A 118,721-nucleotide genomic window follows, 5' to 3' on the forward strand; every position below is an offset into this window, starting at 1 on the left:
TCCAAAACTGACCGGGTGATGAGGAATCGAATTTAAAAGATCCGGTTTCGTTTTGATCCTCGAAAGCGCCAGCGCCAACAACATCGTGTGACGCAAGGTGGAATCTGGCTAATCCGCTGTGAAGGACGCTGTCGTCTGCCGCCAAGTCTGGGGCTGCTTTGTTCTTTCCGGCACGTCGCCCGTATTCGCATGTGACACTTTCTAGTGACGCGTATACTATCTCTACGCTTGCATCCTTCGCGTGAGATGTCGTTTGGAAACCGACGCAGCGTTCCTGACTCCAGGAAAACTTCCTTCGAAAACCTCCATGTTTGATTTCGCACGCCTAGGATACAGCTACAGCCATACCCCAGACGAAGCGAAAGTTGGAAGCAGCTACATCACTAGCGCACTAGCGGGTATCCAGATGAAGCAAGGAGTGTTCATGCTGTCCGTGTGTGCTCCTCGCATTTCACCGATAATGTGTACCTGGATGAGAACATCACGCAAGTGCAACTTGGATTGACACAAAAAAGGAACGAATTGAAACTTGACGCCGTTCCGACAGTGTTCCACGAACAAAGCGAGCCAGCAACTTCGACAGTAAGTCACAATATCTATGTAGTTTCCCAATCGGATTTGTCACTCTTGCGCGTGAGTTACTTAGCAGCAAAAGGCGAAATCGGTACAACGTAAGGTATCCCCTAACCTATGTTTAATAACTAGATAAATAAAATACAGTAAACAAGTAAAAGAACATGATGTCATTTATATGAACGTGATTGTCTTTTCTCGTTGTCGGACGCGTTATCATGAAACTTTCCCTGTTACTGAACCTGTGACTTTTATGGAATGTGGTAGACATGATTGGTTTTCATATGTATTACAGCTCCAGGCAGCTCGACAGGGTCAAGCGCAAGTGGTACGTATATTACTTAAATGCATAAAATGTGTTTACAATTTTTGGGCACAGAACAATTCGCAAACTATGAACCCCGATTACTAAAAGGAAGAATTGATGCAGTTTGTGTGCTGGTGTTAGAAACAGGCACTATATACAAGCAGTACCTCTGTCCGTAACATAAGCGCCATAAACCACTTCCCAGTTTCCTTTTATCTCGCTGTTTGTGAACTGTTTGTGTGCTGTAGGGCGGCGGTTTTTGCGGTTGTCGTAGCCAACTTGAGGTGCACTTTTGACGTTCTCTGTTATAGAAGGACCAGGTGCTGCTGATCCAAGTCCCATCCATCCATGAAACGGCATCAAACTATGTACGTGTGTGCACGGCAATTTTGCTGAGGGACCTGGTTTTTATACTAATGCCTTTACGACGCCTCTGACAAATTAGGATCTTCCAGAACAGTGCTTTCTTCATCCAAGTTCAAGAAGTAAAGAGAATAACTTCATGGCTTTACTGACATCTCACAGCTACATGCCAAGACAAAATAACTTGAAAGAAGGAAAAGAAAAAAAAAGGTTCTTTTCAGGTCCACCCAAATCTTTGTGCAGAGGCTGACAACAACGTTATTGTGAGATGATGAATGATGTTGATGCAGTGTTGAGATTAAACCCTTGTTTCCTTTCTTGCAATGCTATACATTACTGCTGGTTAAATGTAAAATGGTGCACCTACCTCCAGAAATTAAAGGGGCTACCACAAATGTAGTGTCAATTCAACAGAAAAGCTGCATGTTCTACGAGGCACTGTCACATAAGCATTGGCCAAATTTACTGTCCTGTGAGCTTTGATAGGATATGCCGTAGATAGTAATAGGCCTTTTACTGTAAAAGTGAGGTGCATTATTCGAGTAGTGGGGTCTGAGGCATAAGGGTCATTTCAGGATGTACTATAACTCTTCCAAAATTTTACACTTGGTTGTGCCCAGAGATCGATCCAGGTCCTCCCAAATACCCCGAGTTTTTTTCCTGTGTACCACTGTTATAATGAAACCGCCCAATTTACTGTCCAACCGTTTTATTGCAATTGAAGTACTTACGAAACTTTTTTTTTTGTGAGTCCCCGCTTCAGATCCCAAGGGACATTGCCAGTGTGGTGCACGCTGATAACTGTCTGTGCATAGCAAATAATAAATATCTGTGCGTGAAGAGTTGGATGTGGACTTGTGCAATGACTCTTGAATGGACAACACTCAGTCAACACAAAGATTTATTCACATTTGCGTAACGTACTGCCTGTCATTATAATAATTATTATAATACATAGACAAGAGGTAATGCTCTGCCAAGGATCTTTGAAGTTACAGTCTTGAAAGCTGTTTTCAAAACAGTGGTACTAAAAAAATTGGATCAATGGCAGGTATCAAAATTTGTTTTGCTGTATCAAGGCAGAACAATCTTCCGTGGGAATGACAAATTGTGGACCTTCCCAGACAGATGTATCACTTACTATGATAATGAGGTGTAACTGTACCATTAGTGAGTTATGAAGCGTTACCTGAAATTGTTGGACGTGTTATATCCCTCACAGGCTATAATACTGCCAACGATAAGAACCATTACACTACCATTAAAGGTATAACTGTCACTTATGGTCAGGTAGTTTATTGCTCCTGCCTATTCCTTTGCACTTCTCGGGATTACTGTGGTGACACAGATTCTGTTTCACACTTCTCAATTCTATTATGGTATTCTACTACTCAAGTCTATTATGGTGTAGGTGTGAACAGGAAATGAGGCACACTAAAGATGATAGTCCTGATAGGACCGGGCTGGAAAAACGTTTGCGAATCATGCGGACGACACACCCAGGTATCTGTCGTCTGTTACTCGGTCCAAGGAATCTCCGAACTCAGCTTGTAAACACACAATAAGCCGTGAACCTGACGTAGCTGTAAAAAGAAAGGACACTTTCTAAACACGTAGCACAGTTAATTTCCTGACAGTCATTCTAATTCTAACCAGGCCCTTGAGTTGCACAGTTGGTTAGAGCCTTCGTAACTTTCATGGGGCACTCGTCGTGTGTGCAAACAACGACGACAACTACGAAAATAAGATTGCTCAACGTGCCTATCGTGTCTATCATGCGCACAGTAGGCGAAGACTGTGATCGTCGCTGCAATACTGCGGTGGATATACCACCAGAAGTTCTGGCCTAAGACAGGGAGCTGGGAACAAAGTGTAATGCGTGCTTACACTGTACTTTGCCGTCATTACACAACTCTGCCACTTCACCAGCACCGCAGCATATAGGTACTCATCCGGTTCCTGGGGAGCACAGACGCCGCACAAACACTTGAATTGTTTCTTGCGTCGTAGTATGAATATCACGGGATTAAGTATTGAGCACTCCGATCATGAACGTACCTAAAGCAGTGGTCCTGAGGCTCGTTCTGTTGCGCTAACGCAGCTGCACCACGTACATCACCAGCGACTTGCAGAAGAAGCGGATCCGTCGAATATGGGCCGTCATCAAACATGTATATTCGTCACGGGAGCTATTACTAAAGGAATTTGAACAGCACGATTCGCCACTTCCGCGTTCCGAGTCCGCCGTCTCCGTATGTGCCTTCGCGTTCGTCTCCCTGACCTTGCTCATGCAAGCTGCAAGCAGCGGGGACTCCTCTGGCTCGCCGCGTTCTTATTGGTCAGATTCCTTGTGACGTTGCTAAAGATTCTCAGCAGGGAGTTCCGCTTGACGACCACATCCGTCGTCTGCTGTAGCGCCGCTTACACACGAATTATGCAAAAAGTATTCCGCCGATTGGAATGGGACTTTCGGAGTCATGGTCAGGGAAGGACGGGGAATCTCATTTCACTGTGGTTTCGGAATCGATCTGTGGTCGATGCGACTGTCCCTTTAATAACTCCTCATTTTAGCCCCAGTGTTTACGACCGTCGAGCTGATGATTTTATGTTGAGTTTGTCATATCCTCGTACTGACTTTGGGATGTTTTCGTTTTGCAATTTTTCCGGTAAGAACTGGAATAGTCTTCCTGTTGTTATCCGCAATTCTCCCTCGCTTTATGCCTTTAAAAAGAGGCTCTCGTCTTTTTTTTCAGTGATCACAGTGCCAAAGCTGAAGTATCTTGTTGTTGTTACGATACTGTCCTCCTACTCTAACTTAATATCTTACGTTGTTCTTTATATACATTGACTGCATGCATATGACATTGCATATTCTTTTTCTGTAGTATTCATGTATACAGAACCACATCACAGGCTTGCCTAGTGGTACTGTTAATTACATAGTTTTTGTATACATGATGACAGAAAGAAAAAATAAAGCCTGAAAGTCTGAAGTACATCCCAAGCAGCTTTAGTGCCGGAATAACGAGCAGACCGTGTTGGTTGAATGTTGCACATTCTTGTATGCATGGCAGGATCCCTTCGTAGTGTTTTACGATGCTCAACTATTGAACATTATGCTGTTTCACGCATTCTATCCCGTGATGTATTGTGCATAGTTTTGAACGCTTAGAGAAAAACAAACAGGACAGCACTAACACCGTGTTCGTGCTGTGGTGCCGCGCTTGCACTGTCCTGCTTTCTCTCTCACACACACACACACGTCTACAGCTATTCACAGCTTTTAGTACATTGTGAGGTTCCTGACGGACCAAGTGCACCATGGGATTGGACGCATGATATATCATAATGTTCAACAGTGGAGCGTCACAGAACATCAGGGATCCTGGTGTGCAACACCAGAGCACAGACATCAGATGTCCTGGTGTGGAACATCAGAGAACAGAAACTAGGAACACCAGGGAATTCTGATGCTAACATCACCGAAGAAAGCATGTCGCAAATCACAGCCACCAAAAACACCAGAATGATTCTAGTGCTTTTTTCAATAGGGAAGTGTTAATGAGATGTAATGAGAAATCACAGCAAGCGTTAATGAGTTATAATGAGAAGTCACAGAAAGTGTTGATGAGATGTAATGAGAAGTGCTAGCTTCAAACTCATTGAATGTCCCCGTCATGTCTCATTGAACCAATGAGCCCCAGCAGGATATTTCTCATTCGCCAGTACGTTTGTTTGGTATAGTCACATTAGATGTGTAGAGCTTTCCAACGAGTATAAATGCATTCCCGCAAAAGTGAATTAGACTCAATGTGATTTGGATAATTTACTGGATCAATGCACTACATGTATTGTATTCTATCACACCACATATTTCAGCTTGGGTGTAATATTCTAAGTCGCACTGCCTTCACTGATGCGCAATGTTTGGCTAGTAATACTGTCGTGCATCAGATAGTGAGAAGTAGAAAATCTAAAAGATGTAATTAACATTTAGCAGTAGCTGAAGGCGCAACATCCTTCACTCCTCCTTCTTTTCCGGGGAGCACCTCATGAAGCGCCACAATGCAGTGTAAACCGGACACTAGAGAAGAGGTTGCCAGCAGTCACTGTACAGAAATAAGAGAGACAAAGAAATTTGAAGGTGTCTTGGACGGAGCAAAGTATGAAGCGTTATTCCAGGCCGGTCAGGTCCTGTCATCAATTGACAAGTTCTCTTATACGTTTAATACCGGTGCGGAACAAGTAGCACAAGTTAACTAAGCAAAAATCAGCTTGGTCAATTCACGTGATCATAAATGAGCTGCCGCAAACTGTGAGGCAGATTGTGGTAAAGGAAAGCTGGGCATTAACACGTTCCTGGTCTCTGTAGACGATGCAAAGGATATTTTCAGTGATGTGACATTGAAGTGATGAAAGTCATGGAAGTCAGGAAGCATTGTTAAAAGCAGATTTATTGGACTGTGCTGCTGTATAGACTCCGTATCTCTGCCCCCCATGCAAAACAATATCGGGTTTCACGGGTACTGTGGATGTAGTTGGTGCTACCATGAAGAAGAGTACTATGCCTCAGCCATGGGCCCTATCACCACTAACACCCCAAGAGAATCGACTGGTGGAGCAGCAGTGAGAGAGGACAACCTTTAATGTCTGCGGATCTAAAGGACCACTTGCACAAATAAACATGCCAGATTTTGAATTTGCACACGGTGTTCTCGGGCGTTGTACGGACTGCCACAGTTACGTGGCTGTGTGAAGCCAAAGAAGCATTCTGCAGGGTGTTTACTTTTATTCGTCATCATAGGTCGGCATTTTCCGAAATATTCATTCAACATCACGTCATGTCCGGCCTAGCCCAGAGCCCATAACATCACATCACCATCACAGCCCATCACATCATTACCCATCATTCGACATCACAGCTCATCACATCATTACTCATCGTTTGACATCATAGCCCATAATATCATTACCCATCGTTTGACATCACAGCCCATCATATCATAGGTCAGAATTCAACTTGAGAACTCGTTCTGAGTTCAACTTTATTGTGTATGATGAACTTTGAATCTGAACTGCAGGGACCGGTTATGAGACTGAGGGCCTTGTATACTGCGCATGCTTGCGTTTCGGCGACGACTTGGCTTAGGGGCTTTGGCGACCGTGCGCCTCGGCTCCTGGGCAGATGTCATCATTTGGGTGGCGGCCGTTTACAGTGACGTTCGTAAATTATTCAGGTGTTGTGTTGTTTGTGGTGTCGCAATGGTGGGTGGGGCTTGGCGGCGCGCCAGCCCACTGCCCTGAGCTAGCCTTGGCGGTGCGGGGTGGCGATAGGGTTGTACTGAAAGCTCGAGTGCAAATACCAGGTGCGTAGGGTGAGGATTGGCGAGTGGCGTGGCGGCTGGTATGCCGCTGCCCTCCTGGTATGCGGGTTGTTGCGCAACGCCCCGATCGACTGCTGATACTGTTACGCTAGAAAGGGCTTGGCTAGAAAGGGCTAGAAAAACGCAGAAATAATATTTTAAATCATTCAGTGCTTTCACACGTCAAGCGTCCTGGAACAACTGGTTGCACCAGTGCGAGCTACGTTTCCATTTTTTTTACTCTCTACCTTAGACATAAGTCGTAATGATTATTTTCAGATGTCATAATAGGAACCTCTGAGCAACCGCACAGTCCGCAACGTCTGCCTCCAGAAAAATAGTTGGTAGGCGATAGTACGCTTGCTTCCCCTGGCACTTTCGCCCCTCCCCCCGAAGGAAAATCCCGGAAACGCCCACGGGTAGCCCTGATTGCTGAAACGGCCGACACGGCTCTCCAGTCCGCTTCCCATCCACGCAGCACTGCAATGGGTTCTACATTCAACCACTCACAGTCGGGTTGAACCAGCGCGAACCCTCTTTGGCGGCATGTTTTATTCATCCGCTAGTTCGGCGGTACGCGGGCCTACTTTCCCTTTGAGGACTGATACCTTCAAAGGGCTTTCTCGACTTGAAGCATCGTTGGTTTGGTTTGACATCGTCTATATGACGTGGGCCGAACAACGTGAATATCAGGTGAGTCACGCTTTATGCTAAAACGTGAAGAAACGCGCGAACCCATGCGCAGTTCCTTTTCGATCGTCGTAGTGATATGTGATCCTATTCCAGAACCGGCTTGTATCAAGAACTCGACGGCGCTCGAAAGGTCAGGCCGGGCAACGGTTTCGGAAGTTCGAAGTGTCTATATAGTATATACCAATTTCATTGTCACGAAGTGTTTAAATGTCCAGGCGTGAGAGCACACTGTACGTGAGGCCGAATCGTTCTATAGGTGTTTTCTTTTATGCGAATCGCCTCTCTTGCAGTGACTTCCTTGACGTGCCGAATACAGTTCACCGACCATACTGCGGACCATCGCAGTCGTCACTTTGTTTCATATTCTGCACTAAACCTGTTAGGCTGTTACTCACAGAAAACAATGCTGAACGTCGTACTCAGAAACAAAAGACAAGTTCGGATAACGAAACCACCACAACAAAATTGTGTGCAATGAAAAAAATGGGGCTGCGTTCCGAAGCAGTTTAGCATAATATGTTGGGTTGTCGGCTGTACCTATGCAGAGTACGCGTGATTATAAACCAAAATTATGCACCTCAGTTTCATGCCACATTCCCCTGGACAATTTTTCATTTATGCTTGCATTCTGATTTTGCAAAGAAATCGCGAAAAAATCACAACACGACAGCACGGTATGCTCTCGTTGCCCAAAACGACGTCGGGTAATTGATGCTGTCATTTTGTTCACGTGACTTTCCCAGAGTTCATACTGCACAATACCCGTCCCATTTTTCCATGTACTCTCTCATTCGCGCAGACAGCAGGAATGTTTCTCTGCCAGCAGCAGTAAAAAGAAAAGGAAGGAGTGCAGGGAGACTGATTTTCATAACCGATAAGCCCGAACGCCCGGCTTCTTTATGCTCTGGAGCCAACTTCCACAACGCACCTGCTCTGAAGCGATGCAAACCAGACAGCGGGAGAACGCCAAGGTCAACCCTCATTTTCTGTCCCTTACGGATGCCAACCAAGTGCAACGCCACAGAGTCCCAAACTCTAAATACAACGCTGAACGGCAAGCCCTTCCCTTCCCACACACCATACATGCGATATAGCAGCCCACCGCTGCTTAATGCTGGATGATATCGTCTATATATAGACGATATATCACTGATTTTATCTGATAGGTTTTATCTGATAAAGCAGCCCTGCACAAGGTTCTGGAAGGACCAGACGGAGCCATAAAATAAACGCGCAAGTACCCACTGTTAAAAATATATCTCCCAGAATATACGCTTAAAAATAAACGCACAAAAATAATCGTCGAAATATCCCCGTCTAAATATAAACGCTAAGGAATCCACGGTTAAGAATATATCGTTCCAGAATCCCCCCAAATCCACCCTACAGTTGCTAGAGTCATGTGGTATGGACCAAATCAAGGTGAACTGCAAGCAAGGCGCTTAACCGAACCTCAGAGGACCAAAGTAGCCTAAACTATCCCAAACTAACCGAAACCAAACTAAACTAACCTAACATAACATGATACAACCCGGCGTAAATTGCAATCAGTCCGCCTCCGTGCCAGATGGTGAGGGGATTTTGAAACAGCTTATTTTTAATGGTGGATTATTAAACGGTGATCTCTAGGCGGGGATAGTAAGCGGTTTATTTTACGAGATATATTTTTAACCGTGTATTTTTTAAGCGGATTATTCTTGAATGTTTTATTCTTAAACGTTTATTCTTAATGGTGGATATCGGGGACCCCCCGGTCAGCCCACCTCACATGCTCCTTGTCATTCATCCAAGTGCAGCTCCGCCTAAACGACCGAGACCCCGACTCCAAAGCCTGAACATAACGGTGAACTGCAAACTCCCCTCTCCCTCCCACCCACCAGAACCAAGGTCACGCATACAACTGAAGCCTTCCCGCCACTACTGTTAGGCTCAGATTATCATAGGGCACGAGAACGGGTACACTGACAATGGGGAACCATATTCATGCCTAGTCATGGATACTTGCAATGCATACTTCTATGGCCAGTTGTATGCACCCACCCCCACCCACCCCCACCCACCCAGCAGTAATGTCAACCCGACACCCTAAAACGCCGATTTCAACTTGAAAAACCCATCGCAGGGCCTTCAAATCCAACATCTCGACTTCAAACATAAGTCAACATCAAACTCAGCATCAAATCATTGCCCGTCACTCAACATTAAAGTTACCATCACATCATTGCTCATAATTCAACATAAAATACAAATTCACATCACATCATTCCCATCATTCAACATCAAACTCAACATCACATCACATCATTCCCCATCATTCAACATCAAACTCAACATCACATCACATCATTGCCCATAATTCAACATCAAACTCAACATCACATCACATCATTGAATCATTCAACATCAAACTCAACATCATTGCCCATCACTCAACATCACATCATTCGGAGTGATGTGATGGTGAATGATGTCGGTGATGGACATCATGAGTGAATTAGTCGACCTATGTTTGTCACATAAATTGTATTTAGAAACTAGCAGAGCAAAATAGACGCCGTTTATGCAGTTGAGTAATATGCACAGGTGAACATTCTCGGGAAGAAAGTATGTAACTACAAGATCAATAATTAACTAATAGTGATTAACTCTTTAATTATGGGATTTCGCATAAAAGCGAGAAGACGGAAAGGAATATATTCCTCGTTGAAAGACATTCCATGTGGAAATAAGTGTTGAAACCGCACCTGTGTTGAAATGTTCATCGCTAAATTTCGCTATGCAAGTGAGCCGAAACAAGAAATACGCAGGTTGCAAACGCAGAAACGACGCGATATTCGCCTTGTCCGGGTGGAAGAGCGGTCTATCTGGCCATTAGCTCCTACATCAATCAGTTTCATCGCTCCAAATTACGTGGCCCTCTCACTAGGGTAGCATGTCGCTCTTTATGCGCCAGAAACGTGCTTAGTTCATGTTCCGGCTCATTTGCATAGCGAAATTCCGCGACAGATATTTCAACGCACGTGCCCGTTTGTGTGTGTGTGTGTTTTTTTTTTTTTTTTTCAACATGAAGTTACTTTCGACGCGGAATAGATCCCATTCTGTTATTTCGCCTTTGCGAGAAGTCCCCTAATCAAAAAGCTAATGAACTTTAGGTAATTCGTGATCATATAGTTGCATGATTTTCTTCGAGCTAATGTTCGCCTGGCCGTATAACTCACCTGAAAAATGGCATCTATTTTGCTCTACTAGTTTTTAATAAAAATGTTGTAGAGAAAAAAACAAACACCCTGTATGTTTGCACGAAACAAACAATAATCATCATTAGCAGAAGAATAATGACGCCACGAAGCTCTTTATCGAAACCACCAAGGGACTTCAGAGAATATAGCTCTTGGAAGGCCTCAGAATGGAAAGGTTGGTGACTTTTATAAGTTCACCCATGTATATAGGGTATCCTTACTAAAAAGTTACATCAGATTGCGTTGAAGCAACTGATTCAAGATAAACTGTTGCACGAGGAAGCTGAAAAGGCTGAAATATGCCAGAAAATTATGAAGTGACAATGAGCAATAAATTGGAAGATTTATTGTAAGAATGTGAGACAGTTTAGCTTCAAATTAAGACACTATCTATGCGAACTCGTTTAAAAGAAAGAAAGGTGCATGAAAAAGGAAGCTAAAACAATGAAAACGCCCGTCTGCTTCATGTCTGCTGTTTCTAGCTACCATATCTGCTGCACGTCATTGCCCCGTCTGCTGCACGTCACTTCAGTAGCACCTTCTCATTTAATTGTCCGACAAAGTAGGCCGTCTAGTGCAAGCGGGATGATGGCACATCATGAAGGCACTTCAGAGAACTATGGATAAATAGAACATAGTCACTAGAACACTTCTTGGTTCGCATTTGGGAGTTGAGGATCAAGCGTCCGAAACACGCCGCTTACCTTTGCGCTAACAAAGCTCGTGCACGGGTTCAGTAACTAACTGCGTGACGGAGCACTTCACTACACACATGCAAAGACGTTCAGATTTTTATGGGGTCGGCTAAGCTGAAGGGCAGGAAGCACCATCTAATTTACCAGACTGCATCTCAGATCGTACACGCCAACAGACGTTTCCAAGTTCAAAACATAATCTGAATCGATGCCGATGGCGCTCGGTCGCATACGACGACGAGAGCATTATGGCTGTAGTTTCGTTTTGACAGACTGGCAAAGCTGAAGTGTCACAGGGTCACGGGTAAAGCTGTCGCAGTGCACAATCAGTTTTTTGCAACCAATTCAGGTACGCGGAGTTGTGTGTATAAGTTTGCACACGTTTCGGTCTTTATTTATTTTATTATCTGTTTATTTATTTATTATTAGAATTATTATTCTTATTTTGTTTATTTTACTATTTCATCAATATGTTTTATTGTATTTCAGCATAATTTAATATGTACACGTTGTGCAATTAATTTCGACAGTTCCTTTCTTTTTCCTTTTTTTTTTTCGCTTTATATAAGCCCAGCTTATCTTCACAGCCAGGAATCTAACACTATCTGGCGTACTCGCTGGAACATCCCATTACCAGCGCGAATCCAGCATTGAACTCTTGTGGTTTTCGAATGGAAGTTGGATGGTTTCAGAATGGAAATTCAACCTGCACTGACCCAGCATGGAAACTGCCGTGGTAGTTTTTTTATTAATATTATTGTTATTATCCTCACAGCCAGGAATCTAACGCTATCTGGCGTACTCACTGTAACGTCCCATTTCCAGCTCGAATCCAGCACGGAACTATTCTGGTTTTCGAATGGCAGTTGGACGGTTTCAGAATGGAAATTCAACCTGCACTGACCCAGCATAGAACCTGCCTCGGCATTCTTTTTTTTTTTTTCTATGCTCATTCTTCTGTTTGTGTGCGAAATAGAGCTCGTCTATTGCAAGTCGTCGGTGTCCTTCAGGTTTCATTGTTTGACTCACACTGCAAAAAAGTGTTTTCAGTTTTGGACATATCGGTGCCCTATTTCAGTGGCCGCTTTGATTATGATGCGCAACTGTTTCAGAACCATTTGCTGCAACATGATTTGGAAGTTTTTCGTCTGCACGGGCACTTGGGAAAGGTGTAGGGCTCGAGACCGTTAACATATTAAAAAAATGCAGTATAGACCCTTTTCACTGACCTCATTCCGTCCGCCATACTTTTGTTTTCGCACGCGCTCGCACCACAGTTAAAGCTGGTAGCGTGCACGCGCCATGCACAAAAGTATGGCTGCCACAAGCAGGGGGAAAGGCTATGCCGTCTGCGACAGTGACGTCAGATGAAAAGAGTCTATTGCCTTCATCATCCACCGCTTACGAGCGAATGATCGCCAAAGGGGTCATGTGCTATTCCACTGCAGATCATATTAAATGTCAGAGGACAAACAGCAAAATAGTTTGTCTGGACGGCGTGTCATATGCCGAGATTATTCGCATTAGCTTTCGCCAAGAGGGTCAGGAAACGGTAAGTTCACTGACACTTTTGGAATACAACAGTGTTGGGAACACACGTAACAATTTGCTGTGTTTCGCAGTAAGTAAGAATACCTTCACCTGTAGTGTTGGCATGTAGACGTATGCGCATGGCACTAAATGAGCAGTTTGTGGTGACCAAGGTGCCAAACAAGACTGAATATGAGTGATGAACTTTTTCCTTTCTATGTAAAATTTCTTTCATTTCATGTATCATTCATGTTTTTAATTGTATTAGTAGTGCGACAATCTTGAGATATCCATTGATATATTTTCTAGCAGTTTCTTTTTTCTGAGATAACGTAGGCTATAACCATCAATATTTCTTACACGATGTCATGTACCGTGTTTTTGAGATTTGCTTGTTTGGAGTATACTTACATCTGTCACATACAAGCGTACATTATTTGTATATGGTTTGCTATATATTGTTTACACAAGTCTGTTCACCACTTGCAAACGCAATGTGCAAAACTATGCGTTGGCATACATCACTTGAGGCACTCCTGCGAATTTCTATATGCATGCTCCTGGGGAAAACAATATTCCCTTTCACTCTCGTGCAGTGCAAAAAATATATATGGATTTAAATTTAGGCAATTTAAAACTGGTCACTTGCGTAGTTTGTGCCATTCAAGTGTGTAGGAATTCAAACACGTTTAGAATACAAGATATTTTACATTGGAATGATTGACTTCTGTATTCAGTGCTCACCAACTTGCTCTATCCCTCGAATGTGTCTTTCATGATCTTCATCCTTTCATCTATGCATGGAGCAGTCCTATCCGCCAAACATGTTTGCTAACATTAATTCAATTGACACAGTAATCATGATGATGGTAACGAAAATCTCCAACCAAGTTACAGGACGGGGATACCCGACGTTTCGGAGCCAGTTCGGCTCCTTCCTCAGGGGTGACTGTAGTGGCCGTTGGCAGCAGCGTAAGGTTTCCTTAAACCTTAACCGATCTGTTGGAGCGTTACCCAGCGTATACGTCAGCGGCCTCCGTCACGTGACTGAAGAACAATCCGGCGCATCACGAAATTCGAACCACGGCAAGAACGCTGCTGCCAACGGCCACTACAGTCACCCCTGAGGAAGGAGCCGAACTGGCTCCGAAACGTCGGGTATCCCCGTCCTGTAACTTGGTTGGAGATTTTCGTTACTATCATAGTTCTCACCCAACCAGACACACTTGTGTCGAATATGTTCACTTTCAAGTAATCATGATGGTTCGATGCTAAACCAATTGTCCAATTTGTTCTTCTCCGGTGAAGGGGATCTTCATTGCACAACATGTCGGTTCAGATTGCTCCAATTGGAAATCATTGTTTCTCATTGGCAGCCAGTGAACTAGTTACTTGATTTGGTTCTTGATTTCCTATGAATTTCTTCACCACAACACCTGTTAGAGCGCTAAAACATGGAGATAGCTTTCCCTCAACGCTTCTCATTACTTCAGTGAGAAATACCTGCGTTATTCACATTAAATGAATTGGGTGTGTCAGTTCTCATTGAAAGTCATTGGCTCTTATTGGACAAATTAGCTCCCGGTTCCCTGGAAGACTCCTTCACCACAACATCTGTTGGAGCGCTCAAACATAGAGTCAGCTTTCCTGACACACTTGTCATTACTTCGTTGAGAAATACCAGCTTTATTCGCATTAAATGAATTGGATGCATAAATTCTGATTGAAACTCATTGAAATTGACGCGGGCGCTGAATGAGATCGAGTCTGCTTTTTTCAGTAGGGAACTGTGATTGAGACTGCATTATCTTATTCATATTCATATGTTTAAAAAGCTTTTATTTTTCGCCAACAATTGTTTGCTCGAAGCTCTTATTTTGATGCTCTTCCCCAGTTTGGGAAGTTCATCGTTTGTAATGATGCAAGGACTCATGTGCACTTCTTTCATGCAGAAGTTCTTCATAGGTTTATAGTTTTCCATGTGAATTTCCAGTTCTTTTGTGTGTAAGATATTACTAGGGTCATTCATGTGATATTATTCAAACCTATATAAAGCCTTTATACTTCCTTCGAAAACGACTTCATACTTAACTAGAGCGAATATGTGAGTGCATGAGACTTCCGTTTTACGTTACGTACCTCAGCTTGCATTTATTTGTTTCTGTAAGTAGGTTAGGCTTGGTGAACTTGGTGCAAGTTTACATCCTCTCATTACACGCATCCTCGCATTACATCCTCGCATTAAGAGTTGTTGGCGTTAGAGGGAAGTAAGGATGCTTTATTAGTGGCAAATCAGAGTAACTTGCTTCTACTCATATTGTATATGTAGCATATCACCTCCAATAAAGAAGTCATGGCAATATGAATTAAGCATGCTTCTTGCGTGATAATGTTTATTTTTGATTCCGTCTTAGCGCATCTAAGCAACTGTGGCTATTTTGTGATAACAGCTCATTTCTCACAATCACGGCACGCTTAATCGCCAAAAAGTTGAAGCGTGCTGAACACCCGCCATGTAGCACGCGTATCCCGACAGGTCCACATCATGTCCACGATACGTCCCACACGAAGTGCACAGGATTGCCATGGGGCGTCTTCTGGGAGTCACTAGTATGTCCTATGATAACCAGATTTTCCGCATGGCTATCCCTTGGACGTCCACTAGACGTCACTGTGTTGTCTGGGCGCTTGGGAGTAGCGTTCCTGCTGCAGGAAATATTTCGGCGGAGAAATGCAAATTCCACCCGTAGTTGTTTTTTCTGTTGTTCAGAAAACAGCCCTAAAACACATCAACAGGAGTAATGTTGCACGGTGACAAAAAAATTTATTACTCGCTCTTCATATGCTGAGTACAAACTTTGTCCGCATTTGTCTCTCAAGATGACACAGGCGGTAATCCTTTATAGTGGTGGGGAATTCCCACGACGATGAATTCTACATTTGCTGACAAATTATCTCGAAAACAGTCTTCTCTTCATTGTCGATTTCTGGTGAAACCACGCATGAAGTCAGCAAAGTAGTACGTGAAGCCTTCGACACGAAACATGAATGCCTGCAGGTGGAAAGAGTATCAAATTGTTTAATGGCTAATATGCTATGCGCCTACTCGCACAGAGATATCTGGAAGAAGCTAAAGTGGACTTATTTTGGCGAGTGTACCTCGTTTCACATGTGTAGACACTGAATTCCTTGGCAGAAGGCCGTTTTAGTTTTGCAGTAATAATATTCCCTTTGCACTGATAGAGCACGAATTGAGTGTTGGGGGACCCAGCAGTACTTATTTTATTGTGCCTATAAGTAGCCCAAAGGCGTTAATGCCAAAAACCTCGTTTTCTTTTGAGGAAAATTGCATAAAATTTTATTTTAGTCGGAGGAGCAGGCTACGATCACTGCAAACGCATTCTTCTTTTTTCCCTTCCCGCCTTTCTCTTTCAGGGATCATGTACGTGTCCTGCAATAGCACAACCGTTCTCCAGATTTCCTAGCCTTATGTCCCCGTTGTAAAAGGGATTGGCTTGGCCGGCAAATAGATCCAACTCTGTGTGCCATCGGAAGAATCATACTTAAAAACCTGAGATTGGGGGAGAGAAGGGGACGTGCGACCTGAAAACTCTTTAGTGTCCGCTTTTGTTACTCATTCTGAGCCTGCAACATGTTGCAAACAATTCGTTCAGGCGACTGCTCATTATATTGTGGATTGCGCACTTGGACCATTCCACTGCTGATGCCGAAGTGCCAGCCCACACGGGAAAAGGTAAGCGCATCAAACGTTCCCACCTGGGAGTCCAGTGAAACAGCTGTACCGTTTTATGCACGCTTTATGAATAATTAGAAAAAAACATTGTGGCATGTGGCTGTCCGCACGCTCAATTCTGCTAGAGATCTGCCCTCGTCGAATCTCTATTGAGGATTGCACTCAAAAGGTAACGAAACGTCAACTGCACGAGCAAATATTTCGTTGAGCAAACTCAGCATTTCGAACTTTTTCGAAATTTCTTGTTGTGCCTGTCCCTTCATCTTCCCTATAGTCTCGAGTTTTGGATTACGCATCAACTGGCTCGCTTGCTCCTTAGCCATCTTTTCATTGAACGGAATAAGCTCGAAGCATCACATTCCTGAACGACGTGTGCCACATATCTTGGGCATTCCCTGTACCGAGTTGCAGAACAAGGGAACGACCGTTTTTTACGAGTTGTATTTGTGATATGATCACATTGCTGAGAAGTGGCACGGCAAAATTGTAGCTGTCGACTCCGCATATGATTTCTACTATATCATGAATAAATTAAGCTGACTTATAAGAAGTATTCTTTCGTCTGGTCAATTCGAATATTTTGCTGCCCTTTGGAACTTTCGGCAAATATGACGTAACATATGAGTGATCCTGTTTGTAGTACATTTGCTAACGTGGCATGTGTCTGTGAACCGATAACTGTTGGATCACGAACCATTCTAAGGAAATTAACGGAACTACCCGTTAGCATAAACGAGCTACGAGCTATGTTGTAGGCTGAGTGCATTCATTTGAATAATTGGATAATTCCACTTTTCCAGTTCCTCGAACCAAGCCAGTTGGCAATGCTAGCAGTTAAAACCATGAGGAGCTTGGTAATGGTCCTTGTGTCAGAGTATAGCGTTTTCAGAAAGGCTGCCTTTCTGCTAGAACACGTTTTTGGTGCAGCAGAACTGCGACTTTTCATTCGACATGCACAAGACCTTGTGGCAAAGGTGCCACGGAAGAAAGAGCCGACGACCAGCTAGTTCTGCGTCAGAACTGAAAAGTGATTTAATTCCAGGTGCTCGCGCTCGGGTCAGGTGAGTGCTCGGTCGTCTTTAGGCGGCGAAGATGCTACAGGCCTCCCCCCCTACACTCCTACTAAGAAAAAAAGGAGTAAAATGAGGAGTAATTGCAGCTTCTACTCTCCTAGTCTGCAATTACTCCCCATTTTAGTCCCCTAACCCAACATTTAGTCCCGACATTTACTCCCCAGGACTGCAAATTGTCACTAAACTTCGCGAATGGTCTGCTGAATGCAACAGTCTACGTAAATATGTGCCCTTGGTCAATTTAAACGGACATAAGGCTATATAACTCAGACCAAGTAGCAATTTGCCAGCCACACAGAGTAAGAAACAGTTAGCGCATCTTCCTTCGCAAATTGTGCCCTAGTATGGCGCAAGATTTTATATCACTCGATATATCACGGTTGACGGTTTGCTTCAAAGTATTTTCATGCATGCGCACCAATTATGTACCTGGGACTCTTACAACAGCGCGTGAAATGCGGTCTTTACTCTGTGACATTCATTTACTCCCGTGCATTTACTCCCGAAAGGGACTATTTTTTGTGGCAAGCAATTACTCCCAAAAGGAGTAAAAGTACTTTTTTTTTTCTTAGAGTGTAGACTGGTAGGTAACCAGAGGAGAATGCCAGGAGACTTTTCTTGAGGAGGGTAGTGATCGGGGAGCCGGGCAAGGTGGAGGCGACGCCAGAAGATGGACGGGGGAGAGTAGTGCGTCGAAGTCGGCGGGCTTCACTCTATCTTTCGCGAGTACCTCCGGGCTGTCGACTGTCACCGTCTTCCATCTTGCGCCAATAAGCGGTGGTGACCAGTGTACGCTGGGGTGAGTGGCGGCTTAACGTGGTCCGCGCGAACGAAGACGTGAGAAGAGGTCTTGAGGTCCGGGTGGACAAATATCTTCCTATTAGTGGGCTGGCGTGGGGAAACGGGCTGAAGATTCCGGAAATGGTCGCGAAGCTGTGCGGCAAAGTCATGAGGACGGGGAGGCGCGGGGGAGCTGAGGAAGTCGCCGGGAAGCCTCAGCGGGCAACCAAACACCAAGTCCGAGGGGCTACACTGGAGGTCCTGCTTGAGGGATGTGCGAAGACCTAAGAGTACCCAGGGCAGGTGACCGACCCAATTCGCCGAGTCGCTTCTCGCGCAGATGGCGGCTTTCAGCTGCCTGTGCAGACGTTCGACCATGCCGTTCGCTGAAGTGGGGTAGGCCGTGGTCTTCGAATGCTTCGCGCCGATGGCGGAGCGGAGGGCTCCGAAGCTACGGGAGGTAAATTGGCGACCTCTATCTGTGGCGACGATGCCAGGGCAGCCGAAGCGCGCGACCCAACCGAAGAGGAATGCACGATCAACAGTGTCGGCCGTGGAGTCGGGGATCGGTAACACTTCCGCCCAACGGGTAAACCTATCAACAGTGGTGAAGAGGTATCGGTTGCCGTGCGAGATGGGATGCGGTCCAACCAAATCTAGATGCACATGGTGGAACCGAGCTTCGGGAGTGGGGAAGGCGGTAGTTAGTGTCGGGGTATGACGGTGAACTTTTGTCCACTGACATGGCATGCAAGACCGGGTCCAGGCCCGAACGCCCTTGTTAATGCTAGGCCAGACATAACGAGATACAATGGCCTTGTGCGTTGCACGCACGCCGGGGGGTGCAAGATTATGGTGCTGGGTAAAGATCCGGCGGCGCAAGGGTTCGGGGACGAAGGGGCGGGGCCAAGGCGTAGATGTGTCGCAGAAGAGAGGCTTTGTAAAGCCTGGGAGGGTCACAGGACGCGCGCCAAAGAGGAAGTGCTGGAGAGGTGGTCGTTCAGCTCAGGATCTTGAGCTTGTGCATTGCAGAGCTCCCCAATGTTCACCGGGGAAGGCAGGAATAGGAATAGCGGGAAAGGGCGTCGGCGGCCGAATTCTCTGCCAACGAAGCCAGGCTGTCCAACGTTAGGTCCTCAGAGCCAGCCAAAACCATTCGCATTGCCTGGGGGAGCCTCTGGAGAAACAGCTCACGCAAAAGGGGCTGTTGCGCTTCAGCTGAAGAGTCCCCAAGAAGTTGTCTCATCCGGTGCAACATTTGCGAAGGCTTCCTGTCACCCAAGTCCTCCTCGTTAAGCAGCATTTGGAGTCGCGCGCGTTCAGACACCTCCATTCGCTTCAAGATGGCGGCCTTCAGATCGTCATAGTCGCGTCCAACAGGAACCGTAGCGAGCACGTCATCCAACTCCGCCGCGATTTCGGGAGGGAGGCCAGTAAGGATGTGAAAATATTTTGACTGCTGTGATTGTATGTGCCGCAGATGAAAGTGGGCCTCCACTTACCGGAACCAGGAATGAGGGTTTTGTCGCCAAAAGGGAGGTAGGCGGAGGGGCGTAGCAGCCGTCGAGATCGCAGGATCGTCTGCTCGCAAGGCCACGGTCCCCAGCCGATGGGTCAGTCATAGGAGACGGGACTGCCCCAGTGGGTGGATTCACTAGCTCAGAGGCGCGTAGGTCCAAACGCGGGTCACCAGAAATGTGGCAAAGGTGCCACGGAAGGAAAAGCCGACAACCAGCTAGTTCTGTGTCAGAACTGAAAAGGATTTAATTCCAGGCGCTCGCGCTCGGGTCCAGCTGAGCGCTCGTCGTCGCTCGCTCCAGCGAGCTGGGCGCTCGTCGTCTTTGGGCGGCGAAGATGCTAACAACTTTATTTCTGGCTTTGGAGAGTGGGGAGGTTCAACGCCACAGGCGATACTCTACCCCATTGCCGGTGGGAATGTGGGGAATAAAATAACGAGCCCCTTCACAAATCGAAGTCCGATGGTGCCCAGAAATGTCAGAAGAGCTCCAAGCGCAGAGCGTTGCTGGGCTGGATTAGGCCAGGGGCCAAGCAATTTCGATAGGTACAAGGGGCGAGAGTCCAGCTGACGAAGAGACTCGGAGTGTGTGGTAAGATCATAGGTCGATGCGATTATGATCTCGGCAGCCTTGCCAGTGCTTCGTGATCGCACTCATGATCGCGATCATCAGGCTTTGATAAGACATTGCGATCATGATTGCGCCGACCTATGGGTAAGATGCTACAACCTCATTGCCATTCCACTAATCAGTGTCGATGGCCTGTTTTCTTGCAAGGTATTTCAGGCGAGGCTTCTAAGAAACCCGCTACTGCTACTTCCATTTAAACTGGGTCCCCGATCGAATAATCCATCAGAGTCAATCCTAATAGAATCATTGTGCCTGTCCTAATTTCGGACATCTCCAATAGGACTAACAGTCTAGCGGTTTGATGGGACCTTTAGGAACTACGGGTCTAATGACCTGATGGGAGCTCCACAAAAGCAAAAAAAGTAAAAATAAAAATTGTTTCCTTCTACCTTTTCCCCGACCCCTGTCATGACACAATTTAATTTCTCTTCGTTCAGTTCTGTCTTTTGTTTCCAATACTTTTCTTCAGAACTGAAGGACTGAAACCTCACTTAGGATGGCAGTGTCCAGTTCCTTTGATGCATTGGTACGGAAGCGGAAGTGGATGCAGAGAGCACATATACTATACTTGTGATCATATAACTTGTGATACCCTATAACTTCTGATTTTGCGAATCCGATATCCCTGTTTGTTGCCGCATTTAAACTGAAGGAGTAAGGTTTCTAAATTTATTTAATTTACTCACACATGCAACATTAAAGTGAGGAACGGTGGGGGTATTAGCTCAAGACTACCACAACCGTCTGTGTTTTCTTATTCATTTTAGTTTAGATTGATTGATTGATTGATTGATGTGTTTAATGGCACAAAGGCAACAAAGGCCATTTGTTGCCTTTTAGTTTAGACATTCTGCAGATCCATCGAGAATCGATCTTCTGCAGTGCCAATCGCGCGTTTTTTTTTTCTTTCTCGCAACACTCAACTGAATCAGAGAATTCCATCAAGACCTGGAAAATTTTTAAAACTGCCGACCCGCGACATCCAGTGGACATACAGAAAGCGGCGTCCACCTATGAAGCTCGCAGTCGTTATATGGATGCTTATGGTACTCGCGCATGGCACGTGTCCCCTTTATAGAATATGGTTGAAAATGAGGCTGTTATGTACTTAGTACTTTAAATACGATAAAGACCCCGTGCAGGGAATTAAACAAAAGGACGACGCGGCACACAGTACAGAATGCCGAACAAGACTTTTATTGACAGACATGCGCCTTAAACAACCTGAGTCAGCAACGCCCTCTTCTGCAAGGTTACCCTTTTACACCCTCAGCCTGCCTAGTGTCTTTATCTTTTCTAAAAATACAGGACGTGGGAGTTGCTAACAGGTGCTAGGGACTCTTGATGAGTATTGTGGTTTCGAAAAAAAATAGTTAAAGGGACTATGATATTTCCCGAATCCCCATATCTTTCTTTCTTTCTTTTCTTTTTTTTTTTTTTTTGCTGGAAACTATTCTTCCCGCCGAGAAACTAATATGCCAGAATTTTTTCCGGGCGAAATCGCTCCATTCTGTGAGAAGCGCGCGCTTGAAGTGTCTCTTCCGCTTTCATCCTCTCCCGCGCGCATTCTCCTGCAGATCGAGTAGTTGTACGGGCTTTCTTTTTCGCCCCGATTAACGGCATTGCGTAATGCCAAGTAAGCGGGCGTTGGGCGTTGGCGCCTGCTCGTCGTACCCAGGCTCCAACAGCTCCCCATATATACGAGGGGCGTTCAAGTCAAACCGGCACTTTCTGTCTCCTGACTGTACAAATGGCTCCCGCTACTTCTTTTTCATCATTTTCACACGCGACAGGCCTCCGCGTTCACCACGTAGTGGTCCAAAGTTTGTGCAAAAACAGAAGACACGTGCTAGACAAGATGGCCGACAACGAGGTGAGCGCGCACATCGAACAGCGAATTGTCATGAAGTTTCTTGTGAATGAAGGCGTAAAGTCATCTGAAATTCACAGAAGACTTCTGGCTCAGTATGGCCACGATACACTTAGCCCCAGCAAAGCATTTGAGTGGTGCAAACGGTTCCGAGACGGCCGTACGTCAGTGCAGGACGATTCCGGCCGGGGCGGCTCAGAGCTCAGTGTCAGAGTTCCTGAGAACATCCAACTTGTGGAGCGCCTGATCCTCAAGGACCGACGGATAACATGTCTTGAACTGGCTCGAAAGAAGGACCTTTCACGAGTAAACCCGCGAACACATTTCTGCAAACTGTTCTGCTGACTGACACCACCGAACACTGGTGGACAACATGACGGCCGTGCTATTTCGAAACTATGCTGAACCGGCTGAAACGGCCGAGACGCTGCACGCACATGCGCGCGTACAAAAGCGATTTCAAAACGTTCTCGACCAATCGGAGCGCGCGCACAGTCTAGGCCAATGGGCTTGCACCGTGGTGTATGGGCGCAGTGCTACATACCCCTACAGCCACGTCCGCGCGTATCTGAGGAGGACTGGTCGTACCTACAAGGTATCTGGGTCGCATCTGAGGGCTGAAGTTTCTCTTCGTTTGTTGAATGCGTTCGGATAACACGCGATAATGAACAGCTTTTTGTGTGTGAATCGCTTGCTATATATGCACTGGTAGGTATGACATGTGAGCTGTACTTTTTCCATGAATGAAATCGTCTTCTGCTCGGCGGCTGTTCACAACAAGGAACGCATGCACCCATCTCCGTGACTATGAGGTTTTTAGTGACGCGAAACGTGGGGTCTCTAGCGATTAACCCGCAACACTGTATTGGTTGTATCGCCGTGACCAGTGTAAAGTGCCTGGTGGTTGTTTAGCGTTGCAGTTATATTTACATGTTGGCAATGTCACAAGTGCGTTGTGAAGTGCGACTGTGATATTTGGAACATGCCACCCTTTGTTGCATGATTTGTTTTCACGAATTGTCGTAGAAGGCTGGGTGGTCTAATGTTTTGTTTTACTTTTTTTCAACCCGTGTTCTTCGTCATCATTACCTATTATTACTCAAAGTAGCTTCACGCCTTCAAACGATTCTGATTTACTATGGCAAGCTTGGTATAGAGGACAGGACGGGCTGGCTGCATTTCCCTTCTTTCCTGGGGACTTGCTTGCCTAAGAATATGGTTTCACGCACTTTATGTCTTATGAGGTATTGAATATCGAGCTCGTTGAAAATCTGAACATTTAGCATTAACACCCACTATGCCTACAGGAACTCAACTGCAGCGTATCCTCAAGAGTATTTTGCAGAGGAGGCACAGTAAGCGGGTTTCGCCGCCGCCAAAATAGTGTCGCCTCTGCATTCCGCCAAATTCCGGCTATTTACTTTTCATTGGCTCCAGCCCCCACGTTACCTTTCTCGATCATAATTGCCTGAGGCTCATTTAACCGGTGGATTCGCCCGCGATCGTTTCCTCCGAGGCGCCGAGCGCCGACCCGTCTGTCCGTTGTGCAGCTGGCGTCTATGTGGGTGATTTCGTTTCGTGATTTCGAAGATGTTTCCAGCCATGGTAAGCAGACGAACGTAGACAGAATGAAAGGTAGCGACGAACGTATGATGCATGTGAGTGATCAACGTTTAATACTGTAGCCTAACTGTGTGCAAGAGGGTACGCCTTGCCCCGTATATACACGACTTCTGCCGGTAATCAGTCATGACCTGGCTGACCTGTGCTATTCTGTTGGCGTTACTTGCTGCGTTTTGTTCCGCTATTTGAAGTGTCTGATGTTTAATACACTGGTGTGCAGGGAAAAGGAAAACAGCATGTATCGCGTACGCCGGGCTCCTCGGACTTTGTCATTAGTCGACATTAGGCGGCGTAACGATGGCTTGCCCTTACGTAGCGTATCCCAGCCAATTAACGTTGCCATCTCTCGGGTTATCCATATCAGTTTTACCATATCATATTAACAGTTTCCTTTTTTTTCATTCAGACACCAACAGCTGTTCGTGCCCTGCGATCCTCGAGCATGTGACCCTTGTCACCTGAAAATTCTACAGTTGTGTTGGGATGAAGCGGATGGCCTCTGCGCCTCATTACGTGCTATATATGTGTATAATAATATCTACTTTCTGCAAGCCGAGTAGGGTTCCCTTAAAGATTGTATAATAAGATAGCCACGATTTCTGTTGCTCGGCACTATTTATTCTTCATTTATTCTGCAGTATTCTATAATAAACGTGTAGATTTACTTGCATTCAAATGTTTGCTTTCTTGTTTAAATGTTTACCGTGGCAATAAATTTGTACATGTGAATTCCTTCGTCTTCTGGATATTCATTTTCTACTTCCCGATAATGTCAGCACATGCCTTGCGAAACGCCCGGAACAGAGGGGAGAGAGGGAGGAATCCGAGTGAGACGGTACGGAAAGGGCATGCAGCGCACATGCGCAGTTTCGATCAGCGACAATCGTTGGCGCCGTTTTCCGCTACTTTTCGGGATTCGTTACGGATGATCACGTGGTCAAGAGGGGCGGTGGTTTTCGTTGCGAAACTGTGGAAGCTACAGCTGCCACTCAACTGTATTCTGCACATCGTATATGTTTCTGATAACTGTTTGTGTTTAAGACATTTATTGTTCAACCACGTTTCCAGTACTATGCAATACATCCATATTCCCCGAGACTGAGGGACACAATCCAACGACACCAGTTCGCCTGCGTCATTGTCACCTTATATTATTTGTGTTACATAAGTCTGAAGTCACGAGTTGAGGTAACTTAAAAGAACCAAGAAGCCCCAGTAGTCACGTAGTATTCCCATATATTTTGCAATTTAAAAAAAACGACACGTAATTGGTACTATTTCAAATAAACTGCTTTTGGGTCTTCAGGCAGAAATCTGCTTTCTCGTGAAATAACTGTTTCATTTGTCTGCTGGACAGAGGAGTACTCAGCTGTGCAGGCTCCACCAAGGTTGTGGGCACTATGCTCATACAGCTGAAATGTCGACATTTAGCTCAAACAGTACAATATTGACTGGAATGCTATACCAAAAGCCAGGGGACATCATGAGGAAAACTTGCACACTGGCTTGACGTAACAATGAAACAAAAATGTATTATGACGTTTCGATGCCTGTTCGGGGCACCATAATCAGAATGAAACAAGAAACAGGACGCCATCTGAGTTCTACTATAAGCTCTACTACTAAGCTATAAGTAGAACTCGGATGGCGTACTGTTTCTCGTTTCATTCTGATGATCATGCCCGAACAGGCATCGAAACCTCATACTACATTTTGTTTCATCGTTACGTCAAGCCAGTGTGTGTAAGTTTCCTTAGTACAATATAACTAAAAATATATATGACCTAATATCTACAATATACATTTATGCTACACATGGCATAATTTTTATGCATATGCAAACACAGGATGTATTTTATTATGCACTGTCACACAGCTCAACTTACAAGTGTATTGACACCAGTGTTACCAGCAAATAAGGGCCGAAGTAGCTGCACAAGGTTTACAGGACTGACACAATAAGTTGAACTGGTTGAACACAGCAGTACACCACTGATATGGCAATGGTTAATAAGATTGTTTCTTGGTAAACGAGAAGCAAAGTGCAGAGTTGTAGCAGGAACAGATCTCATGAGGACATAGTGCATCAAACGTTGGTTTCCTTAATTTAGAGGTGACTTTCAGAGCGCTTGCTAGGGAGATGTTCTGGCGTAGTTACCCTGGTGAAAGACTTCAGCTGCCACACACATGGCTTCCCTGGTTTGAGAAAAGAAAATGAATAACACAGAACGCAACTCAAGTTCCGGTAAATGTAAATGGATGTAGTCTACCTAAGTAATGATTATTTATTTTATTTTATTTTATTTCGAATACTGTTAAGTCCCAAGTGGGACCGTTACAGGGGGGGTTCAACACTACCACAATCACCAATCATAACACTAATCATAAACAAAAGAAAAGAACTAACAAACCAAATAATCTCATCGGGGAACCACAATACATAGTAGCGCTAACATTAGCATAACATTATATTAAATCAGTATTGCATTTAATATTAGTAAGCAGTATTGATTATAAGATAAGGAACAAGAGTCTACAGCTCTTAAAAGCACCTTGGCGTATTCAGGTATAAGCAAGAAATGTCCCCCCAATATCATACGATATGATAAAATGATATGATTGTGCATATAATAAGGTAAACTGAAATCAAATCACAAAATTAAAAGAAAAAAAACTTGTGAACAATACACAGAGCCTGAATGGGAGGCAAGATAAGCGGCAAAGAGGAATACGGAAGGAGGCTGCACAGCATTGGTCCACTCTGAATAGTGGGTTGCAGCTCTTGGCCATGCTATCTCAACTCAGGGGTTTCCTGCTATGCTGAGGAAATTACCTCTAAACATGAAAGCACATAAGTGAAGGGAAAAGCACGGATACATATGTTCAATATGTTAAAGCATGGTTTCTAAGGTCCTGCTAAACGAAGTCTATATTTCTATCAACAGTGCACCATCTGAGGGTGGTGACGAGATTCGGTGACTTCCATTTTGTCTTTTTTTTTCTTTTTTCTTCTTTTTTTTTTGACACTTCCTCCCTCTCCTCATGTGTGCCCAGGCGGCTACAAGGTTCCAACCTTGTTAGCCCCAATAACGAAAAGTACTCACACTTTTGCTCCGTTTAGGTGGATGTTCTTTCCCCGACGTGAACAGGTATTGTGATGGCACTTACACCTTATTCAAACGACACTGAGCTCGGTATCGGTGAAATCATAGGATGCGACTGCGATAGACTGCGACCACCGCGCGGAAGCTGGCGTCATGGAGATCTCCGCTTCCGGTGAACGCATACCCAGGATCCTACGGCGCATGCTCTTGGCGGGACCACGACACGTCACGGTGAGGTGTCGCGGACCCGAACGTGGATCAACGTCAAGTTACTCACCGTGTCTTCGCGCGGCAGCTCGACAACGGCGTGGCGCCGGTTGTACTCCCTTCGCGGCTCCGTTTAAATTCACTCCCGAGAGAACTCCTCGCATGAAGAAGGTAAAATTTTGGTTCTAGACTGAGAAAAGTGCTTTCTTTCTCATGAAAACGAGAAAAAAAATCATTTCATAGTTCCTTTAACCTTCTCTTCCTTCTTGGCTACGTGGACATATAAAGTCAGAACTCTTCTGCTACTGCCGAATTCGCCTTTGTGCGAATTCAACAAGTGGCAAATGGTTCCATCTAACTGATAACATGTAGACCTGGGTCTGTTGGACAAAAAGTGCACCACGCTTTTGCGAAAGATATGGACCGTCTTGAGCTTTATTTTAGAAGTTTTTGCCATTTAGTATGCGGGGAAGTATGGATCACTACTCGCAGAACAGGCTGGGTTCGTTTCCATCGCTACGGTCGCTGAAGGCCCGTTCGTGATAGGCTGCGGCTGTTCGAAACACGATCCTCATCGGCTGACTCTTAGTTTTACGTCACGTCGACGAGTGAGCAGGCTTCCTCTATCAAGGTGCTGCTGGTAAAGACGATTGAGCATCACGCGACGCCACTCGACGACCCGTACGTCATTGATACGTAACGCCTCCGCGCAAAGCATGCTGGTTTGCACTATCAGCTTTATCAACCTATCAGCCGACGTGTTTTTCCTTCTTCTTGCCCACCGCAGCAAAATATGACCTCGGACAGGTCTCTCGTGACGTCACCAGTTTGTAAACAAAGGGTCGTCAATAAAGGGCCACGTGCAGTGCGCCAGTACCATAGGCATCATAACACGACTGGGATGCTTCATGGGTGAACGTTCCTTTCGGTATATCTGCCGTATGCCGCGTGTCGGCAGTTTGAAAAAAAAATTCTTAGACCTACGGAATCCACTGATGGAGTAAAGTGTTGCCAGAGAAAAAAACGCGCCATTACACTGCGAAAGCTCCATTCTCGAAGGACCTACAGAATGTCTCAACCACCAGCAGTAAGAAACACAGACGTTGTGTTCGTCTTGAGTGAATACCTCCCAATCCGTTCCTCTATTCAATGTTGCTTGTGTGAGTCAAAGAACAAAAATAGACACCTCATCCCTTCTTTTGAACCGCAGCAGCAAGTATGACTCTTGGATCGCCTAACCATGGAGGACAAGCTATACGCATAGTATTTGTGGTACCTGCATCCACTTCCACTTTGATGCCAGTTCATCAAAGAAATGGACACTGCCATCTTAAGTCAGCTTTTGTCCTTGAGTCCTGGAAGGCGTTTTTTCTTATTATTCCCACTTTCTCTCTTTACATCTCAACACGCTGCGCACACTGTATATTTGAAATGTCTCGGAAATGAAAACGAAAGAAAGACCAGAAGCAGGGCATCTAATTGTATCATGACAGGTGTCCGGAAACAACACAGAAACTTGTTCTGATTTGTTGCTATTTTTCTACTTTTGTGCAAGCCATTAAGCCATTCGAGCCGTATGTCCTGATGGTCCCATCAGACCACTAAACCGATAGTCCTATAAGGGAAATTACGCTAAGCCTATTATTCTCACGGCACGATTAGGATTGGCTCTGATGGACTTTCGATTCGGTGGTGTTCATCATTTCTACACAGTTTTCACACAAAGCTTAGCTGTGTATAATTTAAAGGGACGGTCTCGTATCCCTGCCCCTTTCATAAAGTGTACCATTCGATTGCCCTTTGTTGAAAATGGAATGCTGCTATTTACCGACAAAACACGCCACAGTTATAAATAACCGAATTAAATCGATAAAGATTGCAGAGCTAGCCGCTATCTGTGTTGGCAACAATAAGAACGGCCACGTCGCCCTGCGGGTAAGTCCGTGATAGGATACCGAACTCGTCTGCTTTTGCGCGCGCTAGTGCATCGGCGTGAGCAGATGACTTTCAGAAGTTACTGGGGCACCGCGGCAACTCTCGTACATTTTCTTTCAGTTCTCAGGTGAAAAACGCGCATTAAAAGTAGTGGCAAGCATGGTGGTTCAGAATAGCTATGTTAATCCTCAGAGACAAGTTAAAAGTCGCAGAACAACCCCATCCACAATCACAAATCTGAAGTCACTGGCCATCGGCGCGCGCGGTCGCATTACAGCTCCGACCAAAAATATATTACGCGCGCTTCCATTGCACTCCCCGTTGTACACTGATCATGCTTCGAAATGAAGTGTCGCTGACGACGTCCATGGAGAAGGAGTGCGTGTTTATTTAAAAACCGCATTAAATACTCGCGGAAAGAAAACACGTGACTTACTTCCACGGATCCGATTGTGCGCAACATTATGGGAGACCCCACAGTCAATGCTGGGACTACATTCTCCGCTCGCGGGTGTATATGCCTGAGTGTCCCCATTTCGAGAGCAAAGGGATTACTCAACCCAAGGTGCTTCTGCAAGTTACAGTTACCATGACAACGACGACGGACCCGCAGGGCGACGTCATACGTGGCGTATGCATGAGAGAAGCGCAGCTTTCGTCGTCTGCTCTTACGCACGTTTTGACAGATTGCTCGAAAGGACTTGGTTATGCCGAATGAAACTTTTGACGGTTGTATGTGTACAGCACTCGTGAAACTAGTTTTGGCTAAGTTTCGGAATCGCCCGGCTGTACGAGACCGTCCCTTTAAAACTAATCATTGAAATGGTGTAAAGAGAAGACGCCCTACCGACAAAATTACTTAAGACTAAAAATTGCGCAGCCGATGACAGATCCCTTTGATGAGGATGTCCAGGTTTTCGGGAAATGAGATGCTAATGCAGTCTGCCCTCTTTCCTTCTATGATTATCTCCCCCACTAGAGTACCTGTCATTGTTTGCACCTGTAAAGCGTATCACCCTCTTAACAGACTGGCTAGATTTTTCACAACCTTAATGCTTTTTATAATGATTACGAGACTACTCCATCACTCATTTATGCTACAAATAACCGGATCTGTTGTCCCCGCACGAATACTGCACAAAGCAGCAAATTATTTCAAATTTCTTTTGCTATCTTACCCTTGGGTGTTGATCTACAACCTGATTCTACTACTGCTTAGTTCATCCTAACGAGTCTTCAGATTTCTAATGCTTCAGCATCATCTAGGGCCGCCAAATGTAAGCGACACACGCCGAACAAAACACAGAATTGGACGAAATAATGCAGGTTTTAGATCAATCTATCTTTTTATTTCAGCAAGTATTTGCCATCGATGCAACATATTGCCGCAGTTAGCGCTGACGGCATGAAGAATGGCAACCTGTATCCCACTCAGTCAGTGGACGCCTTTTCACATGAGCGAAATATGTGCCCGCATGACACTGCATAGTTACGCCATTGTGAACAAACTGCAAGAGAGATCTTCCACGAGATCTTTTATTCGTAAATGGGTTTAACACCAGTGTGCCTGGGGCAATGAACCTGGGCCAAGCGGACCCGGAGCATTGCAGAGCTGCCAGAAGCCAAGATGGAAACAGCAAGAGTTGAAATGGTGAAGCTCAGCAGTTGAAACAATGCCTGAAAAAAGCAAGCCCAGAAAGGTCGGCATCATGTGATGTAAAAGATGTCCTGTGGTAGCAGACTCTCCGGTCCAAGGTCCCTCACGTCTGCCACTGAATGTCTTCATGAGAATCTGTCTCGTTTTCTGCAGCCTTGATGCAGATATCGATGCCAGTGACCCATGTATACAGCAATGTCTCTTGGCATCAGCTCATGGCAAACAGGTGGGAATTGCTACATGACTATACACTGATAATCTCAACAAACTCTTCTAAGCATGTAAGACTATGTACTGCTGCAAATCGCGGACAAGCTAACTTACACTACGAACTGCAAAAGGTCTACCCACTGTTGAACGCGAACACGTGCAAATATAAGAATTCCATCATGACCAGACACGATTATTGGCGTACATACACTACTAGACCTGCCAGAGTCATGCACCTCTAACCACGGGCAAGATAAATGCACTGCTCAACGTACCAATGCATATCAACTACTTATCATAAACATGCGTGGTCAAGCAGGACAAGCATACCAAGGTAAGAATACATCGCAGGGAGCGAATGAATAATAACTATCGCACGCGGCTAATCGGGAACATGAAGGAATTACAACAAAGTAATCGGACTGGCATGCGCGCACTAGAATTACAACTAGGTAATCATTCACTCTTCATAGCTGGCATACGTGAGTAGTAATCATTCGACCCAAGTTTTACACAAAATCCACGGCAAGTATTGCACTTTTTACTCTAAATTATTTTAAAATTACTTTAAATTGTTTTTAAATTTAAATTTTTAAAAATTTTAAATTGTGGCAAACCTGACTCAGTGCAATACTTGTCGTGGATTTTCAATGTAAAACTCGGTTTGTAGGAAATAAAAAACTAGATAGAAAGGAAGCAGACAGTGGGAAATAATTTATTTGAAAATCAACGACGCCATCTTGAAGAAATCACGCCGTTGCGGGCGACTGGGGCACGACGGTTGCAAAAGCAGATGGCAAGCTAGTTCCAAGGCATCACACCAGATAGCGCCATCATCGTAGCTCTATACGAGAAAGACAGAGGACAAGAAAGTACTAGCGACACGTAAAAATGGCAACACTGCTCGACAAGTCTAAGCATGCCAGAGCGCGGGGAAAAGGCCTAACCGCTACTGCTAAACAGCACGGATAAAACACTACACATCGGGGGGAAAGGCTTAAGGCAATCGACTAGGCCTAACCACAGCGTCAGAACACTACATGGCTAACACAACGCGGGAACCACTAGCCACACGACGGTAAACGTGCGTCAACAGGCTTGGACGCCACTAAACAAGTCTAAACATTCGCGTACGGCGAGAAAACGCTTGTGGCGGCCCGGTGACGACGATGACGACGTGCCTCTGCTGCCACGCGCTACGGCGCTGGCACAGCAGTTCTACCGGCACCGTCCTAGCGTGAGGCCACGACCATCTGCCCGTTGGGACATTCCATCATCGCCGGTCAGGACTCGTGTAGAGGAACTCCACCTCCTCTACATTTGGTGACCCGAACTATGAACACCATGTTCGGCGTAATTCGGCATTGCAACATCCTAAATTTTTCGGCGGCAAACCAGCAACGAGCCACCCTCTAGCAGGCAAGGCGCACCGGGACCACTGTTCCACCGGGGACCCGCAGGGAGACCACAGGAAGCTGACTTTCCGGCCTCCACCTGCTTCATGATGGACCTCCCCGGCACTCCTCTGGCGGCAACCGGCATTCACGCTGTCGTACCGGTCGCGGTACTGTCGCCCACTCAGCATTCCACTCACCCAGCAACAATCAACTCTCAGCAACGCAACTCAACGCATTCACTCAGCAACAATCAACGCTCAGCAACTCAACATTCAACGCACTCGGCAGACAATCAGCAACGCACTCAAGCACCCAACCACTCAGCACTCTCAACTCATCTCTGGAACCCGCCCGGATCGCAGCACTCTTGTTCCCGCCATCCCGCTGCTGCTGCATCAAGCACAAGCCGTACGCCCAGCCGTCCACCATCTACGAGCCGTCATTCATCCTCCTCTTCGTGGTATCGACGCGGATGTCAACCGCATGCACCGATCCGCGTCTGAGGGGGGGAGTGATGTGGCGGCCCGGTGACGACGATGACGACGTGCCTCTGCTGCCACGCGCTACGGCGCTGGCACAGCAGTTCTACCGGCACCGTCCTAGCGTGAGGCCACGACCATCTGCCCGTTGGGACATTCCATCATCGCCGGTCAGGACTCATGTAGAGGGACACCACCTCCTCTACAGGCTTAACACGGGCATGGTAAAACAATGCGCAAACATCGGTAAATCACTCACCTTTTTCCCCGCTGCGACGGAGCGTCCGCTCTCGTCGACAGCCAGGGATCAAGTGACAACAGAGCGACCTACCGCACGTCTTCTCCCCACGAGAGCCAGAGCTGGACTGACGTAAGCGCCACTCTACGGGTGCTACGCATGCGCGCGCGCTCCTACCGCCACCTGCGGCGGCCACCTGCGAGAGGCTAAGAGAGAAGAGCATTCCTGTCCCCTCTTCTTGCGTTGCTCATTGGTCATGACGTCATCCCAATGTCCCAAGGCAACCCTGCTTTTTTTTCACACAGTCGACACAACTGGACAAGGTAAATCTCCAATGAAGCCATGGCATGCGTCATCATGCACCTGCGTGGCTCAAGGACGCGTACACTCTAGACAGGGGACTTATTATTTATTGAATTACTATCCCAAGATTATTTCCTTTATTCTTCTATAACGATTGAATAGTAAACTATTGCAGAAGAGCACCATGCATGAAAGCTGATCGTAGGAATTCCAAAGTCTTACTAAATGAGACTTGCAAAAGAACAAAATATCCTAACACGTAACTCCATCTATGGCTAATAAGAGGACTAGGCACTCAACAAATAATACACAGAGTACGGGTAACAAGGAGCGCAGAACGATGCGTCTACTCTATCCGACAGCCAGGCACGGAACTGAGTCGTAATGCTTTTTCGCCTCTATAAAATCATGCATCTGTCCCTCTTGAGGTTGATTTCTGAACTAGTTTAATCGCGAAATTATTAAGAATAGCACTATTCCCACTCAGGGCAGCACCATCGACATCGTCAAGACAAGAATGTTCCTTGTCAAAAGAAAAAATACAAAGCGTCAACAAAGGAAAGCATGCATATTGGGGCATGTCAGGACACGTCAGACAAATCGCACGACTGTTGGGCAACACAGGAAAACAAACACTTGAACAGAGTGAAAAGACACTCACTATCATGGGACACATACATTACATTCCCTCATTGTAAATCCGCTCATCACAAAATCCACCTGCATCATCGAACATCATTCACCAGTGACGAACCACACATCCGCACCCCATCAGAGGCAGACAGAACCCCACCTAAGCTACGCTCTTCCACTGATGATCAACGCAATTGCTAGGATCAGAATTAATGTGTCTACACCCGCCAGTGTCCAAGCGAGAAGTTAATCCTTGCGCCCCCTGCAGGCCATTCTCATTGGTCGTGACGTCATCCTATTGTCTCAGGGCTACACTGTTTTTTTTCACTAATGCTCCTCTAGACAAGGTCAACCTGAAACAATAGTATCGCGGTATGACGTCATCATGCAGGTGCGTGGCTAAACGCTTACGCTCTAGACAGGGGACCTGTTACTTATTGAATCACTATCCCAAGATTATTTCCTTTATTCTACTATAATGATTGCATAGGGAACTATTGCAGAGGAGCACCATACATGAGAGGAGATTGTAGGAATTAAGCATTTCATTCCCAAAGTCTTTCTAAATTAGACTTTCAAAAGAACAAAATATCCTAACACCTTCAATGCCTACATACAACGAGCTAATCGAGACATGTCCATCCCTTCCGAGAGCCTGGCAGCTAACTGAATAATGTCGCTTTGTTCCTCGACTGGATAAAGCCATGCACCTGTCCCCCTTGCGGTTACTCTCTGAACTAAATGAATCACAAAATTATTAAGAAAAGCACTACTCCCATTCAAGGCAGCACTATCGTCAAGGATGTTCCTTGTCAAAAAGAAAAAAAACTACATATAGAAGGAAAACATGACAGAACAGGCCAGGGCATGTCAGACAGACAACAAGGGGGAAAAAAGCAAAGAGAAACACTTGAACAAAGCAAAAAACCAACATCAAACTATTTCTAAGCACACGCACTCCTCTTATTAAAAAAACGGTGCTCATCATAAATCCGTCCAAGACGATACATACCATTTTTCTATTGTTACACTTTTTTCCAGTAACGGTCAATGCATTGCTACAGACTGCGTGACGTCATCACATCCTGCCTGAAGAAGACAGAGGCAAAGACAAAGACTCCTATTATTTATTGAATCGCAATATTATTTCCTTTGTCCTACTCTTAATGATATTCATTCTTACATTAAAATTGAACAAAAAGCTCTTTTAAAATAATAAGTGAGTCCACTCAACATCATCACCAGGCTTATGTAATACACGACCCTTTCTATGCTCGTATACTCATTGTCTGAGGCTACACCTGCGAGCAAAAAAGGCGCGAAAGCTGGGGGGCAAAATTCCATTCGCGCTCGACGGAGGACTAGACAGAACGCATTTACGGGACATGATGGCATTCCCACCATATAATGATTATTTGCTTGCAGTTTAGAAAAACTACTACAAAACTATAATTTTTAGGAGCCGATTAAAATTCTACTTTCTATGGAAACTATAATGCCCTATTACTTGGATCGCTATTAATGAAGCGCTCCATTTGTTCACTCTTCCCATTTCAGCCTTGTCATGCAGTGAAGACGACTCACATCCAAAATAATTAATTACACTGAGGGTGCCGTGCTTCAGGAATTCCTATCCTGCGCTCAGATGCAAGCAATTCTTCACGGATACCTCTAACAGCTGACTTCCTCAACATACCGAGCTCCTAACAACATTTAACAACAATCAGAGAAACCCTCTTCTCAGCTGTATCATGCGACTTTCCTCTGCGTAAAATCGGTGATTTGAGAAGAGAGCAGCGAAAAATGCGCGCACTTGTGCTTGACTTAAAAAACCTGAAGCATATGCTAATAAACTAAGAAAAAGACTCTCATGTCTGGTATCTGATAGTGCCACATACACAGACGCATTGCCCTTGCGTAAAGAAGCACAGGACAGGGATACACAAATTTCCTTAGTGTGAGCAGGGAAAAGGCTTAAGACCTCAGGTCACCACACATCGCCCACGCGGCTAGCACAACATGGCACCGACAAGATACTAGCAGCGGGAAGAACTGCAACACTGCTAAACAAGTCCAGACATGCCATGATGACGTCACAAATCAGGAAAAAAGCACACGCATGCACGCACAGAGGACAACGCATTGAAACACGGAGCGCTCAGGAATATCGTAGCGTTACCGCACATCGCTACGAAGCTCAACGTCTAACACAGGATGACAGCAACAAGATATTGGCGAAGGGTAAAAATTGCAACACTACTGAACAAGTCCAGACATGCGACATCGCATACAAAACACTGCTTATCGTGGAAAAGCCTAAGCCTGCGGTGGATCATCATAGAGCATACACAACTTCATTTTTTTTCCATTTTGCGTAAACTAAACGCGGTCTGCTTGGAAAACGACGTACAATTTTTTTTAGGGAGCAGAGAAATATAGAAATTTCTACTCCGTGCTCAGATACCAGCATTTCTGCTCAAAAAACTGCAAAATTAAGCACTGCTTACTTCGTCAAGATATCGAACACCCAACAAAATCAAACAAACAACCCCACTTCCACTGATAGAACACTATTCAGCTTTTACGCAGGAGGCTTTCTTCAGCATAAAAGTAGAGAAAATAAGAAAAGAGCAGCGAAAAATTACACGCACTTTTGCTCGCATAGCTATAAGAGAAAAAAAATAAATAACAACGCAACACGCTAATAAACTGTGACAAAGACACCCATTTCTGCTATCAGATAATTATTGCATAATGCTAAATACTCATTTGCATTGTCCCTGCGTGAAGAAAGCACAGGACAGGGATACACAATTTATCTTAGCGAGCAGGGAAAGTCACTTCTAATCGAACAGCTTAATACCACAAAGTCTGAAATTTTTGCAAAGAAAAATAAAGCTTGACAGCGCTACGAACGTGTTAACAAACACATACTAACAAACAAACAAACACTTCTATTCAGTGAGCTGACAACAATGTCAGCTCTGCTTCCGTTTAAGTGATAAAACAGTGCACCTGCTCGGGGAAACGGTAACGGACCAAACCACAGGGCCCGCGTTCTGCTCGCACGGGAATCGCGCGCGTCGCGTGTTCAAACCGCGAGAACGGGCCGCGGGCGCGGTTCGGGCGCACTGTTTTATCACTTAAACGGAAGCAGAGCTGACATTGTTGTACCCTGGCGATAAATCTTTTTATCCAGCGCCAGCAGAATGTATTCAGAAAAGGCTTCGGGTGTGTAAGGTCAGCCCAAGGGCGTTGATGGGAGAGTAGTACTATAGATTAACTCTACAGCCAGGAATGACGTCAAACAGGAAATGACGTCATCAAGGACGTATGACGTCACTCCAGGCCGCAGCCGCTCCGCCCTCATCAGTTTGGTCAGTGGATAAGATAGTTAATCAGTGACGTCACATAGTTAATCTTAGTGATATGATATCAATGATAAGATTAAGTAACAATAATGACATCATGGTGAAACACACTAGGAATCGAACTTGGGTCCTTTAGGTTGTCAGACGAGCATCTTACGCCACTGGGCTACGGGCTCTACATGTTTACTTGCGTCGCTAATCAGAATAGAATGTGTGGGGTGGAGAGGTCGTTTGATTTCTTTTACGCCAGGTGGCGTCATGGGAGTTGAGTTCGTTCATCTAGACATGGCAACACTTCCAGCAAATTTACCGCCATTCAACAGATGGCGCTACTTGCGCCATTTTTGTGTCATGTTCAACAGCTTACAGCATATTTTAAATTGCCCGCCTTTTCTGACATTTTAAACAGATGGCGAATTCACTTTTGCCTCAACAGATGAAGCTATGACGAATTAAAAAAATTCCCGCCATTAGTCCATTAGACTCCTCACGATGATTTCGTTCAAAAAAAAAATTACGAAAGCACTTCTACGTCAGTTTACTGTCAAACGGCTCGAGTGATGTATTTCTTAGTAACACAAGGAGCAAGTTTAGAATTTAACTCGCTCACTCAGTGCAATTAGATCGAAAGTGGCAGGTTGCTCTGACTGAGATGAATATTCCATTTGCAATTAACAATAACACGAGGAGAGCCCCTCCTCGATACTGTAAGCATGAGAGAGCAAGCAAAATGTGGGAGAAAAACATTATTGTAAATTTTTCTCCATACCTAACGAAACAGTAAAAAATAACGAGTATAAAAAAAAGAACAAATTCATTCGCTTTTCATGACTTATTTTATTATAACAGTTAGATCACAGTTATCTTTCAAGTCTATAGTCATTTCAAAGAATGAGCAAAGCATAGTGCTACTCTAGTTTACAAAACAGTTGAGCTTCGTTGACATTTGGATTTTCATACTCTAATTCACTGTGTTATGCAAAGTAAGTAACGGACATATTGTAAGACTATTACACACATGTCTCGCTGTAGGGATAAATATTCCTTCTATTGACGTTACATGACACAGTCAACCTAACACAGCATCGAATCGACATTTAAATTAAGTCGATCCACATACCGTGTGAGGATGACGATGAGGCAATGTTGATTTTGTGTTGGTGATATCCAAAGCGAACAGAAAGTCCAACAGATCACTGGTCTCTTTGCGGAGGTTTTCCGACAAAAGGAGGTCATCACACTCAAGTCTTGTCTGATGAAGTTGTAGGACAACTTTCCCGTTGCATGAGAGAGTCTTAGAAAGGCTGTCTCGCTCCGATGAGGAGCAAAGTCGCTCTACACATGATGCCGACGAGCCGCTGAAGTTTCTACAGTGAGCCAGACGGTATGGGGAAGTGACGGAGACAATCATGAACCGTTCGTACTGCATTTCCGTGAATGCTACATGAACTCGGATGCTATGAACATTGAGCAAAGCTCAGTCTCACCAGAGAGGGGCTCGCAGTGATGGCGAGAACATCAGGATTTGACAGGCAGGCCACATGACTGCCCCCCTCTCTGGATTCGACGCTGTGCTAGGAGTTCTGTTGAATGTTTCAGCCATCTTTATGTTAAGGTTTTCTTTCCCATACTTTTATTGACAACTTCCACGTGACAACAGCGTGCCTTGTAGACGTCATAGACACTAATCACCTCTTTCCGCAAACTCATCGCTAGCCTAATCTCACTTCGTTCCGCTTGACAACTTTTGCGCATTCGACATCGTGTTACATCTTTTCCTTCCACGTGATCGCTCCATGCATATGTCTTCGTGTTACATCGTTGCAGTCAACATCCTCGTTACTCACGGTCCGCAAACTCTTCGTTAACCTTTTTTTTCTTTTTTCCTTTGCAAAGTAGAGCGTGGGTAGCACTTTCGAAATCTGCTTTCGCAAAGGAAGAGATCCAGTGTCGTCTGCTTTTCATCACTTTTCCGAAGAGGCGAGCATGGAATGATAGCGACACATGTTAAGAACTAAAACAAAAAAAAAATTGAAACGAAATAGTAATGTCTTCAAAGAGTGCTTGATTATTATGTACATTAGCTTGAAGCACTGGACTTCGTGACTGCAGTTCACATCCGGTGTGAGGTGATAATAAAGCATAAATGTCTCTTTTGCATATGCAGCCGGAGCTAGAGGTATATCCTTGCTCTTAAGTTTGTGAAGCAAATTCATGTATCCCTTTGCATAGATGTCTCGTTGAAAGTCGAAGTCGTCGGTGTAGTGTTGACCGCCAACGTCGAGCACTGCTCTTTGAGGTTTAAAATTTTCAAGCTTAAAAGGGTTCTGTTCTCTATGACCCTGATATGCTTCACTCTGACCATCAATACGGTCAACTTAGAAGGAACTCGTTCACTATAGAGATCATCAAATATCACCTGAGATTGGTTTGGAGCGATTTGTCCTATACTTAATCTCTAAACCTCGAAGAAGGTATGTGGCGGGTGTCGTTTGAAGTCTTCTTTCAATGGCCAACGAGCACGCTTGGAGAAACCTGCACACGTCGGAGGCTAGAGCACAATTCGAGAAAACTCTATTGTATGCTTTTCAGTCCTCGCTGGGACCAGAGAGGAGTCCTAAATTCGTCAGTGCTTGTCTTAGCACCACTCGAATTCGGTGTTATTAAGGACAAATTTCTCTTGCTGACAGATGTCGCTAAAGATAGGAGAATAAAGATCACAGAGAGTTGATCCTTTGGTGCGTTTATAGCGTGCGAAAAGTCCTTTTGCTTCGTTGGGGATAGCAAAATTTCAGATTCTCCCACTGGATCTGGTTCGTAAAGCATTGCAGACAGGTGTGAGTTTGAGTAACATTGTTTGCATTTGTAACAATGTCCAAGTAAGAACGATAGGCATAATGTTCGAAATTAGATACCAGAGTCGAATTAAGATAAATGTGGACATGATGAAAGAGAGAAGATGCAAATGCTTGTACAGGAATAACGTTGTCATTTGTCACTGTACTGCCAGTTGTAGTCAATGCTGCGTCTCATTTTTACGCACAACTCTACATTGAATGTGTAAGAAACTCGACTGGAGATCAAAGAAGCCGCCACCGAGACCTGGAACATTAATTCAATCACAACCGCTCGAGGTAGGTGCAGAAATGGGGAAAAACTCCACATATTCTGACTTCTCCAGAGAAAAGTTTTGTCGGTGAACAGAAAACAGGTCCAACTGATTCGTTGTGCAGAAGCAAGAATTTTTATGTACTAAGGCGATGGTAGACATCTTTTTTCCTCAGGTGAAAAAGTCAACCTTTCTTCGTTTCTTCGTTGGTTTTACTGATCGATCAATTCTGTTGCCCTTGCTTTTATTACGTTTCCTACCCTTCCCTCTGAGTCTATGCAGCAACTCGTCACGAGTTGAATGGATGGTGCGACCAACCCCTTTCCTTAGTGCCTCCTCCAAACGTTGTTCCCCTGTTTCACTTCCTCCGCTATGTGACGTCCTGTGTCAAGAAGTTTCCGACTACATAGGGCGCTACTTGTTTAGTCAGTATATGTATAAAACCGCTGCACCAACTCAGAAAAAAAGCCAGATCCAACTTGATAAAGAGGAGCTGAGTAATGTGGCAATGGTTGATCCTCATTTACCGCTGCCGAAATGCGATATACAACAGGGTGTCTGAGTTATATGCATTTTCGAAAATGTAATGTTACTCCCACAAGACTAGAACCAGCAATGAAGGGAATGAAATCACCTATCTCGTTTGCCAGTTCGATTTGAATGCTAGTCAGCTCCTTGACAGTCACATATTTTATAGTAAAGATTTGTGAAAGAGTAGGACATAACCTCATTCCGACTCTGCAGTCTAAATGGGAGAAGTCGAAGAAGGGGTTGCGGTTATATCCCTACAGCTTCACTTTCGGTGATATCGCTGTAAACGAAATGTAATTTTGCGTGGGGAAGAGGCAGACATCACGCTGAGCAACTGAGAAACTGGAGAAGGTTGTTCGTTTCCAAATCCAAGCATCAGAGCTAAATATGGGTGAAATGTAACGTAACCCTCATTGCGACGTTCCAGTTGACAAACTCCATTATAGGGATTGTAAAATATGAGACTAGCATCTTCTGGTAGGTGTAAGTTTGCCCGATAATGCGTGATTTATCGCATTCGGCGAGGTCCTTCCCTGACTCATAATACCCTTCTGGAACTTCGTATTTGGTTTGACGTGAACGATACGTGATTAGGGTGACTTCTCCTTCAGTGTCCACCTGATATTTCAATACTTTTACTGGCTGGCCTTCAATCCATTCCGAAGAACCGATAATCTTTTCAGGAAGGCCAAGCTTAGCAGAGAGAGTTGAACTTAATTCCATACCAGTATTTAGTGGAAGTTGTATTTCATAATGCCCACTGACTCGTATTATTTGGCTTGGTTTTTGAAGTGTTTTCGTTAGAAGTTGACGAAAAGGTACAATAATGGTTTTCTCGCCGCAAGAAACTTAACTTGCCCTGTCGTGGTTATGCCACCGAAGAGGCTAGTCTCCGATATACCATTAACGATATCTGTGACATTATTAATTGCAAATGGGATATTCACCTCCGCCAGAGCAACCTCCCACTTTCCATCTAATTGCACTGGCTGAGCTAGTTTAACTCTGAACTTGCTCATTGTGTTATTAGGAAATACATCACTCGAGGCGTTTGACAGTAAGTTGACATAGAACTGACTCGCCATTGTTTTTCTTTTCTAAAATGAAAACAACATGATCGTGAGGAGTTCTTCTAAACCAAGAGCGAAGTGAAATGGGCGCGAAATTTTAAAATTGGGGGGGGCGCAGGTAGCGCCATCTGTTGAACGGCGGTAATTTGCTGGAAGTGCTGCCATCTCTAGATGAACGACTCAACTCCCCATGACGCCACCTGGCGTAAAAGAAATCAAACGACGTCTCCACCCCACACAATTCTATCCTGATTAGCGACGCAAGTAACATGTAGAGCCTATGGCCCAGTGGCTTGAGCTGCTCGTCTGACAATCTAAAGGACCCAAGTTCGATTCGCTAGTTTGTTTCACCATGACGTCATTATTGTTTTATGTTATCATTGATATCATATCACTAAGATTAACTATGCGATGTCATTGTTTAATGTTATCATTGATATCATATCACTAAGAGTTAACTATGTGATGTCACTAGATAGTGTATCCACCGATTAACTATCTTATCCACTGATATGAGGGCGGAGCGGCTGCGGCCTGGAGTGACGTCATACGTCCTTGATGACGTCTTTTCCTGTTTGACGTCATTTCCTGGCTGTAGAGTGTATGTAGAGTACTACTTGGGAGCGCACTGCTCTGTTGGGTCTCTATGGTATTCTTGCAAAATATATGGGTGCAAGAAAATAAAAGGAAAACGAAGAAGACAATTCACTCCTGTGTGATGATAGCTGCGTAGAAGCACCGGCACCGTTTTCTTCGTGAGGTATAGCGAAACGTGCATTCCTTTCTTTTTTTGGTCCTCGCGTCGGGTCGAGTGGCGATACCTATTACATCCGGAACGAGGACCTACCGCTTTGCGATCGCATACAAGAGTGAGCCATCTTTTGATGGTGGTAGGATAATTATTGACCTGAGGAATAATATGGATTGATGTGGTTGTGAGAATAGACTGTGTTTGTGAGTGTGAAAATGTGAGTGTGTGTCTGTGTGTGCACGCTTTTCTGAACCAGGGATCCCACTTGACAAGCAAGTTCTTTGTGTGTGCCTTTTCATGTGACAGCTAGTGATACATTTATGTACTATTGCGTGAATAGTGGTTAAAAAATAACGGTAGCAGCGCTTGCGTTGCTATCTGTAGGATAGACCGAGAGCATTTTTAATGGAATTGCCTCGCGAACCTGGTGAAGTCTTTGTTTTGGGCAAGGTATTTTATGAGAGCCGGTCCTGATGCGTTGCATTTGATACGCTTTCCTGAAGCAGTGTGCTTTGTTCTTGTAGTGTGGTTTACGCCTTTATCAGTAGAAATGAATAGAAGTGTTTGTTTGTTTGTTAGTATGTGTTTGTTAACACGTCCGTAGCGCTGTTCAAGCTTTATTTTCTTTGCAAAAATTCAGACTTTATGGTATTAAGCTGTTCGATTAGAAGTGACTTTCCCTTCTCGCTTAAGATAAATTGTGTATCCCTGTCCTGTGCTTTCTTCACGCAGGGACAATGCAAATGAGTATTTAGCATTATGCAATAATTATCTGATAGCAGAAATGGGTGTCTTTGTCACAGTTTATTAGCGTGTGCGTCGTTATTTATTTATGTTTTCTCTTATAGCTATGCGAGCAAAAGTGCGTGTAATTTTTCGCTGCTCTTTTCTTATTTTCATCTACTTTTATGTTGAAGGAAGCCTCCTGCATAAAAGCTGAATAGTGTTCTAATCAGTGGAGTGGGGTTGTTTGTTTGATTTGCTGGGTGTTCGATATTTGACGAGTAAGCAGGTGCTCAATTTTGGGGGGGCAGTTTTTTTAGCAGAATGCTGGTATCTGAGCACGGAGTAGAAATTTCTTATTTCTCTGCTCCCATATCGAAAATTTGTACGTCGTTTCCAAGCAGACCGGTTTAGTTTACGCGAAATAGAAAAATGAAGTTGTGTATGCTCTATGATGATCCGCGCGCAGGCGTAGGGCCTTTTCCGCCAGATGAGCAGTGTTTGTTATGCGATGTCGCATGTCTGGACTTGTTCAGTAGTGTTGCAATTTTTACCCTTCGCTAATATCTTGTTGCTGCCGTCTTGTGTTAGACGTTGAGCTTCGAGCGATGTGCGGTAACGCTACGATTAGTCCTGAGCGCTCCGTGTGTTTAATGCGTTGTCCTCTGTGCGTGCATGCGTGTGCTTTTTTCCTGATTTGTGACGTCATCATGGCATGTCTGGACTTGTTTAGCAGTGTTGCAGTTCTTCCCGCTGCTAGTATCTTGTTGGAGCCATGTTGTGCTAGCCGCGTGGCGATGTGTGGTGACCTGAGGTCTTAAGCCTTTTCCCTGCTCACCTAAGGAAATTTGTGTATCCCTGTCCTGTGCTTTCTTTACGCAAGGGCAATGCATCTGTGTATGTGGCACTATCAGATACCAGACATGAGAGTCTTTTTCTTAGTTTATTATAATATGCTTCAGGTTTTTTAAGTCAAGCACAAGTGCGTGCAATTTTTCGCTGCTCTCTTCCTCAAATCACCGATTTTACGCAAAAGAAAGTCGCATGATACAGCTGAGAAGAGGGTTTCTCTGATTGTTTGTTAAATGTTGTTAGGAGCTCGGTATGTTGAGGGAGTCAGCTGTTAGAGGTATCCGTGAAGAAATGCTTGCATCTGAGCGCGGATAGGAATTCCTGAAGCACCGGCACCCTCAGTGTAAATTAATTATTTTGGATGTGAGTCTGCTTCACTGCATGGCAAGGCTGAAATGGGGAGAGAGTACAAATTGGAGCGCTTCATTAATAGCGATCCAAGTTAATAGGGCATTATAGTTCCATAGAAAGTAGAATTTTAATCGGCTCCTAAAATTATAGTTTTGTAGTAGTTTTTCTAAACTGCAAATGCAATAATCATTAATATGGTGGGAATGCCATCATGTCCCGTAAATGCGTTCTGTCTAGTCCTCCGTCGAGCGCGAATGGAATTTTGCCCCCCAGCTTTCGCGCCTTTTGCTCGCTAGGTGTAGCCTCAGACAATGAGTATACGAGCATAGAAAGGGTCGTCTATTACATAAGCCTGGTGATGATGTTGATGGACTCACTTATTATTTTAAAAGAGCCGTGTAGTGTTACTGGTGTGCTTTTTTTGTTGAATTTTAATGTAAGAATGAATATCATTAAGAGTAGGACAAAGGAAAAAATATTGCAATTCAATAAATAATAGGAGTCTTTGTCTTTGCCTCTGTCTTCTTCAGCAGGATGGGATGACGTCACGCAGTCTGTAGCAATGCATTGACCGTTACTGAAAAAAGTGTAGCAATAGAAAAATGTATGTATCGTCTTGGACGGATTTATGATGAGCACCGTTTTTTAATAAGAGGAGTGCGTGTGCTTAGAAATAGTTGATGTTGGTTTCTTCTTTGTTCAAGTGTTTCTCTTTGCTTTTTCCCCCCTTGTTGTCCCTGACAAACATATGCTGACATGCCCTGGCCTGTTCTGTCATGTTTTCCCTTCTACATGTAGTTTTTTTCTTTTTGACAAGGAACATCCTTGACGATAGTGCTGCATTGAATGGGAGTAGTGCTTTTCTTATTATTTGTGATTCATTTAGTTCAGAGAGTAACCGGAAGGGGGACAGATGCATGGCTTTATCCAGTCGAGGAACAAAGCGACATTATTCAGTTAGCTGCCAGGCTCTCGGAAGGGATGGACATGTCTCGATTAGCTCGTTGTATGTAGGCATTGAAGGTGTTAGGATATTTTGTTCTTTTGAAAGTCTAATTTAGAAAGACTTTGTGAATGAAATGCTTAATTCCTACAATCTCCTCTAATGTATGGTGCTCTTCTGCAATAGTTCATTATGCAATCATTATAGTAGAATAAAGGAAATAATCTTGGGATAGTGATTCAATAAGTAACAGGTCCCCTGTCTAGAGCATAAGCGTCCCTTGAGCCACGCACCTGCATGATGACGTCATACCGCGATACTATTGTTTCAGGTTGACCTTGTCTAGAGGAGCATTAGTGGAAAAAAAACAGTGTAGCCCTGAGACAATAGGATGACGTCACGACCAATGAGAATGGCCTGCAGGGGGCGCAAGGATTCACTGCTCTCTTGGACACTGGCGGGTGTAGACACGTTAATTCTGATCCTAACAATTGCGTTGATCGTCATGGAAGAGCGTAGCTTCGGTGGGGTTCTGTCTGCCTCTGATGGGGTGCGATGTGTGGTTCGTCACTGTGAATGGTGTTCGACGATGCAGGTGGATTTTGGTGACGAGCGGATTTACAATGAGGGAATGTAGTGTACGTGTCCGATGATAGTGAGTGTCTTTCACTCTGTTCAAGTGTTTGTTTTCCTGTGTTGCGCAACAGTCGTGCGATTTGTCCTGACGTGTCCTGACATGCCTCAATAGCATGCTTTCCTTTGTTGACGCTTTGTATTTTTTTCCTTTTTTGACAAGGAAACATTCTTGTCTTGACGATGTCAATAGTGCTGCCCGAGTGGGAATAGTGCTATTCTTAATACTTCGCGATTAAACTAGTTCAGAAATCAACCTCAAGAGGGACAGATGCTTGATTTATAGAGGTGAAAAATCATTACGACTCAGTTCCTGACTGGCTGTCAGGATAGAGTAGACGCATCGTTCTGCGCTCCTTGTTACCCGTACTCTGTGGTTGATTTTGTTGAGTTGCCTAGTCATCTTATTAGCCATAGATGGAGTTACGGGTTAGGATATTTTGGTTCTTTTGCAAGTCTCATTAAGTAAGACTTTGGAATTCCTACGATCACTTTCATGCATGGTGCTCTTCAGCAATAGTTTACTATTCAATCGTTATAGTAAGAATAAAGGAAATAATCTTGGGATAGTAAATTCAATAAATAATAAGTCCCCTGTTCAGAGTGTACGCGTCCTTGAGCCACGCAGGTGCATGATGACGTCATGCCATGGCTTCATTGCAGATATACCTTGTCCAGTTGTGTCGACTGTGGAAAAAAAAGCAGGGTAGCCTTGGGACAATGGGATGAGGTCACGACCAGTGAGCAACGCAAGAAGAGGGCGCAGGAATGCTCTTCTCTCTTAGCCTCTCGCAGGTGGTCGCCGCAGGTGGCGGTAGGAGCGCGCGCGCATGCGTAGCACCCGTAGAGTGGCGCTTACGTCAGTCCAGCTCTGCCTCTCGTGGTGAAGACGTGCGGTCGGTCGCTCTGTCGTCACTTGATCCCCGGCTGTCGACGAGAGCGGACGCCCCATCGCAGCGGGGAAAAGGGTGAGTGATTTACCGATGTTTGCGCGTTGTTTTACCGTGCTCGGGTTAAGCCTTTTCTCGACGTACGCGAATGTTTAGACTTGTTTTAGCGGCGTCCAAGCCTGTTGACGCACCTTGTACCGTCGTTTGGCTAGTGGTTCCGCCTTGTGTTAGCCGCGTAGTGTTGTGACGCTGTGGTTAGGCCTAGTCGATTGTCGTAAGCCTTTTCCCCCGATGTGTAGTGTTTTCTCTGTGCTGTTTAGCAGTAGCGGTTAGGCCTTTTCCCCGCGCTCTGGCTTGTCGAGCAGTGTTGCCATTTTTACGTGTCGCTAGTACTTCTTGTTCTCTGTCTTTCTCGTATAGAGCTACGATGCTGGCGCCACTGGTGTGATCCTTGGAAACTAGCTTGCCACCTGCCTCTGCCACCGTCGTGCACCAGTCGCCTGCACCGGCGTGATTTCTTCAAGATGGCGTCGTTGATTTTCAAATAAATTATTTCCCACTGTCTGCTTCCTTTCTATCTAGTTTTTTATTCCCCACAAACCGAGTTTACATTTAAAATCCACGACAAGTATTGCACTGAGTCAGGTTTGCCACAATTTAAAATTTTTAAAAATTTAAATTTAAAAACAATTTAAAGTAATTTAAAATAATTTAGAGTAAAAAGTGCAGTACTTGCCGTGGATTTTCTGTGTAAAACTTGGGGTCGCATGATTACTACTTACGTGCATAACACCGAGGTGAACAAAACACTGAAAGACAATTGGCCACATTTCCGTGCATCCACAACACCAACGAGGACCAAGGCAGTGACAAGTCCGCACTCAACCGTGAGTCATGAGACATCCTCGCGCTGTGTATTCATCATGTGCATGCGTCATACGCATCGCGCTCTCCTAGCTCCACCTACGACGCTAAAGAAGACGTTTCAGTTTCTTATCTTATAGTCGCGCACAGCAGCGCCATGCAGAGTACTTCACTCCCGTACATGCGCAAATCGTCTGGAGGAGGGACGTTTTGGTTCCATTCTGTCCCACGTTTCTTTACTTTTTTTTATTTGAAAGCATCATACAAAGGGGTGTTTGGTGAATATTCGCACTACGCTGCGATACCTGAACCCTTGTAGACCATCCAAGGGCAGTTACTAGTTGTGTGGGAGACAGCAGCCACGTTCACATGATAATAGTGAGTTTTAATGCATCGTACGCTATCGCCTTGCGTACGTAAGGGATAGCGTGGTGTTTCTGCGCACTGCGCGAAGCTCTCTTTATGTTTGCGCGTGCGCATAAGCACCAACGCCATCCTTACGTACGCAAAGGAGATAGTGTACGGTACACTAAAACTCTCTATTGAATTGACTTGAATTGCCCTTTATTTTCCACAACCAATGGTGGAGCCAAGGACAAAAAGCTATATTCTAGCTTGGCACGACCCTCAGTTCCCGCAGTATGGGTGGCCACTACAGTCATGATTGTGAACAAAAAGGGAAAAAAAAGATTTTTTTAAAATAAAAAACTGGCTGTCAATCAGTACACATACTAAAATAACATTAATCAAAGTATATGATGCACACATCAGCAGCATATGATGCACCCATCAGCAGGAGGCAAGAGAAGGAAAAAGACAATATGAGTCATGTCTTTTCAGTTACATGACAATAGTTTCAGTTCATTTTTGGGGGGGTACACTCTAATAGCTACAGTTATATCATAATTATTGTCATTGTGTTCTTTGGATTGGAATAGGTCACATGATCTTGGAATCTCAAAGAGATGTCTGGAATACCCTCACCTCGTTGAGCATTTCTGTTACGACGAAAACCACCTTCAAGATGGACGGACGCGTTGCGCACGGGCAGTACTGTGGCAGAGTGGGGCCAATAACCTTTAAGGCGGGGCTTTCCTTTGGCGTCATAAATGGTGAGGGAGGTACCCAACACATTATAATCTTCTGAAATAGAGGCAATTCTTCTTCCAGAGGGGCGTCAATCTTCATCTCCTGATAGTAAGAACCAGAGTTTGAGGTAACTCGTTACTCTCACTGCGTTTGTTTTTATAACTTGTAACTTAACTCGGTACTTTTGCACCGTGGTAACTTTCAGAGGAACTAGTTTCTTTTTCAGGTAACTTTGCCGAAGTCACTTAAGCTAAGTTCCAAGTTATTTTAATTCGTTTCTGACTCACGTCCACATATTTCTTTTTTTTTTGTTGCTTTCTCACCGGTTCTTTCATGGCATCTTATGCCATAAAACGTGATATTCAATCAATGACAGTATCCAGTTCAGGAAGTAAGAACCGCCGCTATTGAAATGAAGCTGAACCATTGTGCGCCCACAGGGAGTAAGATGCAAAGCATTCGAATTGTTGGACGTAAACGAAAACATTCTAAGCGTGTTGCTCTTCTCCGCCGGCAACTGAAGGTGTAACTCACCTACTCACGCGCGCTGCACCAGTGTCGTGGTATTTTGTGTCCGATGTAGCTTCGAAGTAACTCGTTCTTTTTCCTAAGTAACTCCATAACTGCGAGTTAGATTTCAGGCTAAAGGACTTAGTTATTAACATTTTGCACATGGTAACTTAACTCATAACGTGTTCTTTTTGCCGGTTAACTTGTGGATCCATGGTAAGAACACAAAGGGATTGGAGAGAGCGGACAAATGACGATAACAGATTTCGTCCAGAAAAAGCGTAATTGAGTCTTTTGAGTACAGGAAAGCCATGCAAGTGGCATCGTACTTGTCAACGCGGACGTTCCATCTAAGTTGATATTATTACTGCAGCATCATTACTAGAACATGCTCGTTTATGACAGAAATGTTTCCGAGTCATGCTTACGGCATTGGTATACAGGGTAGTCGACCAACCAAAAAAAAAAAAAAAACGTAGCCCCGGAGACACATGCGTCAAGGTTTTTTTTTCTGCCAATAACTTTTGCCATATTGGTAACGTTTTTGTAAGTTTTCTTTGCGGAAAAGGAAACTCCCCGTGGTCATTTTACTCAAAATAGTACATAGTCCCACTCGTAATGCAATGGCAATTGCCCAAAATAAATTCACCCAAAATCCGTGGAAATGAGCCCTTGGCTCCGGTACTTTTCTGACGGCTCGTAGTTGGAGCGCAAAGCTGCGAAGAAAGGATGTTACGTTGACAGGCCACACAAGAGGAGAAAGGGTTACAAGCTGTCGGGTGGCCTCGTTTGTGATAAGATAGCTCTGATTCCCGCACTCACCACGAGTGTTTGTTCTGTGGGTAAGGCTTGTAACCCTTTCCCCGCTCGTGTGGCGTGTCAATGAAACATCCTTACTTCGCAGCTTTACACTCAAACTGCGAGCCGTCAAAAAAGAGGCGGAGCCAAAGGCCAATTTCCACAGATTTTCGGCGCATTTATTTAGGCAATTGCCATCGCATTACGAGTGTGATTATCTGCTAGACTGAGTAAAATGGTGACGGAGAACGCATTTCAAAGAAAGAAAAACAACAACGTTAGGTTGCCTTTGGAAATTTGTGAGTTCAATTCAAGGCATTAGCTTTCTGTCAATTGAAATGAAATAAAAATGTTACCAATATATGGCAAAAGTTATTGGCAGAAAAAAAATCCCTTGACCGCATGTCTCTGCAGGAGCTGACGTTTTTTTACTATGAATTTCTATCATGGTTGGCGGACCACCCTATATATAGAGAGAGAGACTCTAGAGAAAGCACTTTGCGCGCTCCCAGTAGACTCCTTCTATGCCAGCCTGTCGCCGCCCGACCGCAGAAACCCTGGCACTGACAGTGTTAGTCTGTGGTTTCTGTTCCCTAACTACAGCGGAGCAGTTCCGCAAAGTAACGTGTCATAACAAAACTGAAAGATGGGCGGACAGAGGAGGAAGGGAAATGCGATGGCCAACGGAGGGAGGGAGAAAAGCTTTGTGCATAGTGTTGCGTAAGTACGGAGAAATTGCAATACACAGCCCGGCAGAAATAACAACATAGAAGCGAGTGACAGCGTTAAATATATTCGCAATACACCAGCAAGTCACACAGTCGGCCTGCTCATTCCCCACGATACCAAAATGGGCTGAAACCCACGGAAGAGCGAGCCTGTGGCCTGCTTCGTAGATAGTGTGGTAAGCCATTAAGACATCCCTGACTAGGGATGCGGATTGGCCTCGTATGCCGGAATTTTCAATAGCTTGAACCGCAGATTTCGAATCTGTGAATGTTTTCCATTATTGTGTCAACCTGGATGCCGCTTTCGAGGTCTCTTTAGTAACCTCGACTTCCTCTTCCGTCCTCGAATCCTCAGTCGGAATCAGATGGGTTTGTTTGTGCGTTCTGATCAAGCAAAATATAATCCGACATGTATGAGTAGGGAAACACTTAGGACTTGCATTGTGCCTGCATAAAAATATGCATAAATTTCAGTTCTGCCCATCCGCATGCACTCAATCTGCATCCAACATTTTTGCATACAGGCACTTATGGTGGTATCACACACTTTTCTATTTTCAGTGTACCTAGGAAACGTCCCCTGGTACCCACAGCCGTCTACCACCCCACACGCATGCAATGTACTGGTTGCCTTTGGAGTAATCAAGATACGAGCTTGCACCCGAAGACAGAGGCACTGCTTGGAGCTACCAGTGATGCAAGTACTGTATATATTTTTGTGTACATGTATATTACTATCTACTTTGGAAGAGTGCTTAAATTTGTTGGTATGCGACTGTCTAATGAGGGGAAGTGTCCACAATATCCGTAACCGTCGCGTGTAAAAAATTCCTGAGGCACGCCATTGCATCGGAATACCAATGACCCAATTTTAATATGGAAATGATCAGAGACAGAAGGTGCGGTGAACTTGTGGTTTAGATAACTCGTATAATTTTTACTGATTGGAAGCAATCTTAAATGCATTTGCTAAATCTCGTTTAGCTGGCTAAACACTTGAGTGAGTACATTGGCAATGCACGATCGGAATTTACATTTGACAGAAGTCTTCCCACAACGAAAGCTTACCTGCCCCAGGCAACAACAGAAAAGTCCCTTGAGACCGCTCTGAAGACGTAGAGGGCGTTCGAAGACCATCATTGGGAGTCTATTCAGTCTATCACTTTGCTTCATATATGCTGTGAAAGGTGCACTTCCAGGCCCAAAGACACAGGTGGGACAGAGCCCAGCCTCATCTTCTGGATCAAGAAAGAACAAAAAAATACAAGTGTAAGGTGCGTGAATTCCGTTGTGGTGTTTCCTGTGTCTTTTGAGAAATGTGTCGCTTACGTACGCGTTCGTATTTTCTTTCATGCACCAGACGTAAGATGTCAAAATTATGAGGTATATAGGGTGGTTAAAGGTCAGCTATGCCGATATCCCAAATAGTCGAAACGGTTGTGATATTCTGAAAGCCCACATCCAACTCTCCCCAAAATGCACCTTCATTCTCTCAGTTCGGTACAGTACCATGTCAAAAAAATAGATAATTCATTCCGAAACACACATGGGCGCAGCCATTTTTATGACGTAGATGCACCCGAACGGGCATTGTGACGTGTACGCGCCTTCTTACTAGTCAGTGGATTTCAGCTACAGCTTCACGTATCTGTGCTTGAAAATGGCGGACAGCCGGGTTCCACCGTTCCGCGATAAGTAAACCGTGCAGCAGCTGCGAACTCATTCGCGAAGCAACCTCTGTGCGATGTTGTGACTGGAATTCGTCGTTTGTGTTTTGTGAGCACGTACCATTTGTATCAAGTCGCGTCTGCGTTAGCCCCTTTACAGCACTTGCCCATTGTAGAGACTGACGTTTCGACAGCCGTGTTAGCAAGAAAATGCCGACAGCGTTTTATTCCTGCAGGAAAAAATTGTGCTATGTGTAACGTTCCTTCTCGAAGGAACCCAATAGTCCAAAAACCTGTCCTCTTCTTTCTTCCTCGTGACCCCACCCTCTCGTCCTCCTCGTTGGCACCTTACACTATGTATTTGAGAAACCGCATACTGCTATGGGACAAGTTTTACGTACGATTTATGAATGTGCAACAGCGTCGACGATGGTATGTAACGACGAGAGACGTAAAACGAAATACAAATCACATTTTAAACTTTTTGTGAGATTCTGTGCATTTTCCAGAAGCTTTCTTTGAATCACACCCCCACGCTGCGTTGTGTGGCACGCTACAAACTACTGCATTTTATGTCTAACATCTGGATATTGTTTGTAATGAGCACCGTCGCACAAAAACATGCACACGAAAGCTCCAGAAGCCATGTGGTTGCACACTATGCAGACGCAAAAGAAGTACCAGAGCACATATTGTCACTTAGAAATGGTGTTTTTAGAAATGTGGTGTCTGAAGAGTTAGAGCATAGCATAGATCCTAGAAATCAGGTGCACCTTATCCTTCTGTAGAGTGCTCTTTCAATTCACAACTCAGCCCATGGGGTGTAAAAGTGTTAGAGGCAATTATGTGACTTGTCGTCCTGGGTGACATCACTGGCCAGCCTCGGAATTAATTCCGTGCTCAGGAATTATTGTACAAATCACTTTGTATGTAGGACATGATAGGCAATATGTAAGTTGCAGCCTTGTCTGCAGCATTCTCGATGGCCTCTTACCTTTACAGTTAGAGACACGTTACCAAACCATTTAAAAAGGGGCACTCTTACAGGGGCCGTGTAACTTCAGTTTTTAATTTATAAAAATATAAGTATACAAGATGTAACATGAAATTTATATAAAATAAAAAATAACATTTATAAAAAGAATTTATAAAAATAAATAAAAAGGCCTCATGGAAGCAATCCGTTAGCATACCCATTGCACATGAAGCACAATTATATATGCTTGGACATCATCTAATTAATCTTCTGAACCATATCTGTGGCTGCATACGAAACTTTTTATGCGCATCCTCTACCTTCCTATTCCTACATGCGCACACGAGTAACAGTGAATATATGTGACGTGGCAAAAAGCAACGCTAGACTCTACCATCATTGTGCCCCTTTTACTTTTCCACATTTATGTCTGGTGAACAGGGAATATCTCACTAGAAAAGAAGACATTTGTGCATTGTTTGGCAAGCAAATATCTTTATTTACATTTTCCATAAATCAACAATGTTGTGACCTGGTGCAAATATTAATGTCAACAAGTAAAGTACTTACAAATTATTCCTATGTGCTCAAATGCAGATATGACAATTCTGTTTTTGTACCTCAGCACAGTACAGTTTCAAAATTAACAAACTGCACAGCATCAGCAATCTTCTCATCATCTTCAGCATCAGCATCAGCATCAGCAATCTTCAAGTATCTCAAGAGGGGAATCACATAAAGCTCCAATAATAGACAATGCAAACAAAGCTCCAAAAAACAAAGTACTTCAAGAAAAATCTGAATAATCGGTTGCCGTTGTGATATATACTACTATGCACAGTTAATGAATGGAACATGTTACCTCATTGCACTGGCTCCATGTGAGCACTGGAACAGGCAGCTTTTTAGGTCGCTCTTTTCATGTTTTTCTATTGTTTTTTTTTGTTTTCTGTTTTTGCAATAGCAAGCATGGCCATAGTGGAACACAAGCAGCCAAGGACAGGATGAGACATCTGCAATGCGACTGCTAGCTCTAAACTGATATGTTTATTAGCAGACTCTGGAATATACACATATATGCTGCTAAGCAAATGACAATTTAACCAATAGAATAACAGACAAGAAAAAAGGGTTATATATCTTCCCCTCTCCTCATTCTATTTCACAGGCAGCCCTAGTATCATTCTGAGTGTGTCCGTGCGTTCCCTTTGAGATAACGTATCTCAGACAGAAGCAAATCCAACAGCGGACTGCTTACGCATGCAACTGTCTTGGATTTCTCTAACCACTTGTTATTTAACCGCTGCCTTGAGCTGTGTGTTCTGGAAATTTAGGCAGCATCCGGAGTCCCTGCAATGTGTTGCCATGTTTCTCGAGGGCATCAAAAGTTTGTCTTTGGCTGCCTGTGTTTCACTATGGCTCTCAGATACAAACTCCCCCATTTCAACACAGTAGAAAACACAGATTTGTAAATAGCATCTGTTGGTTGCACTATACATACCCCCCATATAAAGGATCATAGTGGATACTACATCTCGTGCGATAATGTCAGGAACACAAAAAACCTACATTTGAAACCACTCTTACGTCGTAGTAGTAGTATTTGTGTGAAGCTACGCAATTCCTGTCCCGCAAATAATTTAAACCATATGTTTCAGCTGCCAGCGTGATGATACCCTGAAAAGCAATTCACACTTTGCGGGAACTACTGGTTCTGAAACCTATCCCTCACATATGTAGCCATCAGGGAGGAAACCCAAGGGCTGCGGTGGAAAAGACAAACACACATGGGCTATGTTCTCACTGTGTATCAGCTGCTCTGGCTACTAAGAAGAACATGTTCCAAATTAATATAACATGGCTTGACATGATACGCCGGCGAAAGCTAACCAATAAAATTAGTAGTTAAATGTACAATTCGTAAACACTTGCCATAACATGACAGTTCCCTTCATGCATTCATGCGCTACCATTCAACCCACATAAACAGTGTACTGATTTTTTTATAGCATTACACGTCGTTTGACAGAACTTGAACAAGATTATATAGCACACGATAAAAGTAGAGTGAACATAATGTGCAGAAAAAAATGGCTAGGAAGCAAGCGAGCTGGTGAAGATGATGCATATGTAAAACCCCGAGACTAGGGAACACAAAGGGACGTGTTTGTGTCTGTCCCTTCGTGTTCCCTAGTCTTGGGGTTTTACATCATGCATAATGTGCAGCTTTCCATTCGCGCTTAATGGCCGTAGCAGTAATGCATGAAGGCCTCTGCTAAGTTGTGTTCAGGAACACCACTTTATGTGTGCCATGTCTAAATGACACGTACCTGACCTGACCCAAATTAACCGTTCTGAGTCTGGAACACACAAAGAGAAAAACGCAACACACGCACAAAGTTAACAGATAGGCAAATGAGCCGTGGCGAGCTCCACCTTGGGACAAAGTCAACAAGTAATTCACCAAAAGTCAATGAGCGCCTGAAATGTAACATCTCTGACTGGTAGCAGGACGGTCCACGTTCAATTCCTGGTGCTAGCACTGACTGGCTTTTTCATGAATTATTTGTTGAAGTTTCGATGTGCTTGAGAACCATTCGTCAACCATTGTATCCTCATGAGGTGATGAGGGTTTGTCATCCCAAAGAGACTCCCTTTCTGGCATGTGTCCTTATGGATGCTCATCACTGCAGAAAAAAAAGAAAAAAGAAAAGGCCTTTAATGACAAGAAATGGATAGTCGTATTTACTGCATAATGATTGTGCACAACAGAAAGAAGACTTTCGCACAGAAGGCTGTACTTCTTGAGGTCTAACATCAAGTTACAAAATTCCAGAATATATGACATGTTGTAAGGTAGAGAATAAGTAGAGTTATTGAGTTGAGGGGGAGTTGTACCCCCTTTTTATTTTATTATATATGATTGTATAATTATTTTTACCAACCCTCGCTCTCTACATTACAACATGTTTTATATATTCTGGGATTTTGTAACTTCATGTTAGACATTAACAAGAGCAGCTTTGTGCACGAAAGTCTCGTCTCATTAAAATTTAGATGCTCTCAACAGTCTTCTTTCTGTTGTGAATCTCTATCGCAGCATACCTGCACATTGCTGTTCTACGTACTGTGACTTTACAGTAAGAGTATGGACTTTGGGTAAAAAGACTACACAGCACTGCTCAGGTATTTTTGCCTATCGAACAGTATGTATGTATGCAGTATGCACACAGTATTTGTGCACCGGACCCACTAAAAATGTAGTGAATGTGGCATTGCCCACGGTAATGCACCAAGTTAAACACAATTATTGTAGAATCCAGGTATTTTAGCTTACATGTCAAGCCAGCACCACATCCAGTGTGAAGTTGTGACAAATAAATAGTTTCCATTTTTCTTAGCTCCCAGAACACAGACAGTGAATTAATAAGAGTAGACAATGTTAACATGAATTCTGGGCTATTCTTCAATTAAAGATTCACAGATAGTAAAGGCACCTTCCTCAATGGACGTTGATGACACTGAAAATTCTAAAACTTTATCAGAGGCGACATCAGCTTCGGAGTGTCAAAGGATTGTATGTCCAACAGTAATCCAGCTAACAGTAACAAAAATGTGCAAAAGACAAATTAACTGAACTAATGTAACGTAGCTTCTATATCAGACAGTGAAGCTTGTAACACCCCATTCACAGGCACCAGTGTCCAGACAGCAAAAGTGCTTGAACTGGGAGATAGCAGCTAATTGGAATGGCGACCTTTGTTTTCCACCCTGAAAGCACAGGTTGTAACTTTGAGGGCAGATTTAAAAGTGGTGTCAACATGTCTGCATGCGAGTGCACATGAAAAGTTGAACATAGGTGAATACTCAAATTATAACATCACATTGTCATACCTGTTGGTGGAGGTAGACTGCAACTAACGTGTCAGCAATTTCTTCATGCACCAGATGCAAGCCAGATCATGCTTCATTTCCGCCTTCAGCGTGCACCTGTGATAATTCAGAAGTTAGATTATCAATACTATTGTGTTGTTAATCGTGGTTATATCAGAGTAAGCGCAGTAGGACAGCTGCACAATCGATTCATTAAGCTTGCTATTTTTTATATCTGAACCTCGACTTACCTTTTTTTCTCTCTCGCTTTTTTGCCTTGATCCTCCGTGGCACGTTCAAAATGTTATGCGTCGTGCACCTCAGATTTTCATCAGACGATTTCATGCCGAGATTCCAAATTGCCTCTGGACTCGCGCGTAACCCATGATAACATTCGTGGACGAAATCCTTGCAGTGGAAATTAGCAGGAGCCACTGTCAGCCAAGAGCTTCGCACTGCTTGGTCTTTTGGCAGCTTATAATAGGTAACACTCGAATGCTCCGATGAATTGTTCTAACAGCGTAGCACCGTCGCATCTTCGACAACTCCGCCGTGGCATACCACGTATCATATGGCTTCAGCCCATAAAAGGCAAGGTCAGGACAAGGAAGTGCACTTTCCAAACGACGCTGTGCCAAAAAAAAAAACATTCACAGCTGTTCGCTTATGTACGATGCACACAGGAGGAAACAAAAGAAGCCAAGCGGCCAAGCCAAGAGTCCATGCCAAGCCAAAGACAGATAAACCGAGAGCAGTGACGTCGGTGCGCCCGTGCGCAGGTTTGCCGACGGCCTGACGGCGGGGCGTGGGAACTAAAAAAACTGTTTTCTAAAAAACTACGAACAGTTAGAGCAGTTGTTCGGTAATGAACACACAGCGCGAGTATCGCTCAGTTCTGCGGCACTTCAAAATCGGCATATCTGACCTTTAAGCGTCACAGAATGTTTATGCACACTCTGTATTAGAGCAGCACTGATGTCGTTTTTGCAGCTCGGATTCAAGAGATTACAAATTGCCTAAAAGTCCTTAATTAACCGTTGAAAGTTGTTAACTGCTTTTAATTGTTGTTAAAGGTCAGCTATGCCGATATCCCAAATAGTCGAAACGGTTGTGATATTCTGAAAGCCCACATCCAGCTCTCCCCAAAATACACCTTCATTCTCTCAGTTCGGTACAGTACCATGTCAAAAAAATAGGTAATTCATTCCGAAACACACATGGGCGCAGCCATTTTTATGACGTAAATGCGCCCGAACGGGCATTGTGACGTGTACGCGCCTTCGTACTTGTCAGTGGATTTCAGCTACGGCTTCTCGCGGCTTCACGTATCTGTGCTTGAAGATGGCGGACAGCCGGGTTCCACCGGTTCCACCGTTCCGCGATAAGTAAACAGTGCAGCAGCTGCGAACTCATTCGCGAACCAACCTCTGTGCGATGTTGTGACTGGAATTCGTCGTTTGTGTTTTGTGAGCACGTACAATTTGTATCAAGTCGCGTCTGCGTTAGCCCCTTTACAGCACTTGCCCATTGTAGAGGCTGACGTTTCGACAGCCGTGTCAGCAAGAAAGTGCCGACAGCGTTTTATTACTGCAGGAAAATTTTGCTATGTATTTGAGAAACCGCATACTGCTATGGGACAAGTTTTACGTACGATTTATCAATGTGCAACAGCGTCGACGATGGTATGTAACGACGAAAGACGTAAAACGAAATACAAATCACATTTTAAACTTTTTGTGGGATTCTGTGTATTTTCCAGAAGCTTTCTTTGAATCACGCACTCCCATGTCACGCTGCGTTGTGTGGTACGCTACAAACTACTGCATTTTATGTCTAACATCTGGATATTGTTTGTAATGAACACCGTCGCACAAAAACATGCACACGGAAGCTCCAGTAGCCATGTGGTTGCACACTATGCAGACGCAAAAGAAGTACCAGAGCACATATTGCCACTTAGAAATGTGGTGTCTGAAGAGTTAGGGCATAGCATAGATCCTAGAAATCAGGTGCACCTTATCCTTCTGTAGAGTGCTCTTTCAATTCACAACTCAGCCCATGGGGTGTAAAAGTATTAAAGGCAGTTATGTGACTTGTCGTCGTGGGTGACATCACTGGCCAGCCTCGGGATTAATTCCGTGCTCAGGAATTATTGTACAAAGCACTTTGTATGTAGGACGTGATAAGCAATATGTAAGTTGCAACCTTGTCTGCAGCATTCTCGATTGCCTCTTACCTTTACAGTTCAAGACACGTTATCAAACCATTTGCAAAGGGCACTCTTACAGGGGCCGTGTAACTTGAGTTTTTAGTATAAAATTTATAAAAATATAAGTATACAATATGTAATATGAAATTTATATAAAATCAAAAATAACATTTATAGAAAGAATTTATAAAAAATAAATAAAAAGGCTTCATGGAAGCAATCCGTTAGCATACCCATTGCACATGAAGCACAATTATATATGCTTGGACATCATCTAATTAATCTTCTGAACCATATGTGTGGCTGCATACAAAATTTTTTATGCGCATCCTCTACCTTCCTATTCCTACATGTGCACACGAATAACAGTGCATATATGTGAAGTGGCAAAAAGCAACGCTAGACTCTACCATCATTGTGCCCCTTTAACTTTTCCACATTTATGTCTGGTGAACAGGGAATATCTCACTAGAAAAGAAGACATTTGTGCATTGTTTGGCAAGCAAATAAATATATTTATTTACATTTTCCATAAATCAACAATGTTGTGACCTGGTGCAAATATTAATGTCAACAAGTAAAGTACTTACAAATTATTCCAATGTGCTCAAATGCAGATATGACAATTCTGTTTTTGTACCTCAGCACAGTACAGTTTCAAAATTAAACTGCACAGCATCAGCAATCTTAAAGTATCTGAAGAGGGGAATCACATAAAGCTCCAATAACAGACTGTGCAAACAAAGCTAGAAAAAAAACAAAGTACTTAAGAAAAATCTGATTAATCGGTTGCCGTTGTGATATGTACTACTATGCACAATTCATGAATGGAACATGTTACCTCATTGCATTGCCTCCATGTGAGCACTAGAACAGGCAGCTTTTTAGGTCACTCTTTCCGTGTTTTTCTATTGTCTTTTTTTTGTTTTCTGTTTTTGCATTAGCAAGCATGGCCATCGTGAATCACAAGCAACCAAGGACAGGATGAGACATCTACAATGCGACTGCTAGCTCTAAACTGATATATTTATTAGCAGACTCTGGAATATACACACATACGCTGCTAAGAAAATGACAATTTAACCAATAGAATAACAGACAAGAAAAAGGTTATATATCTTCCCCTCTCCTCATTCTATTTCACAGGCAGCCCTAGTATCATTCTGAGTGTGTCCGTGCGTTCCCTTTGAGATAACGTATCTCTGACAGAAGCAAATCCAACAGTGGACTGCTTACGGATGCAACTATCTTTGATTTCTCTAACCACTTGTTATTTAACCGCTGCCTTGAGCTGTGTGTTCTGGAAATTTAGGCAGCATCCAGAGTCCCTGCAATGTGTTGCCATGTTTCTCGAGGGCCTGTGTTTCACTATGGCTCTCAGATACAAACTACCCCATTTCAACACAGTAGAAAACACAGATTTGTAAATAGCATCTGTTGATTGCACTCTACATACCTCCCACATAAAGGATCATAGTGGATACTACATCTTGTGCGATAATGTCAGGAACACAAAAAATATAGATTTTAAACCACTCTTACGTCATAGTAGTAGTATTTGTGTGAAGCTGCGCAATTCCTGTCCTGCAAATAATTTAAACCATATGTTTCATCTGCCAGCGTGATGATCCCCTGAAAAGCAATTCACACTTGGCGGGAACTACCGGTTCTGAAACCTATCCCTGACATGTGTAGCCATCAGGGAGGAAACCCAAGGGCTGCGGTGGAAAAGACAAACACACACGGGCTATGTTCTGTGTATCAGCTGCTCTGGCTAGGTTTCTATTCACGCCTGTATCAGTAATGCATGAAGACCACTGCTAAGTTGTGTTGAGAAACACCACTTTATGTTTGCCATGTCTAAATGAAACGTACCTGACCTGATCCAAATTAACCATTCTGAGTCTGGAACACACAAAGAAAAAAACGCAACACACGCCACAACATTAACAGATAGCAAATGAGCTGTAGCGAGCTCCACCTTGGGACAAAGTCAACAAGTAATTCACCAAAAGTCAATGAGCGCCTGAAATGTAACATTGCCAGTGGCGCAGCCCGACCTCAAAGGTAGGGGGGGGGGGCTCGATACGAAAACTCCCCCCCCCCCCCCGCTGATCCTGTGTCGACAACACACACATACTTGTGCACACTTCAAACTGAGGATTAAAAAAGGGAACGAAAATAGTTGATTTAGACGTTCACAGTACGATTACATGTATAGGCTGTCATGACCAATGAAGTGGTGTCACGAGATTGGAAGTGTTTTGAAAAGCTCATACTTTGAAAACCATTCAAGAATGCTTCTTAGATAGACGCCATGAACTGCAAGAACTTTCGCGATAGTCACACTGGTCCCCCCCCACATATTATGTTCTCGGATTTGCACGATTTGTGTGTGTCGGTCCGTGGCAGGTAGGGGGGGCTCGAGACCCCCTAGCCCCCTCGTGGCTACACCACACACCACTGAACATCTCTGACTGCTAGCAGGATGGCCCACGTTCAATTCCTGGTGCTAGCACTGACTGGCTTTTTCATGAATTATTTGTTGGAAGTTTCGATGTGCTTGAGAACCATTCGTCAACCATTGTATCCTCATGAGGTGATGAGGGTTTGTCATCCCAAAGAGACTCCCTTTCTGGCATGTGTCCTTATGGATGCTCATCACTGCAGAAAAAAAGAAAGAAAGAAAGGAAAAGCATTTAATGACAAGAAATGGATAGTCGCATTTACTGCATAATGATTGTGCACAACAGAAAGAATACTTTTGCACAGAAGGCTGTACTTCTTGATGTCTAACATCAAGTTACAAAATTCCAGAATATATGACATGTTGTAAGGTAGAGAATAAGTAGAGTTATTGAGTTGTCGAGTTGAGTTGAGGGGGCAGTCGTACCCCCTTTTTATTTTATTATATATGATTATATAATTATCTTTATGTCTGTACCACCCCTCGCTCTCTACATTACAACATGTTTTATATATTCTGGGATTTTGTAACTTCATGTCAGACATTGACAAGAGCAGCCTTGTGCACGAAAGTCTCGTCTCATTAAAATTTAGATGCTCTCAACAGTCTTCTTTCTGTTGTGAATCTCTATCGCAGCATACCTGCACATTGCTGTTCTACGTACTGTGACTTTGCAGTAAGAGTATGGACTTTGGGTAAAAAGACTACACAGCACTGCTCAGGTATTTTTGCCTATCGAACAGTATGTATGTATGCAGAATGCACACAGTATTTGTGCACCGAACCCACTAAAAATGTAGTGAATGTGGCATTGCCCACGGTAATGCACCAAGTTGAACACAATTATTGTAGAATCCAGGTATTTTAGCTTACATGTCAAGCCAGTACCACACCAGTATCCAGTGTGAAGTTGTGACAAATAAATAGCTTCCATTTTTCTTAGCTCTCAGAAAACAGACAGTGAATTAATAAGAGTAGACAATGTTAACATGAATTCTGGGCTATTCTTCAGTTGAAGATTCACAGATAGTAAAGGCACCTTCCTCAATGGACGTTGATGACACTGAAAATTCTAAAATGTTATCAGAGGCGACATCAGCTTCGGTGTGTCAAAGGATTGTATGTCCAACAGTAATCCAACTAACAGTAACAAAAATGTGCAAAAGACAAATTAACTGAACTAATGTAACGTACTTTCTATATCAGACAGTAAAGCTTGTAACACCCCATCCACAGGAACCAGTGTCCAGACACAAAAGTGCTTGAACTGGGAGATAGCAGCTAATCGGAATGGCGATCTTTGTTTTCCACCCTGGAAGCACAGGTTGTAACTTTGAGGGCAGATTTAAAAGTGGTGTCAAAATGTCTGCATGCGAGTGCACATGAAAAGTTGAACATAGATGAATACTCAAATTATAACATCACATTGTCATACCTGTTGGTGGAGGTGGACTGCAACTAACGTGTCAGCAATTTCTTCATGACCAGATGCAAGCCAGATCATGCTTCATTTCCGCCTTCAGCGTGCACCTGTGATAATTCAGAAGTTAGATTATCAAGTACTATTGTGTTGTTAATCGTGGTTATATCAGAGTAAGCGCAGTAGGACAGCTGCACAATCGATTCATTACGCTTGCTATTTTTTATATCTGAACCTCGACTTACCATTTTTTGCTCTCGTTTTTTGCCTTGATCCTCCGTGGCACGTTCAAAATGTTATGCGTCGGGCACCTCAGATTTTCATCAGACGATTTCGTGCCGAGATTCCAAATTGCCTCTGGAGTCGCGCGTAACCTATGGTAACATTCGTGGACGAAATCCTTGCAGTGGAAATTAGCAGGCACCACTGTCAGCCAAGAGCTTCGCACTGCTTGGTCTTTTGGCAGCTTATAATAGGTAACACTTGAATGCACCGATGAATTGTTCTAACAGCGTAGCACTCTCGCATCTTGGACAACTTCGCCGTGGCATATTTACGATTCATATCGCTCCAGCCCATAAAAGGCAAGGTCAGAACAAGGAAGTGCACTTTCCCAATGACGCTGTGCCAAAAAAAAACATTCACATGCTTTGTTTCCGGCTTAGCAACAACATAACAGCTGTTCGCTTATGTACGATGCACAGGGGAGGAAACGAAAGAAGCCAAGCAGCCAAGCCAAGAGTCCATGCCAAGCCAAAGACAGATAAACCGAGAGCAGTGACGTCGGTGCGCCCGTGCGCAGGGTTTGCCGACGGTCTGACGGCCGGGCGTGGGAACTAAAAAAACTGTTTTCTAAAAAACTACGAACAGTTGGAGCAAGATATTTCGCACACATATTCAGTGTTCGGTAATGAACACACAGCGCGAGTATCGCTCAGTTCTGCGGCACTTCAAAATCGGCATATCTGACCTTTAACTGTTGGCTGCTTAAAAGTCAGATAACGGAATGGAAGACTGACCTGATAGAAAACCAGTTCACGCTTTAAAAATTCAGAAACACGCACGTGCGTGAAATATATATTCGAGAATTTTCATGTGCTCTGAAAAACTGAAACTGCCGCGACCGGGAACGCAGGGAGTACGGCGCTCATTCACGTCAGAAGGCCACGTGATTTGATGCGACGGAGGTGATCTCAGTAGGTGCCGGTCAGCTGGACAGATAAACCGCTTCAGTCCGATAAACCGCTTCAGATAAGCGTTGGCAGCTGAGCGAGGTGCCCTGCAAAGCGTGCGCGTAAAAAAAATTATCGCATAAAAATTCGAGGACTGATACTTTATCGCACGCGCGTGCTTTTATATACGTGAGATGGCTTTCAACGAGGCTTGCTCACATCCAGCTATCTCGTTTTTATGCCTAATTATATAGCTACTTAATGAATTTTCGATAATTATCCGTCTTGTACGAGTAGTACAACAAGCCGTAGTCGTGGTTACAGTATCCCTTCCAAAGGATGTCCGCCCCGCCGTATAACACAACTGCAAAAAAGAAAAAGAAAGGTCATAAGCTGTTTAAATAAAAATTCTGAGGGGCGTATAAAAAATGCACCGTATATTATTTGATATCACGTGTACTGACAGGATCACGCACATGCGTTTTCATTTTCGGTTATTTCAGTTTGTCATACCGCCTGAAACGTTGAAAAAAAAAAGAAAAAACAGCGCGCAAAACTAAGCTGCGGTGATAAAAGTTTACACTGTTTGCTTCATATCATGAAATGCTAAAATAATTTATGGGTAGAAATCCAGCCAACCGGTAGAGGTGTATGAAGGGAGAGGCCACAGGACAGGAGCCCCCGATATTTCGAACAGAGACTGTTCTTCTTCTGGGCACCGTCCTCATCATTGGCATGGTATTTAAAGGATTGGGTGTGACGTGGTAAAGGTTCATGCGAATTGTGGGTCAACACCGGAGGGAAGAAAGGGTTCGTACGGGAGTGAATGGCCGCTTTGTTAGAGTGTGGAGGGGACTATGTGAACGAAGTGATCTCGGCTCCAGACTGGTTACAGAAAAATGGGAGGTTCACGAACACGTGGACGAAACGGGACAGCAGGCAAAAAATGGCAAACATAGCGAAAGATAAGGAGGTTAGTGGTTACGCGGGGAAAAATTCCTGAGCGAGCAAATTGTATTTTTTTTTTTAAGAAGAAGTAGGACAGTCTCTGTTGCAGTCTCTGAAGCAACTCCCTTCCTAAAATAACTTATGTGCATCACCCACCTCGTAATACCTCAAAAGAATTAATCGCCCAAAGCCGATACATTTGTTATAATGCCCCGAATAATTGATGTTGGGAACTTCGTGCACCAATAGACGTGCAGTTGAGATACACTTCTCCTCCACTGCAATGCTTCGCGTCAACCGAAAAAAAAAAAAAAAAATAACAAGCAGCATTACGCTGGTACCAGATGCGCAGTTTCACCGCGATTTACATTTTGACGCATCCATGCATACAACTTTGTTGGAACTATAAATATTCGCCTAGTAACATAAAATATTCAGTTTCATGCCCTGTGAAAGTATTGGCAGATATGGTACAAAAGCCGTGGCGTACCACACAGCGCATTCTTCCAACCGCAACGATGAGGTGAAGGTAAGTGAAGTCAAGCGACTGAGGAGGCCATTCATTATGTATCAGTGGGTCTATCGTAAGGCTCTCACGCTGTACGTTCACGACTACTATGAGTCATCTCACTGACGCAGCCATCCTGACGCCTCTTGAGAGAACACACATTGCTGGGACTTGTTTATGAAAGGAGGATGGGACTAACCCCAATTTTTTTTTAAATATTCGTTGCGATGTCTTTTGCAACGAATAAAATGAGCTCGTGTGAAAGTGCGATGAGCACAGGTGTCCTAAACGTCGTGACCTATCACGGGCTCTGGCACGTGACCAGTGACGTCCAACGGCATAGCTTAAGCATGTATAAGCGGTACTTGAGCCGAGAACAAAAAACAAAGAAAAACGCACTTAGCACTAGCTACGTCGCGCGGGGCTTGTGTCTCTGCTCCGCGACTGCTTCCACCCACTGCCTTTTGTAAGCCTATGTGGACTCCGGAGAAACTACCTGGCGTGGTAGCCGCCGGGTAACCAGCTGCTTTAGCATGTCAAGTGCGAGCGTCATTCTTTGCTACACTGGAACTGTTGCATCGCTACCGGTACAAGCACCTAAAAGAACTCTTCACTGGGGACCAGATGTATCATTTGTCGTGATTTCTATGCCCCGATCATCACCGAGAGACTCGCAGCGAATAGCGTTCGTGCCACGTGTTCGGCCCTTGCATCAGGTAAACAACATCACCGAATATATTATTATTTTTTTCTAGTAGCGATGAAACTGAATGAGGACCTGTAAAATGACCAATGACTTACAGTTGCCACTTTCGTGAGGGTGACACGCCGACTAAACGGCAATTTATTTTTATTATTTTGCGCCCCCCCCCCCCCCCCCCCGCGAGAGGAGAGCATACGAGTATGAGACAGCATATGGGTGGCTAAGCAGGGAGCGTGTACGAGCATAAGTAAGCAAACGCAGGGCTGAGTGAAGAGTGTGTGAGAACGAGGGAGGACACGGAGGGCTGAGCAGGGAGTGTGAACGAGCATGAGTGAGCAAACAGAGAGCTGAGTGAAGAGTGAGAGAGAATGAAGAAGCTGGAGGTGTGTACGTGCATGGGTGAAAAAACGAAGAGCTCAGTGGAGAGTGAGCCAGAATGAGTAAGCATATGGAGTGCTGAGCAGGGAGTGAACGCGACCATGAGTGAGACAGCGAAGAGCTGAGTGGAGAGGGTAGGATGAAGGAGTGTATGGAGGGCTGAGCAGGGAGTGAATGTAAACATGAGTGACGATAAGCTGTAGTCTGCAGCACCGAAATATTCTGGGTAACCCCGGGTGCTGTGTAGATCAGCCAGACAGCAATCACCACTTGAATCGCTCCCCAATATCACACTAATCATCATGATAGCCCATTACATCGATATTCTGACGTTTGCAATGGCAGAAAAACAACATGAGTGAATGACGGTGTCATGGCAAAAGCAGCTGCAGTTGCTACATGGTGGGACTTGGCATACCTCACAAAATTAACAGAGCATGCTCATTCGTGCTCAGTGTGGCAAATCAATTAAGCATGAGTGAGCAACTGAGGAGTTGAGTTGAGCATGTGTGAGAATGAGGTAGCAGGGGGTGAGTGAGAGCATGAGTAACCAAATCGAGAGCCGAGAGCTGGAGAAATGGAGGTCCTTTTTTTTGCGATTAACCTAAGTCTGCATTGTTGCCAAATTAATCATTTCACACTTCTGACACCTCCGCCCATCATATACTGTGTTTTAATTCAAACCATCGTTTATAACGTGATTATATGCCGGAACAACAACACATTTATTGCGAGATGATGAATGGAGTTTTTCATCGCTAGGGGCGATACTCTCCCCGGTTGCTGTTGGTGGTGCGGGGGATGAAATAATGAGCCCCTCCACAGTAAGGATCGAGGTCCTATAGTACCCAGAAAGGCGAAGAGAGCTTTGAGGGCAGACCGTCGGTGTGCTGGATGTGGTCAGGGCCGAGCAATTTTGTATGTGTGAGAGAGAGAGAGAGAGAGAGAGGGTGAGAATTTAGCTCGTAAGGGATCTGGAGAGTGCGGTTCGGGAAGGTTGATGTGTGGCCAATGGAGAAGGATATGCTCTAGATCTTCTACAACACCGCAGTGACCGCACTGAGAGAGTCAACTTCTCTCAAGCGGTAACGTCACTGCGCCGTAAAAGCCACATCGAGACGCATTGGATGAAATAACGCGGCATTTTGACGAGAGATATGCCGAGGCATGCGGAAAGCAAGCGTTGCATCAACTCTGCTCAGCATGGATGGGGGAGAATATCAGCGGTCCATTCGCAGGAAAGCAGAGGAATCACGAGGCGTCGAAGTACGGACCGAGGATCTCCTCTGAGCTGCGCAATGCACGTCCGCCTCCCAGAGCTGCTTCTACGGCGCTGTCCACCTGTTCATTCCCTTCGACACCGCAATAGGCTGGAACCCATTGGAGAACTATCCTGTGCCCTGCTTCGCAGACAAGGCTGTAAGCCATTCACATATCCATCACCAACGGTGCGGATGAGCCTTGGATGACAAGAATTCTCAATTGCTTGCAGAGCAGATGTAGAGTCAGTGAAATCCCCCGGGGTAAAATCAACGATGTGCTGCAGAAAGAAAAGCATGGCGTAGAGTTCCGCAGCTGTGGATGACGTTTGATGCGAAAGGCGACGTCCTTCTGCTACGCCTACCAAAGCGTAAAAATGCGATTGAAGGACTTGAGGAGGAACCTGATCTCTTCGGTCCTGGAGGTGTAGAAGATGTGCGAAAGAGGGTGGCACAGACAAAGAATAGGGGCGTCTGACGGTGTGACATCCCTAGTTATGAAGCGAGCGAGAGTCTGGCATGTTCTCTCCGCTACGCGATGGAAATCCCTTTAAGGCCGGTATCATATTTTCCTGAGGAGTCGGTGATGGGGAATGTGCACACGCAAACGCAGGAAGTGTGTTGCCGTTTCACGCTCACAAAGAACCTCCACCAAGAGTTCACCAGCTTCAGCCAGGACTTTCCGTGTTTCAGATACCTGCTAGATGCAGATTTGATACGCGATGGCTTTCCTCGTTTGCTTGAAACGTTTATCTAAATGTTTTGTAAAGACAGCAGTAAGCGATTGACAGAAATACCTGTTTTTACTTTTATCCTATATTTCATGTTTTTACAAGTTAAATTTTCGCTTGCTATTATTTCGCACGTGCTTACGCCCGTTATTGTATAAACAAAGGTACCGTTGTGCTTGTAAGGCATTACATACACTATATTGCCTACATATATTACTCCCATTACATAACCCACGTACGTACACAAAATCATTTAAAAACCAATTGAATTAAAAATATTCTATCTATATGGGAGCTGTAGTGATTTCCATCAGGGTTGATCACATGATTTGAAGATAATTACAATGCTTTTTCCCGGCATTGAAAAAAAAATCTAGGGGGACGTTCTGCTGATGCTAAGAAGGCTTTGCGGAATAATTATTTTTCTACCTGTCGTACTTTTCGGAAGCGATGAACACAGGTACACTCCTAACTCTCGTTACCTTTTTAATGTAACTTTTAGCGACGTGTAACCTCTATATAGACGTAGGTTTCAAAACATCCCGATACCTCTATTTAGGGATTAAATAGGATTGTAACCTAAAATTTTAGCAGCATTAGAAGTTACTTTTGAATTCAACCCAAATCCAATTGTCATAACTTATAAATGTATACCCTTTATATCGACGTTGTAACTTCTAACGAATTTACGCGATTATGCGCGCGAAATTACGCGTCTGCATCTCCTTCGTTTGTTTTCTTGTTTGTTTGTGAAGTAATCTTTATAAAAGGTACTGCTCAAAAGTTACTGTGTCACTGTTCTAGCCGCACATTCAATACGGGAGTTTCGGATCAGTGTGCATTACGTTATTGTGTCTCTGTTCCTGTATTAACTGTGGACCGTGTTCAGAATTATGAAGAAAGTACAAGGTTGAAGCAATGAAACTTCATCAGGGTATTCGTACGGCATGTTCACTACAAAGTTTCCTTTATTACGTTTTTGCTTGACAGTCTAGCAATGTTGATCGCAAAGTCTGCCTGTGTCTTCAACGCGGTTCAGCAGGGTGTGTTACCTGTTTGTTACGTCCCTTCTTTGCTTTATCCTTTCTGATCCTTGTGTTTACTTCCTCATTTGCCTCTGATTTACCATAGTCGCGTCGCTGATGCGTCATTCTCCAATATCAGAAACGAATAGGAGCGTTCTCGACGTATACTGACAGGGACTTGCAACAACGTGAGGACTGTAACGAGTATAGCTCGTTGAAACTGAATGTCGTTGACCACCGCTGAAAAGTCTGTATCGTGACGTCCGCGTGCACCTGCCTCTGGTTTCCAAATTAAATCATCAATACTTCCCGGTTTCAGTTATTTCTCTCTTTCCTTTGTAGTACTTGTGAATCTGTGCATGTACAGTGATCACTCATTTTTCGCCACTGCATACCTCTACATGAATTGCATAGGCATGTCATGGCTATATGTCGCAAAAGACAGTTCGTGCTCCGTACTGATGAGAGCCAATTTCGAATACCAGTAGTTATGTAGCGTCTGTGAAGAGGAAGGCGTCTTAGAGGACTTGCCAAATTAACTTTTACGTCTGTCTGACGGTCACGAGACAGTGACCTCTATTTGTAGGTGATCTGTGTAAACTTCATAGAGGGTACCGCCCATATAGGTTGCAGGCCAGTCAACACAAACAAATCCGAAACACATCGCGGGGACGTCAATCGGGGGACGTTGGGGACATCCCTGGGACGTCCGAATTCAATCCACCAGAAATCCCAAAAAAAGTGCCAATGCAACACCGAAGTACATCACAGAGACGTTCAGCGGACGTAACTGCGCGATGTCATTCGGACGTGTTTCAGCTCTCCATGGGACATATGCCGGGAAGCTCCTCCCACTTCTTTTTTTTTCTTTTTTTGTGTGTGTCTTCATCCATATTACAGGGTGATTTCACGGCGAATCAGGTAGGGTGGTTCGGTCGAACTTAATTTTTTTCTTTGCAAATATACATTAAAGCCTCGTCCCTATGAGGCATATTGGCGTGAAAGTAGTTGAAAATAATTAGTGGTTATTTTTGAATGAATTATCGTTCAGATTTGGGCATTTCGACCATTGCGCTTCCTACGAAGTTTGACGCACCGTATCTTCATAACGGTTTACCATATTCAGCTGATTTTTGTTTCACGTATTGTCAGGGGTGGATAGCATTACATCCTAAGCTCTGAGGATTGTAAGGTTTGCCTTTGCGGAGATAAGTCGCAAAGTTGCCTAGATTGTAAAATATGTTATGTTTTGGGAACCTCACTAATCTCTCAGTTGTGATCCCAGAAAGTTATCTGCACCGAAGGAAAATGGAATACCTGAATCGAAGAATCTCGAAATGCCCTTTCTTATAGCGAGGACATCGTATAGTGATTTGGGGCAGCGCGCCCAACAGTCTTTATGAGGGGTGTCTACCGAAAATGCGTAAATTCGACAGCGCGCATCCCACATCTTCCCACTCGTGACATGGTTTATTTTACTCACAAACGTTCTTCATGACGACTCAAAACAACACATAAAAAATTGCTTCAGAGATGGTCGAAGTTAAGTTGAGAATGACGTTGCGTTACGAACGTAACTTCTCCCATCTCTGAAGCAAATTTTTAATGTGATATTTTGATCGTCATGAAGAACGTTTGTGAGTAATATGAAAGTTGTCACGAGTGGGGATGAATGGGATGCGCGCTGTCGAATTTACGCATTTTCGGTAGACACCCGTCAAAAAAAAAACTGTTGGATGCGTTGCCCCAAATCACAATACGATATACTCGCTATGAGAGGAAATGGCATTTCGAGACGAACACAATGATGTAGATTACTTTCCGGTATCACAATTGGGAGATGACTAGTGAGGTTCCAAAACGTACCATATTTTACAAATGAGGCAACTGTGCGATTTTTTATCTCCAAAAAGGCAAACCTTAGAATCTTCAGAACTTAGGATGCAATGCTACCCTCCCGTGACTATATGTAAAAAACAAATACGCTGTATATGTTGAATAGTTATGAAGATACGCGGTGTCAAACTTCGTGGGAAGCGCAGTGCTCAAAATGCCCACATCTGAATCATAATTCAGTAATAACCACCAATTATTTTCGACTACTTTCAGTGCCAGTCTGCCTCCTCGGTACAAGGCTTCAATATATTTTTGAAAGAAAAAAATTGGAGAGGTCGATCGGACCACCCTGCCTGATTCGGCATGAAATCACCCTACAGCACTTTACAGTAAAAGACGAAAGCTCCCTAAATGCAGTTTGCGTTTGTGGGTTACCCGGCCTGACGCTGAACTTTTGCGTGATATTTCGCGGCAGTAGCTTGCTTAGTCATTTAGAAAATAGATATAGATCTTTAAGCCACCTTCTATGCCCATTCTGCACTTCAGAAATCATTGAGTACAATTCTGCACTGAATATCACTAACGTTCAATTATATTGCACAACAAATCTAAAAAATACATAAAGATTTATTCAATTCCAATATACATATATCTCCTCCACCAGTAAAACAGAGGGCTGTTGCTATACTGTGACAGTACTTTGCAAAATAGTTTCATTCGAAACTGAAGGCACGTTTCTGCATGAATGAAATGTGCACCATTTTACAATAAATGGCAATACTTTCCATCTCCCATCTGCTCTACTCCAGAAGCAGCACGGGGAGTTCGTAGCAGGTCCTCGCACACACTCGAACCTCACAAAGACAGGGAACCGTCCGTAATACTTTCAAAAGTTTAGTTAAGTCCAAATGTGTAACGGTCGATTCGAGCGCCCAGGCTTTCTGTTGTTCTTCGAAGCTTGGCAGCGAATAAACGCTAGTTACTGCACAACTTTCCTCGCTCTCTTGAAATGAGAAAAGCCCATTTCCACTGCCCCATCATCAAATGCAGAGCGGTTGCCGCGGGAAGGTAAGGGCAGTAGCGTCGACACTCCAGAACCATACTGAGACGAAGCAACAGTGTCAACATCATCTAAGGACACAGGACGAGGTTAATCTTGAACAGGTACACTGAGGGTGAAATCGTGTGGAGGACTTAATGATGGGTGAATATGAGATAGGCTTTCTTGAACTACCCACTTTACTTGACGATGAACTCTTTGCCTACACTTCTTCATGGCAGTTATAGCAACTTCTTGTGAAGGAACGCGTGGGTGATGTGAGTCACATCCTACACCAAGAAATAACGCGTTGTATTCGCTTGATTCGAAGTGGCCAGTGTTCAACAATGCAACGGTGTACAACGTAACGTATAGCAAAGGACTCAACATATACACTTAGTGCACATTGCTGGAACTTGCTGCACTTGCACCTTGCTGGAACACAACCTCATGAGTCACGATAGCTCACCGGTTCAAACGACTGGCGCGGAGCTAAGCAGCGTTTGCCTTGCATATACATATGCACAGCTCCACATAGATGGCGCTACCACCGCTTCCCTCTCTCTCACACCCCCTCCTCCGACAACCATTCCCGTACTCCCGTTTACGTGTCTCCGGGGCCGCATGTAGGACGTCTTACGAACACACGTCCGATGGATGTGCTTTGAATGTCCCCGGTGGAACGAAGGACGTAGGGACGTTTTTGGGACGTCCCTGCGACAATACGTGTTGTCTGGGAGGGTAACTTCTGAAAAAGAGGGTAACAATTTTGAAAATTGTACCGTTTACTAGACGGTACTTGGTTTAGAGTGTACTCAGTTCCGGCATCAGAACTCATGCAATTATCATTGGTTGTCGCAAAACACGTTACGTCCTCCGCGGTTCCTCACTGTCAGAGACATACGCCATGACGTTAGAGCCGCGCGAGTTTCGGTATTCGCGGATTGTCAACGTATCTATTTCCCCCCATTATTGTAAGACATGGAATGCTGTTCCACATCGATGAAAACGACTGCACAGCTTTCTGTGAATATCACAACCTCCTGAGTTTTCTAATTCTAGCTCAAGTTAAAGCAAACAGCCGACTAGTTTGCCGAAGCATGTCAACGCGTGGGTAGACTGAGAAATACTTCCTTTGGATTCAAGAATATAAATTTCTGATTACTTCTCCGACATCACGTTTGGCACAATCACGTAAGCATGCTAAAATAAGGAGCATGCTAATAACTCACGTGATAGACGTACGGATAATCGTTACGCACCATTGTACACACTGAACAAGTCCTTATTTCTGGTGTCCTGCACACTGTAAACCCAATGGCAAAAGTCTGCATGGAGAAACGAGGTAATTACACATACAGCTTCCTACATTTGAATTGACAGTTGAAGGACATCACTCTTTCTTTTAATACAAATACCGTAGCCTTCATCGAAGGTTCGATGTAGTGGTTTTATTTTTATTTTTTCACACATAAATGCAATGGGGGTTGCCAAAAGAGAAAACCGCCGACGTAGCTTGACGCGTTCACAACCCCCAAGGCAACTGGCAAATCGTGGCAGTGTACAGCATCACAGGATATATACTACAAGCAAAACGTGCAAGTCGTCTTATGTGAGACAGGCACGGGGTCGAAAGGGCACGTATTCAAAACGATGAGTAGCTTATAACATTATCTCTGTCCTCCTTAGAAGGCTCCACACCTTTATTAGGAAGGAAGTTCGTTGCACTATCACTCTGTATCAAAACAACCAGAAACCGGCCGTGGCTTTCTCCTTATGCTCCATCGAGCTAGCCATCAAATGACGCCCGCAGGACGCGCTTTCGTGAACATCCCTGTGGCTACTGCAAGGAATTCCCCACATCCGTCTGCTTCCGAACAGAGTGGACACTTCACGTGCGGAAGCATCGTCGGAGGGCAGTAGGAAAAAAAGGAGATCTGAAACCGTTTGGAATTTCAAGTCCAAAGTTTCCGTCTTGAGCGGTAATTGGAGCGATATTTGAACAGACCCTAGTGAAAATGTATCTGAGAGGCCTCTCAGGTCTAATATGTTATGGGACTGAGAGGACCTCTCAGGCTGAGAGGTCCTCTCAGGCCTGTGGACCTCTCAGGCTGACCTCTCAGGTTGAGAGGACCTCTCAGGCTGAGAGGTCCTCTCAGGCTGGTGGACCTCTCAGGCTGACCTCTCAGGTTGAGAGGACCTCTCAGATTGATAGGACCTCTCAGAAGCTAATGCCCAGATCTGGCATCGGAACATCAATGTTCAATTTCGCCGTCTACGCTGCACCTGTCATCGGAGTGGTATAATCATACAGTGCTATGATACACCAGACATAGATACAGACAAGTACATGTCACAAAACTCCACATATATTGAGTTCCTTCGATTGTACAGATACACTCAAGGCATGCACACTGCTATCTGATTATGTAACAGTTATTTCAAATGTCTTACAGAATTGTGAATATCTAATATTTGTTGAAGGATCGCTCGCAAGAAACTACACGAAACGGTAAATTGCACCAACAGAAACTAGATTTAGCACTTACATGTCTACGAAAGCGTACGAGTCATCATCAACACATACTGTCGTATTCCACAAAGCGTGAACTCATGGGACACATATTCACAATGTCCGTACAGCGGCGATGAAAAATATTCTTGAGGAACTCTGCTTCTCGGTGATCAAGTTCATCTGTTTTACGTATACTTCGGGACCTGCGATGCACCGTCTAGTTTCCCTTGCTTGCGTAAGCCACCAACTAACTGGAGAGATTGGGTTTTCACCACCTTGTGTTCTCACCACCTGTCACTTCGTACGAGATTCATCTGTGAGAAATACAACTTCAAAATGTCAGTGTAAGGCAGTGTGTAGGCATATAACACACCGTTTGGCACCCTGCGCCATTGGTAACGTTACGTGGTTGGTAATCTTCCTATCGGCGCTCATAATGCGTGTCTGCGAACAGTAGTAAAAGCCTAAAGTGAAGAGGAATGACTGTCAATCACAAAAGCATATTTGAGACATCGCCTACATACCTCAAAAACGGTTACAATCCCGAAGAAAAAACGCAAATTACTTGAGATCCGCGGCCCACGTCCTCACACTTCAACGTTTCAAAACAGACTGATTCAACCGCTGGCGACTGACCGAAACGCTTCCACTTACGTAAAGTGCAATAATGCACGGATTGCAAGAACAATAGCTTCAAGGGGGGAAGGCAATACAAGGTTATCACGGCACGTGTTCCTTGAAGGAATAATGCACAAACACGCGAAATCTTGCGATCTATTTTCCAAAGCGGACGAGGTAGCATGTTCCGCGGCGCGGAAAACACGTAACAACTTGCTCTGGGAGGTGTTGCACGACGCACTGTCGCAAAGCTGTCTGAGAGGTCCCCCCAAACCTCTTAGGGCTACATGAATGATTATACAACGTCTTCCAGATTTTCTCTAAGAGGTCCTCTCAGACCCCTCTGTGCTGCCTGAAAGGTCCTACCAGACCTTTCAAGATTTCTTGAAAGGACCTCTCAGACCCTTCAGAAGTGCTAAAGGGTCCTACCAGACCTTTCAAGATTTCTTAAAAGGTCCTCTCAGACCTCTTAGGACTGCTTGAGAGGTCCTCTCAGACCCCTCAGAGTTTCGTAGAAGGTCCTCTCAGACCTCTTAGGACTGCTTGAGAGGTCCTCTCAGACCTCTCAGAATTTCTTAAAAGGTCCTCTCAGACCTCTTAAAAAATCCTGAGAGGCCTCTCAGATACATTTTCACTAGGGGAGCTTTTTCTTTGCTTTTTCCTCTCTTTAGTTATTTTGACCGGACAGTCTATGAACTTTTTTCTGTTGACCGACTATAGACTCACTGCCGTTCGAAATGCTATATAAACTATTAACACTCAAGTGCCTCACAATCTCTGAACCAACGAGGACACGTTGGTCCCATATCCTGGATATGGCAGATTTTCACATAGCAGTCAAACAAGGTAAAGGGACTATGAAATGAGTTTTCTTCTCGTTTTCATAGAAAGAAAACATTTTTCTGAGTTCAGAACCAAAAGGACAGAACCGTGATGCGAGGAGTATTCTCGGGAGCGAATTCAAACGGAGCGGCGAACTGGAGTTGCACACTGTTATTCCTTTTCTTCTCTCAAACAAGGGCTGCCCATGTGTATGGCAGCTGATGTCTTCCACCAGGGTAACAACGCAACTGCTCTGTAGTTCACCTCTAAAGTAAAAAGACCTATATTTGATGCACTATGTCCTCAGGAGATTTTGTTCCTGCTACAACTCTGCAGTTTGTTTGACATTACCAAAAATAACCTTACCACCCATTACCATATCAGTGGTGTACTGCTGTGTTCAACCAGTTCAACTTGCTCTGGGCATCCTGTAAAGCATGTGCCGCTACTCCCGCCTTTATCTGCTGGTAACATCGGTGCCAATACAGTTGTTAGATGAACTGTGTGACAGTGTAAAATAGAATACATCCTCTGTTCACATATGCATAAAATTATGCATGTGTATCATATAATGTGAATAATGTAGAAGTTTCAGTTGTTAGTTCTTATGTATTTTAGTTACTGTATTATTTGAGCTAAATGCCGATATTTCAACTGTTTAAGCCTGGTGCCCTCATTCTTCACACATATACATGTCAACCCACATCCTCGGTGGAGCCTGCACAGCTGGAGACTCTCTGTCGCAAGTTGACCAGTTCTTTTACAAGGAAGGCATATTTTCGCAAGAAGGCCAAAAAACAGCTTATTTGAAAATTACTGTATTATTGCAAAATATAGGGGATGTTACGCGACTACTCGGGTTTTTTGCTTCTTTCCAGGTATACTTAAACTGGTGACTTCAAGCTTATGTAACACAATACTATAAGGTGGCAATGAAGCAGGCGTGCTGGTGCCTTTAGTTTGTGTGTATTGTATAGTGTTGGAAATCTGGTTGAACAATAAATGTGTTAAACGACAAACAGTTATCAGAAATAAATACGATGTGCGGAATACTCTTACAGAATGCACTGTTTGCACAGAATGTCTGTAGGCATGGTTGTTGTTAATGCTAACTGTTCAGATTTACGACATGCCCAACATTGAATACCTTATAAATACACAAATTCTTGCGTGAAACATTCTAAGCCAAACAATTAGTCATTCGACAGAAGGACAGCCCTTCCCGTCTGTAGACCACGAAATGCAGAGTAAATCAGAATCGCGAAGCTGCTTTGAAATATAATGCATTGATAGCGAAGAGCACGTGTTGAAACAAATTAAAACAAAACATTAGATCACCCAGCCTTTGTGATAATTCATGCAAACAAATCGAACAAAGCTCGACATCTTTCAAATCTGACAGTTGCACTTCACAAAGGAACTTGCTTCGTTGTCAGATTGCCAACCCATATATGTAACGGCAACTGACGTAAATATAATTGCAACGCCAGGGAACCACCAGACACTTTCCACAGGTGACGGCGATACAACCAACTCGACGTGCGGTGAATCGCAGCGTGGTCTTGGTCTGTCTGTAGCCACGGAAATCGAGAAAGGTGTCCCCAGGGAAAGGAGGAAAGTACGCTGGGCGAGATGAGTATAGGTGGAGCACTCGCAAAAGTACGTCACTGGGAGAGAGGACGGCGAGGCGACCTGCACATGCACTGTGAGTGAAGAGGAATGAAGGTAAGAAGAGGGTGCGTAAAGAGTGCAACGTGGCGTTCCAGTAGTGCAGTTGTGGCGGTCGGCAGGGTCAGATGTGTGCGCGAAATGGCTTATGAAGGCTCTGCAAAAAAGTGGTGACAAAAAAAAAGGCTGAGGCAGTGCCAAGCTGAATCGGAGGAAGTCTGAAAGGCTTGTTTGGATGTGGATGCTGTCTTGCATTGGCGTTGTATAGGGTCGTGTGAAGGGTTGTTTGGTGTTGAGATGGGGGGCTCCAATGGGCTTTCCAGTTATAATGCTAACTTCTGTCCAATTCATTAATGGATTGATCAAATATTTCTGTTGCAGCGTGGACAGGGAAGTCGATGTGCTCTTTCGAACAGCGTTGATCCTGTAGACGCGCGACGTTCCGTTCTCGCGATATCGGCTTAAGAGTATGACGAGGCGACCAGTCTGGCTAGCGCAACTCTGAAACGCTTCCCACTGTTCGGAGTCTCAACTCGCATACCCGACCTCCGATTCAGTCGAAATTTTGTGTGCATGTGCTCTGTTCTCTGGTCTACAACTTTCTCATTCAAACTACCCGTCCATTTCCAGCGGTTAAGGCGTCATTCTCGAAATTCCTGACACCGACCACCATTTCCTGATGTCGTCTCCGTTTTCAGGTTCCAAGCCCACGGCGGATGCGAATTTCTTTCTAATGGATAAACGCACTCGACATGGGCAACGCGTAGAAACTTCCGGCACCTTTCTATCCCTCTCCGTTCCCGAGTTAGGACACCGTGGCAACGGCAGCCCTCTTATACGTAGGACCGAGGGCATTTTTCTCGATATCGGGTTTTTGTTGGCGTAGAAAGGTGATTGAGGTCTCTTTTTGACGGGGAAAGCGTCCTCTTTCCGATAGTATCCCGATAGTCCCGTCATCGCTCGACTTTCCGTTCTTTTGCCATAGTGCGAGGAGCACAGGAACAGCGTGCATCTTCCTTCCCTTCCACCGCTGCCACCAGGCGGGGCTCTGGCGCTCTGGCATCTCTGCTGGCGTCCATTTCGCTTGCAAAGTTCGTTGTGGTCGGACGCGTTTGTTCTCGCATCCGGATTTTCGCGTTTCGTTGTGGCTCTGGGCTCCTCTGGTGCACCGAACTGCTGTGGATATGTTATTCTCTACAGGTGATGCCTGGACGTGCTTTCTTGTGTGCGTGTTGGAAGATACGTCCAGAAGCCCTTAGATTTGGTGAAGTAAAGGTTAGTTGCGTGCCAGTAGTGTCATGTTTCGTGCTTTTTGTTCGGTATCCTTTGCAGCATGTGGGTTCCTCCTACTTTATGCTCTCAGTGTGAATATTACCCTTTTGATTCCTATCACCTTATTTCTATCTGTTAGCTCAGTGTCCCTATTGGTAAACCTCCAACGCTTATCAGGGTGAAGATGTCACATGTGATTCTCAAGTGGCCCTGCTACTTACGACCAATTTGTGAATTTCAGATGCTTTTCACGGATCGATTTTCGTGAACAACGCAGATGAGCCAGCACACACACGACGTGGGAAAACGAACAGATATGTCACGGAAACGTTGAAAGACATCAAGTAAGTCACGTCAAAGTATGTTGCAGAGCTCTTCACTGATTTGTGTTTACTGTGAAACAGATGAGGCATACGCCTCACCCATGCAACTCCGTCATCTGCTCCACGGCAGTGCAAGCCTTTAGAGCTGTGTCCTTGAATGTAAAAAAATTGTGAATGGTATTAATAAATAAAGGGAAGTAGATGGTATTTTATTGTACTCCTCTCTTATTATTTTTGTTCATTGCATGTGTATGCATGTATCGCCACAGCCAAATTTGATACTGTGTCCCCATACACGCAGTGTACAAATCATATAGGAGATGCAGGCCCTACATCTCCCATAATACCTATATTGCTCCTATAAAACCTATAACTCCTGTGGTACCTACACCACTTATAGGTCCTATATCCAATAACATCATATGAGGATCTACATATAAGATTTTTCAGTAGGGAGCCGTTATGACTAGGAGGGTGTCGCAACCTGGTATGATGCTTTGCAGCTGGGTAGCAACCTGTTCTGAATCTCTGCAACCATCATGAAGTGCAGTGATGGTCACTGATTGGCCAGCGCTACAGCTTTCTTCGGAGTGACCTCATTGATTTCCAAATAAATTAATCAGGCCTGAGCACTCTGTTTGTATTTAGCTGCTTCACTTTGTCTATGACTATCAGTTGTCTAAAAACTGCAGTTACTGATCACACTGATTGGAGGACCATTACTTTCAAATTGAGATGTGTGTAACATGTGATTTGTTCTGACGCCACGTTGTGGAAAACTAGTGGTCAGTATTTACTACTTACCACTATTTGTTAGGCTTTCTTGTTGTTGTTTTTGTTATTCGAAAAGTGGCTAGATAATCAAATACACGAATTTTATGGACCAGCGCTGCTTGCGTGCCTGCGTATCTCAGACGGTGTGATGTCGTTCCCTAAGCAGAGACTGAAGGTGCGGTGGTCACAGGAGAAAACGAGCCGTCCAGACACTCCGCCATTCTACGAGACGCCCACTTGGCCGTGGCATCGAGCTTTGCATTGCCGTTGGTCTCGGCAGTGACGTTATCTCGTTTTCCCATTGAGCCAGCCTTGATGGCTTAATCATGAGCGTGTCTGCCCGCTGATCCAGAGATTGAGCGTTCAAACCCGGCCAAACACGGTGGCAACTTGGTGAAAGGGAACAAGTTCCCCAGCCACACTGTCTTCCGCCAGAGACGTTAAATGTGGTATGCTGTGTCTCGTGATTTCGACGCAGGCTAAAGAACCCTCACGCGGGCAAAATAATCCAGAGAACCGATGACTGCGGCGTCCCTCATGATCACAGTTATCTCGCGAACTGTTAGCGAATTGTTATCGTTTTCAGCCCCGAATTGTTATCGTTTTCGCATACAGTAAACTCGGGCTGCTCTCAATGTCTATCGACTGCTCTTGCCACATATTCCACCAAATCATAGACAAGCTAAACCACTATTTTGCAAGAGATTTTCAATACCAGATTAGGTGTGGTTCACAAGTTATAAAACTAGAGTGTCAAGACATTCTAGTTTTGAAATCGAGCCAAACAGGTGCGACCTTTTAAGTGAATTTATCGCATAGCGTGTTTCATTTCTGGCTGTTTTCCCAAATGCTTTCTCAATATCAATCCCGCACCAGGTTTGCAGCGGCCAGCAATGGAGTGACAAGGAGGCCCCCTGTTCCATGTGCACAGGTCTCGCATTAAAAACATCTCGTTGTTCCTCACAGGTTGTGGTCACTCGTTATTGAGCTTCAAATGTCATTATACTAGTTTCATGTGTAAAAATCCCATCGTCTCCTTCAAATTTCTGCCATTTTGAAGACGTCCCCCAGCCCACGGTGCGCTGCGAAATGTGTAGCCGTACACTTAGTTACGCACTACACTTAATTAGTAAATAAATTGCAGATAACCTTTGAAACATCCGGTCAAATCGGAACGTAGGATTTACGAATAATGAGAGTCGGCTTTAAAATGGCGGCTTGATGGCGTTCAGTTCCACAAAAAATTAGTCAACCTATAAGAACCCTGACGTCAACGACCTGCCATTGTGGTATCAAATATTAATCACCTTCAATGTGTTTTTGAATTACACGAATGAGGTTGAGAACTTGCACACACCTTTGACCCTTATCAGTTTCACTGTCTTCAATTTTGCCAGAAGATTAAGGCCAATCTCCTGTTCCATCACGGAAGGCTCTGAAAGATACAAGGTGGGCACGAACAAACCAGACGTTTGAAATCATTTGAAACTGAAAAACCTAAAAGAGAATACAGCCTCCCAAAGTAACACATTTCATCACACACCTACGACACAAACACTCTTCCCGAATTGAAACACCTTCCGGAACATAGTCTTAACGTATTTTAATGGTACCTTGATAGGACTGGCATAGGAACGTTAGAATGCAACGGACTGCGGAGAACAAAAGGCACTGCTCCCTCAGACTATTTATATATAAACGTGTTACTCACTGTAAAATTCTGCTATTTCGGTGAAGGGGTGCGGTCGTCTTTCGTTTTTGTCTTTTAATTTCGTTTTCGATGTTTTTGTGTGAATTTTGCTGAAATCTGGCACACCATCCACATCTGACGTCTGCTGCTCTTCTCGTGAACTCGATCGAATGAAAGTGGAGCTAAAACTCAAAACTCTGCCACTGCATCGAGTGAAACTTTGGATAGTGTCGTCAGTGGCCCACAAGGAATAAACTGACAGTATGACTTCAAAATCATCTGAAAAGGATGTGCCTGTCCCTTCAAAGGGACTATGGAAGTTGCTGAACTGTTTCAAAATACCATCATGTATGGCTTAGCTGTGTGAACACACATGTGTCACTTCATATTCACTTCTGATACTATTTTGAAGATTTCTACTAACTGAAAGGTGGCGACACTCAGCGTACGCTGAGGACAAATTGGCGTTTGCGCCGAATTGGTGCACAGAGATTACGTGGTGCTGAAGCACACGTACCGCATTTCAGACAGGTTACTAATTAACCTAAGACATGTTTCAAAGAACAGCGACTCTGGACAAGTATCATGTAAATGGTTAACGGCTGTAATCTGGACACCCCCCAGGCACAAATCTGGAATGGGACTATATCGAAGTGGATTATTGGACAGGAACCACTTGGAATGTGGAACCATTCACCAGTTAGAAGTGGAACCAGTTGCATGGTGGTCCCACTTGAAGGGGAACCAATGGAATTAACACAGTGGTCCCCTCTGCTAAGTGGTATCGGATCCGACCACTTTGCAGCTGGGACCACTGAATGCATGATCGAAAGTAATGCGTAGAAAAGCGCATACTGTTGTTTATTCTGCTATGAGCATACACTAAGTATAAAGAAATAATCGATACAACTCTCACGTATTTTACGCGTAATCACTCACTGCGTCTAGGCTAGGCATATACCTGTGTTGACTGTGCGATGCACTCACGGACCACAGGAGGCATGGTGTTTTGTTTTCCACCTCACACCTTATATTTTCTCAGAGACGATGACACTTCCGTCCATGTAGGTCGCGGCATGTACCATTTTCCTCTTCACCAAACGATCCTAAACTTTATAGATTGTTCTTAACCATGTTTCTCAGGTTCCTCTAGCTCCTGAAATAACTCTCGTCAAGATACCCACACAACTCCTACAGAGTGTTCCTGCAGGCATGTGTAGGACTATGATGGCCCCACATACATGGCTGTGGGCCCCACACAAGCTTCTACATGACACTCCATAGGACCCACAAGAGGAGTATGGGGGTTTCTGTAGGTTGCATATAGGAGGCTGCTGGTCCCACAAGTGTGTAGGAGAACCCACAGGGAGTGATATGTTGAGGCACATGTAACAATTATTTTTCAGCTATGGTTTAGAGGCACTATATGGTCATGGTCAAGAACAATTTTTTATGTTACACAGGCATATCCCATTTCAGTTTTGCCCGCAGTACACGGTTTATTATTTGACTATATTGCCACGAGTCATCATCGCGAAACTTCCAGGGCAGGCACGAAACGGTACATCTCATCCCGGCGCATGCTGAAGAAGAAGCAAGAAGCTTCCAGACACATAGTCTGCTCTCTGGCAAACACACGTGCTGTTTCTAGACTTTTTGGCGCGACGCTTAAATGCTTGTGCGCTCCAAGCTGGAGCGTTCATTCTTTGGACTCAGTAGTGTTCCGAGAGCTATCACTCTTGTGTTTTGCTACCAAGTAGTCTAATAAACCGTTCGCTGTTTATTCGACGACTCGCCGACCCATTTCGCTTCGTGACAATATATACGCCAACTTCTGAATGTTGACAATTGCAAGTAATCATGGGTAAATAGTGAAAAACAGCACTACATTTCGCTTCGTGACATTTCTGGTGGAGGTGCAGGGCATCCCTTGTCCAACGGCCTGGAAGACCAACTGCGACAAAGCAGAAGACAGCTTGGTCTGCCTGCAGAATTCGGTCCATTAGAACTCCCTAAACGCAAGAAGAAGATTGCGAAGAAGACTGCGGAGACCAGTACCCAAGTGGTGCAACCTGTTGCCACGCCCATAGCCCCTGCACGGTCGCCGAAGACATTCAGCGGGGAGTATTACGACGACGTGGACGATTGAGTCGACCACTATGAGCGGATCGCCAAGTTCAACAACTGAAGTGACGACCAGAAGCTCGTCAACGTCTATTTCTCCCTGGTGGGCACCGCGAAGACATGGTTCAAGAACCGGAAGACTTCGCACACGTCCTGGGACGTCTTCAAACGCAAACTCCGTGAGGTGTTCGCTTTTCAACAACGAGCTGAACGCGCTGAACATCTGCTCCAGAGACGGTTCCAGCTGCCAAACGAAAGCGTTACAGGCTTCGTCAAAGATGTGTGGCGGCTCTTCAGGCGAGCTGACCCCAAAGCATCCGAGGAGAAGAAGGTTCAGCGACTCATGTGGGGCGTAAAAGAAGACATTTTTCGCGCCCTGTCCCGGGATCCACCCGCCACGACGGACGCTTTTCTGGACGAAGCCGTCCGCATTGAGAGGACCCTGCTCCCTCGCGCTAGACGAACGACACTAGGGCTACGAGGCTTTCTCCACGGCCGCTGGCCTCGACGTCGGATCGCTCAGACAGGTGATTCGAGAGGTGGTACGCGAAGAAGTACGAGCTCTCCTCTGTCCTGAGAACGCTCAAGACCCTTTGTCTTCGATCGGTGCGAGCATCAAAGACGAGGTTCAGCAGGCAATCCAGACATCGTCAACCACCAGCCCCGACGACGAAGTACCGAGACCAACCTATGCCGCCGCTCTGAGACAGGTGCCACCTACTCGTCCTTCGTACTACGGAACCGTTGGACGCCTCCTCGGCCTGTCCAACCTACTCCGAGCGTCCCGCCACACTCTCAGCCGTTTCGCAAAACGGACGTTTGGCGGACTCCCGACTTCAGACCGCTCTGCTACCACTGCGGAGAGGCCAACCACGTCTATCGCCGATGTCCCTACCGACGCCTTGGCCTTCCCCGTTTTTTTACCCGCTGGACCCCGCCCCCAGCGCGGTAGTCGCCGCGCTGCAATTGAAGACTATCTACGGCAGCAGAATGCTTCTGCTGGCTCGCGACGCGACCCGTCCCCGACCGTCACCCACCGCAGCAGGTCGCCAGTAAGAGCACGTTCACTGTCACCAGCAAGACTACCTGTGTGGCGCAGCCCTGACCGGGAAAACTGAAGACTGCAGCTCCGGGAGGTGAAGCTGCGGACCGACGACAGGTTACAATTCCTCTAACTCGACGAACAACGACGCAGCACCAACATGACGCTCGAAAAATTACCAAACCTGAAAATACTCATCGACGGCCATGAGATGATTGCGTTAATCGATACCGGAGCCGACGACTCTGTTATAAGTGGTAGGTTGGCTAAGAAGCTTCGCAAGGTGCAAACGAAGTGGGATGAGCCTGACATCGGCACTGCTGGTGGACACGTCGTAACACTGACTGGCCGATGCACGGCAGTCATACAAGTGCATGACATCCAGTACGTCGTCAGCTTTGCCGTCTTGCCGAACTGCCCACTGGATGTCATACTCGGAATGGACTTTCTAGTCGAAAACGACGCTCTGGACTTCACACAGCGAGCAGAAGAAGCCCGCTAGCTGGCCAGACTACGCATTAGTCAACAACAACGCGTCGATGAAAGAAGATACAATTTGCGCCGACGAGATGTACGCTTCAGTCCAGGCGACTTGGTATGGGTTTGGCCGCCAATTCGACGACGAGGCCTGAGCGAGAAGCTACTGAAGCGGTACTTCGGTCCCTACAAAGTACTTTGACGCATTGGAGACCTGGATTACGAAGTGGTACCTGAGGGCAGCGACCCCCGAGGACTGAAATAGTTCACGTCGTTCGACTCAAGCCGTACTACAGCAGGTAGCGCTGAAGACTGGCTGGAAGGAGACAAGATGACAAAAAGAAGAAGAAGAAGAAGAAACGGCATCGAGACAATGCCACGTCTACGGAGGGGGCAATGCCACGAATCATCATCGCGAAACTTCCAGGGCAGGCACGAAACGGTACATCTCATCCGGGCGCATGCTGAAGAAGAAGCAAGGAGCTTCCAGACACATCGCCTGCTCTCTGGCAAACGCACGTGCTGTTTCTAGACTTTACTTCTACTTCGTGACTAGAGTCTAGCTTAAATGTTTGTGCGCTCCAAGCTGGAGCATTCATTCTTTGGACTCAGTTGTGTTAGGAGAGCTATCACTCTTCTGTTTTGCTACCAAGTAGTCTAATAAACCGTTCGCTGTTTATTCGACGACTCATTTCGCTTCATGACAATATATACGCCAACTTCTGAATGTTGACAATTGCAAGTAATCATGGGTAAATAATGAAAAACAGCACTGCAGTTTACAATAACAAAGCATCACCACATACATGATGTGTAGAGACCAGCAGCCTCCTACAGGAGACCTACAGAGGCCCACACATGTGACTCATTTATATGTGTGACTGTATGGAAGACTGGTTGTGTGAAATATTTGCTGACAATAAACATTTATACTTGTCATATAAAGTTAACATCTCACCTTTGAAGGGCAACGTGAAAGTGAGCAGTGTGAATGAAAAAAGCTTAAGCTGTGTGATAAGCTTAAACTAAAGTTTTGCAACCAAGGTGAATTCATGCAGTAGTAGCTATAAAGAAATGATAGTTGTAGGTCATGTACCATATCAATGTATGAGATATTTTATCATAGCAGCCTCCTAGAGGTGACCCACAGAGGCCCACATATTGCTCATAGGTATGACTGAGGCAGATTGGCTGTGAAATATTCGCTGAAAATAGACATTTATAATTGTCGTATGAAGCTAACGGATTGGCCTTCAAGGGCAAGGAGAGAATGAGTAACATTGCGAACGAAAAAACTCTGATTTGGGCAATTACAGTTTTACAACTACACATTCAAGTACTACAACACATGTCTGTAATAAGCATAACAAAATGAAGTTTGCAACAAATTTTAATTGATGCAATGGTACTTATAAAGAAATGACAGTTGCAGATAATGCACAATTTGAAATGTATGAAATGCTTTATACCATTTAAAGAGAGAAAGAGAGAAAAGAATATCAGCCAATCCCCTTCGCCAGAGCACGCCCGTCTTTGTCTCGTTCCTTTTTCTTTCCAACTAGTTACTTTATTTTCTATATGTGGGGGAACTGAACGAAGAACTGGAGCATGGAAGGAGGGGGCACCACAGTAAATGTTTATTATGTAGACAAGGGGAAGGAGTGCTGTCGCATCCGTTTTGCTACGAGGATTTTTTGTTGCACGATAACTATCTTAAAATGCAAATGCAATTTCTTGGATTGAACATGAAGTTTGTATCCTCCGTTTACTCGCAAGTGCAACGATAGTCTCACGACAAACTGTGGGCAATCAGCGCAGCGTAATGCGATGGAGACGACTGAAATAAACTAGTGAAATGACCACATTTCCTGGCAAAAGATCACACCACTTGTCATCTCACAAAACGACAACACGAATCGCAGCCAAATAGAAAAAAAATTATCTTCACCTACTAGCAGTGGCGTAGCCACGGGGAGATAGGGGGGCTCGAGCCCCCCCTACCTGCCACGGACCGACCCACACAAATCGTGCAAATCCGAGAATATAATATATGGGGGGGGGGGGACCAGTGTGACGATCGTGAAAGTTCTTGCAGTTCATGGCGTCTATCTAAGAAGCACTCTTGAATGGTTTTCAAAGTATGAGCTTTTCGAAATACTTCCAATCTCGTGACACCACGTCATTGGTCATGACAGCCTACACATGTAATCGTATTGTGAACGTCTAAATAAACTATTTTCGTTCCTTTTTTAATCCTCAGTTTGCAGTGTGCACAAGTATGTGTGTGTTGTCGACACAGGATCAGCGGGGAGGGGGGGCGACTTTCCGTATCGAGCCCCCCGTACCTTGGAGGCCTGGCTACGCCACTGCCTACTAGTCACAGCCGCTACTATGCGGAATACGAACAATTGTCGACTTCCGTATTTTACTTCGGTTATGCCATTCCTTTGATTCTTATCATTTTGTGTGCGCACTGTGAGTTGAACTTCTAGTTTCAACAGAACTGGTAATTCCATAATTCATTTCAAGAAATCCTGTTTCTGTAAGCTGTAGATAAGTATGTATGAGATAAAAACTGCTACCGACTGGCACGTGAACAGACTCTTCACAGCTGACTGCAATTATTTAGTATTTGCGTTCATTTTTTATGACGGTTGTTTGACCATTTTGTATTTGAGATATATATTTTTATATATGTCAAATATATTATATTTTGCACAGTCTTCGTCACACGCTACGCGCGCGACAGCTACCCCCGTGCTACTCAAAACACGAAAATCAACTCGCCGTCTTGCACGACAGTTTCAGAAGACTTTTACGACACAATCGTCCCTTCTACACACGTATAAACACCGGGTACAATGGCATAGAGAAGAAACTCAAGGTCAAAGGGTCCAGTCAGCAGATGCACGGGTCCAGTCAGCACGGAAACCGCGACGGTGGCGCCCCGCCGTAGGAAGTCCATAAATAAATTCAAGATGGCTACCATGAGACCGTAGCCTTAATCAATACGATTACAATCAAAATTACAAGCTTTATTATAAAAAGTCTGAGATGTGAGAACCTGATAGATGTAAGTAATTTCGAGCACAATATGGAAGCTAAGTTTAATATTCCAATATGACACAAATTTAATTAGTCAGTTCCTTATGAAGTGAATAGCGTAGACATAAGGAAATAATTCGAATCAACAGTAGTATGGGATCAGCTCAACTGGCCCACAACTCACACAGTGGCCTGGACGCCATTAATTAGCAATTAGAGCAATTTGGAACCCCCCACAGTAATTGGGATCATTCAGGGAGTCATTACACTAATTGGGGAGCATCTAAGACGTGTCCAGACCACTGTGTGAGTTGTGGGCTAGTTGAGCTGATAAAAAGCTTAAAAAATAGGCAGAAAATAAAATAAAAAGATAGAAATAGAGTGGAGAGAAACAATTTATTCGAAAATCAACGATGCTGTGACGAAGAAACGGCTCCAGGTGACCAGCGCTTGTTGATGTCGGGTAGTTGAAGAGATCGACGACAGGTGGCCACTTAGTTGCAAGGCATGACACCAGATGGCAGCACCATCATAGCTCTATGTGAGAAGACAGAGAACAACAAGATACAAGCGGCGGGTAAAATGGCAACACTGCTAAACAAGTCTAGGCATGCAAGAGAAAAGGTCTAACCGCTACTGCTAAACAGAAAACAGTACAGATCGGGGAAAAGGCATAGGGGGAGCGATCGGTTAGGCCTAACCACAGCGCCTCAACACTATACACCTAACACAAGGCGGGAACCGCTAAACGTGCGTCAACACGGAGAAAAGGCTTGGTCACTGCTGAACAAGTCTAAACATGCGAGAAAAGGCTTAACACAAGCGCGGTCAAACATCGGCAAATCACTCGTTGGTCACTGCTAAACACGGGAGAAACGACAAACATGCGAGAAAAGGAGTGCGGCAAATCACTCACCTTTTCCCCCGCGGCGACTGCTCATCAGCCAGGCAGAAACTGAGCGGGCGCGGGGACTGTGGAGCAACCGAGCACACGTCTGCTCATTGCGACAGCCAGCCGGAAACTGAGCGAGCGCGGGGACTGCGGAGCAACCGAGTGCACGTCTGCTCTCCGCGACAGCCAGCGAGAGACTTACTGGGACGTCGCTCAGCGGCAGCTACGCATACACGCGCGCGCCCTTTGCTCCACCCGACCGCGCATTCGCGCGCGCTCCTGGCGTCCTCTGCGCCGCCCACCCGCAGGTGTTTCTGGTTTCGGCTCTCTGCGCGCGCGCTCCTAGCGGCGACGGGTGGCTTCTCAGTTTCGGTTTCACTCTCCTTTCTTTGCGCGCGCGTTTATCTGTATAAAGGCAGCGCGCACCGCGCTCGCGTTCTGACTAATACGTAGAAAACGCCATGTGTGGTTTATTCTCCTGCATATCTCGTCGTCGCAAGAAAAAGACAAAAACGAAGAACTTCGCGAATGGAGGAAGCCTTTCAAGTCCACCGCCTGGAATGGTTGCAAGCGCGTCAAAAAATGTGTCAGGACAAGATGAAGACGCTCGACCGCATCTTAGCGGCGGACAGACTGACGAAAAAGAAGTCCAACTTTAGCCTGGATAATCTGTATTGGGAACGCAGTTCCGATGTAGAGGACGACGATGACGACGTGTAAATAAAAGCGATGCATTTCTCTTCGAGTCTCAGTCTCTACTTTTTCTTTGTGCAACGTGTACGCACGCAACATGTCTTCCCCCGAACCTTTTCTTTTCCGTCATCCTTTTCGCGGTATCTTAAGCGGCCCCTCCATGTGCGGCAAATCTACTTTCGTTGCTAACGTGCTGAGGAACCTGAACGACGTGGTGAACAAGCCTCCGTCACAAATATTCTATGCTTCGCCGAGAATGCAATGCGAATTTGGGGACTCCGTAAAATTTACCAAGGAGCTACCGCGAGAGTGGGACACGTCGCGTGCTACGCTGATTGTCGTCGACGATCACATAACCGACGCCGGTTCCTTGAAGGAGGTGACCGATTTTTCATTCGGGGTTCTCACCACGCCAACGCGTCGATCTTCTTACTCGTTCAAAACATCTTTTTCGACAGTAGCCATTTTAGAACTATATCCTACAACGCCAGTTACGTCGTCCTGTGGCGCAGCGTGCGCAGCGTGCACCAGATGGAACATTTCGGGCAAGAGCTATTTGGCAGAAAAAGATTGGAGTATTTTCTGGACGCATATAAACAAGCGATGTCGTCGCCCCACGCTTATTTACTCGTGGATCTTCACAACTCTACGCACGAGGATCACAGGTTGCATAGCAATATCTTTCCGGGTGAACGTCAATATATCTACGTCCCAAAATGAATCTCCGCCCTCACCTCACTTTACTCAAAGTACTCTCCACTCTACCCCCTCCGCGCCGTCGCGACGTCTTGAGACGTTCTTCCTCGTCCGACATGAAACACCTCTCCGAAATTTGCCTCCATGTATTGAACGGAAAGGTGGTTCTAGCTCCAGACACGTTCGCATGTTTGAAGAAGCACAAACGGTTCTTACGACGGCTCGCCTACAAAAAGATTCACAAGAATCCGCAACGTTTGAAGCGCTATCTGTCTCAGCAGCGAGGACAGGGCGTTCTTTCGTCGGTGGTTCCTCTCCTGGTTTCCGCCGTGTTGAACCTGTTCACCAATGGCCAAGAGAATTGAAGTGACCACCTCCTCCATCGGAAACATTCTTTCCTCGAAGGAGAGCGACGACGTCAAAGTGAAACTCATACTGCAAGCACTGTATTGCATACTCAAGCAGTACCGATTTGACCCCTTCGACAATAAAAACAAGGCGTCCGACTCTACAAATGACGTGGACGAAGAGAAAGCGGAAAGGGTCGTCTCGGAATTAAAGAAGGTTCTTTCCTGGGATCGCGAGGGTTGTGTCTCCGTGTCGGGCAAGCCCATCAGACACTCCTCCATTTACGTACTCGTCAATTATTTCTTGCAACGTAAGACGGGAAAGAAACCTTCCTGGTTCCCGAAAGTCTCGAAACTATTGCGTCTGATTTCTCTGCCCAAATCTCGCGAGCCTCAACAGCAGCAGCAGCAGGCCTCCATTGCGTGGACGGCTTATGGAGGGATATGAAAAGCCAGCGGGTGGTTTGGGAGGTGTGGACCGCTATAGAAAAGCGCGTCACTTGAGCAAAAAGAAAGCTCTCGCCATTCTCAGAAAGCTGGATGCCTACACGCTTCACCATCCAGTCAGAAGAAAGTTTAATAGGAGACGCATCATCGCGCTCAAGATCAACGACGTGTGGCAAATGGACCTCGCAGACTTTTCAAAATACAAGAGATTCAACGGTGGCTACCGCTACATTCTCGTGGCAATTGATTCCCTCTCCCGCTTTCTGGGCACCCTCCCGCTAAAGACGAAGCGCCCCGCCGAAATGAAAAGGGCCATGATAAGACTTTTTCGGGGAGGTAACGCACCTACACGCATCTTTTGCGACAGAGGAGGGGAATTCTACAACAAGACCGTCAAGGAGTATCTCTCACGAAAGAAGGTCCACATGCATTCCACCTTCTCTCCAGTAATCAAAGCATCGCAGGCAGAACGCGTGATACGCACTTTACGCGACAGAATATTCCGCTATTTTAGAGTAACCGGAAAATACCACTTCGTTTCCGCGCTTCCCAAGATCGTGCGCGACTACAACAACACCAAACACAGGACTTTGGGCATCAGCCCGTTCGAAGTCACACCTGAAAGCGAATTGAAGCTGTTCAATAAGATAAATGGGAAGCCCGTCGTACCCTCTGTGAAAAAGAAGCTAAATGTGGGGATAAAGTGAGGGTCCTACTTCACAGAAAAGGTTTTCATAAGAGCTCGGTAGGGAGTTGGTCGCCTCAGATTTTCACCATCTCCCGCCTGAGAGACACCTCCCCTCCCGTCGTGCACCTGGAAGATTACCGGGGTAAGGAAGTGGACGGATCTTTCTACCCGGAGGAGGTACTACCCGAGACGCCAATCAGCCTTGGCCAGTAACGAAAGTGCTGAGAAAGAAGCAAGTGAACGGTCAGAGCTTCTCCTTGGTTCGCTGGTTTGGTTACGACAAAGAACACAACAGTTGGGTTCCGAGCAGCGACGTGGTCAAGCTTGGGAAATGACGTCAGAGATCTACGTCCACCTGCTCTCGAACGCCAGCATTGATAAGTTTCCGTCGAATAAACTCAACGCCTTCACGGTAGCTTTCGATAGTACGCTTAAGCTCTCGAATCGGTATAAAGTCGGTCTGATGGATCTCAGCATAAGCAACGATTTTTAAAATATCGGGTACGAAAGTCAAGATGCAAAAATCGAGGTTTCTTTCGAGGACACGGTCAAAGCCGGAAGAACTTTTCGTGTCACCTCGGATCTCGAGAAGGATTTGGGAAAAGCCCTTTCGGAATTTAACGTTTCTTTCGCGTACAATAAATCGTGATGCGACTTCGTCTTACCTGTGGACGTGAAGGCCGTGGAATTGGACCCTCGGCTCGCACAGGTGCTCGACGCCTCGCTAGCGTCCCGCGAAGCAGGGCGTGTGGTGAAGCCTCCCAAATTGAGCGAACGTGAAGCCACCTCCATCGTATTGGAGCACACCGCACCAGTCGCTTGCGACGTCACTTTGAATTCGGAAACCACATCCCTACATAACACACAGTATTTCCAGACGCACAAGCTGGACGCCTCGCTCGAATTCGCGGATAACGTCTACTCTCTGAAAACGCCGAAAGGGTTGCACGTACCGGAACCCTTTGTCAAGGTGCTACATCTCACATCCGTCGAAGGACACGCAGAAACGCTATGCGTCTCTCTCCCCGTAGCGCGTCAATTTTCTTTCACAATCAAGACGAAAATTCCTCGATATTTGCAAGTACATCTGCCTCCCGGCTATTATGCGATGCCGCAAGCACTTCTGGATGCGATTAACCAGCGCGTAGGTGAACGCGCGCGCTTCAGCTTCGACGGAACCGAACAGAAATGTAAAATTCGGCTTTCCGAGGGCACCTCCACCTTAAGACTTTCTGAGTACCTGGCCGTGCTTTTGGGCTTCGAATCGCGTACCGTGTTCACGGGGGAGGAGGAGGATGCCACGAGCTCCGTCGAGGCACTCCTGGAACCCCCGTTTCACAACATTATCGTCTACACAGATATCGTGGAACCCACGTACGTGGGGAGCGGGAAAAAAACGTTATTAAAAATACTACACTTTTATTACGAGAAAGACAAGCATATCGTCACCTACACGTTAGATAACATCCAGTATTTTAACCTGTCACAATTCGAAATTCCCTCAGTGACGATCGTCCTCGCGGACGAAACGGGAAGACGTTTGCCATTGTGGTCCAAAGGCAGAACCAATCTAACATTGCATTTCAAATATGTACCGTAATTCCCCCAAAATAATTCCCATGTACACGGGACCCCTTTTCCAACGCGGGGGCGGTGTGTTGGGCAACATATCCAAGTTTATCGTTCCCCTCTGGCAGCAAAGAAAACCGATCGCCAAGAGAACGTTGAAGCGCTTGGCGCGGAATTTGGCCGATGGCGAAGGAATATCGCGCGCAGTAAAAAAGACGGCCATAGCAACGGGGAGAGACGTGCTGGATTCTATAGAGGGCTCTGGAAGCAACAATGGGAAGAAACGCCACAAAAGACAACAAAAGGCGCCGACACACGATGCACCTGCAGATATCTTTGGTACACCGTGAAAGTGACACATCCGCTGTGCGCGCTCCGTCCATCATGACGTCAACGAAAGGGAAAATACAGACGCCGATCAGTCTAACGAGTGATGTGATGATATTCGAACCCCCTTCCATTCAATACTTCACTTCCTTACTTATCCATACTTCCTTCACGGTGTGGAAGATACTTTGTACCAACTTTTTTATCTGGTCAACAGAGTAAATAATTCCGTGATCGAGTTTTGTATTCGAAATTTACAAAGGGCACACTTGGATCTCTACGGCAGTTTCGTGTCTTTGACCTCGCGCATTGTTCGCGACGACGGGGGAGAAATGGACGAGAAAGATGTCGCTTTCTCAATAAACCATCTGTTGAGCGGCATGTTTAAGACGGTCACCGTTTATGCGAACAACAAGCTCGTCAGTTCCAACGAGTTGTACGCCTACAGGAGTATTTTGGACGTCGTGATTCATTCCACGCCCATGGCGCAAGAAACAAGTCATGGAAGATGTGATAAAAAACTGCTTCGAAAAGGAGGAGCCGCGAAACGATTTCATTATCGCTGCATTTCAATACATCAGCGCAGGTCACACATAAACGTAGATCCAATTCACAAAATATACTCGATGTTTCCCGTAGCCATACAGAAAAACTATCACATTATTTTATTGTCATAGCAGCCGGGCACTACAAATGGAAAGGCCATACTTTAATTTTATAAGCTTTTTAGCTCATAACGTTGTAAAACACAAACTCCACACGAAAGGTCATTTTCGAGTTTTAAGTAAATTTCGAGTGCTCGTCAAAGTGAGCGAGCTAAAGCTTGCGTATTGTGAAATTACACATTCTACAACACTGATCGTAAATTGCAACACCTGTTCAAATTCTAAACTCTTGCTGATATGTGGTAGTCACCACTTCTCCTGAATGCGAATCGATAAATTTTAGCATTTAAGCCACAATCAAATATCTTCTATAGTATGTGTGACTATATGCACAACTTTTTAATCTACATCTTTAAAAAAAATGCAAGAAATAGCGTGCAGTTTTGACTTTGAAAATTTAAAGAAGAAAATGATCTTTTGTGTGGAGTTTTCGTTTTTGCTACCATTTAATAATTTGGACTTTATCTACATGTTCAATAACAATATCGCATCTGTACAAACTTATTTGACTTGTCAACCACTTTGACAAAAAATTTCTGTTTCAAGGAAAGGATTCGAAAAGATAGTGATCCTCACGTATAATATCGACATCATTTGCGCTGCACAATAAAATATATCGCCTTTGAACTATCTTATCTGACCTCTAGAGCGCCCTGTTTGCTGGACGAAGGAATATAGCCCCCAACCTTTTGAGTGACAAAGCATATGCAGGCCTTGGCCATATAGATAGAGACATAAAGTCTCCCGGATTTGAACAAAAAGAGATGAAAACAGTCCATATTTTCTACGTCTTAGGTACCTAAATCAAGGTTTGTAGTGTTTGTTAAAATGAAAATTGTTTGTTGGTCGATTTTATGATGGTTCAATGATAGATTATTTTCCTCTGTTGTTGTTTACATGTCGCCGCTTAGAGCGTTAAGTCTGTGCCATATTGTAATATTTATCCCTTTGATAGATTGATTAGCTATTATTTCTCTATGTGTTGGATGGTGTGCAGGTTTGGCTTTCTATTAATTGTAGCTGTTGAATGTGTTGTTTCTCGTTATTTCCTTACGTCTATGCTGTTCACTTAATAAGAAATTGATTAATTAAAAGTTGTGTAATGTTGGAATTGCGCTCAAAATGTTATAACAGATATTCACACTATTGCACTGATGGTTCTCATGTGTAGGACTTTTTATAATAAAACTTCTAATTTCATTGTAATCATATTGATTAAGAATATCTTCTTTGTAGTGGCATAGATTTTATTTCCTCTTGTGTTCTTGTCGTTCGTGTTCCGTGGTCTTCCATACATCTATCAGCACCTGTCTTCAACAAATCAGTGCAGGTATCATCAGAGCTGGTTGTTGGCTAGGAGCGTGCTATGTGGTGAAGTTCATTTTTAATATATTTTCTGTGTTGGATTCATAAAACAAAGTAATGTTTGCAGAGTCTCTTAGAATAAAAATTGTATAGTGTTCGATTAGACTATGTCACGAGGATGATTTTATGATAGTTAAAATGATAGATTATTCTACTCCTCTGTTGTTTTGATTAACCAATGTTGTGTTATAGATTTTATTTCCTCTTGTGTTCGTGGCCCAATGTCTTCAAGGGTCTGTGCTGTTCACATTTAATTATATACAACTATCAGAACTTCCCGCTATTGCACTGATGGTTCTCACGTATAGGAATATTACACTTTTTATAATACAACTTGTAATTTTGTTTGTAATCATACTGATTAAGAATATCTTCTTTGATTAAATGCGGTGTCCATTTCTCGTTTTGATATGGTATTGTGTAGCTATTATTTCCCTACCTGTTGGAGAATACGTCAGTTAGGTTCTTTATTAATGTTATGTGTTGATTCAAATTATTTCCTTATGTCTGCACTATTCACTTCATAAGAAACTGACTAATTAAATTTGTGTCATATTGGAATATTAAACTTAGCTTCCATATTGTGCTCGAAATTACTTACATCTATCAGGTTCTCACATCTCAGACTTTTTTACAATAAAACTTGCAATTTTGATTGTAATCGTATTGATTAAGAACATCTTCTTTGATTAAAATGTGCTACTCCTTCTGATTCATTGAAAACTTGTGTGTATGATTACAGTTAATAAAAAATATTGTGTTTGATCTCTGATACCTATTCAATGCTATTGCATGATGCCTGTAATAAGTATATTCTCTGTTACGTGTATTGTATTGTGTTCCTTCTGCTTCAGGTTTTTTGGCTGGGTTTCTCTTCACCACACAGAGTCACAGCATAATTCCTTGCACTATTGATTTTAATAAATATATTTTCACTTGTACTTTTGTGAATGGCTATCCTTTGCATGTAAACAGCCTACTGCACACCTGTTGTAGCTGAAAAAAAATTACGATTAAAGTCGGCACAGATTGAAAAATGACGAAAGAAGTCGGCCCAGGCTGAAAAATATGAGCGGGTAAGCGCGCACGCAGCCCTGCGGCCACGCGCCGCCCACCAGTAAGCGCCTCTACCCGAGCGCCGCCTGTCGCGCACAGGAAAAACTCGCGAAAAAAGTCGTCGCGGACGCGACGGTGGCTCCGCCCTGGTGGAGGTGCCGGCGTTTCGCCACGTCCCTATACTACTGTCCCTGCTAAATGTTAACATATGTTTAAAAAAAAATATATATATATATATATCACTTTTTCAGAGATGAAATCAATTGCAATATAGCATACGGTGAAGGCAGTCTTGGGAAAAGTTACTTTCAAAAGTAACTAAGTTACAGTTACCCTGTGAAAATTGTAACTAGTTAGTGTTACGGCTACTAGTTACAGTTACGGTTACTTTAGAATTTTTCCAAGCAACGAATGAGATCAACGGGGTTTATTGCGTACATTGAAGTTACGCTATTTACATATATTACACTTCGGCAACTTGTCGTAGGTGTGACGACAATTGTGAAGTACAAGGAAGGTAACCAAAGGCTACTGTGCTGGTCGCTCTCCTTGCAAGAATTTAACTTCGACGTTCCAACACTACGTGCCGGACTGCCTTTTCAGATCTCCGTCGACGGACGTATGTTTCAGAGTGCTGCAAGCAACTGACTCTTCAACCGAAACATTAGGTCGGGACCAACATGCCGATAGTTTTTGCAAGAGTATACCCCAAGAACACACGCGGTCCTCAGGATGTCCTCAAAGTGTCATCACGTCCTCGTCCGTGATGGGATGAACGGAGGAGGTCCACAGGCTGTCGCCATAGGAGCTTCCAGTCATTGTCATTTGTGTATATCCTGGTGCCGTCAACCGGAGGACAAGCACAGGAGAAGTAAATTATTTTAATACTGCGTTGGTGAATTTTAATAGCTGCTAGAGCTAGCCAGTAATCAACTTCCCGATTTATTTCTCATTGCCCAATACAATCAAAAAAGGAGTGCTCATGCATAAATTAAAAAAAACGAAGAAAAATATAAAAAGAGATATAGGGGCGCAAATACTGATCGTCGGATTTTAAAGGAATCCGTCCATGTGCAGAGTTTGACGTGCACTAAAATACAGTTTGCTAGACCTTTTACTGCGGTTTTGTTGCATGAGTGTCCGCAAAGGGTCCCTGGCAGGAGGTTGCGCGGAGCATTTTATTTCCGAAGAGACAAAAAATAATAGCGTTTCACTGCTCAAGCTTCACTTACAATGCATGCATCAAACCAAAGCAGTAAGAAACACGGACACTATCTTGATAGCGATTTAATGCTCCAAGGAATTTCCCACTTCATTGTTGGTTATGTGCGAAATCAAGTTAAACTGAGATACCTCACCCTTTGTTTTGACTGAGATGCGAAGAGGACTCCCGAATCTACTGAAGTTCGGAAGACAAGCAATAACTTGTATCTGTTCTGTCTTGGAAAGGAAATGCTGCTGCATCATATACCTTTCTAAGTGGTTTCGCAGGGACCTAGGGGCCTTTTATATACATCTCTTTTTTTTTTGCCTTTTAAACTGTGACACTCATTGCTCGTGAGGAGAAATACGCTGAACGAAATACAGATGAGAAACCACGAATGGTAGCTGGTGACCGAGGTTGAAAATATATAAAAAAAACACACACACGCTGACTGGGTGCTGCAAATGTGCCCTCACTTCCCAAAATAAATAATTCACTAAGGTATCTGCTTGCTCCCAGAACTGTACTAGCCACGTCATTTGGTAGCTCCCATAGGAGGTCCTGAGGATATGACGGGGAGTCTCACTTTGTCACATTTCTAACAAATTGAGAACCTGGTAGGGAAGTCCTGGGGATGTTATCCCTGTCCGCTGATGACTTTCCTCCGACGTACCCAGGAGGTCATTGTGTTCTTGGGGTACTTGATCTCCTCAACGGCCGTTCTGGTACTAGAAAGCAACAACGGCGGGCCCTCAATAAATTCATGACAACGTGATCTACAGAGTGGATCAGGGACCTTTTCACAAACGTTTTTTTGATTAGTCTGCCACAAAGCAAAGTTGATCACGTACTTCAGGAATTTCATTCTTTCTTTGCTTTATTTATTTTCACTTAAACCGTGATGGAGGCTAAAGCGAAAAGCTAAGAGTGCTTCGCTTGACAAGGCTCCAGACCTCTTAAATACAGCGCAGACTGCTGATACAAAGCAAATACAACCGTAATTTGAGATAAGAAAACCATATATGGAACACAGCGCGCACACGCACGCAAGGAACACAAGAAGATCTGTATACCATCCAGCGTACAAGAAAAACACAAGAAAAACAATGCCGGTACACCATAAACATCAAAAGTATGTAATAAAGAAAGAACACGACCAGGGAAAAATAAATTTTGGTTTAATATCCGCGGTAAAACTACAGACATACTTTGGTCACCATACCCAGTACGCTTGAATGGTATTAACCATGCGACGTCGCTCCTCGTAGGGTATGTCTTCGTTTCCGGTGCGAGGTTCGCCATAGACAAGAAATCCTTGTTTCCATTCTTTAGTACTGTCCTATATGTCTGAAGGCATCCATACTCAAGGAGATTTACAACAGGTACGATGCTGAACTGCTTGAAAATCCCTTCGACAGAGCAATGACGAGAACATTTTCCAATCGCCCGCATGAAACGCTTTTGTATGTTGTACAACGACGATATGTTTGCTACAGTTGCAGTACCCCATACCAAGTATGAATAGTTTATAACCGAGAAAAACAGGGTGTTGTACAACAATAACTTGATTCCCTGTGGGAGGGTATAACTGAGTTTAAAAACCTGGCCAGTCAATCTCGCAAGTTTGGTCAAAACGTGGTCAACTTGGGCATTCCACGACAAGTTCTTGTGAAAATAAACCCCTAGAAATTTGATGCGGTCCACGAGTTCAGTAGGCAAGGAGTTTAGCTGAAGGCCGCCTCTAATATGAAGTGATTTATTTTTTTGCACGAAACATGACTGCTTTACTTTTCTTTGGGTTTATCTGAGGTAAGTCGTCTTCCGCCTACCGACATATCTTTTCGAGGACAAGGTTTCCTCGTTCAATTAACAGATTTTCACGGGGGGAAGTACGGAGCACACATGGGTATCCGAAGAATATACGAAGCCATTCGTACCAAGTATTATTTGCCAAAGATGCTTAGCAACGTCAAGAGCTTTGTATTTCATTGTGATTTGTGTCAAAGGTACAAGCTCTCTACGTTTCCATCCGGCCTACTACAACCGGTGCCGCTACATGCTCCTGTTCACACAGTGGGCCTGGACATCATTGGTCCATTTAGATCATCTCGAGAATATAAACACAATTGTACTATAATAGTAAATGTACATAATAGTAAAAATACATAATAATAAATGTACAATTGTATTGTACATTTTGCGGCACGCTATCACCGCTGATCTTCTCTCCAACGAGCTTTCGTCTCATCAAGTGTGCGGTGGCACCGATGCAGTTCCTGTTACCATTGAAAGCACGCTGTTTTAACACTAGCCTGCTTCCTGCACGTTCAGATTATTGGAATACCTGTTCAAAGCAGTCCAGCAGTCGGCTGTGCAGAAGACGGCAGAAACCTTCCCAAACCTCTCACCACGTGATTGCTTCATGTCGTCGTAAGCACTGTTCAGCAGGGCACAAGAGCGTTTCGCCCTATTACTGTTCTTGAAGGCTGGAGTACCTCAATAATGCGACTAAACTACTCGTTCTCCACAACAGAAAAGCACTGCATGCTCCCCACAACGAAATTTAAAACAGTCCCGTATATTTGTCTCTGAGATACTGTGGGCGACGTGGCTATCAGTTACACCAATTTCTTCCGTTTAGCCTCAGTGTTGGTTGCCTTTCGCCATCAGAAGCTTTACGCTTCTGCTGTGCAACGCGGTGCAGATCAGGATGCTTCCTCTGAAAAACCGTTAGGTAACCTACTAATGCCGGCAAAATGTTCACAATACAAGGTAACTCACTTCCAGGAGCTTCAACAAGTTGGCTTGCTGCATGAATAAGTTTTCTTGCGCGTCTTGCAACGAACTTTGACGTTGACGTCCGTAGAGGATACCAAATCAAGTGTACCCTCATACATTGGCCAAGGAACCTTCAGGGCATCTTCCATGTTGCCCGTCGGAACACCGGCCACTTCAAAATGTCATCAAGTGGCTCGTTGTAACAAATATTTTACAGGCCCTTAGCACCCCATTAAATCTGCTGTACCCCGTGCGAGAGTACCACGCATAACCTTGCGCACTTCCCTCGCACCCCTTCAGTAGCCTCCAATCGAGGTCAAACACCCAAGGAGGAGCACATGGCACATGTCTGCTTTTGAGTGCTTCCGCGGGTAGCTGCATCAACAGAGATTCGTTGTGTGCGTCACCGCTTCTATTTCTTTTCTTTTTTTCGTCGCTTTGGAACATTCTGGTTTCCCCCACATTCACAATGTGTTTTTGTCGTGTAACCCACCATAGTATAACCGCCGCTGAGGCCAATGGCGCTTCGAAAGAAATGCGAAAGGGGTAAAATTATCATGAAAATATACAGTTTCGAAATAAAGTAACTAGATGCAGAGAAAAGTAACTAGTTGCAGTTACCAGTCACGTTTTCGTGACAAGTAACTAGTTACAGTTACAAGTTCCATTTTTGTAACTAGTTACTGTAACTGGTTGCTTGTAACTACGTTACTTCCCAAGACTGGGTGAATTGCATTCCTTTGGAGGGCATTAGCAGACTCCTAAGGCAATGACTAAATTAACTTTCAATGATTAACCTTTTAATTACAAAAGCTACCAAGGTGTCGCAATGAGAACATCTGTTCATTTCGGTCACCTGATACAGCAGGTGTTTCCAGAACAAAAATCTGTTCGATAGATTCGAAAAAAAGAGAAAATCGCGAAGAAACACCGTTTTTTCAGGTGTTGGATACTTGTTTGCAGCTTTGTAGACGCGTTTATTTATTTGGTATAATGCACCGAGGTGACAACCCAGCGTACCCGTATAGATCTCCAACATGTCGCATTTGAAAATGAAAATGGACTGTTCTGCCTTACTCACCTTTTGTAATTGCTTTGGCGACTTCATTCTCAGCCATATTATTTCTACTTAGGCGCACTGGAAGCAAATTTCTCTTGACTTCAGTACTCTGAACACCAATGTAGAACTTCGTGACTGCAGGAGCGTCTTCCTTTTTGTCTTTTACGTTCAGTGCTGCCGTGCCATTAACTGTGGCGTCAGGGACAAAAAGAAGAAAGATTTCCAACTTGGTTGATATTGACTCCGTGCATGTTTCGCCGTAAAACATGAAATCCCTCAACTCTGAAAGCAGACTTATACTTCTTGTTCAAGCAGGACACGTTGGATTTGCTTTGCGTGCCGGTGCCGTCACTTTCATTCGTCAAACAGATATATGTCGGCACAGTTCCTTTAAAAGTCGGCCCAGGACAGGCATTCCCCAAGGGTCTTTCCCCAAGCCTTGCCGCTGCCCACATCTGTGAGGCAGTCAACGGCGAGCCTCTTCCCCATCACCAAAACCATTTCACTTGTGGTGGGTGGGATTTCGTCGTGCAGTATCGGCACTGCCTGAGCTGCGATGGTGCCGCTGCTCAGTACATTGCTCCTAAGTGTATCCACGACGTCCTCGGCAATCCCACCAACATCTAAAAGAATGCCAGCAATAAAAACAGTGCGGAAATGCGACATAAGGTACTGCATACCAACGTTGAAGCTGGAATGGGCAAAAATTTGGAAGGGAGCGTTATCCGTTACCGACGGAGATGTAAAGGAGCATGGAAATGGTCGGAATAAAATATGACGGGAGAAGTGAAAGTTAAAAGGACTATGAAATGATTTTTTCTCGTTCTCATCAGAAAGAAAACCTTTTTCCGAGTCTAGAACCAAAATTTTACCTTCGTCATGCGAGGAGTATTCTCGGGAGCGAATTTAAACGGAGCGGCGAAGGGAGAACAGCTGGCGCCGCGCCGTGGCGAGCTGCCGAGGGGAGACACAGCGGGTAACTTGACGGGATCACGGTCGGCTCGGCAACACGTCATCGTGGCGTGTTGCCGAGCCTAAGGATCCCGCCAGGAGCATGCGCCGTAGGATCCCACGTATGCGTTCATCGGGAGTGGAAATCTCCATGACGGCAGCTTCCGCGCGATGGTCGCAGTCTATCGTAGTCGCATAGTCGCATCCTGTGGTTTTCGTCGACATGCCGAGACGATGTTGGATAGTTGGTTGCCCTAATTTACGTCAATATTCGCCTGGTATCCAATGTCTCATGCTTACCAGCGACGAGACGGACAGCACGAAGCAATCGGACCGCCGGAATGGAAAGACGATGTGGTGCCATCGACTGCTCGTGTTTGTAGCTGACATTTGCATGATCGAATTTACGAAGGGTACGCTGAATCTCTTCAACGTACTGGATAACGAGCTCAGTGTCTTCTGTATCAAGGTGTAGCACCGTCACAATACCTGTCCACACCGGGGAAAGAACATCCACGTAAACGGCGCAAAGGTGTGAGTATTTTTCGTTACTGGGGCTAACAAAGGTCTCTCAGTCCGTGTGGTTCAAATGCTATCATAGATTTCAGGATTGTGTGAATGGGTTAATTCTCATCTGCGTGACTCTGAACCTTGCCGCAGCTTACAGCAGAGAGAGAGAGTAAAAAAAAAGAAAATAGAAGTTACCGAATCTAGTCCCTAAACTCAGGTCGTGCACTGTTGATAAAAGTTCACTTCGTTTAGCATGATCATAAAAACCAAATTCAAGAGAATATTTAAATAATATGTTGAACATACGTATACGTTCTTTTCTCTGCACTCATCTGCTTTCATGTTTACAGGTGACTTCTTCAGCGGAGCCTGAAACCCCTTAGGTGAGACAGCATGATCATTGTAACCCACAATTCAGAGCAGACAAATGCTGTGCACCCTCTTTCCATATTCCTCTTTAATGCAGTGTCTTGCCTACCATTCGGGCTCTGTATATGGTTCACAAGTTTTTGTACCTTTTTTGTTATTTGATTTACAGTTTGCTTTATCATGTGCACAAATATGATGTTCAGGGGGACATTTTCTTGTTTACACTTCTTATCTTATAATCATTGCTCAGTTAGATTACATCATTGGCATTCACCGGAACTGGGGTTGTATACTGTCATTTTCTTCTCTCCAATCAGGGCAGCCCATGTGTATGGCAGCTGAAGTCTTTCACCAGGGTAACATGCCAGAACAACTCTGCAGGTCACCTCTAAATTAAAGGAACCTACATTTGATGCACTATGTCCTCATGAGATTTTGTTCCTGCGACAACTCTGCGCTTTGTTTCACATTACAAAAAAATAAGCCTACCAACCAATATCATACCAGTGGTGTACTGCTGTGTTCAACCACTTCAACTTGCCCTGGGCATCCTGCAAGGCCGTGCAGCTACTTCAGCCCTTATTTGCTGGTAACACTGGTGTCAGTACAGTTGTTAGATGAGCTGTGTGACAGTGTAAAATAGAACATATGCTGTGTTCTATTAAAAATAAAAAAAATGCATGTATAGCATATAATGTGTATATGTAGATATTAGGTCTTAGTTATTGTACTATTTGAGCTAAATGTGGATATTTCAGCTGTTTGAGCCTGATGCCCTCGTCCTTGACGCACGTACAAGTGTGCACGCTCACACCCTCGGAGGAGCCTGCATAGCGAGGACTGTGTCCCGGTGGCAAATTGAACAGTTCTTTCACAAAGAAAGCAGATTTCCGCCAGAAGACGAACAAGCAGTTTACTTGATATAGTACCAATTACTTGTCGTTTTTCTAATTGCAAAATATTGGGCATGCTACGTCAGTACTGGGGTTTTTTGCTTCTTTCCAGTTACCTCAACTGGTGACTTCAAGCTTACGTAACAAAATAATATAAGAGGGCAATGAAGCAGGCGAACTAGTGTCGTGAGATTGTGTCACCCAGTCTTAGGGTAATGGATGTATTACACAGTATTGGAAACCTGGTTGAACAATAAATATGTTAAACGACGAACACTTATCAGAAATAAATACGATGTGCAGAATGCTCTTACACAATACGCTACAGCTGAGTTTTTGTGGGCATGGTGATTGGCAATGCTAAATGTTCAGATTTATGACGTGCTCAACATTGAATACAGGATACGTGATCTTAGGCAAACAAGATGTCGATCGTGTCGATCGTCATACAATGCAAGGTGCAAGATACAGACTCAGTGACCGAATGGTGACACTGGTCACTGAGTCTTTAGGAAAGCAACTTCAGAGATTAGTTGCCGCAGGTTACAAACTTGACACCCTGCTTATGCACCTTTGTTCCTTACTTCTGCCTCAGCCATCTACTCCTCCTGTACCCACGGTGCGGAATAAGGTAGTTGTACTCCGCTTTATCCACAACATTTCCCATGCACTAGGTAAGGTTATTTCTACAGGGGGTGGCTGCGTCACCTTACTGTCAGGAATAAGCTCTCCTCCCTCACCACCTTCATTCGTCCTGGTCTACGTGGCCTTTGTAGCACTCGACATACTCAGTCGTTTGTCCCTTGTAAGAAACACGTGGCTTATCGCACTCCTTTCAATTGCGGTGTCTTTTATGTGGGGCAAACGAAGAGATACACTAATGAAAGCCTCAAAGCGCATGTGTCGAATGTTAAAAATAATGTTTTTTTCCTCGGAAATTGCTAAGCATGCTTCATCCTCAAACGGTTGTGTGGGTTTGTGGTCCCAAACAACAATTGTACATATTATCAAGGATGAAGCTTGTCGTCTTCTTTTAGAAGCTTCTACTATCGCCCACACTTCTCGTTGTATTCGTCTGCCTTCTGTGACATTGGCCCCTTCGCTTTGTGACCTACTTCTTCCCGCCTAGTTCTTGGTTCAATAAAAATTGTTATTGCTGGTCTGAGCCTCGTCCTGTCTTGTTGCTGTTCCGTCCTCGTCCTTCCTGAAGCTCAAGGAAAATGTTACCTTCTACATCTGCACACCAGCTCGTTTGCCTCCTTCTGTTATGTTCAACGTGTGCTCTTCTTGACAAAACTTTTTATGGAGTTACAGCCCAAGCTCCGTCAGCTCTTGTTTCGATTTTGAAACACGAATGTCCCGGAGACTGGTGAGTGATGCTGCTAAACAAACATTCATGTTAAAACAGAGCGCTTCTTCTTGGTTACAAATGCATATTCATGAAGACGCGGCGCAGTGACCACTGTTTTCATTTGAAGAGGTGGTCGACTATCGTGACTTCTCCGTGTGTGGTCAACACTGTGTGCTCAGAACCGCATGGACACTGGCATCTCCGAGGCGAAAGAGCGGACCGATGAATGCATAGCTGTGCGCTTACCAGTCACTGATACCAGGACGGCAACACCTCCACAAGCGCAACAACATAGATACCAAAGTAAAGTAGTAGAGTTCATCTGCTCGCGATCTGCGGGAAACCCTGGCCAAATAAGCGTTTCCGTTTTTTTAGTGGTCATATGCGGCATGCAACAATGGCACAAGGAATCAATCTACAACTGACAGGAATGTATTTAGTCGTATCACATATATGCTGCACACACAGGCATAATACTGTTCACTAAGTAGGGATACCTCAGCACAATCGGAACGGAAAGCACAACCGCGTACGATCCACCTCAACCCTAGCCGTCACGGCAACACAGAGGCCCCTAGCCGCACCTTTGACACTGCCCGCAGTCTTCATTTATGCAAAACGTACGGGACAAATCATATAAGAACGCAAGTGAATGTCAAACGCAAATAAATAGCAGCAGCGTCTCAGTCGGTAAGGCGCCATGATTCTGGAGCTAGCAGACTATTGTTGTTCTGGCGGGGAGCGGACGCTTCCGGCAGCCAATGAACTGCTGGGCCACACACGCCAGACTCGGCGTGGTGGAGACTGTCGCCACGGAGCGCATTCTTGCAACAAATTTTTTCAGGAAATTCGCGCTTTTCAAAGGAAATATTTTGCGTGAGAAGCTTATGAAGGCTGTACGTTCATAGCAAGCGGTGAAAAATATGTGTTCCAATTGATTTCCATGCTCCTTTAATGACAGCAACTGAAGCAGTCGAGGCTGCGGAGACCGTGATGTTGTCAAACACGATGGTAACGACTGATTCACGAGGCGCTATCTCACGCATCGATCGCCACTCTGAGAAGTATTGTTTCACAGGAGAGACCCGACACCGACAGATACCAACTTGCAACTACTCTGTGTACCGCGGGTCTGTTTCATGTAAGCACACATGTTGCACATATCTTTCGTTGGTGCTACTTGGAGATGTGTCTTGTGATCAGTGATGAGTAGTACTTGGACCACTGAGTATTTAGGTAATACTTTCGTGGGTGCTTTTACTTTACTTCAAATGATCGTGCTGAATAATACTTTCTACTCTACGTGAATTTTGATCCCATTTTGGTCTGAATGCCCACACCCGGATCAGACAATCGATGCGTCGTCCATGTGAGCACCATCCGCGTCTAAAACCTTTTGCTCCCACACCCATCCACCCGAGAGCAAAATATGAGCATTCAACTCTTCAGGACGCGGAGGTAATGCGAAACTGTGGTGACAGTATATAATTACCAACCATTTCGGCGTTGATACGAGTGCTACAATGGAACCACAGTTACTTGCCGTGTTACCGCAACATTATTACACAGATACACAGTGAGTTTAGATCGCAGTGCAAATACGTAACTGCCACCGCGGTCCAGCGTCCAGCGTCCGCGAGGTTCAAACAAGCTCTGAGCGGTGCCGTGTGATCTTGCTAGTGTCTGCCGCCCTTTTCTTCGTCGCCACGCTGGTGGAAGGATGTCAACCAATTTGCGGCAAGTGTCGGTTCCTTTAAACCTGTGCTACTTCTATTTTTTCGTGCCATATACTCGAATTCATCAACTGCGCGCGCACGACTGTAATTTGAACAATGTGGAGGTCGGATCGCTCAGTCCGATACAACGTCAGTGCTCGCTTGAATGAAAGCCTACTTGCTTTAGCTTGTGCCAGTAAAGGAGGCCCAAATGTCTCGAACACACGTTACAACCGTTCTCCACAGCCTCCAGAACGTGAGGAGATCGTGCAGGAAAATTCCGGGACGTCTTCAGCCGGCAGGCCTAGTGAGAGCGGAGAGATCGCATTTCGAAGTGCTTTTGAAAGTGCTGCTGACTTCTCGTCCCGGGAAGAACTAAACGGTGACACTGACGTGGGAGAGACGAGGTTTATAGCAGAAAATCTGCGCGAATGGAGCGTAAAGTCTTGAATTACACAACAATCGATCACAAACATGTTGCTAATACTGCGTTCGCATTCATGTTTGGCGGATCTCCCAGCGTGATGTCTATACTGATATTGAATATTTGCTCTCTGTGACTAATCGCATGCTAATTTTCTCTCTCGTGACCGTAGATTTCCAAACAAACTTCACAAGGCGAGCTACCAATTCACCCCTGTCATACACTGTCCTGGGTGCCGCTCAAGGTTGCTGTACCTTCCTTTCTCAGATCACACTAATTGCTCTATAACATGCATCTTGCAGCTGTCCGTGTTAACTTATTAAAATTGTATAACCATAGCCTTGGAACTTGCAGGCACATAAAGTGCATTCACAAGTTTTTTTTTGGGGGGGGAGGGGGACGAGAGGACGATTACTGGTTCATCAGGTAACTGCCTTGCTTGTGTAAAAAGGTGCCTTGTTTGTTGCCAGTTGCTGCATGTATAATTCCTAAACAACAAAAACGACTAAGGATAGAGCACGAAGCCATTCACGGTGCCACATTGTGCAAAGTGACCCGTGACGTACTTGCCTTGTGCACTCTCGGACATCTTGCATGATCGTTTGTGCAACTAATCTCGCTTCACACAGCTCCTGCTATGACATCGAGAGCTAAGACACACTGCAGTGCGGACCAGCTCCACTTCCCGGCAGATGAGCATTTCAGCATTGGCAGCACTTTTATCACTTCTTACTTCTGAAAAGGGGTGCTATGGGGGCATACGGTGGCTCCAAAAGTTGTTCACCAAAACCAGTGTTGCAAGGCTGTGCTTTAAAAGTCATCACGACACCTATAAATTTCAACAACATTTACGATTTTTGCAGCGCTTCAAAAATCGTAAATGTTGTCGAAATTTATGCATATTAAGCAGTTCGTAGCACCTAAATGACGTGAACGAAGCCATTCCTTACTCGCCATCTTCGCACTTTGTCTGCTGTGTTCTCTTCCTTCTAAGTTATTAACCTTTATTCGTCAATTTCAGCTGTCGGTGCAGGAGGGGTAAATGAAGTTGGACACCATTGATATAGCTTTTCTCGCAGACGTAGAGTGATGGGACTTCTCCTTTCTAAGTGCATTGGCTTCAGCCCTTATCTATTTGACGTGCAACACTGATGTAGTTACAGAAACATTTGACACACGCGAGTCTTCAGGTGATTACCATCGCTTTTCGGTTCCCCTCGAACAAGTGAGGCACCCTGCACCCTTCCGAGAGGTTTCACAAAATCAACTTTGCCAAAAATTCATCTTGCACAAAGTGAACACGGTGTGTGTAGGGATGTATCTGATAACCAATAACAGGTAACATCATGTCAATTTTACTAGCAATGTGTGCCGAGAGCAGGGGCCGATCTGACGAAAGGTTGTCGCACATCAATGCTGAAGGCTGTCGTGATAACGGTGAGAATGTTTTGTGCTGTGTTTACTACATGCCAACTACTACTTTTTACTACATACTACATCCCAGTGAGGGCAGTACCGCTGCAGTGTTAATGTTAAATATTCCAAATCTTCATTCATTCGTCACGCACACGGAAATTGGCGGATATCCACTACTAGGGGGCTAGATTTCGGCGCCGATTGCGCGAGTTGAGGACGAAAAGCCAAGCTGGTTTTCAGCTCTCCGTTTGGCAAACTTCGACGCCGCGCGCAGCCAAAATATTTCGCGTGTGACTTGGAGGCATATTATACCTTCGTAATAGATGCAAGAGGGAAAAATAATACACAGTTTAGCTTGTTGAAACGTCGTCAAGAAAAACAATAACGAAAGAATGAAGCACGAAGTCAGAGTAACTATTTAATACGTGAGCTTTCGGGCAGAGCCTGCCCTTCAAACGAAAGGTTTGTTGAACTTCTGGTCAGAGTCCCTTTAATTATGTATAACTTTAGACAATATGGCTAATCCATGTCTATATGACGGCTCCGTGGATAGATAAATACTGTCCCATTTTAGACGTTTGGTATTAAAAATGTCTAAATCTCTGCTGCAATTATCAGGCTATTAGCTGTATTTTAGCGTAACGTTAGCCGTGCGGGAAGGCTAGGAGACTGATACGGAGCAATAGGGCTACTTTGTTAGACGTCTAATAGATATTCCCAAAGTCTACATTCAGACGTCTTTGAGACGTATACTATGCGTTGCCTGGGAAGTGCACGTAGACATTGCAGAACTTAAACATACAGGGTGTTTCAAAAAACGTGTCATTCGGACTTTATAAAAAAAACGGGGCGACGGAAAAATACAGGGTAAAGGGCACTTGTGTGGTAACTGAATTTGCCATCTTGCAAAAATATTTTCATTTGATTTTAATTAAAATAAATTGGATTTCTTTAATTGAACTCCAAAATTTCCCAAGTCAACCTAACGTTTTTTTTTTTTTTACAGAATTAGAGAGCCCGTAGCGAACTTAGTCAGATCCACCAAGAAATCCGCTCTATATTGCAAATGGAACTGCCCAAAAAAAGCCCCGAAGTTGAGGCTTCAGAAGTTTCGGGTATTCAACAGCGCACCAAATCAGTCGGAAAAATGCGCGGAGGGAGGACATGCTCCTGCCCCCATGAAGCTAGAACAGTTTATCGCCAAACCGGCGTGCAGCACAAGACGCGCAGATAACAAGGCAGGTGACATTCCACCATACGTTGATAAGCGGCAAACAAAAATGATTCCGCCTCTTTTTTCCCGCCCTGTGTTTTTTCGACCTTCTATCTTTCACGGGGGCAGGAGCATGTCCTCCTCTCCACGAATCTTTGCGTCTGATTTGGTGCGCCGTTGAATACCCGAAACTTTGAAGCCTCAATTTCGGGACTTTTTTTGGGCAGTTCCATTTGCAATATTGAGCGGATTTCTTAGTGGATCTGACTAAGTTCGCTAGGGGCTCTCTAATTCTGTAAAAAAAAAAAAAAACATTAGGTTGACTTGGGGAATTTTGGAGTTCAATTAAAGAAATTAAATTTATTTTAATTAAAATCAAATGAAAATATTTTTGCAAGATGGCAAATTCAGTTGCCACACAAATGCCGTTTACCCCGTATTTTTCCGTCGCCCCGTTTTTTGATAAAGTCCGAATGACACGTTTTTTGAAACACCCTGTATGTACACATACAGGGTGTCCCAGAAAACGTGTCATTGAATTATAATAAAAAAACTACACCACCTAGAGTCATGCGGTTAATGGCATTTGTTCTTACTGGGTTTTTGCCACCTCCTCGTGTGAATGTCGTGTAACATAAGTTTAATTATGTAAATTTTTGCGAGCTTAAGTCGGAAATTTGCCTAGTAAAGGTCACTTTTTTACCCCACCAATGTGAACAGCGTATCTAATTTAGTCAAATTAATGATTATTGACAGGGATATTCAGAAGCTATCCCATCGGAAAAAATAGCCGAACATCATGCTCTACGGAGGTCGCACAGAATAGCGCACGATGAATTTTTCAACGCAATCTTTGTCAGTCCGACGAAAGGAGGTTGGAAACCCAGCCCTCCCCGACATCGCAGAAAGAGATAAAACAGGCACGGCTTATCACGTTCAACTTTCGCTGGGATAATGCTTTCCCTCTCCCAATTTTAGGAACTGTTACTTTTTCTACTATCACTCTGTGGGCTGGCTTCGGAACCTCCTTTCGTCGCACAGAGAGCGATTGCGCTCAAAACGTCATCGCGCGCTATGGTCCGGTGCTCCGAAAGGCTATTTTTTCAGATGGGATAGCTCGTGAGTATCACTGTGAATTATCATGAATCTGCGTGAATTCGGCACGCTCTTCATATTGGTGGGGTTAAAAAGTGACCTTTACTTGGCAAATTTCAGAGTTCAGTTCGCAAATATTTACATAATTAAACTTGGAGTACATGACATTCACATTAGGAGGTGGCAAAAACCTAATAAGAACAAATGCTGTTGCCCGCATGATTCTAGGTGGCGTAGTTTTTTTATTATAATTCAATGACACGTTTTGTGGGACACCCTGTATATCGAGGGGTGTTCAAGTCAAACCGGGACTTTTAATTTTTCGCAAAAGTAAAATGAACTTACAGGCGAGAAATTAGTTTTATTTTTCAACGTAATATCCAGCTGCACCAATGCACTTGTCCCAGCGTTTCACGAGGGCTTGGATGCCAGCAGCGTATAACTCCTTGCCGGCGCGTAGTACCATCATCGGACCGCATTCCTGACCTCGTCGCAGCTGAAGTGGCGGCCCCCAAGGAACGCCTTCTGTGACCCGAAGAGATGGAAATCGCTGGGGGCGAGGTCTGGACTGCGAGGGGGATGTGGCAGCAACTCCCAGCCAAGTTCGTGTAACGTGCGTGTCGTGAGATGCGCGGAATGCGGGCGTGCATTGTCCTGTAGGAGGAGGACTCCTTTGGTGATGAGGCCTGGCGGCTTTTGCTTCAGCCCCTTATGCACATCCCTGAGAACCTGGCAGTAATATGCAGTATTGATGGTGGTACCACTGGGCAGAAAATCAACATGAACAACGCCAGCCTTGTACCAGAAAACCGTTGTCATGACCTTACCCGCAGACGCGGTGCTTCAGAACTCCTTGGGAGCTGCCGACCTCGGATGTTTTCAGTGTTTTGATGCGCGTTTAGACTCAGGAGAGAAATGGTGCACCCACGTTTCATCGCACGTGATGATCCGACCAAGGAACGGCTCTCCATCAGTATCGAAACGGCACCTTATCTCTTGGGAGATTTCTAGTCTTCTCTGGCGGTCAAACACGGAGAGCTGCCTCGGGACCCAACGGGCACTAACTTTCCGAAACTGGAGGTGTTCATGAATGGTAGTGTTCAACGTTGCCACAGAAAGGTCCGTCTTCCGAGCCAGCTCGAGACATGTTATCCGTCGGTCCTTGAGGATCAGACGCTACACAAGTTGGATGTTCTCAGGAACTTGGGCACGACAACACAACAAAACCTAACTACTCTTCTCCTACAGCAAAAACGTGCAATACGGTATATTGCTTGTGTACCAGCTCTTTCGCATACTGCTGACATCTTCCGTAGCCTCCATATCATTAAAATAGACCATTACTATGACTATCATCTTTTCAAAGCCTACCTCACTGCAGTTAGACATGATAACCAGTTAACCTTATCACTGTTCAAACTAAAACAAAATCTTACCCAAAAAACTCGACAGGCCCAGCTTTGGCAAGTGCCTCGATCGCGTACAACCTATGGTGACCAAACTGTATCGTATCATATCTCGTCGCTTCTTAACAAATATACACTGCATGGGCTAGACATACAGAGCTTCTCATTGAAAGACCTGCGATCTATGTTTGTCACCTGATTTCACCTGCTTAGAGTCTATGGTTTCCATTTGTACTTGACTCACTTGTTGTTCATGTTGTATATTCTTGGGTTTCTTCTTTTTCTTTTCAATTAATATTTTCTGCTCAATGTTACATTGCACGAATCATATTGTGTATTGTCGTCACGTTGTTGTTGCGTGTATGTACTTTACTGCCGTTGTGCCGAGTATCCTCTTGGGGGTGTGCCCTCGTCAAGCAGCAGTCTTGCTGCTTTTAGGCCATCCCTTGTACATAGCCAGTGTAAGTTACATTCCCATCTCGTGAATAAATTCAATTCAATTCAATTCAACTCTGACACTGGGCTCTGAGCCGTCCCGGCCGGGATCGTCCTGCAGTGATGTACGGCCGTCTTGGAACCGTTGGCACCACTCAAACGCTTTGCTGTGGCTAAGTGTATCGTGGCCATACTGAGCCTGAAGTCTTATGTGAATGTCAGATGACTTTACGCCTTCATTCACGAGAAACTTCATGACAATCCGCTATTCGATGTGCGCGCGCACCTCGCTGTCGGGCATCTTGTCCAGCACGTGTCTTTTCTTTTGCACAAACTATGGCGGGCTTCTAGCCCGCCATACACAAACTTTGGACCATCATGTGGTGAACGCGAGGCCTGTCACGTGTGAAAATGACGAAAAAGAAGTAGCGCGAGCCACCTCTCAGGTTGCGTTCGTTTATTCGACTCGAACAACTCGAGAGCCGAGAGAGTAGACTCTTGGTGGGCGAAAATGCCGCGGCGCGGCTCTCATAACGTCGCCCACGTGACACTAACTCCCGTTCTAAAATTCGAGGATTCAACACTAGAGGTGCTCAAGAGTCGACTCGCAGCGACTCTCCTTTCGAGGTGGGTCGCTAGAGTCGATGACGTATGATGGCTCTCATACGTCACGACTCCGACTCGCGGGTCGCGCGAGTTTAATAAACGAACACACCCTCAATGTATCGATGGTCTTGACAGTTGTCGCCGTGCTTAGAGCCCCCACTTCAATCCATTCCGAGAAAGAGTCAACCAGCATGAGAAGGCGAAGTCATTCATGGAATAGTTGATGTGGACCCTCTGCCACACGTGACTGGGGTACGTCCAAGGACGTAACGGTCCCGGCGTCTTCGCGGATGCAGTCGTTTAACAAACTTTTCATCAGCGAATGACCGCCTCGATATCTTTGTCGATTGACGGACACCACACGAAGGGCCTGGCTAGCATCTTCATCCTCTGCATGCTGCCTGGATGCTCTTCATTAAGACTTGCTGTCGTAATGAATATGCGGCGTCATTGCTACCCCGTGTCTATCATTATGGGAACAGTCTTGCCTTCGATTCTCATGTTGACGTGTGTATCCAGGGGTGTGTTCGTTTATTAAGCTCGGGCGACCCGCGAGTCGGAGTCGTGACGTATGAGAGTCATCGTACGTCATCGACTCTAGCGACTCACCTCGAACGGAGAGTCGGTGCGAGTCGACTCTTGATCACCTCTGGTGTTGAATCCTTGAATTTTAGAACGGGAGTTAGTGTCACGTGGGCGACGTCATGAGAGCTACGCCGCAGCATTTTCGCCCACCAAGAGTCGACCCTCTCGGCTCTCGAGTTGCTAGAGTCCAATAAACGAACGCAACCCAGGTGACCTCTTGTTTGAGTAATAAACTCTGTAGCAACTTAAGTCATCTGACTTATCGTCCTTGGTGTCGACATATTTCACCTTCCTCGTTTTTGTGATCTTCTCACAGACTGCTTGCAAATGACCCTTTTTGTGACAGGATCGGCATGTGTGATTCCTGTACTAAAACTTCTCTGCACGGTGATTCTTCTTCTTCTTCTTCAGCCACAAAGGGAAATGACCCTTAGCCACACAGGACGATTGGCCAGGAGTATGAGACGGGGGGATAATAGTTCCAGACGTTGTAGAGGCGCTTCTTTCCGCAGTGCAGACATTTGGTTGTTTCGTCTTCATTCCTTTGTTCACCAGCGGCATGGCCTTTTGTCGTCGATACATTTCCGCGTGTCTTTCCGCTGCTGACAACGTTCACACCGCCCTTCTTTTCGTTCGTGTCGTGCATCTGCCGCGCTTGTTTTGCTGCAAGCTCTTCCTCCAGTTCTATCTTGCACGCCATTTCAAACGTTAACTTTTCAGTTACGAATAGAGCTCGTTGAGCCTCTTCGTCCTGCAGTCCTGCCACCAGTCGATCCCTTAGGGCATCATTTAGAAATGTAACGAAGTCGCACTCCCTGGCCAGATGTTTGAGCTCGACGATGAAGTCTTTGACACTCTCATCTGGTTGCTGCACTCGACGATTGAAATGACAACGTTCAGCAATGACTGAGCGCGGTGGACTGAAGTGACCCTGTAGGAGCCTCTTGATATTGTCGTGCGTCTTCTGCGTTGGCAGGTCCGACAGAACAGTTTTCTTGGGCTCTTTGTAAGCATGTCCTCCTACTACGTTGAGGAGCAGTTTGAGCTTCTTCCCTTCTGGAACTGCATTCGTGTCGATATAATTCTCAAAACGTTAGAAGTACAAATGAATGCTATCCGTTTTGGAATTATATTCTGCCATGGCACCCAGTTTCGTGGAAGGTTGAGCTTGCGCCATAGTGAATCCGTTCTACTATCTGGAGCGTCGCTCCTTCCGCAGGTGTCTATTGATAGCCGAGGCTTCGAATAACGATCACGTTGTTATCAGCACTCCAGTATTGCCAAGAAATACTTGCTCCTTTTGCTTGAACTGGTGCTGCACATGAACTCCTGTGATCCCTTTGCAAGAATTTCGAATTGCCCTGCAGGTTGGGTTCGATTACCTTCGTCGCCAAATGTTCTATTCTGGACCAGGCAGACACGTCCCCCCACTCCCACCCAAGAAGGAAATTTTATTACGATGTTCATGAGCACAATGATGCTCATAATCCTATGGCTAGCTATAACAAGTTCCGGAAGGCAACTATACTGGTTTGAACCGATTCTTTTCCAAACGGTTCGGATGCCGAACCGGTTCAGGGGCCACGGGTGGGAATAAAGCACAAGAGACAGGTTAAATCACATTTCCGTTTGTGTGGTTTAGCGCTTGAGGTTGACAGGAATGTGTCAACAGTCGTTCAAGGTTTTGTGCGATATGAAAGACATGATTAGTAGCGGTTACGATAGGAGCATAACCATGAGTTACCGGTTTAGGTTGACTGCTACAGCACGTAGCTCGTGTCGCATTGGTTAACTAACCCACTGGATTGTTTCCAGAATTTCGGCTGGAGTAGAATAGTCAATTAACCAAGCCTGCTACCTTAGCCTAAGTACTTTAATGGCCTAGCGCTACTTTTCTTGAAGCTGAGTCCAAGCACTTGGTACCAGCATCTACTGTGCAGGAGATCGTTGAGGACATTAGAAAATGGCATTGCGCTTCTCAGGCTTTAGTACAACAGA

The 118,721-nt window shown here is 44.8% G+C and overlaps 1 protein-coding gene and 1 long non-coding RNA gene across 6 annotated transcripts; both read right to left on the reverse strand.

Annotated features, from left to right (window-relative positions):
• Positions 1-29,934: 29,934 nt before the first annotated feature.
• On the reverse strand, positions 29,935-103,900 carry LOC135370720 (uncharacterized). Of its 5 annotated transcripts, XM_064604532.1 has the most exons (7): positions 103,776-103,866; positions 102,261-103,218; positions 82,947-83,024; positions 74,860-74,925; positions 52,455-52,624; positions 49,279-49,452; positions 30,706-30,933 (listed from the first exon to the last, which is right to left on the reverse strand). In XM_064604532.1, exons 3-7 carry the CDS (start codon positions 83,011-83,013, stop codon positions 30,793-30,795), a joined length of 618 nt encoding a protein of 205 aa, XP_064460602.1. In that variant the 5' UTR covers positions 83,014-83,024; positions 102,261-103,218; positions 103,776-103,866; the 3' UTR covers positions 30,706-30,792. The 5 variants fall into 5 exon arrangements, with proteins under 5 accessions (XP_064460601.1, XP_064460604.1, XP_064460602.1 ...); XM_064604531.1 differs by lacking the exons at positions 30,706-30,933; positions 102,261-103,218 and adding an exon at positions 29,935-30,256 and having other exon boundaries at positions 103,776-103,900; XM_064604530.1 differs by lacking the exon at positions 102,261-103,218 and having other exon boundaries at positions 103,776-103,900.
• On the reverse strand, positions 63,781-64,505 carry LOC135370586 (uncharacterized). Its single transcript, XR_010415389.1, has 3 exons — positions 64,244-64,505; positions 64,014-64,108; positions 63,781-63,890 (listed from the first exon to the last, which is right to left on the reverse strand). It is a non-coding gene; the product is annotated as an uncharacterized LOC135370586 (long non-coding RNA).
• Positions 103,901-118,721: the final 14,821 nt, after the last annotated feature.

The sequence above is a fragment of the Ornithodoros turicata genome, chromosome 10 (assembly GCF_037126465.1).
Source record: "Ornithodoros turicata isolate Travis chromosome 10, ASM3712646v1, whole genome shotgun sequence".
NCBI lineage: Eukaryota > Metazoa > Arthropoda > Arachnida > Ixodida > Argasidae > Ornithodoros > Ornithodoros turicata.

Excerpts from the sequence above, each read along its gene's own strand:
- LOC135370720 (XM_064604530.1), bottom strand. The coding sequence starts at position 103,812 with ATGGCTGAGAATGAAGTCGCCAAAGCAATTACAAAAG. Across the intron at positions 49,453-52,454 it reads TCTGTTGTTGCCTGGGGCAG|GAGATGAAGATTGACGCCCC; the intron begins GTAAGCTTTCGT and ends TCTTACTATCAG. Across the intron at positions 30,934-49,278 it reads CGCGTCCGTCCATCTTGAAG|GCATTGTTTCAACTGCTGAG; the intron begins GTGGTTTTCGTC and ends TGCTTTTTTCAG.